This window comes from Lithobates pipiens, unplaced genomic scaffold, assembly GCF_037356315.1.
Source record: "Lithobates pipiens isolate NorthernLeopardFrog02 unplaced genomic scaffold, aLitPip1_a1.2 Scaffold_27, whole genome shotgun sequence".
In the NCBI taxonomy this organism is placed as follows: Eukaryota; Metazoa; Chordata; class Amphibia; order Anura; family Ranidae; genus Lithobates; species Lithobates pipiens.
In genome coordinates, this window is record NW_027507788.1 from 195,075,788 (window position 1) to 195,219,966 (window position 144,179).

The 144,179-nt window shown below is 44.7% G+C and overlaps 1 protein-coding gene and 1 long non-coding RNA gene across 6 annotated transcripts; one reads left to right on the forward strand and one right to left on the reverse strand.

Annotated features, from left to right (window-relative positions):
- Positions 1-2,724: 2,724 nt before the first annotated feature.
- CUNH1orf159 (chromosome unknown C1orf159 homolog) lies at positions 2,725-103,780 on the reverse strand. 5 transcript variants are annotated; one of them, XM_077458103.1, is made up of 10 exons: positions 103,670-103,780; positions 81,894-82,036; positions 64,415-64,487; positions 59,023-59,092; positions 49,384-49,485; positions 21,694-21,759; positions 20,405-20,539; positions 10,259-10,284; positions 4,366-4,396; positions 2,725-3,268 (listed from the first exon to the last, which is right to left on the reverse strand). In XM_077458103.1, exons 3-10 carry the CDS (start codon positions 64,484-64,486, stop codon positions 3,171-3,173), a joined length of 600 nt encoding a protein of 199 aa, XP_077314229.1. In that variant the 5' UTR covers position 64,487; positions 81,894-82,036; positions 103,670-103,780; the 3' UTR covers positions 2,725-3,170. The 5 variants fall into 5 exon arrangements, with proteins under 5 accessions (XP_077314229.1, XP_077314233.1, XP_077314230.1 ...); XM_077458107.1 differs by having other exon boundaries at positions 81,894-82,033; positions 103,670-103,744; XM_077458104.1 differs by lacking the exon at positions 103,670-103,780 and adding an exon at positions 103,512-103,634.
- A 2,551-nt stretch (positions 103,781-106,331) lies between these two features.
- Positions 106,332-119,389, forward strand: LOC143934455 (uncharacterized). Its single transcript, XR_013263268.1, has 3 exons — positions 106,332-107,271; positions 113,404-113,473; positions 117,961-119,389. It is a non-coding gene; the product is annotated as an uncharacterized LOC143934455 (long non-coding RNA).
- The last annotated feature ends 24,790 nt before the right edge of the window (positions 119,390-144,179 follow it).

Consider the following 144,179-nt stretch of genomic DNA (forward strand, 5'->3'; position numbering starts at 1 on the left):
ACTGGAAAAGCCTTCTTTTTATCGGCTGTTCTATCCAGCACAGACTCTAAATCAGGACCAAAGAGCAAGTCACCCGAGAAGGGAAGACCACACAGCTTGACCTTAGAGGCAGTGTCCCCAGACCATGTTTTCAGCCAAACTGCTCTCCTGGCTGAATTTACAAGAGCCGAAGACCTAGCGGCCAGTTTAACTGATTCTGCTGATGCATCCGCCATGTATTTGACTGCATTCAGGATCAGTGGAAAGGACTCTAAGAGATCCTTGCGGGGTGTCCCCGCCTCAATATGGCTCTTCAGCTTCTCTACCCAACATTCCAGATTCCTGGCCACCACCGTAGCTGCCATTGCTGGTTTTAGACTGACTGACGCAGCATCCCAAGCTTTTTTAAGGATGGAGTCAGCTTTTTTGTCCATTGGGTCTTTAAGGATCCCCATATCTTCAAAGGCTAGATCCGTTCGTCTGGATACCTGCGAGAAAGCTGCATCGACTCTGGGTTTCTTGTTCCAAACCTCTGAGTCCTTATCTTCGAAGGGAAACCTTCTTTTGAGAGCTTTAGAGAAGAAAGGGGCTTTTTCTGGGTCCTTCCACTCCTTTCTCACTGAGTCTGAGAGGACCCTGTGGACAGGAAAAACTCGCCGTTTTGTTTCGTCCAACCCCTGGTACATTTTGTCATGAACTGACAGTTGTACTCTTTCTTCCTGAATTTCTAGAGTAGTGTAGATTGCTTTTAAAATATCATCTACTTCCTCTAGTGATAGCTTGAATTTGGAGCCCCTGCTATCTTCTTCCTCTTCCTCCTCCTCCTCAGAATCCCTGAAGGAGATGAGAGTACTACCCCCTTCGTCTCCAGACTCTTCAGTTTCCACCTGTCTGGATGACGACGCCCTGGGGCTGGGCGGTAAGTTCTGAGGCTCGGTCTGTGCGGGAGGGTTTTGTATCAGGATGGACTTGACTGAACTCAAAGAGTTTGTCAGCTCTTTAACCGAAGAAAACAAATCCTTATATTGTTGAGATGTTTCCTCTTCCACCAATTCTCTGATACAATTTCTGCACATTGCCTTCTGCCATGAATCTCTGAGGGGGGTTTTGCAGGAAGGACATTTTCTCTGACCTGGTCTAGCTTTTCCTAGTGATTTTTCCTGAAACGACATACAGGTTTAATTCACTAAAAGCTCTCAACAACCAGTTGCTTAACACCAAGCCAGTGCAGAGACCCACCACCAAACAGACCTACTAGTGAGACCCCAGAACTAGGCTGCAAAAGGTCAGAGCGAAGTCCACCTCTGACCTGCAGCGACAGGCCCCCAAGAGGGGGGAACAAACAAAGACATACCCACAGTAAAGCAGAGGGTGCCAGTGCACCTTACGTACCTGGGCTGGACCGGTGCTGGGGGCGCCTGTCTCCGCCATAGCTGGCTTGCACTCTTCCATCGTTTGAGTGAGGCAGCTATTTTACAAACAGCTCTCATTTTAAATTTTCCCAGCCGCCGCGTCATCAAGGCCGGCCGGAAGCGGAAGCACACGGTCACCTGACCCGCCCCATGACCCCTGCGTTCCAGGCGCTGAACCACGGCGCCACGCCCCCTCAGAGCGCTCGCGCGTCACCGTGAACGACGCCGTCGCCGCCCGGGACCCGGCGCCGAAAACGGAGCCATGCCGCTGACCTGCAGCGGCCTCCGCCAGCAACAGAGCCCTCCCTGCGCTAACAAGCGGACACCGGGCACCCGACGCCGGCACTCCGAGGGTCCTTACTCCCGTGAGATGGCGGGACCAGGAGCTCCAGGAGTCCTCTCCCCGTGGAGATGCTGCTGGGGGTCAAAGAGAAACAACCTGCAACAAAAGGTAAGCCTTACTCCCCTGCAGAGAGTGTAGCTCTCCCTGGTTCAGGCACATGCTTCCTCCAAGGAGGAAACACAATAACTGAAGCCATGGAGGAGGAGGAGGTGTTTTTAAAGTGGGCATGTGTTTCCTGATTGCAAGGTGGAGCTACTCTCTCCGGGGTTGTCCTGAAAGGCGATTTGAGAAATATAGTTATAGTAAATAGTATTTTTTTTATGGGAGACAATTGCTGGCTAGTTTTTGAAGATGCACACTCCAGGACCCGTCATTCCTTCCATTCCTATTGCTTTAATAATCGGTGAATTGATTACTTGTTCCAAGCCTGTGCATACACTATACTGTCCCAGGCACCTGATATTCTAAGGCAGTGATGGCGAACCTTGGCACCCCCAGATGTTTTGGAACTACATTTCCCATGATGCTCATGCACTCTGCAGTGTGGATGAGCATCATGGGAAATGTAGTTCCAAAACCCCGATGGGTGCCAAGGTTCGCCATCGCTGTTCTAAGGAAATGGCTCAATAAGTACTGGAGAAAGGATGCAAATGCTAGCGCAAGCTAAAATCAGTAACAGATCCCATTTTTCTGCATCCCTTTTAAAAGAATCTATTTTAAAAGGAACCCTGTTAAGAGAAATATGTAGGGGTTTCTGAATTCAGAAAACAATTTCATGCATGCTTGTTCCAGTTGTACCACATGACTGAAAAATATAGAAGCCAGACACAGCTAGGGAACTAGCATTCTCAGAAAGGAAGTCAACAATGCCATAGTTCTCTCATGACAGGTTTACTTTAGGGAAATCACCAAATTCCAGGTCTAAATGTGCGTGAGAAATGTACGTTTTTACAATGCAAATTAAAATGCTAAGCAAAAGACAAAAAAAAAATAAACAAAATTAATTTATTAAAGCCATTGAAATCTATTAAAATACAAAACGAAATAAAAAATAGACAGCAGTGCTCATTTTACAAAGAAATGCATGAACAAAAATAGTCCAACGTTGACATTTTATGATTACATTACCAAAAACTGCATATTCTTCAGTCAGTTATTGATCTGATAAACCAGCATAGTATTGCCATCCTTCTAAGGAACGGACACAAAATTGCACAGTAAAATTGCAGATAATTGGAGCCCCCCCCCCCCCCCCCCATTCCCAAAATGTGCCATTTCTTGTGCAGGCAATGATCTATATCAGATCCTTCAGCCATTTGTTTACTTCATATTTCTGATTTTCACAGTTTCTGCGGCTAGGCCGATTGTTCTGATCCCAAGTGCTCTCGAAGTGTCAGTGCATTCCAGATCCTTTCATCTTGATACCCTAGAGAAGGCTAGACATTGCTTACTTGAGTATCCTCTGATGAAGTTAGTAGCACTGGTGCAGACGATTTGTGCGTCCTTTCTCGTCTAACATATCTTGGCTTACGACCTGAAACAAACAAAAAAAAAAAAAAAAAACAGTAGAACATATATGGGAGCACAGACTGACTTTTGCTTTTTGCTGGTTTCCTTTCTTTTGCCAAATATATTAACTGGTTCCAACTCCCTTTTCCACTCAATGTAAAACTGAGTATTTGCTGGAGTTCCAGCTTAAAGTGCATGTATAGTCAAAACTTTTGAGGTTTGGATAGAGTTGGGAAGGGTCAGAACCCACATCAAGTTTTGCCATCAATATCTTCGCTGGAGAGTTTCATTATTTCCATTTGTCCTGTTACAATCAACACCAGGACAGAAAAGTCAAAGCAAACCAAAATTTTATAATTGTCACTAGAATAGGAGAGGAGGGTTAAAATTTCCCCGGGGGGGTATCTAACCAGTGGTCATCTGCTCTGACAACAGTCTAAGGCCCCTTTCACACTGACGTCCCGTTCAGGCCCGCCTGTCAGTTTTTCAGGCGGACCTGAACGGGTGCTCCATAGAGCTCTATGGAGCGTCGGATGTCAGCGGTGACATGTCCACTGACATCCGACACCCGCTCCGATCCGAAAAAGTGTAACGGAGGAAAAAGCTATTTTTCCATCCGTCTGTGGATCGGATCGGGTGACGACGGGCACTGCGGTCCGTCGTCATCCGATCTCCCATAGGGGAAAGCAGCGCTGTGACAGGTCCGTCCCTGCGCAGTATGCAGAGACGGACCTGTCATCTCCCTGCTCAGTGGGGATCGACGGAGTGATCCCCGCTGAGCAAACGGATATCCACAGGGCGGATCAGAACTGATCCGCCCCGTGTGAAAGGACCCTAAAAGTGTAATTCTTCTAAGTTTGTAAAGATTTTCTAATTTCCTGTTGCATTTCTGGAACAGGAAGTGAAGTGTACCCCTCTCCCAATCAGAAAACAGTAAATGTATACATTTGAGAGGTTTTAGACCCTCCCCACATTACCATTCTCTATCCAAAACTAAAGAAAGTTTTGTTATGCAACAACGTCCACAACATTCATCCAATGTGAAATCTTTGGTAATGAGATCTCATGCACCCATAAACTATCAGTTCATATGTTTGGTTGAACATGCAAGTTTAAAGTTACCTGTAAAGCTTGGATTTGGAATCATTGATGCCTAAAAAGAGGGGGGAAAAAAAAAAAAGCACAATAATTATGCTCTATGAATAAGACCTAGCCCATTTAGAAAATCCCTATACTGTAAAAAAAAAAGCACAATAATTATGCTCTATGAATAAGACCTAGCCCATTTAGAAAATCCCTATACTGTACTTTTTTTTTTTTGGAGTGAAAGGATCAGTTTTGCGTTTATAGAAATATATTATTATTATTATTATTAATTAAAAAAGGAGCTTGATACTGTGCGACTAGGGCAACCAAATGGAAATGTCTGAAGGTTCCCCAAAGGATTAGACATTTGGATGTCCTAGCCTCATGTGTCCCTATACTTAATGTGACCTTTTTTTTTTTTTTTTACTAACTTTTCTGTGAGTCACAAATGAGTATTCAGTCTCTAACCAAAACATTACATTTAGGTATTGCATAGTGTAGATTTTATTGTCATCGGTGCTGACTGTAGCCCAGGCAGAAGCCCAAATTATGGGCATTTCATCCTGCTGCCACACCTCCTCTGAATTAGCTGGTGGCTTTTTTTTTTTTTTTTTTTTTTTAACAGAGGCGAGGACTACAGTAGTAGCTGGCTGCTTGTGTTGTGGGACTGACAGCAGCTGGGGGGCAGCACTGGTCATTCATATAATAGGTAAAGTTGACAACAGCATGTGCCAGCAGCTACTATACTAGTGTATCTCTGGCATCTAGTAGTTTCTGGCATGTGCTGTTGGCACTGCTCCCCAACCACTGTCATTCACACAACACAAAATGCCAGCTGCTACTATAATTAATTCCTCTGGAACTAGCTGGAGGCTGCAGATTGCAGCCACAGTCTTAACACTAACCAAAGGAGCATAGTTGCAGATTAGAGAGGGGACTGTGGGAGACTGCAGGATCAGCCTTTTATTATGAAGCAAAGGAAGCACAGGAATGTGTGGCAAAAAGGGCACAGATGTTCTGTCTGCAGCTTTCGGGGGAGACTGGGCCAGTGTTGGCAACCTACCAGATTTAAATTTATAATAATACCCACAATTTACTGCCAAGTTTTTACTGGCATTTCCAAAAGTTACAACATTTACAGTTTTAAGTGGGAATTTCAGTATTATGGCTACAAACAAGTATAATATGCAATTAGTAATGTGATTTAAGGTAAGTTATTCAGCAAAAAGCATATTTCTAATCTTATTTTCAATATAGTATGTGGCTCAGGGACAGGAAATTAGAATGGGCGTCACACACATGAAATTGACTCTGAAAGCAGTGTGCAGCAGGACAGATCACCGACAACGCGTCCCCTCCTGAGTCACTGTGATAGTCTCTCCATGCCAGGTGGTCCCTTCAGTCCAAGCAGCACTGAAAGTCCCACTCCCGCCTTACTTTTCTCCCATCCGGCAGACCTGCACACAAGACTCTGGCCGCTTGGCTCACTTGCACCATGACATCACACAAAACGCTAAGGCACCACCTCCACCAGACCAGCCCCCCACTGGTCCTGCCTAAACACACTGTAGCAGACACTTTGATGGTCTCAGCCGGCTCTGGACCCGAGCTGCGGATGCCCGGTTCTGAGCCAAATGTCACAGTCATATTTTTTACTGGTAAACTTTTCCTCTTACTGGCATTTACTAGCAGGAGAAAAGTGCCCGTTTTTTTTACTGGCTGCCAGTAAAAATACTGATGGTTGGCAACACTGGACTGGGCTGTGCTGGCTGTGTGTGTTCAGTTCCTGTATCGCCCTCTCTTCTCTGTGCAGTCAGAAGCCCATCTCCACTGTCCAGCGTTGTTGGATAGCAGTGGCAGGGACTACCTATCAGGCAATGCTGCTTAGGAATCACAGCACTAATTTTTTATGGTGACAAGTGCAATGTACGCAGTAAACCGGGGAATGCAACACACCTTATTAATCTATAGTGAGACTTAAGTTGTCCCCACTGGAAGATTTCCCTTTATTACTATAACGGACAGAAAGTGATGGAAATCCAAATACTGTCAAAGTTAAAATAGTCAAAGCTCCCCAGATAATACAAATCTGACAGAGCTCCTACCCTTTCCATGCTGTATCCACTGAACTGTGCCTGAAATAAATGCATTCTGGGGAAATTTATCCCCAAAATTGTACTTATTGGTTTAAGTGCCCCGTCAACGTATTTAAAGTGATTATGCTGAAAAAGAGGCCAAGGAGGACAGGCATGACTATGCAAATTCTGAAGTTTAGTTCATGTTGATGAGCAGATCTACTAGTTTACATTTCCTCAGCAGCACTGTTGGGCTAAATGTGAACAACCTTTGGTAGGTTACATGCTCCAATAGTGATCCTTTGTTTTATTCATCCAAACTTGCTTAAACACCTTCACTATTGGAAGAACCAAGGGTATTACCAAAGTTGTGTTTTCTTCTTGGCAGCTTGTTATATACCACAAAATAATAGGCGCTTCTGAATAGTGAACACTTTTGTATCAACACATAGATCAGAAGACCACACAAGAGCTGGCGAGGAGCTGCGCCGTTCACAGAAAACATTTCTCTGTTTTTTATTATTTTATGCAAAAAAAAAAAAACTTGCTCTCAGATGGTGAGAAGATCTGTTTCTTTCCATTTCAAACTCTGAAAAGATCTTATAAAAAAATAAAAAGGGGGAAATTTGGGATTTTAAATGATGCACATGGCTATGTGGTGATGAAAAAAAATAAAATAAAAAAAATGATATATATAAAATATGTTTATTGGTACATATACACATGTTGAGTCATAACAAAATACAGTGAATAGTATTGCTAATTAGTAGCACATGGCACATAACATGCATATCGCTGTACCACCGTGGCGTGAGTGGCGTTAGTTGCTGACCTAGATGTCTCTAATATAAAAAGTCAAATATGAATCGTGATTGTAAAAGCAAGTATGATCAGATGGTAGTGATAGCGTAGCATCGAAAAAAGGCTCTACGCATTTTGTGGGTTCTTTTGACTCATCAGGAGCTGATGCAGGGTACATATACACATGCATCTGCAAAAAAATGCATGCATACACACATATACATTATATATATATATATATACATTATATATATATATATATATATATATATATATATATATATATATATATATATGGTGTTTAATGCAAGGAGAGAGGGGAAGGAAAAAGGAGAGGGGGGGGAAGGAAAAGGAGAGGGGGGGGAAGGAAAAGGAGAGGGGGGGGAAGGAAAAGGAGAGGGGGGGGAAGGAAAAGGAGAGGGGGGGGGGGGAAAGGAGAGGGGGGGGGGGGAAAGGAGAGGGGGGGGAGGAAAAGGAGAGGGGGGAGGAAAGGGGGGAATCCCCCCGGTTACTCACAAGTCAGCTATAGGTTTCAAATGGAGTGCTGAGAGCCAAAGACATAATGGGGGATCCATCTCCGGGAGCTGTGGCAGTAATGAATAGACTACCATGAGAGTGGGGTCTCCATTGGAAATCAAAAGTGATGCAGTGTGTGTCGCAAAGGGCACTTTGTGGAGAGTAATGCAATATATATCAATGGAAATAGTGCATGTCTAATGATATAATGAGGACTAAAGCTCAAAGCATGGTGTCAGTAAAAGTGAACCCAGGTGAGGCATCAAAGTAGATAATCTGCCGCTACTGAAAATCAATAAATGCACAAATATATATATTTCCACAATAGCGCTCAAAAAATATTTAGACTGAAATACAAAATGTATGTGAATGTCTATAAACAAGTGAATCATGAAAAATGTATATAAAATCCAATTCCATACATGTAAAATAGCAGTCCTTTTGAAAAGTGCAGAAAAATATATGTGAATATACAGCGTGGCATTTGAAAGACTCTTCAATATATTCTGAGCTTATTTTGCCAAACACGAGAGTGAATGGCAACAGCATTCGGTGAGCGCTTTTCTTAAGGGGGCTGATCCCCTCTTCATCACTGGTGGAGGATATTGGGGTATATTCACATATATTTTTCTGCACTTTTCAAAAGGACTGCCATTTTACATGTGTGGATTTGAATTTTATATATATCTTTCACTATTCACTTATTTATAAACAGACAGACATTCACATGCATTTAAATATCATTTGTATTTCAATCTAAATATTTTTTGAGTGCTACTGTGGAAAAATGATATACCGTATATGTTTTCGCATTTATTGATTTTTTTTCACCTGATGGTTGATTTGAAACCTATAGCCAATTTGTGAGTAACCAGGGGGGATTCTCCCCCTCCCCTTCTCTTTTTTTGAATCAAATACCAGATTACATATATGGCATATGCAATTTTTGTATATGTACCCTGCATTGGCTCCTGACGAGTGGATAGAACCCACAAAAACACTTAAGCCCCATACATACTATCAGATTGTCTGTTGAGTTTTTCCTTCAGATTTACCAAAACCATATAATATGAGGACAAACCTTAGGAGTTTCAATGTGTATGCAATCAGGCAGGCCCTTCTACTACATGGTTTTTGTAAATCTGAAGGAAAAACTCAGCAGATAATCTAATAGTGTGTATGGGGCTTTAGAGACATTTTTTGATGCTATCGCTACCATCTGATCATACTTGCTTTTACAATCATGATTCATTATTGAATATATTATATTAGAAAGGTCTAGGTCACAAACTAACCACAGTGGAGCAGCGATATGTAAGTTTTGTACAATGTGCTACTAATGAGCAATACTATTTATTCACTGTATTTTGTAATGACTCAACATGTATATATGTACCAATAAACATGATATTAGATATCCATTTTTTCCATCACCTTATAGCCGTGTGCTTCATTTAAAGTCCCAAATTTGCCCTCTTTTATATGAAGCCATATTACATATGACACTACCCAGTCACTGCCTCATTTAAAATCCCACCTAACCCCCCCCACCTTCTCAATGATCTCATAAACAAGGCCTTACCCCTGTATAAAATGACAAGCTTTTACAGGTTGTCTGAAGAAATTCAACAAAATGTGGTCAGGGTAGATGTCAACAAGGGCCATTGCTATTGAGGTGTGATACCGTAATTGTATATTAACACACGGTGGCTGAAATGGGTAGCACTCCCACCTAGCAGCACTAGGGTCATTGGTTCGAATCCCAATAATGGCACTGCCTGCCTGGAGTTTGCATGTTCTCCCTGTGCCTGTCTGGGTTTCTTCCTAATACTCCGGTTTCCTCCCACACTCCAAAGACATGCTGGTAGGTCAATTGGCTCCTGTCTAAATTGGTCCTACATTGCAAGCTCCTTGAGGGCAGGGGCCGAAGGGAATGAATAATAAAATTAAAATAAAATAGTGCTGCATAAAATTGACAGCGCAATATAAGTACCTGTAATAAATAAAATAAACACCTAATAACTGATTGTATTTATGAGTGAACCGTTATGTCACGTGCTATGTAGGTCCTTTTACTCTGAACTTATTTAAGTCCATACCTATTTGCTTATCCGCCAATTGTCACCACATACATGTGATTTCTTATACATCTGCTCGTCACCAGTCCATGTTCTTCATCTGCCCCTTTCCTTTTTCTTCATTGGACGTACAAGGTGCATTACCTGCTCTGATTATTTTTTAATACATTGTACTGTGGACTGAAGATTTCTTGCCCCTTCACACTATACACATGACTGTGTATATATTTGTGCTTTTTCTTGTTATATAACTAAGAAACTGTTCATTTAAAACAAATTTAAGCAGTTCCAGTGACACGAGTCAAGGCATTTCTAACCATGGCATGGTTGTGAAGTTTTCACCTGAATAAGGGGTCTCTGTGTCGTGAAGTTGTGTCTTACTTAATAAGTCTGTTACATTGCTTGGAAAATTACTCTTATAATACATTTAAGTACTGCATAAGAGTAACAAAGACTTACCATTTCACTGGGCTGCAAGATGGATGCTACATGGGAAATAAATGACAGCCTTTAGTACAAGTGAGCTGTTGGTGAATGTGCGTGTACAGAGAGGATTATTAAATGTAATAAGTCCACCCACCACAAAAAAAAAAAAAAGAAAAAAAAAAAGAAGAGAAAAGAAAAAGAAAAAAAAAAAAAAAAAAAGGGGAGGGGGGAAATTACCAGATAGAAGAATCATCTGCTAATTAAAAAAAAAAATAAAACCTGCATTTTCCCCATAAAATAAAGGCACTTTAACCTAACAGAATGCACATCGTTTCTCCTCATACGTCTTTAGAAAGCCGGTACACCCAGCAGAACAATTGGTTTCCTTTGTTTGGTAGATATTTGCAATCTAGAGTCAATTTCAGTGAACACTTCCTTACCGACATGTTAAAACTGTGTTTCATACTAACAAACATTGTGCAATGTATTGGGAAGCTCTAAAACAAAACAAAAAAAGTGTAGTATGAAACATGTTACTGTTTAGCTTTCATTTATCGGACAATAAAAATGCATTCTAGTTTGTTATGCGATCGGAATTCCGGCCAGAAAGACCAATGGGAGCTTTTCATCTGAAAATGCGACTATGTATGCGCCATCGGAATTTAGCTGTCCAAATTTCCGACAGCCAAAAATTGATAGCATGGTCTCAATTTTCCCAGACGGAAAAACTTTACATCAGAAATTCCGATCGTGTGTATACAATTCCGACAAAAATCACGCATTCTCAGATTCAACTACGAGACGGATTGGCTACTGGCTATTGAACTTCCTTTTTCTAGTCCCATCGTACATGTTGTCCGTCACCACGTTCTAAACGATCGGAATTTGGTGTGACCGTGTGTAGGCAAGACAGCTTGAGCGGAATTCCATTGGGAAAACCATCAGAGCTTTTTCCGATGAGAATTCCGATCATGTGTGTGCGTGGCATTAGGCCTGAATATTTTGCCATTACTTTTGGCATATAATAAAGTGGAGAAATCTTGTTAGCTGCAGGTAAACCCATGTATACCATGGCAGACAGGCCAGCCTACCATAAACACAACATTTAGGTATGGCAGGTTGACAACAGTTTATTTATGGATTTGTAATTTGACAGTATTTGAACACTCAGCCGTTTAACATGGTGCTAAATGAAAGGCTTTATAGGCTGGAAAACTGGGTGGCAGTCACAACACCGCTTAATCTTTGTTTACACTGGTAGTTAAATCTTCCTATTAACCCAGATTTGTAAAGTCCACAATAAAGATCCTGGTAATTTTTACTATAAGGGCTTGGAAAATGGAAACCCCCCCCCCCCCCCCCCCCCACTGTAATAACACATGAGAAATTTGCCAGTATACTTAAATTTAACCACTTGCTGGCCACAAACTGTAGTTTTACTGCTACGGTGTGGACTAGCTGCGCAGAATCATACAGTATCTCACAAAAGTGAGTACACCCCTCACATTTTTGTAAATATATTATTATATCTTCATGTGACAACACTGAAGAAATGACACTTTGCTACAATGTAAAGTAGTGAGTGTACAGCTTGTATAACAGTGTACATTTGCTGCCCACTCAAAATAACAACACAGCCATTAATGTCTAAACCGCTGCCAACAAAAGTGAGTACACCCCTAAGTGAAAATGTCCAAATTGGGCCCAAAGAGTCAATACTTTGTGTGGCCACCATTATTTTTCTGCACTGCCTTAACCCTCTTGGGCGTGGATTTCACCAGAGTTTCACAGGTTGCCACTGGAGTCCTCTTCCCCTCCTCCATGATGATATCACGGAGCTGGTGGATGTTCGAGACCTTGCGCTCCTCCTCCTTCCATTTGAGGATGTCCCACAGATGCTCAATAGGGTTTAGGTCTGGAGACATGCTTGGCCAGTCCATTACCTTTACCCTCAGGTTCTTTAGCAAGGCAGTGGTTGTCTTGGAGGTGTGTTTGTGGTCATTATGTTGGAATACTGCCCTGCGACCCAGTCTCTGAAGAGGGGGATCGTGCTCTGAACTATAGCTCCCCAGTGGTGGCAGCACTCACGCAGAACCAGTCCATGGCACTCCCACCACCATGCTTGACTGTAGGCAAGAAACACTTGTCTTTGTACTCCTCACCTGGTTGTCGCCACACACGCCTGACACCATCTGAACCAAATAGGTTTATCTTGGTCTCAGACCGTAGCACACGGTTCCAGTAATCCATGACCTTAGTCTGCTGGTCTTCAGCAAACTGTCTGCAGGCTTTGTGCATCATCTTTAGAAGAGGCTTCCTTCTGGGACGACAGCCATGCAGACCAATATGATGCAGTGTGTGGACGTATAGTCTGAGCACTGACAGGCTGATCCCCACCCCTTCTTCCTCTGCAGCAATGTTGGCAGCACTCATATGTCTATTTCCCAAAGACAACCTCTGGATAAGACGCCAAGCACGTGCACTCAACTTCTTTGGGTGACCATGGCTAGGTCTGTTCTGAGTGGAACCTGTCCTGTTAAACCGCTGTATGATTTTTACCACCATGCTGCAGCTCAGTTTCAGGGTCTTGGCAATCTTCTTGTAGCCTAGGCCAGTGATGGTGAACCTTGGCACCCCAGATGTTTTGGAACTACATTTCCCATAATGCTCATGCACTCTGCAGTGGGGTGCCGAGGTTCGTCATCACTGGCCTAGGCCATCTTTATGTAGAGCAATAATTCTTTTTTTCAGATCCTCAGAGAGTTATTTGCCATGAGGTGCCATATTGAACTTCCAGTGACCAGTAAGAGGGAGAGAGGGAGACACACGACACTAAATTTATCACACCTGCTCCCCATTCACACCTGTGACACTAACGAGTCACATGATAACAGGGGGGGGGAATGGCTAATTGGGCCCAATTTGGACATTTTCACTTAGGGGTGTACTCACTTTTGTTGCCAGCGGTTTAGAAATTAATGGCCGTGTGTGAAGTTATTTCTAGGGGACAGCAAATTTACACTGTTCTACGAACTGTACACTCACTACTTTACATTGTAGCAAAGTGTCATTTCTTCAGTGTTGTCACATGAAAAGATAATAAAATATTTACAAAAATGTGAGGATGTACTCACTTTTGTGAGATACTGTATATATACACAGACAGTGGATATAACAAGTCTACACACCACTGTTAAAATGTCAGGTAACTGATGTAAATAAATGAGACAAAGATAAATAATTTCAGAACTTTTTCCACCTTTAATGTTACCTATAAACTGTACAGCTCAATTGAAAAACAAACTGAAATCTTTGGGGGATAAATGTGGTTGCAGAAGTGTGCACACCCTCTTATAATTGGGTATGTAGCCGTGTTCAGAATTAGGCAATCACATTCAAACTCATGTTAAATAGGAGTCAGTACACACCTGCCATCATTTAACCACTTACAGACCACCTGCGGACATTATACGGTAGTACTTTGAAGAGGAATATCGTTGTATGGTAGCAGCTAGCTGCCATAACCCTGGTATCCTCTTCTTCAGCGGGCGGTCCTCTTTCAGATAAAAGTGTTCTCTGTGGCAGATTTGCCGCAAAATCACTTTTAAATCGGCGGTGGGAGAGGCCCCCCCCCTCCTACCACCCTTCGATGCCCTCCCCCACTTACCGGAGCCACCGGCAGCGGCGATCGGATCCTGTGTCATCTGTGGTATGGAGCTGAGTGAGGGGAAGATGGTCCCCACCTGGCTTCATACCAATGCAGAGAGGAAGCAACGTCAAAACGTTACTCCTGCCCATAGCTCTTAAAGCTAATTTTATTTTTTTTTTCTTTCTATTGCATTTTAGTATAAATGAGATCTGAGGTTTTTTTGATCCCAAATATCATTTTTAAGAGGTCCGGTCATGGTTTTTTTTATTACAAGGGATGTTTACATTCCTTGTAATAGGAATAAAAGTGACACTGTTTTTTTAAAAAATAACAGTGTGCAGAAGCGAATGCATATGCGAATAAAGCCCACATATGAAGTCAGTGTTTGAACACCACATGTGAGGTATCACCGCGATCGTTCGCGCAAGAGTACTAATTCTAGCCCTAGACCGCCTCTAACTCAAAACTGGTAACCAGTAGAATTTTTTAAAACTTCGCATATAGAGATTAAGGGTAAAAGTTTGTTGCCATTCCACGAGGGGGCACAATTTTGAAGCGTGACATGTTGGGTATCAATTTACTCGACTTAACATCATTTTTCACAATAAAAAAATAAAAAAATTTAGCAAACTTTAATGTTTTTTTTTTTTAAATGAAAAAATAAGGTGTATTTTTTCCCAAAAAATTACGCTTTTAAGACCACTGCGCAAATACAGTGTGACAAAGTATTGCAACGACCGCCATTTTATTCTCTAGGGTGTTAGAAAAAAAATATATAGTGTTTGGGTGTTCTAAATTTTCTAGCAAAAAAAACACCACGCTTGAAAAATAGGCCTGGTCTTAAAGTGGTTAACCACTTCTTGCCCACCATAAAGCAAAATGACATCGGCAAAGTGGTTTAAATATCCTGACCAGACATCATATGACGTCTTCAGGATGGGTGCACATCGCGACGTTCGTCATTGCGGTATGTCAGCCTGACAAACCGCAACTACGATCTCATTAAAGGAGTCTGACGGAGACTCTTTACATCGTGATCAGCCATGATTGGACACGGCTGGTCACGTGGTAAACAGGAAGAGCCAGTGATTGGCTTTTCCACACTTGCGTCTGTCAGGCGTGAGTAGGCGAGAGCCAATTGGCTGCTCCTCTGACAGGGGTGGGGGGGGGTCTGTGCTCCACACTGGACCACCAGGAATGCCCACTACTAAGCATGCTACCCTAGACCACCAGGGATAACAATCAGTGCCCACAATGGGCATCACTGATTGGCATCCATCAGTACACTACATTACATCAGTGCCACCTATCAGTGCCCATCCATTCCACCTATCAGTGCCCATCCGTGTTGCCTATCCATGCCGCATATCAGTGCCATTAGTGCCCATCATCTGTGCCACCTCATCAGTGCAGCCCCATCAGTGAAAAAGAGAAAACGTATTTACAAAGTTTTGTAACTGAAACAAAAAAAAAAAAAACAAAAAAAAAAATTCGAAATTTTCGTTTTTTTTTTATTTGTTTAGCAGAAAATAAAAATCCCAGAGGTGATAAAATATCACCAAAAGAAAGCTCTATTTGTGCGAACAAAATGATAAAAATCTAGTTTGGGTACAGTGTAGCATGACGGCGCAATTGTCAATGTGCGACAGCGCTGAAAGCTGAAAATTGATTTGGGCAGGAAGGTGTATAAGTGCCGGTATTGAAGTGGTTAAAGTGCCCCTGATTAACCTCAAATAAAGTTCAGCTGATCTAGTAGGCTTTTCCTGACATTTTTATTTGCATCATACAGCAAGACTGCTTTCACACTGAGGCGCTTTACAGGCGCTATAGGGCGAAAAAAAAAAAAGTCCTGCAAACCGCATCTTTGCGGCGCTGTAGGAGCGGTGTATATGCCGCTCCTAAAGCATCCCTGCCCATTGAAATCAATAGCAGCGCAGCCGGACCGCCGGCATAGTGCCGCTGCATCGGCACTTTGCACCCTTTTTCGCCCGCAAGACGACGGTAAAGCGCCTGATGCCTGAAGATCTTCTTGTAGTACTTCTTTTGCCGTTTCCTAATTTCTGGGTAGAATGTCTTTGCTTGGACAGCTCTGTTGACACCTCCCATGGTGTTATTGTAGTCTATCACTACTTGTGGCTTCACAATTTCTTTCCCACCTTTTGTGCGTACCAGAACAGTGGGGGTATTGTGAACTGTACTCATTGGGTACATATCTTTCTTGTCACGCCATCACAGTGCCATCATTTTGAATTTCTGTCAAGCAACCATTTCACCAGTCTTCAGTTTCTTATTGCCAAACATTGGCAGCATGTTGCGCCAGTTAGCCCCAATGGTTCCATAGGCATCTGTTTTGTTTTGCAGAAGAAACTCAAAAAGTTCAGGAGACGTATAAAATGTATCGGTTGTTACGCATTAGCCTTGATTTAGCAATGGCTCAATGAGTGAATGAATGGAAGTTGCCATTCCATAGTTGCTGCATTTTGGATTGAATTTTGTTCCTTTTCCAGTGTATATGACCACATTTGGGATTACTGCCAGGGAGGTTAAAGGTGGAAAAAGTTTTGAAACGATTTACCTTTGTCTGATTTTTTTTTACATCACAGAAACCGGACATTTTAACAGGGGTGTGCGTAGACTTTATACCCAGATAATATATATATATATATTTAAAATATATATCAAAATAACTTTGCATTCCTGCGTTGTCGATGGCTCCATCACTGTATGTGAACACAAAAGCTCTCTACTAACAGCGGCGATGTGCCGTTTTTTGTTTCCCTGCAAAGGAACAAAAACTGGCACACCCCTTAAGCCCGTTTCACACTGGGGCATTTTTTAGGTGCTACAAGAAAAATAGCGCCTGTATAGCGCCTGAAAAAAATCTGGCCCCTTTCACTCCAGTGCGCTAGCAGGACGGTGAAGGAGCGGTGTTATTCATCGCTCCTACCCATTGAAATCAATGGGGCAGCGCGGCTACACCACCGGCGCTTTAAACCCTTTTTCGGCCACTAGCGGGGGTTAAAACTGCCCTGCTAGTGGCCGCATACCGCCGCTAAAACGACGGTAAAACAGCGCTAAAAATAGCGCCGCTTTACCGCCGCTCCTGTCCCAGTGTGAAAGGGGCCTTAGTGAAAGCACCACACATTACACAAAGTTAGGTACATGTTTAACTCTTTGATTGCCCAAGACGTTAACCCCTTCCCATATCATTTATTTTATATATATATATATATATATATACACACACACACACACACATATATATATATATATACACACACACACACATATTTATATATATATACACACACACACACATATTTATATATATATATATATATATATATATATATATATATATATATTTATATATATATATATTTATATATATATATATATATATATATATATATATATATATATATATATATATATACACACATATATATATATATATACACATATATATATATATATACATACACACACATATATACACACATATACACACACACACCATAGTTTGTAGGTGCTATAAAACTTTCATGCAAAGCAATTAAATGAAACTATAGGCAAAACTTTGGGTTTTCTTCAAAATTTTTGGTTGTTTTTAATTTATATCGCAAAATGAAACCTGGTGGTGATCAAATACTGCCAAAAGAAAGCTCTATTTGTGTGAAAATAATTCAATACATTTTGTTTGGGTACAGCATTGCATAACCGCGTAATCGCCGGATAAAGTAGAGCAGTGCCAAATTGTAAAAAATGGCCTGTCGTGAAGGGGGTAAAATCTTCCAGAGCGGAAGTGGATAAACCATGTATTTTCAGAGAATCTGGGATGCGTGAATGTACCATGTAATTTGTCTAAAGACACCATTTAGGCTAGATTCACACCTATGCAGTTTTAGTGCTTTTTACATTTTGCAGATTTGCACTACAGTCCATTTAACTTGGTTTCCTATGGAACACAATTTGTAGGGCAAATCTGCAAAATGCAAAAAGCACAAAAAATGCATTGGAATGAATCCAGCCTTAGGCCACTTCTAGCTGATAACACCACCCTTCATTCCTACTCTACTTTTCAAATCTTAAAGTCCAGGGTTTGGCTCTTTCATGTGAGCCTGGCACTGAATAACCAATGCACCAATGTTCTGTATCCCCGTTAAATTTGCAAATGTTTACTTTAATATATGTACATGTATTTCTTGGGAAATTAGGACAGACACAAAAAAACAAAAAAAAAAAAAAAAAAACAATTGAAACTAACCCAGCAGAAATTATAATATGGCCTTAGACAGTCATAATATTAGTAATTCCCCCCACCTCTTTGATACACTGATACAGAATATAGTACACCAATAGTGTACAGTACAGCACAGGCTCCCCTGGTCTTCAGTCTGTATCTTTGTTGGCTCCCCCTCACCATCGGCAAGGTTCCCTCTGGCAGACACCTCAGACCTTTGGCGTGGCCTAGGTCGGCTCTACCTCCTCCCGCGCCACTACCATCTCTTGGACGCGGCTGTGTCTTTGCCTCCAGCCATCAGGGGTGTATCTCCCTCAGGATGGGGTCCCCATCCTCCACAATATGGTTACTGGTGCCCCTCTATGCTCCACCAGCAGACCCCCCAGATAGTGTTAACCCGTCTATGCTGTTGGACTCCTAGTGGTATTGTTGGCCTTTAATTTTTACTGTTTAATTGTTTATTCATGACTTTGCTATTGATGTAATAAATCATTGTTTTTTTGATGGTCCCAATAGACTGCTTCAACTTTGGATCCAGTTCATAGATTGCTGCTTATCAGTAATTCTAGCAGCCAAAGGAAGCATGAATCATCTAGAAAGGTCAGTACTGTATTACTTTCTGTTAGGAAGTGGCAAGTGTGCTGGAGAAAGTGTGGATTAGCTTTATAAATATTTCCTGCAGCACATGGCTGGGATAATTTGGAAAACCCCAACAACTTCCCAACTGTGATACATATACAGTATATGTCCTTTTCAGGAAGCTGTGAAACCAGGATCATTTTGGTATTAAACTTTGCAGCCAGTGATAGGCTTTCTTGTAGAAGTGATCCAACTGGCTCTACAGCCCCCCAATCACTTCTACAGGGTCAGGAAGGGAGCCCCTCTGTGTTCCTGGTCTCGTTGGTGCGATCGGGGAGTACCGGGCCTACTTTGACCTGTTAGAAGAACGAAACCGGAAGCAGCAAAGATTTTGTCACTTCTGAATTCAGTTTGTGGTTTACGAGCCGTTACCAGATTGTAATGCACCTGATCAAACTGATCTCAATTTGATCAGATGCTTTTGAGGGCAGAGGAGAGAACAGATGAGAAAAGCCAACGAATGGAGTCCGCCAAGAATGGCGTTAAAGGGCATCACCTCCTTGTCTCTCAACCAGTCATTTAATGTGAAAGACAGCAGTAGCACAAACAGACAAAAGTACCTCCTAGCAGGCTGTGATGTGCAGAAGCAGCCGCCAGAGTGTGAGCGAAGAGTCACAGGGAGCTGCAGAGCCGTATAGAACACACAGCTCAATAAGTTTTCTTTAAAAAAAAATGCGTATCCGATAGATCAGAATAGTTTACATTTAGAGGAGGGTTTAATTCTACTTCAGAGCGACTCTGTGGTCTTTTCCAAAAGTTATATAAAAAAGTTCCCTGTAACAGAAGAATGTTTCTACTCCTCGTGTCCACCACCTGTTCCCAGGATTTTCATTCTCTTGAAGAGCTACCATTACCCAAAGAATCATCACATCGGACACTTTCCGGTGTGCTGGATGCCTGGTTCTTTGCCATGCACAGTAGTTCCATCTGCTAGCCCCTCTGTCAATACAGAACACAGTGGTGACATAAGCCCATGGGGGGGGGGGGGACCACAGCAAGGATGTAAAGAACCATTAGACAGCTATAGCTCTTTAATGGAGAAAAGATTCCAGAGAATGAACAGCTTGACAGGTGAGTATAAACATTATTTTACTGCAGGGCACTTTATATTTTATTTTTCTAGAAGGCAACAGATTTGCTTTAGGTTCGCCCTTCTGATGCATTTTGTATTCTGGAAAAAAACAAAACAAAAACCCAGTTATAATCGTTGAAAGAAAGGGTGGCCTACTCTGGGAGGGAAGGGAAAAAAATCACAAGATCCATTACATACCTTCTTCTGCACAAATACAGAAAAACTATGGTCCCTGCAGTACATTTTGCACTGAGTGAAACATAAAACAATAGTGGTAGCTGTGGCGCTCTACCTAGGTAGAGCGCCACAGCTACCACTATTGTTTTATCGCTTTATTCCAACCTATCAGGCTGGTAATATTTGGTAGCGGCAGCCCCTTTGTCCATTACCAGTCGATTATTACTCTAGTTTCTCCATAGCGCAACTCTACCCATTTTATTACGGAGTGAAACATACCTAAAACTTCAAGGCCCAATTATTCCCAATAGCAGACCACAAACTTGTATAATCTCCCCGCTAAATATTGGCTAATAGGTTCCTAAATAACCCTTAAAAGGACTAAGTCATGTCATGTACCTTTATTCCTCCCGTAGAACATTTCTGGCAGCCTATGTGAACGCTTGAGGTAAAAAAACGAGGCCACGGAAAGAACAAGGAACAGGCTGATGAAAAAAGTTCCTAGCAGGAGTGATGCAGCTATCCCAGGATTGCCTGAAAAAAATCAAAATCAAAACGCTGATGAGCCTGAATATTCAAGCTAAGGCCGGGGAGGGGGAGGATGGGAGATGAAACCAACAAACACAAAAACAAATAGAGAAATTAAAACTCTGCTCAAACTATTTATCTATTTTTTTAAATTGCAAACAGTTTGAATATAAAAAAGATGAATTCTAAATATAATTGGTATGTAATCTTAAGTTGCACATGCTTGCTAAACACCATAAAATGAAGGTACCCAAGTAAGGGAAGTATTGAAAAAAGCGTAATTTCCAGTGTGTAGAAGGATACCAAATGTGTCAGACAATGAATGTTTATGTATGTGCTTTAGGCTCTGTACATGTGTACAGAGATTGGGGCACAAATGTTCACAGCCAAGATCTCCCTGGATCAATAAGAGGCAAGTATATAAACTTGGAGGAGGAATACTGTAAGTCTAAGCCCTTGTACACATGGTTGGAGATTCCGACGGAATGTGTCCGATCGGAGCGTTTTGTCGGATATTCCGACTGTGTGTGGTCTCCATCGGACTGTTTCCGTCGGAATATCAGTCGGACCAAATTTTCCAACTTGCCGGAAATATTTTCAGACAAAATGCTCCGATCGGACATACTCCGATCATGTGTAGAGAATTACGATGGGACAAAGTGCCACGCATGCTCAGATCAAATTCCTACATCAAAGCTATTGGCTACTAGCCTGAACGTAGTCCCATTGTAACGAAATTACATCATCACGTTCTGAACGATCTGATTTTCCGACAACTTTGACTGTGTGTATGCAACAGTTTCGGACAAGATCCGTCGGACAAAATCCGACGGATTTGGTTGTCGGAATCTCTGACCGTGTGTACAAGGGCTTACTGTGCTTAAAGTGCAGTTTAACTAATATTTTTTAAATATTTTTGTTAATTTCATTATGATCACATGGAATTGGACACTTGCTCTGGAATATTCAGCTACTGTACAATCAAACTGGTGGATACAGACAAAGCCTCCACTTCTGTTTTCTGCCAGTTCCCAACTGAGCTTCAATGCTCTTACTGCCTTAACATGTTATTCATTCAAAAAGAGTCTAGGGAATCACTGCTATAAGATCTACTGGTATTTCAACATTAAAGCAAAGATTCTAAACAAGGAACCACTTACTTAAGTGATGAGGAGAAGATGAAGTTGTGCTGAGATTCCTATGGATTTCCAGTGCTTGAGTGGTAACTGAAACAAAGAAAAAACAAAAAAACAAAAACATGAACAAAATGACACTGCAATGAGACACCCCAGGAATCTTTATAAGGGTCCACGCAGACTAGGAGCAGAAAAGGATGTAGAAAAGGATGCCAGAACCTCTTAGCTATTGACGTCGTCCCGTGCCCCCTGAGGGGCGCACGCGGCGCGCTTTGTGATCACCGAGTCTATGAGACTCGCCTGATCACGGATCGGAGCAAGGGGTCGATCCCGACCCCTTACCACGTGATCAGCTGCCAGCCAATGACAGCTGATCATGTGACACAACAGAGCCGGTAATCAGCTATTTTTTTTTTTAAAAACCCGATCACCGGCGGCCGTGAGAGGGACTTCAGTCCCGATCACAGCCAGCTCATCAGTGCCCACCTGCCCCCTGCCAGTGCCACCTAAATATTAAAAAAGTGCCCCCCATCAGTGCCCACAGTGCCACCCATCAGTACCCACAGTGCCACCTATCAGTGCCCACAATCTGCCTCAACAGTGCTGCACCCCAGTGCCACATATCCGTGCCCATCAGTGTCATCTACCAGTGCCCTTCAATGCTGCCCATCAGTGCCCAGCAGTGCCACCTCAGTGCCCATCAGTCCCATCTATTAGTGGTACCTATCAGTGCCCCTTAGTGCCACCCATCCATGCCACCCATCAGTGCCATCTTATCTTTGCCCATCAGTGCCGCCTTATCTGTGCCCATCAGTACTGCCTTATCTGTGCCTATCGGTGCCACCTTATCTGTGCCTATTAGTGCTGCCTTAACTGTGCCTATCAGTGCCCACCAGTGCTGCCTCATCAGTGCATTTCAATGAAGGAGAAAAATGACCTGTTTGCAAAATTTAATAACAAACTATGAAACATGATTTTTTTTTTTTTTTGCATCTTTTTTTGTTTGTTTAGCAAAAAATAAAACTCCCAGCTGTAATACCACCAAAAGAAAGCTCTATTTGTGGGGAAAAAAAAATGATAAAAATTTCATTTGGGTAGTGTTATACGGCCGCGCAATTGTCATTCAAAGTGCATCAGTGCTGAAAGCTGAAAATTGGTCTGGGCAGGAGGGGGGTTTAAGTGCCCAGTAAGCAGGTGGTTAACAGAGCTTTCAGCAAGCTTTAAGACCATGTCACCATGCCAAACATAATTTTAAATGCGGAGGTTAATGTAAGTGACCACAAGCAATTCCAAGACTGGAATTGACCACTTGTCTACTGGACACTTTTACCCCGTTCTTGCTCAGGCCAAATTTTCAGCACCGTCACATTTTCATGAAAATTGCACGGTCATGCAACACTGTACTTATAAAAATTTCATATAATTTGTCTCAAACAAAAAGCTTTCTTTCGGTGGTATTTCTTCACCGCTGTTTTTTTTTTATTTTTTGCTAAATAAATTAAAAAAGATCGGAAATTGTTTCGGTTATAACACATTGCAAATAAATAATTTTTTTTATAAATTTCGGCCAAAATGTAGATTACTTTTTTTGTGTGTGTAAATAACCCAAATCGGTGTATATTATTTTGTTCTGTAGGAAAGTTATAGAGTCTACAAACTGGTATATATATATATATATATATATATATATATATATATATATATATATATATATATATATATATATATATATATATATATATATATATATATATATATATATATATATATATATATAGATCTGAGGCTTGATCAATCCTAATATACTGATGGTCCATTTCATTTCTTGAGGCCTAAAAATGGCAGGACAGTACAAAATAACCCCCCCCCCCATTACCCCTTTTTTTTAAAAATACACAGTCCAAGGTATTTAGTAGGATTCATAGTGAGTTGACTGAAGTTGTAATTTTGTCACAATTTTTTGGAAAATTAAGTTAAATAAAATGTTTTTATATTTTATTTACAAAAGTTATTTCACACACACACACACACAATAGTCATCATAGGTATACCTCAACTATGAGAGACAAAATGTGGAAACAAATCCAGACAATCACATTGTCTAATTTTTGAAATAATTTATTTACAAATTATGGTGAAAAATAAGTATTTTGTCAGATCTCCTCTAGAGCAGTGATGTTTTGGGGCTGTCGCTGGGCAACACAGACTTTCAACTCCCTCCAATGGTTTTCTTTGGGGTTGAGATCTGGAGACTGGCTAGGCTACTCCAGGACCTTGAAATGCTTCTTACGAAGCAACGCCTTCATTGCCCGGGTGGTGCGTTTGGGATCATTATCATGCTGAAAGACCCAGCCATGTTTCATCTTCAATGCCCTTGCTGATGGGAGGAGGTTTGCATTCAAAAGAAACTTTATTGGAGACTTCTCAGAAAGAATATGGTTCTGCCATGATGTTCTGTCGGAGCAGTCTCCAATAAAGTTTCTTGTGGATGATACCAGCAGTGTGTAACCCTTTCACCTTGCATAGAATTATATTATTCTCATAATATTTATTAGCAGATGTCCAAAGCACCCCACTCCATCTTACATCAGATGTCAAGAGCTCTCCGCCCCTTCCTTACTTCTATACCCCTTAAGTTGTGCTGCAGGGTCTGGAGGTGGACCAGAGGAGGGCTGGAGTCAGCTGCCAGAGTCTGCTAAATGCTGAGACCAGGGGAGGCAGAGATGAGGGGGTACTGCGGCTGCACAGAGGTGCAGGACCTGTAGCAGGAGCTCTGTCCTCCTCTCTGCTGCCAAACACCGAGACAAAGTAGGTGCCGCAGCTGTAGGAAAGGTGAGGGCCACATGAAACGTCCTGGTGGGCCGCATTCAGTCCAGGGCCTTGTGTTTGGCAAATGTATCCTAGGGGAATGTGTCTGGTACAAAAGTTTTCCAGGTTCTTTGCTCTCTGATAATCTTCAATCACACTTGGCAGTTGGGATTAGAAGGTTAAGCTTGTATCTTTTGCAAGAGTACTGTTAACACTTCACATCTGAAGAATTTACAGGTGTTGATTTAATACATGTGAACTCTTTGTACTAGAATAGCACACTGGTGACTATTGAATTTTACGCATGTCAAAAAAGCAGAAGCAAGGTATACTGGTTTTTCAGATATGCAAACATTTTCAAAAAACAATAACAGTGTGATAATAACAATGTGCAAACCATCAGAAAACAGCAGAAACCTGTGATATTTATAGCTCAGGACTACACCTACGTTCCCCAGATCTGAAATAGAGTTTGTGATTACATAAAGTAACAATTTTCTAATTATACTCTTAGAGGTTTATTCAGAAGAAAAATACACACATACACACTATATAGAAGACCTGGCATGAGAAATATGGGCCGTCACTGATACCAGCTTCCTGCTCAATTATAATGGCACAGGAAGCTTAATTCCCCAGGCTTTTCTAAGAAATCCTGTTCTGTGTAGTGATGATTGCCACCCTTAGCGCTTGTACACACGGTCGGACATTCTGCCAACCAAATCCGTTGGATTTTGTCCGACGGATTTTGTCTGACAGATTGTGTCCGAAAAACTGTTGCATACACACGGTCGGACGAAGTTGTCGGAAAATCCGATCATTCAGAACGTGATGACGTTATTTCGTTACGACGGGACTACGTTCAGGCTAGTAGCCAATAGCTTTGGTGTAGGAATTTGATCTGAGCATGCGTGGCACTTGACCCGATCGGAATTCTCTACACATGATCGGAGTATGTCCAATCGGACCAGTTTGTCGGAAAATATTTCCAACAAGTTGGAAAATTGGGTCTGACGGATATTCCGACGGAAACAGTCCGATGCATACCACCCACAGTCGGATTATCCGACAAAACGGTCCGATAGGACACATTCCGTCGGAATCTCCGATCGTGTGTCAAGGGCTTAGTGGTATGCGACACCGGCAACAGGAGTACCAACAGATAACTTACCTCCTCCTATGGCATTGCTTCCTCACTGGGCAAACCAGCGAGTTGTCCCTCCATCTCTGCTACATTGCTAGTCAGGTAACACCAAACAGATAAATTGTCACTTGCACCTTCGTGATTCTATCAATGACAAGAACTCCCCTTTGGCAGAGTCAGTAGTGCAACAAATACAAAAAGCAGACAAATGTGAAAAGTATACAGACACATTACCTAAAAGGATGGGAAAACAAGGTTTTATCCCTTATTTGTGCAGTGTAACATGAAAAGGTAAAATAAATGTTTGTACCAGAAACATAAGTGAAGGGACGGGAACCAAATTTTCTATCTGTTAGCTGTGTAGTGTAATTACATAATATATAACCTCTAGAAAAAACAGACGTTACCACTAGATCTAACTTCCTGGGCCCCGACTTCACGATAAGCCCCATAAATAGCCATTGCACCCTGCAATAATACTGCCCTAGGAGCCAGTATGGGACTTGTATTAAAACAGGGAGTGAGATAGGCGACACTTGGCTATGCTTAGAGAGGAAGGCCTGGAAAAAAATAAATAGGGAAGGTTTTTTTTTTTTAAGCTGTTTTTTGCCCCCGGAAAAACAAAAAAAAGTGTGGAATATGTTCCTTTACAATGATAAATAGATTGATGACGTGGTATTCAAACTATATATGCACGCACACACCTCATAAAATTAGAATATCCTCAAAAAGTAAATTTTCAGTAATTCCATTCAAAAAGTGAAACTCATTTTATATAGATGCGTTACACAGAGCGATACATTGCAAGAATTTTTTTTTTCTTTTAATTTTGAGGATTATGGCATACAGCTAGCAAAAACCTAAAATGTAATATCTCTGAAAATTTGAATATGGCATAAGACCAATAAAAAAAGGATTTATAACGCAGAAATGTTGGCTTACTGAAAAGTATGTCCATGTACAGTATGGTATGCACTATACCAATACATGGTCAGGGCTTGTTTTGCATGAATTACTGCATCAATGCGGAGTGGCATGGAGGCGATCAGCCTGTGGCACTGTGGTGCTATGGAAGTCCAGGTTGCTTCGATAGCAGCCTTCAGCTCATCTGCATTGTTGGGTCTGGTGCATCATCTTCCTCTTGACAATATCCCACAGATTCTCTCTGGGGTTTAGGTCAGGCGAGTTTGCTGGCCAATCACGTATCAGCACAGTGATACGATGATCATTAAACCAATTATTGGTACTTTTGGCAGTGTGGGCAGGTGCCATGACCTGCTGAAAAATTAAATCAGCATCTCTATAAAGCTGTTCAGCAGAGGGAAGCATGAAGTGCTCTGGAATTTCCTGGTAGAGGGCTGAGCTGACTTGATAACACACAGTGGAACACCAGCAGATTACATGGCTCCCCAAATCATCACAAACTGTGGAAAATGTTGCATTTCATTTGGAAAGCAAGGTCCCGGAGTCTGAAGGAAGAGTGGAGAGGGACAGATTTGAACTTGGTGAGCCATGTCATCTGCTGGTCCACTGTGTTTTATCAAGTCCAAAGCCAGCGTAGCCCTCTACCAGGAAATCCTAGAGCACGTCATGCTTCCCTCTGCTGACCAGCTTTATGGAGATACGGATTTCATTTTCCAGCAGGACTTGGCATCTGCCAACGCTGCCAAAGGTACCAATACCTGGTTTATTGATCATGGTATCACTGTGTTGATGCTTGAATGGCCAGCAAACTCACCTGTCCTAAACCCCATAGAGAATCTGTGGAATATTGTCAAGAGGAAAATGACAGACACCAGACCCAACAATGCAGATGAGCTGAAGGCCGCTATCAAAGCAACCTGGGCTTCCATAACACCTCAGCAGTGCCACAGGCTGATCGCCTCCATGCTATGCTGCATTGATTCAGTAATTCATGCAAAAGGAGCCCCAAGTATTGAGTGCATTCTACACTGTACACGGGCATACGTTTCAGTAAGCCAATATCTCTATTAAAAAACTTTTTTTATTCATTGGTCTTATGTAATATTTTAATTTTCTAAGAGACTGAATTTGGGGTTTTCACTAGCAGTAAGCCATAATCATCAAAATTAAAAGATCAAAAGCTTGAAATATATATCACTCTGTGTGTGTGTGTGTGTGTAACGCATCTAAATGAAATATATGTTTCACTTTTTGAATTTAATTACTGAAAAAAAGAAAAATCTTTTTGCATATTTCTCACACTGGACAGATCGGACACTTTTGACGCTATTTTGGGACCATTCACATTTTATACAGTGATCAGTGCGATTCAAAATGCACTGATTACTGTGTAAATGTGACTGGCAGTGAGGGGGTTAACCAGAAAGGGGCCCTGCAGGGGTTAAGTGTGTCCTAGGGAGTGATTCTAACTGTGGGGGGGGGGCTGTGTGTGACACTTCACTGATCACTGCTCCCAATCACAGGGAACTGTGATCAGTGTCATTGGGCAGAACGGGGAAATGCTTGTTTACATTAGCACTTCCCCGTTCTTCCTCTCAGTGAGATGATCGCGGGTATCTCCGTGGACATAGAATCCATGGTCGGACCCACGGAGCTTGCGGCAGGCTCGCGCCCTGCTATGCAACCCTCGCAAGATCACGTACAATAGCTTGATTTCACTCAGCGGAGCCAACCTGCCGCAAAAAATAAAAAATACAATCCCATATATACAATCCTATACCCACAGTTGATCCAGAGAAAGCCGAATACCCCCAGCAAAGCATGATTCAATTTGCTATAGTAGGGAAAAAGAGGCAATCTGATTTTCCGTGGATCAACTTTACCTATAAAATGTCAGTATCCAGTTATATTATGCACATTTAGGAAAGAATCCAGGCCTTTTTTAAATCAATCTACTGAGCTGGCCAGGACCACCTCTGGAGGGAGTCTATTCCACATTTTCACAACTCTTACTGTGAAGAAACGTTTCCGTATTTGGAGATGAAATGTTTTTCCCTCTAGACGTAAAGAGTGCCCCCTTGTGATGACCTTAAAGTGAATAACTCAACACCAAGTTCACTATATAAACCAATTTTGTATTTATACTTGCTGATCATATCCCCCTTAAACTCCTCGTCTCAAGAGGGAATAAATTCAGCTCCTGCATGCCTCTTATCAGTATGGTTGCCCTTCTCTGCACCTTCTCCGGTTCCCCGATATCCTTTTTGAGAACTGGTGCCCAAAACTGAACTGTATTAGCCAGATGAGATCTTACCAACGATTTGTAAATGGGAAAAATGATCTCTCTATCTGGAGTCCATACCTCTCAATGCAAGAAAAGACTTTGCTCGCTTTGGAAACCACAGCTTGGCATTCATTGCATGCTATTATTGAGCTTATGATCTACTAAAACCCCCAGATTTTTCACCATTGATTCCCCCAGGTCTTCACTGCATGGGAAAGGCTCCAGCTTACTTTGCTTGTGGGCTTATCTTGTACCTCCTATAGTTCAGTGATTGTTGGGATACATTACATGAGGATTAGGGCCCGAGAGGACAGAAAGCTTGCTTAGCTTTATAACCTTTAAATGATTTATATTAATGTTTTCCAGCCATCACAGTATAATGTTTCCCTATAGTCTGCTCAATAATTTGGGATTTTTCCTCCTCTCAGTAAAATTGTCAGACCAACATCTAGAATTTGGAACCATTTCCACAGTGTAATTTCTGCTGAGAGCGAAGCTGCAATTTGCAAATATTGTGAGAATAAAATAGTCTTTTACAAATGCTACAAGGATGACAAAACAAATCCTTGCACGCCAGAGGTACCCAAAAGACATTAACAAATACTTTATGGAATAAAAGGAGGGCGACCATAATGGAAGGGCAAGTAGCTTTTCCCTCCAGAGTGCTCCTTCCAGAAACACTTTTTGCTGCTTCTGAATCGCAAAGTGTTTCTTCACCAGCAGCATCTTCGAGTAAAGAAGTGTTACAAACCGACTGCGATAGCATCAGACACCCATGCTAGATTCCTTCGGGTCTGGCAGCCCTGGGTGGTTTATAACCGACCATCTAGATTTGATTAGGTACTCCCCCCCCCCCCACTCCAGGGACCCCCCCACCCTCTTTCCCATTTCCCTCCCCCCCATTTCTTCTCTTTTCTTTTCTATCTCTTCTCTATACTCCCATTACTAACTCTTTCTCTTATTTGCTGTTCTCACTCCTAAATCTGTCTCACCACGCACTCTCTAGCCAGTAGTGGGTACTCAAGTCCCCTTTTGAAAGCATCCCAGATTCATCTGATCGTTGTGCAAGAGTTTGAGTCTGAACTTCCATGTGCTATGTGGTTATCCGACATAGGAGTCCCATTGGACACACAAACTCTGTCCGTCCCTACGCCCCCTTAGTTTTGCTCTATGGAGTGTGGCTACGTGTTACAGTCCGCCTCAGATGCTCCTTGATAATTACTATGGGTTGGGCACTAGCCCAACTTTGTTTTGGTTATATGTAACTCTTCACTTGTTACTTATATGTATTTGACAGATTTTTGTTATACTTGCACTGTCTCACTGATGTGAATCTTCAATAAAACTTTTGCAAAAGAAGTGTTACAAACCACAAAACTACTCCACACTGAATTTTTTTCTTCAATTCTTCCAAAATTTCCTTTATTTTTTCAGTAAAAAAAAAAACACCACAGGGAAAAAAATGATTTTTTCACCAATGGCTTCAAAATGTTCAGAATTTTTACATCTCTAGCCACGAGGTCAGCAAAAGCAAGGCCCCAGAAACAAAGATTAGACCGGATAGGTTGTTAAGCATATAAAAAAGGTAATGGCAAGCATCTTGTGCTGTCTGTTCTAAAGTAGGACTTTTAGAGAACAAGTTTGTTGAAGCCCTTTCTAATCATTCACCATTTAATAAAAAAAATTTGGCTGGCGTTAGGACTTTAACCTCTATGACATAAGAAAAACATGTCTGCACGTTGATGGGCCACTGGCAGGAGTGGTCAGAGATGGAGAACAGCGCCATGTGTACATATTAGAATCAATTAATGCTATAAAGACATTCAGAAGAAACCAGAGCGAAAGTACAGTCTGTGCCACAAACAATTATACTGATCTTATGCCAGCTGCATAGGTTCACACACATTTATTTTTAGCTTGTGTAGTACACTGTAAATTTTAATTTCACTCTAAGCACTAAAAACAGGTGAGAGCAGATATACAGGAACCTGTCTTCTGCAGGACATTTCATTTAAAAACAATCAAAGATAAACATACAGCCAACACATGTAAGAACCACGGATAGGGGAACCAACAATTTCTAATACTGCTGGGCCTGTCTAACAGGAAGCTTTCCTTCAAATTGACATTTATTGAGGACAGAATCTTCCATTATTAGTGATGGAGGAGTCAGTGCCTCAGTGGTAACTTATTTGATACCCATCACAAAATTGGTCCATATGTTCAGGGAAACAGTATCAAGAAATCAGGTAAATATAGACATACTACAGGCTCATTCACGCCACATGAGCTTTATAACGAGAGTCAAAGCATGGGTTATGGTAACACACTGGTCAGCCATAATTTTGACCACCTACCTAACATTAGGTAGGTCCCCACTTTTCTGCTAAAACAGCTATGACCTGTCACAGCAAAGACGTCAGGCATGCCATGGTATCTGGCACCAAGCTGTCAGTAGTGGATCCTTCAAGCCCCGTAAGTGGCGAAGTGGGGCCTCCATGAATCTGATTTGTTTTTCCAGCACATCCCACAGATGTCTGGTTGGATTGAAAGCTGGAGGTCAAGTCAACACCTTGAACTCGTTTTGTTCCTCAAATCATTCTTGAATGAATTTTGAAGCATGGAATGGCGCATTATCCTGGTGAATGAGGTCACTGTCATCCGGGAATATAATTTCCATGAAGGAGTGGACTTTGACCGCAATCATTTTTAGGCAGATGGTGCGTTAAGTAATATCCATATCCCTCCTAGATTTAAAGCTCGAACGAGCAGGACCCTCAGATTCCTCCTTTATTGAATTGTATTGCCACTGTACTATCTGCCCTCATGTTGTAAAGCCCTGTGAAAACTGTTGGAGCTATATAAATCCTGTAGAATAATAATAAATGGCAGGACCAAAAGTTTCCCAGCAGAACACTGGCTCTGGCAGCTTGCCTTCTTCCTATGCTGCATCCTGGTTCCATCTCTTTCCAGGTAAGAGACACACATTCACCTGGTCAGCCATATGATGTAAAAGAAATGCGATTCATCAGACCAGGCCACCTACTTCTATTCCGCCATGGTCCAGTTTTGATGCTCATCGGCTGTGGACACAGGTCAGCATGAGTCCAGCCATTACAATTCGACCCTTGTTGCAAAAATCCTTAAAGTGGTTGTTAAGCCAATGTAAACAGGTATGCACCATCTGTGCAGTCGCCTTACGCATTGTCCCCCTCTGTGTGTGAGTTATACATTATACCTCATGTAAGGGCTGAGATACATGATCAAATGACTGGCTGGGTCTCTCCTTTCCTTCTATCAGATGCAGCGGGAGGGGCCGAGATTCTCCTGCTGATGTCACTCGGGAGGGGAGTAGGAGAGACCCGGCCAAGTCATATGATCATGAATCTGGGATCTTACATGAGGTATTTACAGCATTTTTTAAAATAAATCACACACACAGAGGGGCACATTGCATAAGGAGACAGCACAGGTGGGGCATGCAGGTTAGTGTTATTTGAGCAGCAGGAGCAGAGGGGGTGGCATGGTCACAAGCTGACAAGGAGACAGGAGACACAGGGCAGCAGGCTGCGGATGAAAGAAGCATGCAAACTGACCACAGTGTCAGGGCTCAGCAGCCATGATTACAGTGGTCAGTTCACAGAGGGGATAAACTGGCAGGATTAGCCAGGTTTTTAGGTGTTACAGGCAGCCAAATGACACAGGACAAGCACTGTGTCATATAACATGCTTTAAAAGGAGCAGGATCTATTTATTTATTTTCAACACATTAACTTCAAGGACAACATGTTCACTTGCTGCCTAATATTGCTCACACACTTTCAAATGCCACTGTAACAATATAATCAGTGTTATACACTTTACCTGTGAGTATTCCTAATGTTATGTGTCTGATTGGTGTATGTTTTGCTTTGCATTGCCATTCATTGTCATTTGCAGCCACACACATATTTAGTGTGATATTGCACATTGCAACGCACAGATGCAGATTGTTGCACATTGCGGTGTGCTCTAGCTCTAAAAATTGTGCAGAACATAATTTTTAGGGTTATGAAAGTCCCATCAAAATTATATGACCAACTAAAGTGACATGTTGCATGAATATGGGTGTTGTGGCTCACCATGTTGTGGTGCAAACAGGCTCTTTAAACAGATGTATGTTGGGCTCCAAAGTGTTAAGGTAGACCGACTGCATACACAAGGATTAATTCAATAAAACAGAGCAATCAAAAGTGGAGGTGTTGCCAACATTGACCATGCAGATGAACCGCTTAATCTTTACAGAGAATGCAAAAAAAAGAAAAAAAAATCCCTTAATATGGAAATCTAGGTTATGACAGAAGGTTTGCAAACAAGAAGTGGCAGAAGCACAACTCTAATGGGAGTAGGGATGAAATGATATAGAATTGACATCCTCCACAGAATCCTGTTTGCTACAAACACAGAATTGATTAGTTATAACTGCCTACCCAGTTTCATGCTCGTAAAAACTGCTCTCATGCTAGAAATTCCAAAGTACTGACTTACGGTTTGTGTACGAGAGAAAATCTTGGTTACATTTTCTACTCTCAAACTGAAAGCTGTGAATAGGATGTCCTGACTGACCTGCCTAATTGCTTAGATGGGAAAAATGCAAACAGTGTAAAGCAGTTCAGTCGGAAAAGCATAAAATTTATGCCTGCTGCCATGCAGAACTTGTGTGCAAGAAGTTTATTGCTAACTCAGATCTATTGAGTTTACTAGTAAATTTTGCAGCAAGTACAGCCTGACTAATTCCTTTGTTTCTGTTTTCTATGTCACTTAACCATAATATCACTTTTTTTAGGAAATGCACAAAAATAAAAACACATTCCATGGCCTTAAAAAAGTGCCTGCCACTTCCTAGATTGGGCTGCCTGGCTTCTAAATTCTCCGATTGCCTAATATAGGCAATTAAAGCAGAGCTCCACCCGATTTTAACACATTAGACCTATACCATTAACTTCATGTCATGATGTAAAAACTGAACTTTTTTTTCCACTGTACCTTAGTTGTGATTATAATCTTCTGTACTTCCTGTATGTGTAGTCTTCGGATATGGGCGTGGATATTGCGGCTATTTCATCATTTCCTTAGAGCCGCACTGGCTCCTGAGAGCTTGTGTCATTGTTCCCAGGAGTCAGTGCGGCGGCCTGGCTCAGCTCCGTTGCCATCACAACGGGGCGGGACTTCCGACAACGCCGCCCGTTACGATGGCAACCTAACCTGTTGATGGCGCTTCTAATGAAAGTTACTGCGCATGCGCGAATTCGGGGATACAACGCACAGTGCATGCTGGTTGATCAGCGGCACTGTATCCCGGAAGAGGATGCCTGTGGGCTTCACATGCCCACAGGCAAGATGGGAACCAACTATAAGAAGATTTAAAAGTAAAATTTTATAGCGAAAACGGACATCTTCAACACAAAAAACGGGAACAAGCAAGTTAAAATTTTACATATCATCATGTCATTGTACCAAAAAAAAAAAAAAAGTTTTAGGCAGTGGAGCCCCGCTTTAAATCAAATGAGAATGCAAAGCCAATAGTTTTGGAGTTTTGTAATATTTATTATATCATAAAATGGCAAGATAACACGTCAAAGCTTTCACAAGTCAGAAAACTCCCCTTTCATCAGGGCTTAGAATAGGGATGCAAGTGGACTCAGAAGAGTTAGATTGCTGGATTAGAATTTCTTCTTAAAAGCTGGTTTCAGCAACTGGTTTTGTATTTCTCAATTCTAGTTTTCTTCAAGGAAGCGTTTGAGGCTCTTTCATGTTTGAGAGGATTACAAGCACTGAACGTCTTCTCTCTGGAGAAGAGACGCTTGAGAGGGGATAAGATTTCAATGTACAAATACCGTACCGGTGACCCCAAACTAGGGATAAAACTTTTTAGTGAAAGGGAATTTAAAAAGACTCGTAGAAATTCACTAAAATTAGAGGAAAAGCGATTTAACCGGAAACTGGGTAGAGGGTTCTTTACGGTAAGAATGTGGAATTCTCTTCCACAAGCAGTGGTTTCAGAAGGGAGCATAGATAAATTTCAAAAAAAATATTAGATACAGGGATATAAAATGTAATATTTATAAAAAAGCACACACACACACACACACACACACACACACACACGTTGGACTTGATGGAGTTGTGTTTTGTTTCAACCTTACCAGCTATGTAAGAAGTGACTCTAGGGTCACTGTTCTCTACAGCACAGACTAATCCATTCTGCAAAGGAAAATATCGGATCTGTGGCCTCATCTCTACACCTTTCCAATTTTTCAGTTTATTCACTCTTTATAATGCTGACCGGTCTGCCATTTTTGCATTTTATAAGTCCTGCTTACAAGCAGACACTTTACACTACTTCTTACCCTCGTTACCCAGGAAAGCCTTTTCTGTGCCCCCTTATTAACCTGGTTTCCCTCCTATTACTAAAGCTTGGACTTGCCTAATCCATGGCATAAACTCTGCCTCCTGGCACTAAGCCCTACCCATTTGAGATCGCTGTTGTCTAATGAAAGATAAACTTATTTACTTTCTTATTAGCACTAGTGGTCAAATTTAGCACAGCAATTGGAAAAGCCCCCAGTAACAAAGTGAAACTAAGATAAAAAGGGACTCCCAGGGTCTTTTCTGGCTACAGAATAGACACCTTGTGGTATTTATTCTTCGGCGGGATTATTTAACCCTTTCAGCCCTGGAAGGTTTTACCCCCTTCCTGCCAAGGGCATTTTTTGCGATACGGCACTGCGTTACTTTAACTGACAATTGCATGGTCGTGCAATGCTGTACCCAAATAAAATGGATTGACTTTCTTTTGGTGGTATTGATCACCTCTGCGGTTTTTATTTTCTGCGCTATAAACAAAAACAAGAGAATTAAAAAAAAAAAAATCTTTTTTTGCTTTCTGCTATAAAACATATCCAATAAAAAAAAAAAATACAGGTGGTCCCCTAGTTACAAATGAAGGGAGACAACAGGAAGCGAGAGGAAATCTACTCCTGTAATGCCGCGTACAGACGATCGGAATTCCGGCCAGAAAATGACCGATGAGAGCTCTTCATCGGTGTCATGGTTATGCAGTGATCTTCCTGTTTGCTTACCTCCCCTCATGTGTTCAGGCTAAGAGGCCAGCCACTTCCACCTGGTGGTTTTTATAACCTCTCCTCTAAGCATGGCTCCACCCCAGGCCCTATCAGGGAACCTTATATTAACCTGTGCACTGCATGCCAACAGTGCTGATCAACCATTGTGTATTCCTTTGTGTGTTTAGCTTCCTGTTACCTGCCGTGTGCTCTTCTGGTCCGTTACCGACTTTGGCGTGTCTTTGACTATCCCGGTTTGCCTGTGATCCTGACCTTTTGGCATGTCCCAGTCTATTCCTGTCTGCTTGTGGCCCCAACCTTGGCTTTGTCCCTCACCATCCCTATCTGCCTGTTGCCTACTGTGGGTGTGAGCTGGGGGACCCTGGGGGTCGTGACCTGGAGCCAGTTGCAGCCAAGTCCATCCTCACCCCTCGAGGCTCTGGTGAACACCTGCTGGCTCTTAGACTCCACGCCCCAGGGAATCTTGCGCTCTAACCCCGGTGGGACCTGTCTCCCGTCCGCAGCAGTCAGCCGTAGGGTCCACAACCTTGCGGTGCACTCCTGATCCCTACAGTGTGCATCTGTCACCTCGCCTCAAGGTGACCTGACAATCGGAAAATGCGACTGTGTGTATGCTCCATCAGAATTTAGCTGTCCGAATTTCCGCCAGCCAAAAACTGATAGCATGTTCTTAATTTTCCCGACGGAAAAACTTTCTATTGGTAATTTCCGATCGTGTGTATGCAATTCCGACAGGCCAAAAATCAGGCATGCTCAGATTCAACTACGAGACAGAAGCTATTGGCTACTGGCTATTGAACTTCCTTTTTCTAGTCCCGTCATACTTGTTGTATGCGTTATAAACAGAATTTGATGTGACCGTGTGTAGGCAGGGCAGCTTGAGCCGAATTCCGTCGGGAAAACAATCAGAGCTTTTTCTGACGACAATTCCGATCGTGTGTACGCGGCATAATGGGAGTTATCATGGGAAAAAAGGTACCTCCACTGATGCTTTATCACCATGACTTGTTTCCAAAACAACCCAAAAATTTCAAAATCCAATTGCCATTGGGACAGAAAAGGAGGTGAAATCCTCTGAACAGGGGCAAACAATTGTTACAGGGATATTAACCCTTTCCTATGCTATCCAAAAAGCTTAGAAAGTGTTTTTGGCTGGAGCTACACTTAAACATACCTGTTCCGACTTACAGATTCAACTTAACAAACCTGCAGACCCCATCTTGCTTGTAACCAGGGGACTGCCTGTAAGCGTATATGGATTGGTTTGTGCAAGAGTTATAGTGTTTACAAAATAGGGTATATATATATTTATGGAATTTTTATCAAATTTTTTACTTGTAAAAGGCAGTGATCAGTGATTTTTAGTGGGACTGCGACATTGCAGGGGACAGATCGGATACCTGACACTTTTATGGGAACCAGTGACATTACAGTGATCAGTGCAAAAAATTAGCACCGACACTGTATAAAAGACACTGGCAGGGAAGGGGTTAACATCAGGGGCAATGAGAGGGTCAATCGTATTCCCTGCTTGTGATTTCTTACTGTGGGGGGGGGTGGGCTCACTGCACGGACACAGTGATCCACGATAGTAGGAACACAAGATCAGCCCATGCCTGACAGAACAGTGGTCTGTCTTGTTTACATCGGCAGACCGCCTTTTTAGGTCTGTGAGGAGGGATAGCGGGTGGCTGGCGAACACTGCAATGTGTCCGCCGGGCCTGCTGAATGGCTCCCCCCCATGTCCAATCAGCACACAATCGCGTCTCCGGCACGACTCATGCCCCCATTAGCTATTGCACAAAATCACGTACAGGTACGCGATTTTGCGCAATAGAGCCGCCCTGCCACAGTAAATATGCGGTAGGCTGTCGGCAAATAGAAATCACAAACCGAATAATTAGCACAAGGGAGATAACTTACAGTCATTGAGATGTGCCCCTTGTGCCGATTCCTCGTCTGTTAATGAAAATCTCACTCCAGCAAACTGTGCCCAACTATGCACACCCAGCTGCTATATTCATAGAAGTCATATTACAACTTCTATGAATGGAAAGCAATCCAAGAATGGACAAGTAGATAATTGATACCTCCACCCCCTCCAATTATAGGTTTCACTTATAGAAGCTTTAGTATGGCAAAGGGTAGGCATAGCCAAGCTCTCCCTTAGCTGCATTAACAGCGCCACACAGGAAGATTTCACCAACAGGCGGCATGGACACAGGAAGACTACTACTAACACAAGAGGAATCAAAGACACATCCTACAGACTGTAACGTAAGGTCTCGTGCCGATTTTCTGTACTTTAAATTTGGGCTTTAATTTAAAGTGTAACTTTAGTCATATAATTAAGTCCTGCTAGAATACTTCAGGCTGGCCCAATTTGCAGGTATAGCTACGCAAGACATTAAAAAGAAAAAGAAGAAAAGGCAAAGGTCTGGTGTCCCCAATGACACACTTCCATCCCTGTAACATATAAAAATGAAGGATTCGCCCTGGGACTTTAAATGAAGTGGGTACTGTTTCCGCCAGTAAACAGAACAGTAGTAAATATAGTATATGGTTTATTCAAGTACAATTGTTTACATGCATAGATAACACCAACAGTTGTCAATTAAAAAAGATATATAAACATATAATACTTGTTTATATATTGATACATAAATGTGGTAGTAGTCATAGTACATGGGCATCATACTACCCGCCTAGTTTTGCGAGATCCAGCTCGCTCTTCAGGGGTGGATGTGTGTAACAATGTACCTAGGATGAAAAAAATGGAATTACGTACCGGTAATGTCCTTTTCCAGGAGTCTTTCAGGACAGCCACCTTAGAGAGACACCGGCTCCTCCCCTCTGAGGAAACACCGCCTTCAATTTCATAATTTAAGCCTCCTCCTCCCTTCGTTCCTCAGTTCTTCCAGAGTACCTCCGGCCAAACTGGGGAGACACAAGAACACGTCAAACAAATAAACTTTTTAAGTCTTACCTGACGATCTCATGTAATGAGTTCCCGATGATCTGCAACAATTTGGGTGGGAACCGGTGCTGTCCTGAAAGACTCCTGGAAAAGGACATTACCGGTACGTAATTCCATTTTTCCCCAATCGTCTTTCAGGACAGCCACCTTAGAGAGGATAAGCGAGTATATTACCTTAGGGTGGGACTACTGCCTGTAGCACCTTTCAACCAAAGGCTTGGTCTTTGGCTGACAGAAGATCCAGTCTATAGTGTCTCACAAACGTAGAAAAACTGGACCACGTTGCAGCTCTACAGATCTGTTCCGGAGACGCACCAGCCCACTCTGCCTGAGAAGTTGCCACGGCCCTGGTTGAGTGTGCTCTAATGCCAGCTGGAGGATCTAATCCCCCTGCCACGTATGCCTGCCCAATGGCTAACCTTAACCATCTAGCTATGGTACGTCTAGAGGCTTTGGAACCCTTCCTGGACCCTGAAAATAAAACAAAAAGTGAATCTGTCTTTCTGAACTGACTTGTGCAGTCTAAATAATAAAGAACACATCTTCTAACATCTAGTCTGTGAAACATGTGTTCCTGTTCTCTAACTGGATTTGAACAAAATGTAGGTAGCACAATCTCCTGCATCCTGTGGAAACTAGAAGCTACCTTAGGCAAAAAGGCCGGATCTATCTTCAAAACCAGACGATCTGGAAAAGCCTGAAAAAAGGGAGCCCTGACAGAAAGGGCTTCGAGTTCACTTACTCTTCTTGCTGTAGTGATCGCCACCAAAAACACCGTTTTGAGAGTGATCAGCTTTAATGAGCAAGATTCTAACGGCTCAAAAGGTTCCCCTGTGAGAACCTGTAAAACTAAAGAAAGATCCCAAACCGGGAAGGGGGAGCTTGAAGCTGGTCTTTGCCTACCTAGGGCCCTGAAGAACCTTACGACCCAAGGATCTGACGCTAGATGTTTCTCTAAAAACACGCTCAAAGCGGAAACCTGAGCTTTTAGTGTTCCAAGCGCTAACCCCTTATCCGCCCCTGCCTGTAGGAACTCTAGAACGGCTATAGGGCTATGCACGTTGAAGGAACCCTCTGAACACCAGCTGTTAAACCGTTTCCATACCTTTAAGTAAATGGACTGGGTTTCCTTTTTCCTACAGTTTAGAAGAGTGGCTACCAACCGGTCTGAGAAGCCCTTGGCTTTTAGCAATTCTTCCTCAGAAGCCACGCTGCCAGGTTCCATCGTCCTACCTGAGGGCAGAACACCGGACCTTGAGACAGGAGATCCTCCTGCACTGGGAGAATCCAGGGGGGTTCTACAGACAGGCCCTTCAAGATCGAGAACCATGGCCTCCTGGGCCAGTGAGGTGCAATTAGAATGAGGGTAGTATTCTCCACTTGAAATTTCCTTAATACTGCTGGAATGAGCACTGGAGGGGGGAAAGCATAGCACCTGGAGAAACCCCAACTCTGTGCTAGTGCGTCCACCGCCAATGCCCCGTCCCCCCTGTTTATGGAGAAGAACGTTGCTACCTTCGCATTTTTCCTTGCGGCAAAGAGATCTATTGCAGGAATCCCCCATCTCCGGGTGATCATTTCGAATATTTCCTGCTTGAGAACCCAATTGCCTTCTCTCAGAGTTCTCCTGCTGAGAAAATCTGCCACCTGATTTTGTTCTCCCTTCAAGTGGATTGCTGAAAGGGACAGGATATTTGCTTCGGCCCATCTGAGGATGGCTTCCGCTAGGGCCCATAAGGACTTGCTCCTGGTGCCCCCCTGTCTGTTGATGTAAGCTACCACCGAGGAGTTGTCCGACCTTACCCTTACGTGATTCCCCCGGAGCTCCTTCTGAAAGGTTCTGAGAGCTAGATCTACTGCCCTCAGCTCCCTCCAATTCGAGGATCTCCTCGAGTCCCTCTTTTCCCAAATACCCTGTATTAATTGGGAGTCTAGGTGCGCCCCCCAACCTGAGCTGCTTGCATCGGTCGTGACCACCCTGGAGGTTGGCATGACCCACTCTAGACCTTGGGACAAATTTGCTCCCTTCCTCCACCACCAGAGGGACCTCTTTACCTGATCTGGAATCGAAACCAGAGAATCCAAAAGATTCCTGGCTGTGATCCCAAACCTTCAGCACAAATAATTGTAGAGGGCGGTAATGTAACCCTGCCCACTGAACCGCTGGAAGAGCGGATGTCAGCAACCCTAGCGCTGACATGATCTTCCTTATGGAGATCTGGTGGTTGCCCTGAAGACACAACAGAGCCCTGTCTATCTTTTGAATTTTTTCCAAAGGAAGAAAGACCCTTTGTACTGTTGAGTCCAACTCGTACCCTAGAAAAGTGACCCTCTGGGAAGGGATTAAGTTGGATTTCTCCAGGTTCAGGAGCCAACCCAGGCTTACTAACAGGTTTCTTGTGACCTGTAAATCCTGAATTAATTGTGCTGGGGAAGGGGCAAACAGAAGGAGATCGTCGAGATATGCGATCACCGAGATTCCCCTGAGACGCAGAAATGCCAGAACTTCTGCCATCACTTTGGTGAAGATTCGGGGGGAAGAGGATAGTCCGAAAGGAAGCGCTCTGAACTGAAGGTGTAGTACTTCCATTGGAGTTCTCACTGCCAGTCTGAGAAAACGCTGGTGGGACTCTGCGATTGGAATATGCAGGTATGCATCTTTCAGATCTATTGATGCCATGAAGCAGTTCGGAGGTAGGAGTGCTTTTACTGAGTAAACCGAATCCATCCGAAACCTTCTGTAGGTAACTGAGACATTCAGGGGCTTCAGGTTCAGGATGAGCCTGAACTTTCCCGAAGGCTTGCGAATCACGAAGACGTGAGAGTAGAAGCCTCTGCTTGTCTCTCCTACTGGAACCCGTACTACCACCTCCTGTTCTTCCAACTCCTGAAGAGAGGAAAGAAGGGCAGATGATTTTTCTGCGCATTTTGGCAGCTCGGTGACAAGGAACCTCAGAGGAGGGAGTTCCGAAAACTCCAAATGGTAACCTCCTCTGACGATCCCCAAGACAAACTGATTGGAGGAAATCATTTCCCACTGTGGGAGGAAGGCCCCCAATCTTCCTCCCACCGTGACCCTGTCACTGAGATTTTTTGGGCTGTTCAGGAGGGCGAAAAATTGCTCCCCCGGGGCCCTTGCTTTTGAGTCCCCAACTTTTCTTCTGCTGAACCGTACGGGGTGGTACAACCCTTTTCTGGGGACGAGTCTTTCTTTTGGCTTGTTCCCCAATTTTCCTTTTAACAGGAAAGGCCTTTCTTTTGTCTGCTGTGCGATCTAGCACCGCTTCAAGGCCTGGTCCAAACAGTAGATCTCCTGTAAAGGGGATTCCACAAAGTTTAAGTTTGGATGCATTGTCTCCAGGCCAGGTCTTCAACCATAAGGCTCTCCTGGCAGAGTTGGTCAGGGCCAAGGACCTTGCCGACATCCTCACGGATTCCGCCGAAGCGTCCGCTATGTAGGCTATCCCTTTAAGAAGCATGGGAAAGGAGGATAGGATAGTCTCCTTTGCTGTCCCTGCTTCAATGTGTGCGCTAATCTGGGTGAGCCAATACTCCATGTTGCGGGCCACCACCGTGGTTGCCATGGCTGGCTTAAGATTTCCCTGTGACGAATCCCAGGCCTTCTTAAGCAGGTAATCCATCCTTCGATCCATAGGGTTAGACAGTACCCCCATATCCTCAAAGGATAGATCAGTGTGTCTGGACACCGGGGAAAAAGCAGCGTCTAGTCTGGGAGATTTATTCCAGACGAGAGTCTCTTCCTCCGAAAAAGGAAACCTACGTCTTAATGCCCCAGAAAAGAAAGGTTTCCTTTCGGGATCCCGCCATTCCTTCTTGATGGTATCGATCAAGACGTCATGCACTGGGAACACCCGCTTCTTTTGTTCCCCCATGCCCTTGTACATCCGATCATGGAGTGACAATGTCTTAGTTTCTTCTTGAATACCTAAAGTGGTATGAATCGCTCCCAAGAGCTCATCCACATCCTCCAGGGAAAGCTTATACCGCGAGATTCTGCTGGATTCCCCATCCAGCATCTCTGCGTCAGACTCCCCCTGGGAGTCTGAAACGACACTGTCAATTTCCTCCTCTGCTTCCTCCCTGGGACCCTCTGAATTCTCTCCCCTTGCAGGAGGAACATCCACAGGGCTGGATGGTACACTCTGCTGCGCTGGTGTAGGAGTGCTCGGAGGCTGGGGCCACTGAAAACTGGAAAAAAAGTTTTGGAAGGACTGAAAGGTACCAGAGAGTTCCTTCATAGAAGCTACCAGATCTGCACCCTGCTCTACTGCCTGTTCCTTAAGTAAATCCTCAATACATTGTTTGCAAATAGCTTTAGACCAAGAGTCTCCCATAGACGTTCTACACGAAGGGCACTTCTTCTTAGAACCATGGGGGGACTTGCTCGTGGCTTTCTGAAAGACACAAAATACAGGAAGGGGCAGCATGAGCCTAAAAAACAGCAACACCAGCGCTACATAGAGGACCACCGGGAGTGCCCCCCCTAGGATCAACCATCACCAGGATCCCAGACACACTACCCTTCCCCCCGACCACCAAGGAGGAACACCAGTGGAGCTACTGGATACAAGTAAGGGAACACCTCCCCAGGTTTCCTCTTACCTTCGAGTGGCTGGTGCTATTATCTCCAGGAGTTTTTGAAGCCTCTGCCTCGGACATTCTCCCGTTGAGGAAGCGTGGTACGAATGCGCCTCTAACAGCTACCTGTGCAACTGTGAAAAGAGAGGCTGCACCAGCCGAACGCTAGGTTCCCTTTCACGTGCCGCGTCCGGAACCGGAAGACGCGGATCGAACGAAGGGGTCCGCCCCCACCGGAACTGACGTCGCCCGCCTACCGGTCCGGCTTCCAGCTCCCAGCCGGCTGCGTACACAGGGGGGCCCTGGACGCCTTCGTTCAACACCCCACTGGGCGAAACGCAAGGATGAACCTCTCCAAAGACTTCCTGCTTTCCCCAAGCGAAGATTGGAGTGCGTGTAAAGGTCAGTCGAGTATTCAGCTTCCCCAGCCGACTGGACTGTTTGTTCCGTTGAAACCCCCGCGGGTGAACGAACGGACGACCCCATAAACTTCCCGCTTTCCCCAAGCGGAGTTTAGGGTATATGGACAGTACGAACACTTCAGCTCCCCGCTGATAGGACTGTCCTGGCCCGACCGATGAACGGTCGGATAGCCGAGCGGGGCCAGGGCTCCGCTCGGATGGCTTCAGTTTCACCAACCGAATTTAGCCTTAAGGTTCCTTGGCGATGTCTCCCCGCCGGAGGAAACACCATAACTGAGGAACGAAGGGAGGAGGAGGCTTAAATTATGAAATTGAAGGCGGTGTTTCCTCAGAGGGGAGGAGCCGGTGTCTCTCTAAGGTGGCTGTCCTGAAAGACGATTGGGGAAAAATATATATGTTTGGCAAAATAGCACAGTATTAGTTATAAATGCACAGGGTAGGAGGGGTTGTGGGTCCCCATACTCCCCACTGAGCTTGACCATAGCTCCAGGTGTGCAGCCTCAAGATGGCGACAGTAGGTGCCTCCCCAGGGAGCTGAGGAGACAGAGTCAGATGGGACCCCACCAGGGGCCAAACAGAGAGCAGACATGGCTTAGGTGTGATGATGTATCCCTAGAGACCTCGTAAGTCCATAAAAAGTATAGGCTGTGAACATAAGTATGTTTGGCATCTAAAGTAGTAAAGTAGAATCAATAAGTATTAGCATAAAGATATACATGCATGAATGAAAGGCCTGGGCCAAAGGTGGTAGGGACATCGAGATGGTAAGAAATGTAGGATAGCAGAGGGATACTAACAGGTGACAAAATAGGCAAGAAAAGAGGGGAAAGAGGTGAACTGCGATTGTCTGAATGTGTAGTGATGTATCCCTAGAAATCTCATTAGTCCATAAAGAGTATAAGCTATAAACATGAAATATGTTTATCAGGCATCTAGAGTAGTAAAGTAGAATCAATCAGTATTGGCATAAAGATATGTATAACCAAGTAGAAGGTCTGGGTCAAGGATGGTAGGGGCATGGAGATGGTGGAAAACATAGGATAGCAAGGGGATACTAGCAGGTGACCGGGGGGGGGGGGGAGATAGAGAGATAGAGAGAGAGAGATCGAGAGATAGAGAGAGAGAGAGAGAGAGAGATAGAGAGATAGAGAGAGAGATAGAGATTTGTAGAAGAATTTGTGATATCCAGAAAATAAAAAAATAGGTGCTCAAAAAACAAACACTGTGTAAGATATGCAAGTGTGCCTAGCAAGTATCAAAAGGGTGAATATAGCAAGTACTTGAGTATGGCGAATATCCTAAGTATCAAAGTAATGAGACACAGCAGGCAATCTCCACAGCTGTGTGTCCTCAGTGAAGAGTGAAATGAAAATCCAAGCCAATGAAGTCTATGCATGTAAACAATTGTACTTGAATAAACCATATACTTTATTTACTACTGTTATGTTTACCAGCGGAAACAGTACCCACTTCATTTAAAGTCCCAGGGCGAATCCTACGTTTTTATATTAAAAAGAAGAAGTTCTAGTGTCCAGCTTGCAATAATTTTATTGTCTATTTTTCATTTAGGTGTCTGCGCCGATTGTATCTTGCCTTTCAGTGATTAAAAATAAGCGTCTATACTGTTTAAAATCCAGCAATTCACTGTCTGACCTTGCTCTGCACATGCTCACTTGCTCTACATTTTTAGGTACTGACTAATTTGTAGAGGCCGATCTGCTGACAGCCTTTAATCGTAATTAAACCCTCCTGTCCTTTACAGCCAAGGAAGCGGCTTTTGTTTGATCTGCAACTGTCATGGTGCTGCACATGTGATCAGTTATGACACCAGGCATTTGATGGTTTGACGGTTTGGTTAAGGAAACAAAGGTGACAGTTAGAAATTCTGACATTCCAGGAATGCAACTTTATTTCGTTTAGTTCTGCTTTAGGATTTACTTCTGCTCAGGGGCTTTGGGCTACAGCACAATGGCAGCCTCCAGCAAGAAGAAACAGGAGAAATGCTGGAGGCAATTTACAGTACACACTAGATTTGGTAGCATAATTATTAATGTGGGATGTATGTTACTTGCTAAAAACATTTTTTTTAAATCAAATTATGGGTAAATTTGCACTTGAAACATTTAGGGCACTTTCATACTGAGGAAGTGGGGGCATTGGCTATTCTTAGTGGCATTTTACTGTCATTTTAGCAGCACTTTTTGGTCGCTAGCGGGGAGCTTTTAACCCCTGCTAGCAGCCGATGAAGGGGTTAATGGCGTCCTTGAAGCCCCACTGCCGAAGCGCTTTGGCAGCTCTGCCTATTGATTTAAATGAGCTAGGGAGCTTTAGGAGCGGTGTATACACCGCCCCTAAAGTGCCCCACAGATGCTGCTTGCAGGCTTTTCTTTTTTCTTTTTCATAAATTATTTATACAAAAGAGCGGAGAGTCCTTTAAGACATCAAGTTCCACAATATACATACACAATCTCTTATAATACCGATACATTGCAGGATAACTTAATATTCCACAACTGAATACATAATATTCCAGTCTTGATAGAGCTCCTTCTTGGCTTCATATTTTAGAAAGCAACTACCATTAATGAATCAGGATTTACCAAAAATGGTCTCTTCAATTCTCTTTATTATTAAAAAGAAAAAAAAAAAAAAAAGAACAAAAAGGGGAAACCAATTCCCAGGGGAGGTGGATTACTTGCGTGTATTGATGGAAATGAAGGTGGTGGGTACCTCACTCACCCGAACAACGCTCTAGAACCCTCTTCCCCTCTTCTGAATATACAAACAGATCCCAAGATGACCGTTTTTAGTATATTGTTTTTTTCTTTGACTTGAGCAGAAAGCACTAGGTCCTCCATGGCACCGATACTTCTGACTCTGTTAAGCCACATAGCAATAGGAGGTTTCAAATCCCTCCAACAAAGGGTAATACAGGCTTTGGCGGTGTTAAACATAGTACAGATTTTTTTTATAGAGCTGAAGCGGAGTTTGTGAACAGTGAAGCAAGAAGAAAAGCAGGATCTTTTGGTTTTGGAATTTCTGTAAATGTTTGAGAAATCCTCTGTACCTCCAACCAATACTTTCTAATCTTTGGGCAAGACCAGAAGATGTGAAATAAAGTCCCCTGTTCCTCTCTGAATCGCCAACAGTGATCCGAAGCCTCTGGAGAAAACTTGCAAAGAATTGACGGGGTATAGTACCCACGCCTTAGTAATTTATAATTAGATTCCTGAATTTGCGTACAAATAGAAGAGTTCAACGAGAGATGGATAATACTCTGACACTGAGCTGGTGTAAAGGCATAATTGAGATCGCTTTCCCATTTACGAATCATACAGTCATCTGAAGGAACAATTAAAGCATAGTATAGTTCAAATGTTGTTTGTTTGTTGACATTGATAGTTTGTTAGTGGTCCTAAAGAGCAAAAAAAAAAAAAAAAAAATGGCGTAACTGATCCGCCTGCAAGAAGTTTATTTCATACCGATCCGCCCCCGGTTGCAACAATGAAGCCACCCTGGGACAAGTCTCAGAAATCCAAAAATGTGAGGCCTAAAAGTAGCCCATATAACATAAGTGATTATACATCATCTAAATAGTGAAGAAAAAAAAAAAATGATAAGATAAATACTTCAATAGTGCATATAAAAGTTCATGTTATCTAAGACATCAGCGGGCAGGCTAAAAATAAATTTTCCCTAGAAAAAAAAACAACACCAACACCTACTAGCATAAATTATAAAAAAAGAAAAAAAAGAAAAAGAAAAAGGGAGCCCCAAAAATTGAGATACCATGCCCCCCAGGGGTCTATAATTTGGTCTAAAAAAATTCTTAAAGTTGATCTCTAAATATTAACCTGTTCAAAGAAGAAAGAAAAAGAAAGAAAAAGAGTTAATTTGTTGCAATCTAGAACAATAAAAAAAAAAAAATTCTTTGCCAAGATAGGTCTCATGATCTTCAGATTGGGAGTGCGAGATCCGACGTCCCCCTGCTGTCCGGGGACAGAAATCAGCTGCTATAGAAGGGGATACAGCTTGTTGTATTGGCCTCACTATAAGTTGCAGCCAGTTTTGGATTGAAAAAGCCTCTATACCCAAGAAAGTAAACAAATCAGGGAGATCAACAGGGTGAAGCAGAATGAATAAGAGCAGTCTTTCCTCACAGTTAATGAGATGGGAAAACCCCACCGGTATGTACCACCCAACTGCCTGATCTTGTCTAAAAGTGGACGCAACATCGCCCTTTGTTTTAAAGTAGCCCGTGTAGTATTTTCACCGGGGCCCCATCGTGATAAACCTTCCCTGCCTCCCATGTCTTGCAACCTATTAACCCTTTAAGGGCATAATGGTGTAAATGGCATATAACATCTCTGGGTCTGTTCAGATATACTGAGCGAGGTTCCAGCGTTCTATACAGTCTATCAAACTCCAAGTCATGAGAGGGGACAGGAATAGCCAGCTGCTGGTATATTACCAGAACCGTAGATTGTAATGTTTCCCATCCTATTGCCTCAGGAATACCCTAAACCATAAATTATTATGGCGACTCCGGTCCTTGAGCTCTTCCAAATGAAGTTGCAAAGAGGAGGCATGGGACCCTTGGAGGTCTGTACCTGTTCGAGTTAGGAGATGGGATTTTTCAGGGAAGCCAGAGACGTTTCCCCTGTAGCTGATAGCAGCTGTACCTCCATCCGGACCAGCTTTAGATCCCTGCAATGTACCTCCTCCAGGCGGGAGAACAGCGGCTCCATGTCAACACTCGTTGGCAAAGCCTGCAAGAGAGCTCTAAGGTCCGAGTCACCCAGAACGGGAGGCGGGGCATTCAGCTGCGCTAGGAGGCTCAGCCGCTGGTCGTCCAGAGCCCGGTGATCCCGAAGAGAGTCCTGGCATAGCTGAAGGGGGAAGTGGAGTGTAATATGCTGTCATTGAGGGTTCCATACAAGCCGCCACATCTCGTATCTCCGATGCTTGAGCCCGAGATGTAGCAGTCCACGTGCTCGGGCTGAGGAGGTTTCTTGTACTTGCTTCTCTTTCTTCTTCATACTGGGTAGTATAACTGCATTAATTGCTAGATTGCCGGAGGAATGGTCAGAGCTGTTAGCGCATGTCTCTACTCCGCCATGTGCAAACCACACCCCCCTGCAGGTCTTTTAACGTCTCAGGAGAGGAGAGGCGCTTTACAGGTGCTATTTTTAGCGCTAAAATGCCTGCAAAGCGCTTCTGTGAAAGTAGCCTTAAAATAGCTGACAAGTTCACTTTAAATAAAGTATATGCTGCATTAGGAAAAATAAAGATTGAGTAAGTTGATTGAATATCACCATATTTTCTTAGCAGCTCAGGATAAGCAAGCACCATATTACACTGATTTGTGTGCTCACAACGTCATTAATACACTCCAATACACTCCATGAACATATAAAAATTGAATGACTTACTATTTGTGCACTCTGTAAGATTATAAGCCACTTCCTGACTGGAGTCATTTGCACATTTAATACAAGAGGTTCCTCCATTACTGGTCCATATCTGAAAGCATCCTGGTATGCAGAAAACAGACAAGGTAGCAATTACATTTAGGCACTTTTCAGTCTGTTTTAAACACATATTGGAAAAACAAAATGTTGCACTTATATAATATTTGTAATGGACTAATACTTATCATGCCAGTACATTATAGCATAAAGCTCCTGGGGTCATTAAAAAAAAAAATGTTAAGCGGAGGCTTAATTCCACTTTAAGGCCCTATTCACACCTGAACGTATAGTTTTCAGGCAGAAAATCACGCAATTTTACGTCTTTTTTTACCGCGACTTTGTGCAGGGCAAAAGGTCACCAATGTAAAAAGAAGAAAAACGCCCAAATCTGCCTGATTTGAGCAACAAAAAAGGGTCTAGAACTTGTTTGAGCTTCAGGCGACTTGGCATGGAGATGTGAACCATCTCCATTGAGAATAATAGATTTTTTCCCCTCCAGTGTTATGTAGCTTCAGGCTTCAAGCTACAAAACGCTCAGGTGTGAATGGGGCCTTACAATTAGTCTCATAATTTGCAACGCCTTGGCAACCAAGCCAAAACTTACATACCTTAGAGGATTTCTCCTTAGAGCTTCTCCTCAGGATGTGGAAACCTTGCAAAAAGATCTGAACAAATGGGATGGGCAACTACATGGCAAAATGAGGTTCAATGTAGAAAAATTTAAAATAATGCATTTGGGTGGCAAAAATATGAATGCAATCTATACACTGGGGGGGGGAGAACCTCTAGGATTAGAAAGGACCTCAGGGTCCTAGTAGATAATAGGCTCAGCAATGGCATGCAATGCCAAGCTGCTGCTCACAAAGCAAATAGGACATTGGCATGCATTAAAAGGGGATCAACTCCAGAGATAAAACAATAATTCTCCCGCTCTACAAGACTCCGGCAGCACCAGGAGTATGCTGTCCAGTTCTGGGCACCAGGCCTCAGAAGGATGTAATGGAAATGGAGTACAAAGAAGGGCAACAAAACTAATAAAGGTTCTGGAGGATATTAGTTATGAGGAAAGATTGTGAGCACTGAACTTACTCTCTCTGGAGAAGAGACGCTTGAGAGGGGATATGATTTCAATATACAAATAACGTACTGGTGACTCCACAATTGAGATAAAACTTTCACAGAAGGGAGTTTAACAAGACTCGTGGGCCACTCATTAAAATTAGAAGAAGAGAGGTTTAACCTTAAACTATGTAGAGGGTTCTTTACTGTATGAGCCACAAGGATGTGGAATTCCATTACTTGGTTTTATAAATACCTTTTATTATTTTGAATAATTTTTTTGAGGACTTGTGAGGAAAAGCTTGGCCCATGCATCCATAGGCACTAGTGCAAATGGGCCAGGAGTACATATTATAATCAAATAAAAATGTTGCGCGAAGATCAGATTATTCAGTCCAAGTGTCAATTTAATAACACAAAGAGTCCCAAGATTGTGATAATAGGTGAAAATAATCTTGTATTACAAGCACAGATAGAATTCCTGCACCTTGTAGATTAACCACCACCACCACATATGGATTTACTCTTACCAGACAGCATAGACCTCCTATTCTGGGAGGTCAAAGCAGGCTCATGTATACCATCCACTACTGTTCCAGCAAGAAAAAAAAAATAAAAACCGCTCTAGAATCAATTCAGCATAAAATCAAATTCAGTATGTAAAAATATTTTACATACTGGATTTGATTTTTGCGGAATTGACTTTTGGAAAAGCAATACTTTTAATAAAGTCAGCTCTCAACCACGGCAAGCTCCACGAGTCTGGTCGCGGCCCCCATGGACTCGATCGCTGCGGGGATACCTGCAATCGCCTCATGGGGAGGAAGAACGTGGGAGATGCTAATGTAAACAAGCATTTCCCTGTTCTGCCTAGTGACAGTGTCACTGATCTCTGCTCCCTGTAATCGGGAGCAGAGATCAGTGACGTGTCACATGTAGCCACACCCTCCCCCACAGAACACACTTAACCCCTACACTGCCCTCTAGTGGTTAACCCCTTCACAGCCAGTGTCATTTACACAGGAATGAGTGCATTTGTATAGCACTGATTGCTGTATAAATGACAATGGTCCCAAAAATGTGTCAAAAATGTCCGATGTGTCCGCCATAATGTCGCCATCATGATACAAATCGCTGATTGCCACCATTACTAGTGTAGCACTAACCCCCGAAGGAGCTGCTGGTTATTTTTGGGCTTACCGTTGCCTTCCACTCTCCTTGTTGCACGTCTAGGGGATGTCCCTTGGTAGATGACCCAGTAACCCTGAGACTGACAATAGATCCACTTGAATGGATTTTATTTGCAAACTTAAACCATTGAACAGTCTTTCAACTTGGGATCAGAGGGTTGGAAAAAGAAGTTCAGGTACTCTCAATGTCAAAGTCCAAAAAAGTTAAAGAATTTGCTTTCTTTTACTGCATCCAGAGAATAGCCATTTGCAGCTAGATGAACACTCAGGTTGGACAGTCCCTCTCTCAAAAGACCTAGCAGCCAACAAGGTGCTTACTCAGGAACAAAGTCTTTGTCACAGATGTTGTTGCAGAACACATAGGGAAACTAAGCTGTAGAACACTTGTAGGATACCTGGATCTTTCAGCCTGCTTGGCAATATTCACAAGACCGGATTCTCTCAGTAACTTCAGCCCTTCCAGGCTCTTGTTAAGAAAACCAACCCGTACGTGGTGTTCTTCTAAAGAGTCCTCCCCTGGAATACTTGAAGTACACTGGGTCTCTCCCGAACCGGAGACTGCACCCAACCACCTCAGAATCCTCCTTTAGTTTCCCTGCTTTGGGCTAGCCAGCCCGAGGCATTAAAGTCGGGTGGATCCGCACCCCAGGCCGTAGCCTTCCTGAGGGCTGGTCAGGAGGACCAGGACCATGTAATCAGCACATCATACTGGACCGCAACCCCAAACCATGTGATGTCCGTATCTTAAATACCCTCTCCCAGAGGGCACAGCGAGAGGGCCACTCCCACTGACCTGGCTCCGAAAGAGAGTAACTTAAGCGACTGACAAGACCATAGTTCCACGCTTGCCACAAGAGACAGTGCCCCCTGTGGCCAGGCTGAACAACTTACAGCCCAGTCAGACTGATACAGAAGTCTAATTTAGGCAAATAGACCCAAACCAAACTGTAGTTTGAGTAAAGTTTAACTCTGAAAACACGTGCTCTTCAGGCGCCCGCTGCTACGCAAGTAAAAAAATAAATGAATAAAATGAATATAAGGCTTTGTGGTAAGAGTAGATCCATATATGTGGTGGCGGTGCATCCACAAGGTGGAGGGATTCTATCTACCTGTGCTTGGAATACAAGATTTTTTTCACCTATTATCACAATCTTGGGATGCTTGTGTTATTAAATTGACACTTGGACTCGCTGTTTGAATAATCTGACCTTAGCGCAACACTTATGATTTTTTCCATTGTGATTAATATCGCACGTTAGCGGTGCAGCTTCAATCCGATTTTATTTTACCTCAAGCGCAGTATATTTGTCCTCGTTTCTACATATTATACATCCAAATTATATGTGCACTTGATCAGCGTATTGTGAGCAGAGCATCCACCCCCTTTGAGGGAGGGTGCAGTGCAAAGATATGTGGATCTCCTTTGAACTGCAGCTGCAAGTGGCAGGCGAGGAGCATTCCTCGAAATAACTCTCCATGTGCATATATTAGGGACACGCAAGTGCTTCAGCCCCACTCATGAGATCTTGGTCCAGGGCAATTCAGATTTTCATGGTGCCCATACCAAACTGCGCATTACAAGCATGTGTAATACAAAAAGTGTGAATGCTGCCTGAATGTCAGTGGTATTCTTTACAATCTTCAGGCTTTTTTCAGCCCCCACCTCACTATGCAGCAAGCACCTTAATTCTGCTGAAGAGCATAAAGCATTTGTTGTGAACCCAGGAACCTTTAATTGATACTTTGTTTTGGAAACATTTTACACAAATATATATATATATATATATATATATATCTCTCCGAACAATGTCGCTGCATCCTACCACACGGTTACATGGCTTTTCAACGACGATGACCTAGTGACACTTAACTGAAATATTCACGTGGTTTGAAAAAAGAATGTTGTGTTTTTCTTTTGTATACACCCCGAATTCCAAGCAGAAATACACCCCATTCCTTAGTCAGCTCAGCCTGCAGAAGTCATGTCATTTAATACCGCTGTTGTGAACTGAAGGGATTTAGGGTGTAACCCTCCATCAGAACAGATGACAGGGAAGGAAAAATATCTTTGCAGTGATATAAAAATCTGCACTACATTAGGAACAATGTGCTGTTATTTAAATTCTTCAGGACATAAATGGTTTATTGTCTTGTCAAATCTCTCAGTTTTTAAACAGGTTATATAAGCAGCAACCAAAACGAATAAAACAGATCAGTTTTAAGCATGTGCAAGTTTCCAAGACAGTCATATGACTTGCGGCGAAAGCTGAAAAGGTTTGTGTTTCACTGCCCCGAAACTAGAATACGGTGCAGAAGTGGGAGAAGGTTTGTGGCAATTTCTTCCACAGATGTCAGCACTCTCGGTTTAAAGGAAGATCCTGTTAAAGTAAACTTAGGAGAGAACACACAAGCTTATATTTTCTGACCACCTTCTTAAAATGGCAGCTGTCTGTCATACTTATTCCCTGGATTTTGTGTTTGGCTCTAGCAATGTATAGTTACCCAGCCAAGCTCCCAAGCTGCCTTTATGCACTTCTTAAGCCCCATACACACTCAGTTTGTCTGCTGAGTTTTTCCTTCAGGTGTACCAAAACCATGTAGTGCAAGGGCCTGCCTGATTGCATACACATTGAAACTCCTAAAGCCCCGTACACACGAGAGGACTTATGTCCGACAGACTTCCGAAGGAGTTCCGCCGGAGTTCCGACAGAGTTCTGACGGACTTTTCGACTGAGTGGACTTGGCCACACACAATCACACTAAACTCCGACGGATTCGAACGTGATGACGTACGACTGGACTCGAATAAGGAAGTTCATAGCCAGTAGCCAATAGCTGCCCTAGCGTCGGTTTTAGTCCGTCGGAATAGCATACACACGAGCAAATTTTTCGAAGGGACCGGGTCCGGCGGAGTTCCTTTGGAAAAATTTGAAGCATGTTCCATATTCTAAAGTCCGTCAGACTTTGGTGAATCAAAAGTCCGTTGCAGCCCACACACGATCGAATAGTCTGACGGAATCAGTCCGTCGGACTTTGGATGTTGAAAAGTCCGCTCGTGTGTACGGGGCATTAGACTTTACTGCATGCAAGCTTGCTCCAGGGCTGGGACACACTAGCTAGTCAGGTTAATTTCAGAGTGACATTTCTGGAGTCTTAACCTTCAAAAAGAAGACTGTATGTTCCTTAGCCAACAACAGCTACTGGTTTGAGTGAGTTCAGAACTGGCTTATTTGGCAAAGCAGTGCAATGTACAAGGAAGAAGCTACGCTACTGAAGCCAGCGAAACGCGTTGACATCACAGCTCAGTCCGGACATGACGCTGTGTACGGAGTGAAGTGAGAGGTAGAGCTCGGAGTGGAGAGGCAGTGGCTGTGCTTGGGACTTCTTTCACAACTGATGCAGTGCCAGTGTGAGAATATCAGCATACACTAGCGGACACATGACTGGAGGTAACCCCCTCTTTACTTCCTAATAACTTGGACTAAAGCTGAAAGGCAGCCAGGTGACCTACATGACGGACTTGGTAGTGGATGCAGACACCGCGACTTTCGGTTGAATGCGGTCTATATGCCAATATCCGCTGATCAGCATCTAACCTGAGCTGCCGTCTCAAACAACAGCTGATAATAGCTGCTGCTTGTCTACATTAAGGATTAGTAATGTCACGCTGCCTTGCTACTTTATTTGCCTAAATAGAACTACTAAGTTAATTTATTGCCAGTTGTTGAACAATTACAAGTCGGCCGGCTGCTTTGGAAATATGCACTGGATAAATGCTGACCTGATTAATTAGAAGGCTGCTACAACTAAATGTCACAGACTGAATGGGATTTCCCACCGTGTATCGGCTTCTCTATACTTTTTTTATTACAGCACATTACCTGACTTTCCAAACCTCAAGGGATTGTGAGAAAAAACAACCACTATAGCAGCGCTATTAGTGTTAACCGTAGATAGGATTTGTCTGAACTAAACTTTGAATTTTTTCAGCTAACTACCCCCCCCCCCACTCCCTTTCTCCTGCTCAATACTGATCCCCACTGATTAACCGCTTCAGTGATTGGAATGAATTGGGAATCTTGTGATTCCGCAATAACTAACAGGCAAATTAGCATATGGGTTGCAATGGACTAAATGCAATGTGTCCGGACTTGAGCTGTGTTCTGTGTTGCTTTATGTATGTCTTGTTCGTCTAATTGTCTGTGGGTATATAATTAATTTTAATTGAAAATTACTACTTTTATGAATTGCAAAGGTTTCTTCTATTTTTTTCCTATTTTTGATACTTTAATAAAATTGGTTTAGTTATTTAAACTGGAATCAATTAACTTTGATCTATTTATTGTGACCAATAGTAACCCCTTGTTGGTGTCAGGGCTGGCTTATGCCGGCCATACACGGTTCGAATTTCGAAAGAATTTTCTTTAGAAAATCGTATCCAAGAATTTTCGTATGAATTTCGCACCATTAGTGGGCTGCAGCAACAGCCGATTTTCGTGTGGAAATAAAATTTGAGGAATCGGACATGTTGGAAATTTTTTGAAAAACGAACGATTTTCTAATCAATGATGGGAGAATCGTGCGAGAAACGTAATAAGAAAAGAAAATGTACGTAGATAAAAGAAAATTTATGGAGAGAAAAGAAGATTCCCAGCCAAGAAAATTCTTTTCTGTAGCAATATGAGGTGAAATTGAAGGCTTGGTCGGCCGAATTTCGAAAATCAATGGTGGCATCATCGGATCACAAAAAAAAACGAATTTTCTTATTTTGAAAAGAAGATTAGCCCTTCCTCCTCTGGGCTGGCCACTCAGCTGTCGGCTAATTGCCAGCTTTCTTCTCTCTCCACAGTTACCAGCTGTTCCCGATGATGCGCGTCTGACCTGCCTATTTAAAGTCTTCCAGCTCATTTCTCCATTGCCTTCACGTTTGGTCACATCATTAGGAACCATCTCCTGCTGTTTGTTTCAAGACTGGCTTGCTGACATCCCTCCTGGCTTCTTATCCAGCTTGCAGTTGCTCTCCTTGGATCCTCGACTTCTGGACTGGCTGATTACCCGATCTGGTTTATGAACTTTGGACTGGCTGACTACCTGATCTGGTTACTGGACTCTGGTTGGCTATGCTTGACTACGCTTTTTTCTATTTACCTTTTTATTTTTATTATCAATAAACAAGTGTGATTTGATTGTACTTCTGTCTCAGTCTGTTTCATGGTTCCTGACAGTTAGCCTGTCTTTAGCGGGCTGACATTTAGTTTTCTTCTTTACATATGCGTATGGTTACGGCCACAACGCCCTTATTGGGTGAATGATCTATTTTTTGGTCACAATTAAGTTTGTGACCTTGGATAAGTAATAACTTGCTTTCCTTTCCCCCTCTCCCAATATTTCTTATGAATGTTCAGCAGTAACCAATAAAGTTTTAGTTTTACATCAGAATGGAGCAACTGACATAAAACCATTTGCTAAGACTGTTATAATTTTGCACGTTTGCTTTAAGTGATTGTAAACTTTTTTTTCTTTTTCTCCATTAAAATAATGTTATTGTACAGAACACTCCCTTACCTCCTTTTCTGGAGTCCCCTGTCAGCGCTGTCCACTCCTCCTCTTCAAGTACGCCATCAGCAAGCTGGCTGAGGGGGTGTGCGCTCCCAGGCCGGGTTCTGTGCGCCCATAGACACACAAATCCCAGCTTGGTTACGCTCCTTGCTCATTGTAGGACTATGAGTCCTGCTACTCAGTGTGTGAGCAGGAAGAAGGGAGAGTGCTGCAGAGCGCACGATAGATCAATGGAGTAATCAGGTATGGGTTTTGGGGAGGGAAGGGGGGGCCCAACAAGAAGTGGTACTTTTTTTAACCTTAAAGTGGATGTAAACCCTCTCCTATAACCAGAAAAGTGAATAGCCTCAGATGATACACAGATGAAAAAAAACCTCCCTACATAGGTTTTACCTGCATATCTGCTGTCTTTCTACATTGTTTAGAAAGTGCATATCATGTTACAAATATTTCTTCCTCTTCCAGCACTGGGTGTGGAGTCTGGGCATAGACTGTGTGAGCCGATTGGACGAAATCCACCCCCCCCCCCCCCCCCACACACACACACACATAGGCCTAAGAATGAAGAAACTTGCAAGGATACAGTCTATAGAATAGACCTGCTAAATCTATCATGAAATTCCGTCCACGACACAAATTTCCAGCCGTTTTCATCTCCTGTGTCAGAGAGCATGTCAGAAGTTATGCTCATAACAGAGGAATGGAGCAGCAGAAAGACACGGCACAAAGAGCTTTGGAGACAGATAAGTAAACACTACAGATATGTGCCCAGGTCAGATTTCATGAATGGGATTTACTTTAATGCAGGAAATGCTTTAAAGTGGACGTAAACCCTCACATATACCCAGTGCAGTGAACAGCCTGAGATGATACACAGGGATGAAAAATTACCCTACATAAGTTTTAGATGTATATCTGCGGTCTTCAGCTTTCTACACTGTTTAGAAAGAGAACATCATGTTAGAAATTTTTCTTCCTGTTCCGCCACTGTGTGTGGAGTCTTGGCATACACAGTGACAACAGATTGGAGGAAAGGTGCACCCCCCCCCCCCCACTCCACATAGGCAGAGGAATGAACAAACATGCAGAGCTGTGCTATGAATAGACCAGCTCTCTGCTTATCTGTGTCTCTGTACCCAGCCCAACACAAATTTTCAGCTGTTTTTATCTTCTGTGTCGGAGAACTTGTCAGAAGTTATCATACTGATAACAGAGGAACGGAGCAGCAGAGACAGGACTTTGTTAAAGAATAAAGTCAAACTAATTTAAAGTCACCAATAATCATAAAAAGTATGCACTCAGTATTTGGAACATGGTGTTTTCCCGGAGCTGATAAAAGAACCTAGGAGTTGTGTGGGTACTTGTACATAAATGACCCAAAGAATTTTCCAAACTCCTCCAACTGTGGGGGTTCCAACCTTCCACATATTGTATGCTCTGCATGTTTCACGACTGGAGTCGTTTCTTCAGGAGCTTGTAGTGCATCTGCATAAAACCTAAAATACCCATAGTACTAAAGCACCAACCCTGCCAGATAAAGCACGTAACTGCACCAGAAAATACAATCCAGATGTACTGAAAATTAATCCACATAGCACTTATTTTAGCAGCCTGAACTGCTAATAAGATGCAAAGCCGTGGCTAGAGAAAAATAATTAGATCTTGCTGTCACAAAGCTTCCTTACTTATGCAACAAACCTTCATTATACACAATTAGGTCAGTATTTCTGTAATTAGGTAGAAGCCTGGCAATGCTGACATTTGTTGGCACTGGCAACAGAAAAATAATTACCTGGACTGCATCTTTGGTCAGCAGGGCATGTGCCGTTTAAAACAAGCCTTTCACTACAGCAATCCGAGACCTGGCAGAAGAAAACAAGTGAAGATTAATCTTTTTGTCAATCATGTCTATGCTTCTATAATGACTTAAGGATAAAAAAAAATAAAAAATCCACCCGACAAGATCTCTGAGCAAGGCAACAATCTAAAGCCCAACTCCAGGCAACTAAAACAAGTATCCTTTGCAGTGCAGGGGCTTACCTGGTCATCTACTCCTCTCCCCAGCTAGACTCTGGTCCCTGCAGCTTCTTCTCCTTCCCCCGCTATCCAGCGGTCTAGGTTGCTGACATCAAGAAGCAGGGTCTAGATTTGATGATTCCGGGGGACAATTTACCACCGACAATCAGGTTAAGTAAAACGTCCTCCTCTTTCCTAGAAACAAGCTATTATCCCTTGCAATGCAGATACTGCCCTAATGCAAGGGATAAATCTTACATTTTCTTGGAGTCAGGCTTTAATTTTTATTGTTATAGCAACAAAAAACTGGTACATTGACTAGTTCATTCAATCATACTGTGAATGGTTTAATAGATTACCATCAGATGGAATTGAAGGACATCCTCAGCTTGACTGGATTACAGTGCACATGTTCCACCTTCCTAAACGGGGAAAAAAAGTACAATTGTCCCGCTGAACTCCAGAATGGGCAAATATTGTCCAAATACAAGGAGGCATGTGGTTTGTTTTGTGTATTTCTTCCAGAACTGTGCAGTAATCCAGTGCAGGAGCTTCCTATAAGACCGGTCACTGCTGGTCTCTCTCCGTGTGCAAAGGGACTGGTCTTGTGCAGCTGCTGGGTCCCTCAAAAAAGCTCTGCACAGGGAGGAGTACATTAAAATGAAAATGTTTGTGCCTGGAGTTCAACTTTATGCATGCCAAGCAAGCCCGGACTGGCCATAGAGCATACCGGGGCCGCATATCCTAACAAGAGCGGGCGAATGTGACCAAGAGCTCCAGAGGGTGACAACCATGACATAAAATATGCAATTATTATTGGCTCTGAACTGTGGGTCTCCGTCTGCTGCAGGCCATATGGGTCTCTAGGGAGTGACACTGACCGAGCAGGACTCTGAGGCCTCCCGGACGTGGCCTCTCTTCTGCCTCACTGCAGAACATGATGCCAGGCCTTAGAGGTAGCTGCCTGTAAAAACCCAGCGGAAGAAGACAGAAAACAGAATCTGTTCTGTAATTCTATTTTCTACTTCCATATAGAGTCTGTGACATGGGAAGGAACTTGCTCTGCTCAAGTAGTCCTCCCGCTGCAGCGTGTCACCTCTCGCAAAGTTCAATAGAGGATACCGGCACTCAGGGAGGGACAGTAGGATGATAGCCTAGGCAACCCGTCAGAGGAGGAATAAAGATGTATCACGCTACACACATTGTGTAGAATACACAATGTGCTTAGTATACTTCTACAAAAAATTAAACTAAATTGACGGTGCAGTCATTTTGTCCTGCGATTTTGAACATAAAAAAAAAAAAATATATGCCCAAAAATGTAGATTTTGCCATTTGTGTTTTGAATCACTCAATAAAGATGTAACACTTTATATACTGCATTCATTTATTATCATATTTCCATAACGCAAAACGATTGATAAATTACAGTGACTGAAGGAGGCTAAACATAACCAAAAAGACAGAGAAACCGGTAGTTAAAAAAAAAATATAATAATAATAATAATAATAATATTAATAATAATAATAAAAAGCTCAGTCTAAAATGCTCAGGCCTATTTCTTGTCCCAGTACAAGCCTAATGCCAAATGTATGTCAGGATAAAAGCAAAAATTAAAATTAGTGTTTGTGTGTATAATATAATAATAATAATAATAAATAATAATTTATATTACACACAGTACATTGCAAACATACACACTGCAATAAATAAAAAAATGCATATTTTACTACAGGAAATATTACTTATATTCACATTTAGCTCTGTGAAAAATTAATGTTTAGTACTTTTGTGTAACGTTTTTTTTTCTGTGGTCACATGACTGTAAAGCCTTCCGTGCTTCCCTTTTCCTAACAGTGGGGGCGTATATGATTAGAAATGGGTGGGCAATGTCAGATGTCTCGCTGATCGGGGACGTACATCTCTCATCTGTGTGCATTGCTGTCTTTGACACATCAGTCTGTACACTGGTCAGCCTCCAGCCCTCTCTCTTACCTCCAAATCTATGTTAAAGTCCTGGCTGCCTCTCTCCACCATGTTCACTGACTCCAACTGACATTCTGGGCAATGTGCAGCCCTCCCCCAACTTCTGTTAGTCGCAGCCACCTGCAGAATGGGAATCCTTCCTAATTGCCCGTATACACACGATCCAAAAAAAAAAAAAATCGGACGAAAAATACAGCTTTTGAATCGATCGTAAGATAATCGGATCGTTAGTACAGAGCTTTCGAGAGACGATCATGACAGTTCATCCGATCGGACAAACAGGAAAAGGTTTCTTGTAGGATGCCAGATTGTACGATTTTTGTTTAATCAGTAGAGTTGGTGTCCGAAAATACAATAGAAATACACTACAACACATGACATCTCTTCTGATTTTTTATTCTGTCGTAAGAGAATTTTCGTAACCTCTCTGTCGTCTGGTTTTGGGATCGTGTGTACGGGGCCATACGCGTCTGTCCCCTGATATTACTGGTGCAGACTGGAGAATGATTTCGTACTGTGCTTTAGACAAACTGACAGCAGTTTAGGACGTGTTTGTAGCTACTAGTTGTCTCCTGACTACCCATTTGGGCAAGGGAGGGTATAAACGGGTGGGTCATACAGAGTGCTGTGTACACTGCACTTTGGACAGAGGTGCTCCTGCTAGGAACCCCTATGAATCAGCACAGTAGAGCTTGGACAGGATGTGACAGCTCTGAGGAGATGTGGAGTAATTCTCGGCACCCAGTATCTCATCCTAACAGCAGGGCTGGTGGGGGGGTAGCATGTCACAAAACTAACTACAGGGATTACAAGAGTTACATAGTGTTCTGCATCTCCTAGCGGGGATCCAAGGGACACAAACTGACCAGGCCAGCATGGATCTGCTTACAGGCTTGGCATGGTCAAATTGAGACAGGAAGCACAGGGAACTGGCAGTATCAACAGCTTTTTAGCAGAAACTACAAAGTAAATAACTTACTGGTTACTTTTCCCAACAAGTATGTGACTAGCTAAACACATATGGATGTTTTTATTTTTAGGGTAAAATACAAATACACTTCAAAAAAAATAAAAAATAAAAAAACAGCTTATAAATATGCAAAAGCCTGTGATATTGATAAAGTAAACCGCTCTATCGTTTTCAGCCAAGGAAGCCGCCATCTTTGCCTCTGTTTAATATAAAACTACCATGATTCTGCACATGTGATCAGTCATGACACCAGCCATTGGATGGTTTACCAGTTTGATTGAGAGCACAACCAATGGGAGTGTTACATTTCTGGCATGCCCGGGAAATGAAACTATTTTATGGATGGGTTTACTTCCACTTTAACTGTGACAAAAAATGAACTTGACCAGGGTGAGCTTCCCTAAGCACCAAAAGGCCACTTTATTAAAAGTGAACCTTTATTATAAATCATAAAATGTATGTAAAAGACCATAACAGGTATCCCTATAGGGCAAGGTCAATGTCACTATAAACCAAAGTTCTCTCTCTATGCAGTATTATTTACACCTACCAAGTTAATTGGTGAAATTAACCTCAGTGAGCCCTTGTGGTTGCAGGAAAGAAAAATCGCTGTGTACAGCCGGCCTAACTTTCTGAGAAAAATACAATTGCATACCTCCCAATCTTCTGAGATAGGAATGAGGGACACCTATTAGCAAAAGTATTATCCCTTAAAAGGAGAATTGCATAAAATAAATTGTTTAAACCCACAAGTCTTTTTTTACCACTACTAATTCCCATTATATTGGCTTTTGGAATTTACAAATTGGATGAAAGGTTTAGCACTGCAAAACCCTTTTTGATAGATAAACAGCGCATTTTATATACAAACTATATAGATCAGACCAAAATGAGGGACAAATGAGGAGAAAAGGGGGACAGAGGCACTTTGTTCCAAATCAGGGACAGTCCCTCAAAATCAGGGACAGTTGGGAGCTAAGCAATTGCAGTGTGCTTGGCATTATTAGTTATTAGCTCACTGAATACTTACATTTACTGCCTGGAATCGCTTTTGAAGGGAGACTGGATCAGAATGTTGTCCAGAAATTGTAAATATTTCAGGCCTTCGGTTATAACCTAGTTATCCCACTCCAGAGCTAAAGTGACCATAGCTTGATGCTAATGCCGCGTACACACCACCGGCCTTTTTGACACCAAAAATCCAACAGAACAAATCCGTCGGACAATTCGATCTTGTGTGGGCTCCATCGGACCTTTGCTGTCCAAAAATCTGACGGACTTTAGAAATAGAACATGTTTCACATTTTTTCACCGGAACTCCCCCGGACCCAGTTCCTATTCAGAAATCCGTTCGTGTGTATGCTAGTCCGACAGACAAAAACCAACGCTAGGGCAGCTATTGGCTATGAACTTCCTTATTCTAGTCTGGTCGTACGTCATCACGTTCCAATCCGTCGGACTTTGGCGCGATTTTGTGTGGCCAAGTCTGTTCATTCGGTAAGTCTGTCGGAACTCCGCCGAAAGTCCGTTGGAAAGGCCATCGGACCTAGTCCGTCGAAAAGTCCGCTCGTGTGTACGCGGCATTACATTTCAGTATACTCTTCACTTACAATTGAGAGTTTGTTTTTATAGCGGAATAAGGGGGCCCCATGCGCAACAACTTGCTATCAGCAAATTTTGTCCATATACTGTACGCATGCAATATTTGTGCTAAAGTTTAAATATGTACCGTGTATAGCACAAATGATCCTGTTTGCCCTATTGGTTGCTGGGATGCAGACAGACAAGCAATGCCAACATGATGTGCGTAATCGGAATATACATGCCTGATATTTATATGTTGGCTTATAGAGTACATTTTGTGCTGTGTAAAATATGCTCCATATGCAGGTTTCTGTTTTGATTTTAAAGATCTGAATGCAGCACAGTTTACTGACCTTTACGCAACTGTGTGGATGGGCTCATAAAAAAGATAAAAAATACACACAACACACAGGTGTTCAGAAAAAACAAAGGCTATAGCGTTAAAAACTCGCCTTTCTTTTTTTATGGCCAGCATGAGCCTAGAAAAGTAAGCGTGAACAGTATTGTGACTGCATATATTTTGGCTGTTCATCAGCTTTCACTTATTTTGTTTTTTGCATGTGCCCTGGGTGTGCCCAATGAGAAGGACAAAGCAAGGAAGGTATTAAGAAGACATGTTATACATACCAAAGAGTTCACTGATTCTCCCACGGATTCCACGATTAATCTGACCAGGAGAATGATGCAGGGTACAGCCATTCTAAGACAAAAAGAACACAAGTGATAGACATGTGTATTGGTATCCAGGCAGCAAGATAAAACCTGTCAAGACAACACACAGGCACATGGGACACTCACAGCCTTAAATGCCCTTTTGTTGTCTTATTCTTTCTGCATAAATGAGGCATTAGACTGGAGCAAAAAAAAAAAAAAAAAAAACACACACAATATTGTCAAATGTATTGGGACGCCTGCCTTTACATGAACTTTAATTGCATTAAAGTCTAAAACCTCGTACACATGATCTGATTGTTGGCCAACAAAGCGTCAGGAATTTGTCCAAAGGGCATGTAACTTGTTTTGCATACAAACGGTCCACAATTGTCGGCCAACAAACGCAAACGTAGTGACTTACTACGTGGAACTCAGTTTGAGCGCCACCCTTTGGGCATCTTCTGCTAATGTCGTGTTTGGTGAGCACTGATTCCGAGCATGCGTGTTTGTATTTTGGACTTGTACTTTGGACTTGTGTACACACGATAGGAAAATCTGACAGACTCTTGTCCGCTGAAAATTTACTAGCCTGACATCCAACATTTGTTCTTGGGGAGTTGGACAATTGTCTGATGGAGCGTACCAATGGTCGGATTTTAGGCAAACAGTCTGTCATCACAAAATTCCCTGCCGAAAATGTGATCGTGTGTACGGGGCTTTAGTCCGTAGGTTTCAATATTGAGCTGGCCCACCCTTTGCAGTTATACCAACTATACTGGGAAGGCTGTCCCAAGGTTTAGCAGTGTGTCTTATGGGAATGTTCGACCATTTTTCCAGAAGCGCATTTGTGAGGTCAGGAACTGATGTTTGAATGAGAAGGCCTAGCTCACGATCTCTGCTCTAATTCATCCCAAAGGTGTTCTGTCGAGTTAAGGTCAGAACTCTGTGCAGACCAGTCAAGTTCCTCCACCCCAAACTTGCTCATCCATGTCTTTATGGACCTTGTTTGTGCACTGGTGAACAGTCATTTTGGAACAGGAAGGGGCCATCCCCAAACTGTTCCCACAAGGTTGGGAGCATGAAATTGTCCAAAATGTCTTGATATGCTGACGCCTTGAAGAGTTCCCTTCACTGGAACTAAGGGGCCAAGTCCAACCCCTGAAAAACAACCCCACACCATAATCCCCCCTCAACCAAACTTTACACTTGGCACAATGCAGTCAGACCAGTACTGTTCTCCTGGCAAAGGTCAGACCTAGAAGTGCGATTTGTCACTCCAGAGAACACATCTCTACTGCTCTAGAATCCAGTGGCGGCGTGCTTTACACTACTGCACCTGACGCTTTGCATTGCTCTTGGTGATGTAAGGCTTGGATGCAGCTGCTCGGCCATGGAAATCAATTCCATGAAGCTCAAATAAAAAAAAAAAAATATTATATATATATATATATATATATATATATACACACACACACACACACACACACACACACACATACACATACACATACACATATATACACATACATACATACACACACACACACACACACACTGGGGAGAACAAGTACTTGATAAACTGCCGATTTTGTAGGTTTTCCTACTTACAAAGCATGTAGAGGTCTAGAACTTTTATCATAGGTAGAAAATATCCAGAATATCACAGCGATATGCTATTAAGTAATACATTTGCATTTTATTGCATGACATAAGTATTTTATACATCGGAAAAGCAGAACTTAATATTTGGTACAGCAATTACAGAGATCATACCTTTCCTGTAGTTCTTGACCAGATTTGCACACACTGCAGTAGGGATTTTGGCCCACTCCTCCATACAGACCTTCTCCTGATCCTTCAGGTTTTGGGGCTGTCACGGGGGTAATATGGACTTTCAGCTCCCTCCAAAGATTTTCTATTGGGTTCAGGTCTGGAGACGGGCTAGGCCACTCCAGGACCTTCAGATGCTTCTTACGGAGCCACTCCTTAGTTGCCTTGGCTGTGTGTTTCGGGTCATTGTCATGCTGGAAGACCCAGACACAACCCATCTTCAATGCTCTTACTGAGGGAAGGAAGTTGTCTCGCGAGTTCTTGGGTTTGTACTTATCCTTCTTCCTCCAAACACAGCGAGTGGCGTTTAGACCAAAAAGCTCTATTTTTGTCTAATCAGACCACATGACCTTCTCCCATTACTCCTCTGGATCATCTAGATCATGGGTCTTCAAACTATGGCCCTCCATTTGTTCAGGAACTACAATTCCCATCATGCCTAGTCATGTCTGTGAATGTCAGAGTTTTACAGTGCCTCATGGGATATGTAGTTTCGCAACAGCTGGAGGGCCGTAGTTTGAGGATCCCTGATCTAGATGGTCATTGGAAAACTTCAGACGGGCCTGGACATGTGCTGGCTTGAGCAGGGGGACCTTGCGTGCGCTGCAGGATTTTAATCCACGACGACGTAGTGTGTTACTAATGGTTCTCTTTGAGACTGTGGTCCCAGCCCTCTTCAGGTCATTGACCAGGTCCTGACGTGTAGTTCTGGGCAGATCCCTCACCTTCCTCATGATCATTGATGCCCCACAAGGTGAGATCTTGCATGGAGCCCCAAACCAAGGGAGATTGACCGTCACCTTGAAATTCTTCCATGTTCTAATAATTGCACCAACAGTTGTTGTCTTCCCACCAAGCTGTTGCCTATTGTCCTGTAGCCCACCCCAGCCTTGTGCAGGTCTACAATTTTATTCCTGATGTCCTTAGACAAATCTCTGGTCTTGGCCATTGTGGAGAGGTGTGAGTGCGTGGACAGGTGTCTTTTATACAGGTAACGAGTTCAAACAGGTGCAGTTAATACAGGTAATGAGTGGAGAACAGGAGGGCTTCTTAAAGAAAAAATAACAGATGTGTGAGAGCAGGAATTCTTACTGGTTGGTAGGTGATCAAATAGTGTCATGCAATAAAATGCAAATTAATTATATAAAATTAATACAACGTGATTTTCTGGATTTTTGCTTCTGTCTGCCATAGTTGAAGCGTACCTATGATACAAATGACAGCCCTCTACAAGCTTTGTAAGTAGGAAACACACCTAAGTTGTCAATGTTATTGTGAAGTTAAGGTTAGACAATGCCTACATCCGATTGGTCACCATGCACAGAATTTTTTTTTCCACTTACAAAAATCAGAAGCAATAATAGAATACCCTTTACCAATGTGTGCTGAAATTAAAGATGAACACCTGGTAGAATACAAGTCTTACCCTTTGGATTTTTTTTTATAGCTCCAGTATGGCCTGTTTTTGCGTCAAGTGGGTTTGCATTGCCATACAAGCCAATAAATTCATCTGTTAATGAATTCTGAATGGTCTCCAAAGTATCGCAAACAGATATCAAACTAATGACAACACCACTAGCCCCAAAAGCCTGTCAACACAAGTCCTTGGAGAGATTTGTCCTGGTGAAAATGGTTTCATAAAACAGGAAGATAGAGTAATCTCCAAAAGCAACACATATAAACAAAAAACATTTTTTGTGGGGTAAGTCTAGAACCCTCATTGACTTTTTACTGCGTCCCTGTCCCAGATATTCTATATAGTCTGTGATATATATAGTCTGTGTCCCTGTCCCAGATATTCTGTCACCAGCACAGAAAGGGAGGAAAATAGAAAAAAAAAGAAATAAAAAAAAAAATGCTTGAACTGAGCGCCTTGGACACCAGTGAAAACCGAACTGGAGGTAGTAAATCATCTCCACTAAATAAGAAAATAAAATAAACTTTTAGACAATTTAATTTATAGCTACCCCACCCCCCAAAAATATCCAAATAACAGCGCTGGCAACAAAATACTATAATTAATTACTTACAGTTCCAGTGGACAGGGCTAGCTCAACTCAAGTGAAGCAGCCTCTATCAAAGTCTTTAAGCATTTGACACTTCCAAGAGTGTCAAATGATTGCATTCCCCCACTGTGCACTGTTCCCCCCACTGGCTCATAAGTCACAGTAGTCGCTTAGGCCCCATTCACATCTGAGCATTTTGTTGCCTGAAGCTACAAAACGCTGGAGGGGAAAAAATAAAATCTATTATTCTCTATGGAGATGGTTCACATCTCCACTCCAAAACGCCTGAAGCCAGAAGCTACAAAACGCCTGAAGCTTAAACAAGTTCTGGAACCTTTTTTTTTTTAGGCAGATTTGGGAGTTCTTTTACATTGGTGACCTTTTGCCCTGCACAAAGTCACGGCAAAACGTTGTAAAAAAAAAAAACTCAGCAAAATCTTGTTAACCACTTGCCGACAGAATGGCACGGGCAGGCAAATGGGCGTACATGTACGTCCCTTTAAATTTGCCGCCCTGCCATCGGGAGCGCACCGACGCCGGCACGCTCCCGCGCTGGTCAGGACCTCCGTGAGTCCGGTCGCAGGACCCGCGGACTCTATCGCCGCGGGCATCCCCGCGATCGTCTCATGGTGCGGCCAAATGAAGAAATGCCATTGTAAACAGCATTTCTTCATTCTGCCTAGCAACTAGTGACGCTGATCTCTGCTCCATGTGATTGGAGCAGAGATCAGTGTTCACTAAATGAAAGCCCAACCCCCCCACAATTAGTAACACACCCCTAGGAACACTTAACCCCTACACTGCCACCCACTGGTTAACCCCTTCACTGCCAGTGTCATTTACACAGGAATCACTGCATTTATATAGCAGTGATTACTGTATAAATGACAATGGTCCCAAAAATGTGTCAAAAATGTCCGATGGGTCCCCCACAATGTCGCAGTCACAATAAAAATCGCTGATCGCCGCCATTACTAGTAAAAAAAAAAAAAAAAAAAAAAAAAAAATTATTAATAAAAAGGCTATAAAACTATCCCTATTTTGTAAACGCTATAACTTTTGCGCAAATCAATCGCTTATTGCGATTTTTTTTTACCAAAAATATGTAGAAGAATACGCATCGGCCTAAACTGAGGGAAAAAAATGTTTTTTTTATATATATTTTGGGGGATATTTATTATAACAAAAAGTAAAAAATAATGCGTTTTTTTCAAAATTGTCGCTCTATTTTTGTTTATAGCGCAAAAAATAAAAACCGCAGGGGTGATCAAATACCACCAAAAGAAAGCTCTATTTGTGGGAAAAAAAAGGACGTCAATTTTGTTTGGGAGCCACGTCGCACGACCGCGCAATTGTCAGTTAAAGCGACGCAGTGCCGAATCGCAAAAAGTGGTCTGGTCTTTGACCAGCAAATTGGTCCGGTCTGAAAGTGGTTAATCGTGAGATTTTCTGCTTAAAAATGCTACGCTTAGGTGTGAATGGGGCCTTAGAGGCTGGAGGAACTATTGAGTGCAGCATGAAGGCTGTACAGCTTACAGATGTCAGACTTGCTGCTCACCAGATAGGTAAATATTCAATCTTCTATAGCAGTTACCATTCTAGATTTGTTTCTGGGAAGCAGCAGTCACTTTAAAGGGAAAATGTTAAATATATACTGTATAAGGAAGTGGTTACTTACTGACTTGCTTTGGAACAGTTGTCCTGATTCTAGCTTCACTAATAGACAATTAACATTTCAATACCATCCATGCAGAACAGGAGCTTAGCCTTTTTTCAGACACTTTAAAAGCAAGTCAGCTTCAATATTTGTTTTTTGTCAAAAGGTTCACTTTACATATGCAAATCAGTAGCCATTTTCTTACATTCTGCTACTGAAGGCACTATCTGAAATAAAATGAATGATCCCCAACACTTTGGTCCTTTGATCTGTTCCATTGCTTTGGCAACTACAAGAAAATCAGCAAACCCAATAAAAAAGGTAAAAAAAATAAAATAAAAAAAGAACTTGCGTAAGGTCTTAATTTTTTTTAAATTATGGGGGAACTTTACAGTCCTGTACTGTTCACTTTGAGATCCTGCTCTTCTCCAGCTTACTCTAAGGCCTCATGCACAATGGACATTTTTACAGCAGCGGTTGTTGGCTTCAGACGCTTTTTTTTCTACAGTCAAACTCCCCATCATCCATTATCCTATGTGTCCATAGGTTCTGTTATCAGAAGAGTTTTTAAGTTGTTTCCAGCCATAAAAACACTCTAACATCAAAAAACGCAGATAAAAAACAAAAACATGTCTCATCAACTGACGTTTTTGATCCATAAAAACAAAACAAAAAAAAGACCTAACTAAAAACTATTTTCTGTGAGCGATGAAAATTTTAAGACATTTTGGGCAGGAAAGCCAAGTCTGTCTGAAGAACCACTGGGTCTGGAAAAACTAAGAAAAAGTTCTGTGACTGCCAGGGCCTGAAGCTCACTGACTATTCTTGCTGAGGTAATGGCCAAGAAGATTGTTTTCAGAACTAAATTTTTTAAGGATGCTTCCGGTAAGGGTTCAAACGAAGCCCCCGTGAGACCCTGTAAAACAATAGACAAGTCCCACCTGGGAAAATTTTTGAGGGCCACTGGCCTATTTCGAGCTAGTGCCCTAAAGAGTCTCAAAATTAAAATGTCTCTGGATAGAGTTTTTTCAAAATAAACTGAAAGAGTCGCCACCTGGGTTTTTAGGGTGCTGGCTGCCAGTCACTTTTCCATTCCATCATGGAGAAGTTCAAGGACTGATGCAATACTTTTTACCTGAAAGCTTTCAGAGGTACAATAGGAATTAAACTTCTTCCAGACCTTCAGGTATATGGCCCGAGTTACCTCCCTTCTACTGGAAAGTAGGGTTTTTTACTAGTTTAAATAGGACAAACCCTTGGATTTTAGGAGATCTTCCTCAGAAGCCGGATGAAACACAGAGCCCTGTGTTAGAAGGTCCTTCCTTAGTAGCAGCCTCCACGGAGGTTCTGTGGCCAATTTAGTAACGTTGCGCACAAGGGTCTTTTTGGCCAAAAGGGAGTGACCGGAATCATGTTGGTTCTTTGTTCTCTGAATTTCCTTAAGACCATTTGTATCAGAGGGAAGGGGGGAAAGGCATAGCACAGTTGGTAACGCCATGGATGTGCGAGAGCATCTATGCCTATGGCCTAGCCTTCTCAGTGAAGAGAAAAGAATTCCTGAACCTTTGAGTTCTGTTGGCTGGCAAACAGGTCTACTTGGGGTTGCCCCCATGTTTTGGAGATCATTAAAAAGACTTCTTGATTCAGGCAGCACTCTGCTTCCACCACTCTCCTGCTGAGTAGGTCTGCTTTAGCTGAACTGCCGACAGGCCACATTCTGTTCTGCCTGGGAAAGTAGATGACTGGCTATTTCCATAAGTCCCCTGCTCCTGGTTCCTCCCTGCTCGAGCATGTATGCTGCAGTGGTCATATTGTCCAAAGGGGCCTGAACATGATGTCCCTTCACTGCTTGTTGAAAAGCCAGGAGACCAAGAAAGATGGCCTTTAGTTCCCGCTAGTTTGACGATTTTTGGGCTTTTGTCTTGGACCAAACCCCCTGAGAGGTTAGACCGTCCAGGTGGGCTCCCCAACCCCCCTTGCGTCTGTTAGATGCTTGTCTAATGGAAAGACCCAGAAGAGGCCTTTGGTCAGGTTGACAGAGTCCCTCCACCACCAGAGTGCCCGCTTTACCTTCAAGGTAAGTCTAATCTGCTTTTCCAAAGAAACCTGATAAGACCATGTCTGAAGGATGTTCAATTGGAGTGGTCTGGAATGAAAGCTGGCCCACTGTACAGTGAGGATCGATGCCATGAGAAGTCCTAATACTGCCATGGCCGATCGGACTGAGATTGAGATATTCGTCTGAATTTGTTTTACTGCAGAAAATATCTTCTCCAACTTCGCCTGTGGTAGAAAAACTTTTTGGAGCACTGAGTATGGTATAACCCAGAAACATAATTTCCCTTCTTGGTTCTAGATTGGACTTCTCCAGGTTGAGGAGCCACCCTAGGTTCTTGAGGGGAGTCTGATGCCTGTAGATTTGTCACCACTTGTTCCTTGGCGTCCACAAAGAACAGGTCATGCAGATATGGAACAGAAATTGCACTATTTTTTCCTTCAAAAATATGTGCATTTATTATTTTGTTCCCGGAATGTGAACTTCTCCTTCAAAGATCATGTAACACTTTAAATATTCAGTATTGGTAGGGGGACAGGAGTATAAGCTGTATTTTTATGACCCAGTCACAGCACACCATTGATGCATTTTAGCTGGCTTCCTTTTTTTTAGCGCACTCTGATTCTGAAGACCAATCTTTGCCCTTGCACAGACAAATTAACTTTTTTTCTGCCTAGTTGCTATGTAACCAAGAACCTTATCAGTAAACCTGTGGATGAGTTTCACATGCAAGGATCCGCCATTAAAAGAAAAATCAATGTACCTTAGATGAACGGTTCCAGTGTGGAACAGCTGATAATAAGAGCCTAAATCACTGTGGCATGCCATCTGCGAGTGACAGGGAGATGGGTCGAGGGAAACCAATTCCCAGCACACACGGTCTGCACAGTCACTGCAGCAGCAGATGAAAAGGGCACGCATAACAATCATGCATAGACAAAACCTCTGCTTGTCACAGATATAGATACAGCGTGGATAATCTCTCTATTTGATATTAGATACTAGAAAGACTTTTAGAGCCATGCTGTACATTGAGACAGGATGGCTGCTCACAGAGATTAGTTTTGAGAAAAATTTCTCATGCTAAGAAGAAAAAAAAAAAAAAAAAAAAAAGACTTCTGAATAAGTAATTAAAAAGTTGCGTTTTAAAAACAGAAAACAGTTTATAATTACAAAATAGTTTACACGCTTAACTAAATTATGTAGTGAATAGGAACCCTAAAAAAACAAAAACCAGCAATTTTGTTTCTGGCATTTCCCTCACTCACTTCTCTTCCCTGCTTCCCGTCGCTTCACATCTCCCCCCTCTGTTTTGCTGTGCTCTTCTGGCCCCCATCCGCACATCTAAATCCCCCCTCCCCCACAGCGCCGATCCCCTGTGGCTTCCCTGCAGCTGCTGGATTCCCTTCCTCTCCCCCATCATTGGTTTCAGCTACTGCAGGGGAGCCACAGGGGGAATTTAACTATTCAAATGGATCCCCCTTTACTGGGCCACCCTCCCCCCTCACTGATCCCCTGGTGCCTCCTCCCTGCTGTGCTGCTGACCAGCTTCTCCTCCTGCCAGCTGCAGCTGCTGGGGCTAGAAATCAGTGTCAGAATGAACACAGAGAGCAAACGGTGTCAATCACTCCTGAGTTCATGCATCACTGAAACATAGTAAACTGCGCAGGCGCACTGAGCGTGCCGTTTCTAACGGCGATCATGTCGTTAGTGGCGACACCAGCGAACATATGCGGGAGTGACATCGCAGCTCCGGCCAGTCACAGTGCCGGAGCCGCGATACCTGGAAGTCACTCCGGGATAAATGGCTGCATCGGAAGGAGGGGAACGAGGACCACTTCGGGTGCTTCGATCTCAGCTAAGCAATTCATAATGAGCTAGTATGCTATGCATACTAGCTCATTATACCTTTGTCTTGCTGGGGTTATTTTTATTTTTTATTTTTGAGGCTTTAATTCCTTTTTAAATAATAGCACAGTCCTTTAACATTTTTTTGCATAAGGGCCGGTTCACACAGCGAGGCGCGGCGAGGCGTCTCCGACTTGCCTCGCCGCGACCTGCGGGGACCTCAGCGGCGACTTGCAGAGGACTTCTGTATAGAAGTCAATGCAAGTCGCCCCCGAAGTCGCCCCCGAAGTCGCCCCGAAGTAGTACAGGAACCTTTTTTCTGAGTCGGAGCGACTCGAGTCGCTCCTCTCAGAACGGTTCCATTGTACAGAACGGGGGCGACTTGCGGGAGCGAGGCGAGGCGAGCCGTGTCGCCTCGCATCGCCTCGCTGTGTGAACCGGCCCTAAATATGGTTTTGATAAACATTTACACAAATCTCACTGGGCCTAAAAAATAAATAAATAAAATAAAAAAGTACCAGTTACTTACCGGTAACTGTCTTTCTGGGAAATCTTCCAGGACGGCACACCTGAGAGATGAGAGGCTCCTCCCTACAGGAAACACAATCAATCGACAGCTGTTTTAAGTCCCCACCCTTCCCCTTGATCCTCAGTTTGTAGAGAAGTAACTCCTGAACCAGGTTCACAAGGGAAATCATTCCTCATAGGTACTCACCTTCTAGTGTTCTAGAATTTTCCCTCCTCCAACGGGCGGGAAGTAGGCCTGCCGTCCTGGAAGATTTCCCAGAAAGACAGTTACCGGTAAGTAACTGGTACTTTTCTCAAGTCATCTTCCAGGACGGCACACCTGAGAGGATAAACAAGTACCTCAGGCCTACCTTAGGGTGGGGCCACTGCAAAACCCTCTTGGCGAACCTTGGCTCTGCAGTGAGCTTTACCTCCACTCCATACGCTCATATGCTTGATGAAGGCATGTTAGCTGGATCATGCGGCTGATCTGCAGGTCTGCTCCACAGATGTTCCTGCCTTTTCCGCTTCAGATGCAGTATCTAGGTGAAATGGGCTCTTAAAAATGGAATCAGAAAACATGTTAAACTTGTAGGTTAGCAATGTTGCCTATCTCACACATCTAACAACCATGGCCTATTATGCCTGTAGGTGCTACTTAGAACCACTAAAAAGATAAATAAGAGACCTGTGTAAGACAAGGACACTACATTAATCAATAAGAGGGCCTGTCTTAACACTATCCTGTTGAGGGAAATAAAACTGCTTCCTTTTTATCTTTATGTCAGCAAAAGACTAAAGGGAAGCCTACTTAAGGGAAATAGATTAACAGAAGCTTGAACCCTGGGTTTAAGGCATGCCCAATCTATGTCCTTACTTACGCCTGAGAGCCTTCTTCAGGAGATTAAAGTCCCTAGCAGGAGTAGACTACCCATATTGCTATGTCTAGTTTTGCTAAAAGGGCAAAATGAAGGCCATGCACCAAGCCGAAACCTATTCGATCGGGTATACATCTTTATACTTCATCCTCAGGCCCTAATACTCCTCTGAACAGAACTCTCCAAGTTCTTACTAAACAGGGCGATTCATTATCCCCTTCCTCCAGTGTCCCATAACCCTACAGGGCTTCAACCCTAGGAAATGGTTCTGGCATCCCTGAATGCAAGTGGTCAAGGTTTTCTGACATGTGGCAGCTGCAGCCCGAACTCCTGGCCCCTCCATGGAAAAGAAGGCTGAAATACAAAAGGTGATACATGCATTATTAATATCACAAATAAAATGATCATAGATTGTGGGCACGGCACAATAGATTTAGACAGAAAGGACACAAGCATAGACAACAATGTTGTGTGCCTGAGTGTGACTAGCTAAACCAATATATCAAATATGGGAAGAGACCCAAATCTGAACCTCAACGTAGACAAACAGTCCTCATAGTCTGGTTTTCTGATGTGCTGCCAAGACGTAAAAACATTAAGACTCAAGCAAACCCTAAATGCTGCGTATTTCTTTAGTGCAGCTAGCTAGGTCATAACTGATATATAAATACGGAAAGGACAGGAACCCTCTTTACTGTTGTGCTTTACCTATGTACAGCAAAACAAGGCTATAAAGACAGAAAGACCCAAACTTCTATGTTGTGTATTTCTGACAAACCACCACAGTTATAAGATTAATATGAACACCAACTCCCGTGTTGTGCATTTCTGCTATGCCACAGGGAAAAATATGGAACACAAGACAATCCTTTCTGTCATGCACTTCTGTAGTGTAGTTCAGATAGAACCAACACTGAGAAAGGACACGAGCAACCTGCAGCATTGTGTTTTTCTGAAACAGAAAGCACCAGCAAGCTTCAATCTTGAGTATTTCTGCTGTGCAACAACATAAAAGCAGACACTGAGGAAAAAGACAGACAGCCTTTACAGCTGCAATCTTTCTGGTCTGCTGCAAAATAAAACAATAACGTCATGATGAGTATTCCTGCTGTGTAGCAAAACCTCAATCAGAAGGGACAGATAAGTTTAGGGTTCCCACACCCGTGCGACCCAACCTGCGACTTGGGACTGCAAGACGCATGAGAAGTCATATACTATGGCTTCCAATGGGTACCATTTGTGTCTGTGCGACACCAGCAGTCCCTGATTCCTGGATCCACAGACCTCAAGATTACACAGGTCGCAGGGAAAAAAAAAAAAACAAAATAGCAATTTTCAGGTCGAACCAGTAAGGGGTCCCCAATGCTGTGACTCCCTGGAGGATTGCAGCCAACAAACCCCTGCTGTGTATCCCTAAGATGCAGAAAGGTAGATCCATGAGAAACACTGCTTAGCCTGATATACAAACGATAAGGCAGTAAATATAGGACATACAGGACACAAACATTCAATCTTTGTGTATGTCTGATGTGTAGCAATATACCAATACTGAGCAGAGAGGCCACCATCCTCAATGTGTCTCTCAGCTGAGCAGCAAAAACAAAATCAGAAAAAGACAAGCAACCTTCACTGCTGTGTCCTTTCTGATATGCAGCCAATAAGGCAGAATATGCAAGACATAAAAGGACAGACAACCTTCAATCTTGTATATGTCTGATGTGCAACAATATAACAATTCTGAATAGAGATAGCACATGCATATTGAAGCGATTTGGCCTTGCGACTCAACATGTCAAATCGCATGGCTAAAATCAGCACAACACCACTTTGTGGTGCTACATGGATTACCAAAGGCAGTATATGTACTACACCTGGCAGGGGTTCAATTTGTATTTCTACTAAGTAGCCCAACAAATTCGAACCATCAATTTTCACTGCTGCCTTTCTGATAAGGCAGTAATACAGGACACAAAACCTCACAGACCTTAATGCTGTATAAATCTGATGTGCAACAATAAAACACTATGAATAGAGATAGCACATCCATATTGAAATGATTTGTCATGCGACTCAACATGTCAAATCGCATGTTTAAACTCGGCAGCCATTGCTGTTAATAGCACTGTCTGAATCAGCACAGCGCCCTGCAAATCAGGACCATCAGACTTCACTGCTGCCTTTCTGATAAGTAACCAACAAGGCAGTAAAACAGGACACAAAGCCCCACAGACAGACCTCAATCTTGTGTATGTCTGATGTGCAGCAATATAACCATTATGAGCAGAGATGTCACCAGACACAATGATGTGCATTTCTGCTGTGCAACACAAAACCAGAAAGTACAGACCACCTTCACTGTTGTATTTTTCTGATCTGTAGCCAAACAAAGCAGTACCTTTAGTATATAAAGGACAGCAAACAAGCTTCAGTGCAGTGCATTTCTGATGTACAGCAATATAGCCCTTATAAGCAGAGATGTCACAAATCTCAATGTGTATTTCTGCTGTGCCACAAAAACATCCCAGCAAGCACAAACCTTCACTACTGAGGTCTACTGGTGTGCAGCCAATGAGGAGTCATGGTCTATCCCTTTATGAAATAACCAACAGGCAATTTATTTCATAGGCATAGCCTGGGCTGTAGATACTAAACCTTCACCACCAGAGAAGGAACAGATCCTAAAATGGTTGGACACCCTACTATTAGTAGTAGTTGTTGTCCTACCTTGCCTCCATAGACTGAGCAAACGCTAGCCAGCACATATCCAGGTGGTGCTGATTAGCAACTAAAGTCTCAATGAGCCCAGCCCTAGAGACCAATTTAAGACCTCTCTAGAAGAGGTGGTTACCAGTTTAGCCTGGGAGGTAAATAGCTATTTGCAGGCTTCAAACAATTAATTATGTAGCTCTTGCATAGGTTTGCACAGAAAATCCTCAATTAAAAGGATGTAGGGAGCGATCTATGGTGAATCGCCTTTAGATCTGCCACTGCGTGGATTGTAGCCCAAACCAATAAAAAAAAAGTTTCTTCTTACCTCCTACACTATAATATAAACACAGTGTAAAGGTGGAGTGGGAGGTTGGAGCTTATGAAAGTTAACTATAGCAGGCAACCCCCAAAAAGGAGGATCTGTGACAAGGGAACCCCTACTGTGCCACACAGTAGCTTGGTCTCTGCCCATCCTTGAATGTTAGGTCAGCTTTTAAACATTGTGAAGCAACTTCAGATTCCTAGCAGCTGGGCTAATAGGGCCGGTAACCTAGTGCACCTGCTGACCAGGGGAGCTTCTGAATCCACCAACCACTGCCCAATTAATAACCTGTTCAGTGGTATACCTGGCCTGTAAATAACTTTGTATCTACCAGGTCCCCTCTGTACGCTATATTCATCCCTACTAAATGTACCACAACTGGGCATGTAGGGAGAGGCTGGCAACCTACTGCTGCGATAACCACAGTGTCTCTGCTGTAAGAGGGAGCTGTGGCTGGTGGTTTTAGCAGTGGCGTCTGCGCTATTTGTATCCCGACCCCAGGTTCTGCACTGCACCAGTCAGTATATACACGGGGAAGGGGGAGCAATGGCCTACCTACCTCTTTCTCATCTGAAGTGGTTTAGGCACACTCGTTCCTCTGCACCACCTGTCCACCATACAGCTTCTCTGATGTAAGAGGGAGCTGCGGCTGGTGTTTTTAGCAGAAGCTTAAGGGCTATTTGAATCCAGACCCCAGGTGAGATCTCAAATGCCCAGGAACCCTCTGGCTGGAATTGGGGATTTTGCAGCTAAATTCCCACGGCAAAAGGAAAGTAAAGTACTCACCGTTGTCTTCCTCTTTTTGCCACAGCCAGCGGGCTTGCTTTTCCATCCTTATGGTCCACACGCAAGGAGGATAGCCGCCAAAGTGGGGGGGGGCAATGCCTTCCATTCCTCATTCCCATCTTCATATCTGAGGTGGTTAAGGCAGACATCCACCGTAGTAAACTGGTGCCTCCTCGCTCTAGAGAAAGGAGGATGTGGGCGCCTGCTCCTACTGACTCTCAGCCTTCCCTCCTGGGTAAGAACGCCGCTGCCATTTTCCCGAAGTTTGAAAATGACGCGGGTGCTTGTTGCCACGCCCTCTCCGGCAGCCCACGCGAGCTACCGGGGACCCAGGAGTCGGGGACAAGCCCCCTGGAAAGAACCGATGGCCAGCACCCCCGTCTGAACAGCCACCTGTACAGGTAAGGAGGGGGGAGACAGGATAATGGCCCCTGAAGTTCTGGGTACACCACTGTACCCAGGGTCCTTCAGCTCTCAGGGGGGCTCTTCCAATTTCTGCTGCCCGCCCTGAGGAAAAGATAGGGGAACCCCCCAGGAAGGACAAGAATATCCTACCAGACCCAGAGGCTTCCCAGGCTTGTGGTCCGGCTCCCTGGGGGAGACCACCAGCCCCAGGCTTCGGGTCATTTGGAAAAAAACAAACAGTTTCGCTGTGTAGGGAGAAACACAATCAAAAACTGAGGATCAAGGGGAAGGGTGGGGACTTAAAACAGCTGTCGATTGATTGTGTTTCCTGTAGGGAGGAGCCTCTCATCTCTCAGGTGTGCCGTCCTGGAAGATGACTTGAGAAAAACAGTAGCTTTTTTTTATCCTACTGGTCAGATGCTTTTATAAAATGTTTGGTTTGGAGGGTCCTTGCAAAAATGGTCTTGCCGCCTGAGTTTAAAAGTGTAGGGCAAGGCCTGGAAGTAAAAGGAAAAGCCCATACATTCATTTTTTTTTGCCCCCTTCAACCAGTGGGTTGAAGATTTCCCCATCCACACATCTGAGGTGGATTGGGGAATCACTCCCGCCAAGTTATTGTATTCTGACAGGCTGACTTCCCCACTGTCAAAATACAATGATCAGTTCAGCTAGCATTAGCCGGCGGCACTGATCGATCAGGAAAAACCTGGCAGGGTGGCTGTGCGCTCACTCTACTTCTTTATTTCTCACCCAATTGAGAATGCTGTTGCTGGTACTGCCCATTGCTACTTGCATATGTCATTTCCTATCCGAGAATTCTTCGGGTATCTACCAGAGTGCTGGATGCACATACGCTGCCAATCCCATGCATGTGCACCCAGCAGAATTGTCTTTATACATTCCCAACATCAATGATAAACATGAAAACAATGTGGTTCCTGTCTAGAGAGCCGAGTAAGCAGGCATGGGCTCTTCTAGCCCATCATCGTGGGGGCAGCTCTTCTAGCCCATCATCGTGGGGGCAGCAAAGAATACCAAAAATGAAAGGACAAATAATCCTCTGCCCTTGCTGCGGGTAGCCACCAGAGTATGACCAGAAATGATGAAAGAGCAAAGTGTCAATGAAAAACTGCATGTAAATATTACATTTTACAGCAGTTTTAATGGTACCTTTATTTTAATTCTTATAATTTAGGTGAAGTTTCTCTTTAAGCTTATTCTTTTGATTAACCAGTAGAGACCTGCGCTATAGCCAAATGACGGCTACAGCGCTGACCTCCTTTGCCGGGACGACGTCTATTAAAGTCGTCCCGTGCACGAGCGGCCTGCGCGCCCCCCTGAGGGGCGCGCGTGGCGCGCTCTGTGATCGGCGAGTCTATGAGACTCGCCTTATCATGGATCCGAGCAAGGGGTCGATCCCGACCCCTTACCACGTGATCAGCTGTCAGCCAATGACAGCTGATCATGTGATACAACAGAGCCGGTAATCGGCTATTATTCCTCCTCGCGCTGACAGCGCGAGGAGAGAGAAAAAAAAAAAAAGAGCCGATCACCGGCGGCTGTGATCGGGACATTAGTCCCGATCACGGCCAGCCCTGCCAGTGCCCACCTGCCCCCTTCCAGTGCCACCTCATTAAAAAATAAGTGCCCCCTGTCAGTGTCACCCAGCAGTGCCCACAGTCTGCCTCAACAACGGTGCTGCACCCCAGTGCCACATATCTGTGCCCATCAGTGCCGCCCATCAGTCCCATCTATCAGTGGTACCTATCAGTGCCCCTTAGTGCCACCCATCTGTGCCATCTTATCTGTACCCATCTTTGCCCATCAGTGTCGCCTTAACTATGCACATCAGTGCCCACCAGTGCAGCCTATCAGTGCCCACCAGTGCAGCCTATCAGTGCCCACCAGTGCAGCCTATCAGTGCCCACCAGTGCAGCCTATCAGTGCCCACCAGTGCAGCCTATCAGTGCCCACCAGTGCAGCCTATCAGTGCCCACCAGTGCAGCCTATCAGTGCCCACCAGTGCAGCCCATCAGTGCCCACCAGTGCAGCCCATCAGTGCCCACCAGTGCAGCCCATCAGTGCCCACCAGTGCAGCCCATCAGTGCCGCCTCATCAGCGCACTTCAATGAAGGAGAAAAATGACCTGTTTGCAAAATTTTATAACAAACTGTTAAACATGATTTTTTATTTTATTTTTTGCATCTTTTTTTGTTTGTTTAGCAAAAAAATAAAACTCCCAGCTGTGAATACCACCAAAAGAAAGCTCCATTTGTGGGAAAAAAATTATAAAAATGTCATTTGAGTACAGTATGCCCACACAATTGTCATTCAAAGTGCATCAGCACTGAAAGCTGAAAATTGGTCTGGGCAGGAGGGGGGTTTAAGTGCCCAGTAAGCAAGTGGTTAAATATTCTAAGATTAAAATATTAAGGCAAATGTACTTACACAGTCCATAAGTAACATAAATGCCCACATTTACTTCTTATGGGATCTCATGACTCTTGATTCTTGGTTCTGTGATGAATGACTGCAGGTCTCAGTTCCGCAAACTTCTCAAGAAAGTCCAACTGGTCCGCGATGATGCGCTACTGAAAAATAAATATGGTCATCTGTAAGGTGTAGAATGCAATACTATCTGACCTGGTTTAAGATGGAGGCCCTCACAAACATACCATGGTACAGTATATAATGTACTGACATTTTTACAATGTTTAATCCAATATTTATATAAAACCCAACACAAGCCATCTTTCTTTGTTTTCGTTGGGGAAGCATTAGGATTGTGGTCAAGTCGTAATTGCCATCCATACTCTACGGGGAAAGAGATCACCACACTCTTTGACCCGGTTATCCCAGGACAAGAAACCTAGGAAACTATGGGGTCACGGGACAGGAAGGCGACTGAAACATCTTGTTTCTGGTAACTCTCCTGGGATTCAAAATTGGGACTCGGCTCATGCTGAGAAAATACTGACATTTCACAAGGTTCTCACCTTTCCCCACTTTACTGAAAAAATGGATTGGTTCTCCCCACACTCCATACAATTGACTCCCACACTAGGACAGGAAATGAGGGTTATACTCTTCAATGGGGACAGCTACAACAATGACAGTCTGCCAGAGGTTCTAACCCTTCACTTTTTTTTTTTGGTAGAGGTGTTGTAAATAACTTGGTGTAAATAACGGTGTAAGCCGAGGGCCAAAGTTTTACAGAATTACGTATACATGGTCAGCACACAGCAAATGGCTTCCACCGAAGGGAAACTAAACTCCATTTGTAGGCTTTCAAAACAAACATCCTGCCCATGAGTAGATGCCCCAAGATGGCAACGTGGGTGCCCCTCGCTGATTTAATTTCATTACAGGGGCTAAGCCCTGCCCAAAGTACGAAAATTCTCATACAACAGAATAAAAATTCAAAAGTGATGTAATTGTATGGGTTGTATTGTATTTTCGGAGGAAAAACTGTGCTGATTAAATGGAAATCATTCAATCTGGTATGGTACAACAACATTTTTTTGTGTTTTTCCCTTCAGGAAAATTTCAGACGCAAGCCGTGTACGAACGATCAGATTAATTTAGGATTGCTTCGAAACCTAAGCATTATTTTTTTTGTACAATATTCTGATCGTGTGTATGGGGCTTAAAGTGATTGTAAATGATCACTTTGTTAAATACCCCATTCAGTATAAAATAGAAATGAAAGGCAAAACATTTTTGTATAGATGTAAAAAAAAAAAAAAAAAATATATATATATATATATATATATATATATATATATATATATATATATATATATATATATATATATATATATATATATATATATATATATATATATATATTTATATTTTTTTTTCCGTTTTACAAATTATCACATTCCTCCTGTTCTCAGCTGCATAAGTGCTAGGGGAAGGAGAAGCAGCAGCACACTGAGCTTGCCAGCAAATGTCTGTGCATTGGGGGTGTGTCTGGACAAGTCTGATCATTGGAGGAGAGCCTACTGAGTTCCCAGCATAGCTAGAGCACTGACCATGGAGACTGTGTGCTCTCCTGCTAAGTGTGGTCAGTTTTTAATGGGAAAACAAGGGGGGGGGGAGGGGAGACCAGCAAGAATACCAGAGATTTCATACAAAGGAAGCAATACAAAGACAACAGGATACTTTCTCATACAAGTACATGGTACAACAAGCACATATCAGGAATGTGAACTGTTGGGGTAACAAACACCAAGTCAGGCTTCATTAAGGAAGTAATGCAAAGTCAGAGGGGCACATTAACTTTTTCCAGTGATAAAAATATTAGTAAACAAATGGTGTTTGCTCTTAGGCAGGACTTTTTAAAAATTATATAATACAGTATAGCTCCCAAATGTTAAACCACAAAAATTGGGTGAGTTTTTTTTTTTTTTGATTAGGCAGCAGTCTGTTCCTTTAGACTCACTCCATTTGTTAAAGGCCTGAGAAGTTCTGAACATTGACCATGTATTCCAGGTGTTTCTATACTGTTCCAATCAGGGGCGTTGCTAGGGGGTGGCTATAACCCCGATTCTGGGGCCCATAGCCCCGAGACTCTTGCCGCAGGGTCCCTGCCTAACCAGCGGGTCGCGGCTGCTGCAGCGGGAGGGCTGTATGAGAGAAGCGGAGGAGAGGAAAGAAGCAATCGGGGGAACGAGAGATGACATCTCTCTCTGCCCGACCCGCATCAGTGCTCTTCACAGCTGGGCTTCTACAATTTGGGAGTGAGGTGTGGCGAGCAACAGAGAGATGACATCTCTCACTGCCCACCAAACATCAGCACTCTTCCGCCCCCACAGCACGGTGGAGTACAGGTCACATGCTTCCTGTCATCGGTGGAGCTCCACTTTGCAGCCAGACCCCCTTTGCTTCAATGTTAGAGGTGCGTCGGGGAGCAGCGAGATGACATCTCTCACTTCCTGCCCCGCATCAATGCGCTCACTAAATGGACCAGTGCTGCCAGCCTGCCACCAATGCAGTATCAATGCACATATGGTGGCACTGGCTGGCATGGCAAGTGACAATCTACATCTGGTGGCCGGTGATGTGGCAAGTGTCAATCTGCAAATGGTGGCAGGAGAATAGGGATTTACTCCAGCGTGTTTGCACTCTCCATGTGCAGAGCCCGCCAGGAAGTCAGCACGGCACTGCTCTAATCACAGGCAGCGAGATATTTCCTGATCTCTGCAGCTGCACAACGGGAAAATGTCTTGCTGCCTGTGATTAGTGCAGTGCTGACTTCCTGGCGGGCTCTGCACGTGGAGTGTGCGAACATGCCGGAGCTCATCCTTACAGGAGAAGTGGCAAGTGACAATCCAAATCTGCTGCCAGATGAAAGTGGCAAGTGACAATCCACATCTGGTGGCAGGCAACATGGCAAGTGACAATCCACATCTAGTGGCAGGTGACGGTGCCAAGTAACATGCTGCATCTGGTGACAATCGACGGCGGCAAGTGATACGCTACATCTGGTGGCAGGAGATGTGGAAATTGACATGCCCAGGGCTCCCACTGATTCTGCATTATGGCGAGTTGAACCACATCATCATATATTAGAATATAACAATATAAATAATGAACTTCAGTCACCCTGACACCATATCAACCATGGTGCCAAGATGATTGAAGCACCAACACCACTGGTCAAACCCCCCCCCCCTCCACGCGGGCATGCAAAAAGGTTGGTGACTGCTGCTATGGGCTCTAGCCCCAGACCTTTTGCAGACCTAGCAATGGCCCTGGTTCCAATCGTTTTATTTTCTTGTGATAGAATTTTTTCCAAATCTCTAATGGTATCTAGTTCTATTGCCCATTGTAATTAATAAAATATAGTGCAGCGCTATTATTCTATCATGTGAAAAAATACAGTGATATCAATTCATAAATAAAATCAATCTATATAGAATTCTATTAAAGTTCATATATATGAAAAACAACTTCTGTGTCAAATTATTGTGACTTCTCAGTCCATATATCATCCCCCACTCTGTTCATCATGTCTTCTGCAGATTATGATTTATGAGCACACCATCACCAGCCGGTATACCCGCTCACCTCACACCCGGGTCAGGTAGACTCAGAAACCATTCCTTTGTTTTCATTCAGCTATGGTCTCATCTCTTCCACATCTGACCCACTACTCTGTATCCACTTCCCAATCAGTAGCCCTCCCAGGGGGATTGCATTATTGATCTCTCATATATATATACTGCCCCACTGCTCCTCTTCTTCCCCCACACCGTTATCGCTTGATATTCCTGATAGGATATGGCTCCACATTCATGTAACAATAAATAGGAGGATACATAGTGCTCTCCATTTGTAACATTAAAATGCCCCAATTAAAATACACTTACAAGATATTCAATCAACACCGGCTCTATGCATTACAAATATGTCCAACTGCTCACCGCTGTGGCTGCGTGACCTCATGAGGTTAGGCTCCTCCTCTCTATATGCGCATTGCCCTCTGATTGGGCTTTCTCAATAGATGGGCGGGCCGTCTCACCCGGGCCCTTAAATAGCTCAGCGTTACCACGGCAATCCCCCTAGGCCTCGCCCCGGAAGCCTGGCGTGTATTGGGACACACCCACTACCCGTGGACCGAGGAAGTGCCATTTATCCAAACCAAACAATGGTACTTATAACTCTTCTGCAACCCACATGTAAATGACATTATTGTGCAATATACTTCCCACCCTACTAATCCGGACTGCCGCGGAAACCACCCAGTCACAATCTGAACAAGAAATGACTGTAATAAACTATAAATAGTACCACTTGTATTTGTATTTTGACCTTTTACTCAGTTCATCTATACAAAAAGTCAATCAATACAAGTTGTAAAATGATTTAATTACAGTGGCGAATGATATATGAACTAAGTCACAATAATTTGACATGGAAGTTGTTTTTCATATATATATATATATATATATATATATATATATATATATACATACATATACACACACACACACACACACACATATATGAACTTTAAAAAAAATGTAATATAGATTGATTTATGAATTGATATCACTGTATTTTTTCACATGATAAAATATAAGTGCAGTGCTATTATTCTATTAATGAATATGTTGTATGGTAAGGTGGCCTTGAGGCGATTCAGTTCGCGTTGTGCGCTATGCAAATATCTTATTCATTCATTCAAGGTAAACTCACTGGAAGTATACATCGGCTGTGGTATATTATCAGTTTTTATAGTTTGTAGATTTCAGTTTATAGCACTTTAGGAAGGCAGCCCCAATTGTCTTTTACACACTATTGCCCATTCTGCCAAAGCCTGGTACACCGAGTTGTTTTCCCCGCTTAACACAGTGTGTTAAAGGGGTTGTAAAGGTTCTTTTTTATTTTCTACATAGGTTCCTCTAAGCTAGTGCATTGTTGGTTCACTTACCTTTTCCTTCGATTTCCCTTCTAAATGTTTTTTTTCTTTGTCTGAATATCTCACTTCCTGTTTCTCCTCAGTAAACTTCTCACCATCATCCGAGCGGTGGTTAGTCAGCCAGAACAGCTTACTGAGGAGGAAAAGGAAGTGATACATTCAGACAAAGAAAAAAAACATTTAGAAGGGAAATCGAAGGAAAAGGTAAGTGAACCAACAATGCACTAGCTTAGAGGAACCTATTTAGAAAATAAAAAACAAACCTTTACAACCCCTTTAACACGGTCAAAGCCGCTGTACCAACAATTCAGCGTTAGCAGAGCGTTCTTCCCCGCTGAGCTGTTGTGTTCTGACAGGGGGAACCCCCCCCCCCACCAGAACTTCCTTCCGGTGCCGCGGAGCCCCAGGAGGAAATTGGAGCTGGGTGCCTCTAAAAAAAGAGGGTATCCGCTGCCCCCCCCCCCCAAAAAAAACAATGACATGCCAAATGTGGCATGTCAGGGGGTCACCATCACTTAAAGCGGAAGTTCCATTTTTGGGTGGAACTCTGCTTTAATGGCCAAAGATACTGCCCTGGAAAGCAAGCTTTTTGATTGTTTCGAACTCTTGTCTGAGCATAGGTCGTGTTTGCCCAAAGCGTGTTTAAATTCACTTAGGCTCTATTCACACCCGATTTCCAGTGAGACTTTGGAACGTGACCTTAAACTCTCTGGATCTAAGTCACATCAATGTAGTGCAGGCACCTTTTCAAAAAATCGCTGAGACTTTAAGTCGTACCGATCTGAATGGGTGCCACTGAAAAGAATGGGCTGCAACAGGTCATGTCCAAAGTCACATGACAGGTCACACGAGTGTGAATGGTGCGTTATTGAATGCATCACTAGTTCTGCTAAGTCTATTCCAAGCATCTACTACTTTCTGTGAAAATTCTTTGCATTGTTAGGTTTGAACTTCTCTCCAGCTAGCTTGAAGCCATCTCCCCCAGTGTCCGTAGTATTAGCTTAACCACTTGCCGCCCGCCATATAGCAAAATGACGGTGGCAAAGTGGTTTTAATATTGTGACGGGACATCATATGACGTGATCAGGATATTAAGCCACTGGGCGCCCCCGGGGGCGCGCATCACGGCGATCGTTGTTGCGGGGTGTCAGTCTGACACACCACAACTACGATCTCGGTAAAGAATCTCTGACGGACACTTTACCATGTGATCAGCCGTGTCCAATCACGGCTGATCACAGTGTAAATAGGATGAGCCGTTGATCGGCTTTTCCTCAATACGTGAGTAGAGGAGAGCCGATCGGCTGCTCTTCTGACAGGGCGGGTCTGTGTTGATCGATTATCAGCACAGCCCTTCCCCCCAGGATGCCCACACTGGACCACCAGGCATGCCACCAGACCACCAAGGCATGCCCAGCACCAGGTATGCCCCCCTAGACCACCAGGAAAGCCAGTCGGTGCCCATAATGGATGCCAATCAGTGCCCACAATGGATGCCAATCAGTGCCCATAAAGGGCAACACTGATTGCCTTCCATTATTGTTTGGCACTGATTGGCATCCATCCTTACAATACTTTACACTACAATGCCGCCTATCCATGCCGCCTATCAGTGCCCATCCATGCCGCCCATCAGTGCCACCTATCAGTGCCCACCCGTGCCGCCTATCCATGCCAATCTGTGCCACCTATCAGTGTCTGTGTCGCATATCAGTGCCACCTATCAGTGCCCATCAGTGCCCGTCACAGCAGCCCCGTCAGTGCCCATCAGTGAAGGAGAAAACTTATTTACAAAGTTTTGTAACTGAAACAAAAAAAAAAAACATGTTTTTTTTTCAACATTTTCGGTCTTTTTTTATTTGTTTAGCAGAAAATAAAAATCCCAGAGGCGATCAAATACCACCAAAAGAAAGTTCTATTTGTGGGAACAAAATGATAAAAATTTAGTTTGGGTACAATGTAGCATGACCACGCAATTGTCATTCAAATTGCGACAGCGCTGAAAGCTCAAAATTCGTCTGGGCAGGAAGGTGTATAATTGCCCGATATTGAAGTGGTGAACATGCCTCCCTCCTGAACTTTCATCTCTTCCTTACAACATTTTAAGGTTTATCATCACCTCCCACTTTCCCTTCTATATTTCAGGTTGTACATAATACACCTGCAAGAAATTTGAAGAGTCTAAGCCACAACCTATACATTCTAGGCCTTGGTTCGTTGACTCAAAGTTTAGCACATTACATGAGGATGCAGTTTTCAGTAAATAAGATTTTCTTTACCTGAGCCTCCGATTGTTGCCAAGGAATCCAAACCCCCCCCCCCCCCCCCAAAATAAAAATTCTCAAAAACCCGATCCAGTCTCATGCAAGGTCATCATTGTCATATAAATGGTTTTTAAAAATCTCTGCAGGTAAATGAAAGGTGTTCATAACAGACTCCATATCACATTTTTCTTTCGCATTCAAAAATAGCAGCATGTAATATTTTACTTACAGTGGCTAACTGATGGAGAAAGATCCATCAGTGATCTGAAAGCACAGCAAAAAGCTTCACTTCCTTCCTGCAAACTGTGGTAAAGATGAAGGTGTAATGTGTGAGGATTTTACTAACATATAAAATATTATACAAATGAAACCTGTTAGGATTCATTTTATTTTTTTATGAACAAGACTCGTTTCACACGGACGGACCAATTCGGTGCGCATGTCAATCTTTTTGACGGACCCGATTGGATCATCTGCTGCCCTTTTTGGAGCGGTGGATGTCAATGGACAGGCAGTCGGTTTCCATTCGACCACCCATAGAGGAAAGCCGACTGCATAAGCGGAGTGGACGTGGACCTGTCATCCGCCTGCTCAGTGAGGATCAGTGGACAGATTCCCCACTGGGCAGGTGGATCTCCTGGCAGAGTCTGCCTATCTGAAAGGGGCCTAAGCTCTCGTTCACACAGTGGATCGATTTGTCATGCGATTTGACAAGTCAAATCGCATGACAAGTCGCAGCCTTTTGCCAGCAATGGCACTGTTCAAATCGGAGCAATGCTGACTTTGCAGCCCTGCACCAATTTGCAAAAGTAGTTCCTGCACTACTTTTGCCGATTTCAGGTGTGACTTCAATAGACATCTGTGCATGAGGCTGCACTGATGTTTTTCAAATAGGAGCTGAAATCTTGCGGACCTGCTACTTTTAAATCATACTACTATAAGTGAAGTAGCACGATATCAAAGCAGCATCAATGGGAACCGGGGCTAAGCCGTTGGTCACACTGAGGTCGTTTTCACCCTATAGCAAATTGGATGCGGATTCACCGCATCCAATTCCCAATAGCAAGAGGTATTGACCGACTCTCTATGAAGCCGGTTCACACATCCCCACTACGGCTCCAGTGCGAATTGGCACAGGAGCCCTGTGCGCCTTCTGGTCCCTTTCAGGGTCCGAACTGAGCCAAAAATTTGACCTGAAATCAGACCTGAAACAGTGAATGGGGCCGCACTGGACCTTTGCTGTGAGCCGCATGCGAAGATAGGGAGAATACAGCCTGAAGGCGGGTTTGAAATCAGCTGAACTCGCACGATTTCAAACCTGCATTTCATTGCAAGTTCGGGGCGATTTGAAAGACATCTGTGCGGGTTCATGCACAGACGTCTACTGTAATCGCCCCCGAAGTCGCCAAAAGTAGTGCAGGAACTACTTTTGGAAATCAGTGCAGCGCCGCAAAATCAGCGTTGTTTCAGACAGTGTCCTTGCCGGTAATAGGCTCTGATTTGGCATGCGATTTGATCTGTCAAATCGGCCCAATGTGAACAGGGGGGCTTAAGGCAATAGTAATTAAGGGCTCAGTCACACCATCTGTGTTGAGGTCTGCTGACCTGCAAGAATCAATTCAGATTCAAGTGGTGATGTGTCACTATGAAGTAAAAAAAAATATTGAAACAGAAAAAAAAACAAAAAAAAAAACAAGAAATTTCGTATCAAAAGTTAATAAAAAAATAATAATAACTTAATCAGGAAAATAACGGTTGTAGGGAGAGGGGAAAGGAGGACTAAGTTATGGCTGATCGAGGTAAACTAAGCCCCTGTACACACGGTCGGAGATTTTGACAACCAAATCCGTCGGATCTTGTCCGTCGGATCTTGTCCGAAACTGTTGCATATACACGGTTGGACTAAGGCCGCGTACACACGGGCGGACTGTTCGCCCAACTTTGTCCGCTGAACAGTGTTTGGGCGGACAGTCCGCTCGTGTGTGGGCTTTCAGCGGACAGTTTCAGCGGACAGTTTGACGAACAAGGTTTTTCGGAAATTCCGTAAAACTGTCCGCTGAAACCTTGTTTGAGCGAACAGTCCGCCCGTGTGTAGGCTTGTTCGTCAAACTAAGTTCCGCGCATGCTCAGAAAGGATTTACACGCCGAAAGTTATAATGCAGTGTATAGGACGTCGTATTTTTCGTCCCGTCGTACGTGCCGTTCACGTCATCGCGCACGGTTTCAGCAAACTGTTCGTTCGTCGTGTGTGGGCATGTCCGTCCATGCTAATTTTGAGCGGACTGTTTGCCGAAACTGTTTGACGGACAAAGTTGGGCGAACAGTCCCCGCGTGTGTACGCGGCCTAAGTTGGTGAAAAATCCGATCATTCAGAACGTGATGACGTAATTTCGTTACGATGGGACTACATTCAGGCTACTAGCCAATAGCTTTGATGTAGGAATTTGATCTGAGCATGTGTGGCACTTGGTCCGATCAAAATTCTCTACACATGATCGGAGTATGTCCGATCGAACCAGTTGGTCGGAAAATATTTCCAACAAGTTGGAAAATTGGGTCCGACGGATATTCCAACGGAATCAGTCCGATGCATACCACACACAGTCGGATTATCCGACAACACGGTCCGATAGGACACATTCCGACGGATTCTCCGACCATGTGTACAAGGGCTAAGACCTTGATCACGTATCTAGGTGAACATATGTATGAAGCGCCCTGCAACTGTGTGTGGTAGTAGTGCGCTGGGCAAGGGATTAAAGCAAGTGGTAAGGAGGCTATAGATGACGTCCCAGTGACCAAACACGTAGGGAGGGACTAACCGTGTTAATTGCATCACTTCCAGTTTCAAGCCGTGGAGCACAGATCGCTCCGGCTTCCTGATGTTAAACATGTTTTGCTTGAATGATTTTTATTAAAATGTGAGTACCCAACAGTATTACTAATAAATATTTGAAAATTTGTACGGTATCACACTATGGAGTTTCTTTCCTCTCTACACGTGGGCAACATTTAAAGTGGAAGTAAACCCACTTTTTTAACTTTTACCTACAGGAAAGCCTATAATAAGGCTTACCTGTAGGTAAAAAAAATATCTCCTAAACCTGTACGGTTTAGGAGATATTCCCCTCGGTATACGCCGCTGACTGCAGCGGCGCATGCGCACAAGGGGGTTCTCTCCGCGAAAATCCGGCAGCGCTCGTCCGGCCGGATTTAAATCTCCCGCGCGCATGCGCGGGAGTGACGATATCGCGGCTCCGGCCACTCACAGCGCCGGAGCCGCGATACCCGGAAGAGACGCCGAGGGAGCATGTCGGCTTCCTCGGCGTGGATCGGGCGAGATGTCGGGGCCTCGTTCTAAGGTAAGTATTTCATAATGAGCTAGTATGCGGTGCATACTAGCTCATTATGCCTTTTGCTTTGCAGGTTTTAAAAAAAAAAAAAAAAAAAAAAAAATGCGGGTTTACTACCGCTTTAAGAGGTTAAGAGGAAGGAGACCACTTACATCACAGACACGGAGGCCCTTGGAGGATACAGGACAGGAAGACTTCCTACTCCACAGGCTGCACAGTGGCTCATACTGAGCAAGTGAAATACCTCCTTGTGGGCTGGATAATAGCGATGAGTGTGTTTCTTATTGGGCACTGTTTTCTAAGAAGCACAGAACAATTTGAAGGAGCAAATTGTCACTTTATTATTGGACTTTTTTTTTTATACACCAGGATTTAAGGACGGTATATGCATGCTTCTGAGCTCAGTTTCACAGCAACATTATATACCAGTCATATATGTTGTATTTTTTGGCACAGAAATGTTACTTTGAATTGCAGATTTTGCACAGGTTTGTGGATTTCGCACAGGAAACGTTAGCGATTTTCTATTTGTTTTTTCATTTTTAGTTTTCATTATATTTTTGTTTGAATGCACCTAGCTTCTAATAGTATGCATTATATATACGTGATTAGGAAGTTTACACAGTAGCCTATCCTTTACATTTCCTATTTTCTGCACTTTTTTTCACTTTTTGCATTATATGCACCCGTGGTATACACACACCCCTCAAGTATCTAGAGGTTGCAAATGACCTCTTAAGAGCAGCGCAATATCTGTCCTTCCTTTTTTTCCACAATACAACACCTCCTTACCACCTGTCAAATGCTCTCTGAAAAATGATCTGAATGCAGATCGCTCTTCAGAGGCCAAAAGGAACATGCAACTATTGGCCAGAGCATTCGTTTCAATAACAGGGGGAAAAAACCTACAATAAAAACGAACGCGGCCACCCCATTTTTGGGTTTAATACCACTTTATTAATAATAATAATAAAAAAACACATAGGAGGCAGTTTTTGCCAAGTTCTTTATCAACCACTTCAGCCCCGGAAAAATTGGCTGGCCAAAGACCAGAGCACCTTTTGTGATTCGGCACTGTGATGCTTTAACTGACAATTGCGGGTCGTGCGACGTGGCTCCCAAACAAAATTTACGTCCTTTTTCCCCACTTTCTTTTGGTGGTATTTGATCACCTCTGCGGGTTTTATTTTTTGCGCTATAAACAAAAAAAAATTACAATTTAAAATAAAATAAAAAATAAGCAATATTTTTTACTTTTTGCTATAATAAATATCCCCAAAATTTATATAAAAAAAAAAAACTTTTTTTTCCCTCAGTTTAGGCCGATACATATTCTTCTACAAATTTTTGGTAAAAATAATAATATTGCAATAAGTGTTTTTTGTTTGGTTTGCGCAAAAGTTATAGTGTCTACAAAATAGGGGATAGTTTTATGGCATTTTTATAAAAAATAAAATAAAAAAATATATGTTGCCCCTAGTAATGGCAGTGATCAGCTGCTGATTACAGGGAGCTGTGATCAGTGTCCTGTCACTAGGCAATGCTTGTTTACATCAGCATTTCCCCATTATTCTTCTCCGTGAGACGATCACGGGTATCCCTGCGGGACCCGCGTCCTGACTCACGGAGCTTGCGGTGGGCACATGCCTGCTAGCCAGACCTCACGTACAATAACGCGATTTCACGCAGCGGAGCCAAACTGCCACAGTAAAACTGCGGTGGCTGCTCCGCAAGCGGTTAAAAAAAACATGCTCTGTTCATAATTTTGCAAGGGGGGCGGGGGGCACCCGGTGACATCGTCGGGTGGCCCCAGCCCTCAGATTTTAAGAACTGTCAGACGGCGGGAGCGGAACTCTTTCTTCCTTGGGTGCACGGTAGCGGTGGGCATCTTGATTGATGATGGATCTACACCGGGGGACATTTTTGTTTTTCTAATAAAGGACTTGTCAAAAACTGGTGGTGTGTTTATTTGCTTTATACACTTTTTTGTGAATGAGTAGGGGCACTATGTACCACATTGTCATTCACATTGGGGGGAGAAGGTTATCAGATTCTGATAAACCCAGATAAAAAGAGTGGTCCTCCAGGACCTCCTCAGTTTAATCCAAGTACCGCCAGAAAGCTCTTAAAAACATAACACACTAACAACAACGTCAGTAGTCATCCTTACCACCAGTCAATCTAAACAACCCTGGGTGGGAAACCAGGCTGTCCTGGAAGAACCCTAGAAAAAAAGAGTTACCAGTAAGTCTAACTCCGGTTTTCTCCTTTCGTCTACCAGGACAGCCTCTGAGATAAGCAAGGACCACTGCCTGGAGGACCTTTCTCCCAGATGCCTGATCCTTATCGGCAGCCAGGTCCAAGCGGTAATGCTTTGCAAACGTGGAGTAGCTGGACCACGTCGCTGCTCTGCAGATCTCCTCCGGAGTGGCACCGGCCTTCTCTGCCCACGAAGCTGACCCCGCCCTAGTTGAATGTGCCTTAACTAGAGGCGCTTGCCTCCCTGACAACCTGTATGCCCCTAAAACCGTCATCCTAATCCATCTGACTATGGTGGATTTAGATGCCTTAAGTCCTTTGCGTGACCCCGCAAAATTCACAAAGATTCCGACTTCCTGAAGTCTTTGCTAATTTTTAAATAAACTAAAAGGCTACGCCTAACATCAACTAAACCAAGTCCTCCTTCCTCATCACCTTCTGAGGAGGAGTAAAATGTTGGCAGGATAATGTCTTGAGTTCTGTGAAAAGTAGAAGAAACCTTGGGGAGGAAACTAGGATCTGTTTTAAGCACAACCCTATCCTCCCAAAAATCAACAAAAAAGGCTCTCTAATCGAGAGCGCCTGCAACTCACTCACTCTTCTGGCTGAGGTAATTGCAATCAAAAAAGCTGTTCTTAAAAATACTCATTTAGCATCAGATTTCACCAGAGGTTCAAAGGGACTCCCTGTAAGAGCACTAAGCACCCAGGCTAAATCCCAGGAGGGACAGGCTTTGACCTTCACTGACCTGGACCTGGAGAGGGCTTTAAAGACATTCTTTACAAAACAATCTTGCTGCAGAGGGACCTGAAGAAAGACGCTTAAAGCGGCAGCCTATACCTTCAAGGTGCTGACAGAAAGCCCTAATTCCACTCCTGCCTGCAAGAAGTCCTGCACTGCTGGGATACCTGGATCTTCCTGCTCCTGTTCTGCCAACCAGGAATTGAACCTCTTCCACACCTTGGTGTAAATGGCCGGTCACTGGCTTACAGCATTCAAAGAGTCTTGATGAGGTCTTCTGAAAAAACCCTGGGCCCTTAACAGCTGTTCCTCAGATACCACGCTGTAAGTCTGAGGGTCTCTATTTGAGGATGCCGGATAGGACCTTGTGTAACCAGATCCTCTCTCCTTGGAAGATGAATCGGAGGCTATATCTCCAATCTCTTTAGGACTGCAAACCAGGCCCTACTTGGCCACAATGGGGGCTATCATAATGAGCTCCGTTACCCGGGTCTGAAATTCCTGAAGGACCGCCACAACCAGCCTTAATGGGGGAAAGGCACAGGTTGAAGTGCCCTGCACTGGCAAAGGCATCTATCCCTCTGGCTTGATCCTGCGAGTGCAGGGAGAAGAACTGAGCAACCTTCCTGTTTCTTTCTGAGGCGAACAAATCCACCTCTGGTATGCCCCAAGAGCTGCTCAAACACTTCCTGGTTTAGTGACCATTAATCCTGTTTTACACACTGATGACTGAGAAAGTCCGCCAGCAAGTTCGGAGCCCCCTTCAGATGAACCGCTAACAGACACTAGATTCATCTCGGCCCAAGAGAAAATCTCTCCTGCTATCTTCTGCAAAGCAGGGCTCCTGGTCCCCCCCTGCTTGTTTATATAGGCAACAGCTGCATTGTTCGACCTTAGTTGGAGGTGTTGTTCCCCTTATTTTTTTCTGGAAGGCTACTATCGCCCTCTGTATCGCCCTCAGGTATGCACCCCAGCCAAAAGAGCTGGCGTCTGTTGTCAACACCAGAGCTGTTGGTCTTAACCACAACAGACCCCTGTCCAACTTGTGACTGGTTAGCCACCACCACAAAGTCCTTTTGACCCTGGTGGGAATCAGCATGGGTTGATCCAAGCCCTGTTGGCTGCCATCCCAGCAACGCAGAAGTAAAGCCTGCAGTGGGCGCTAATGAATCCTTGCCCAAGGGACTGCTGGAAAATAGGATGTCATTAAGCCTATCACTCATGACATCTCTGACCTGGGCTTCCTGATTAGTCTGAAGCCGCACTACTGCCAGACCTACCTTCTCTATCTTCTCTGATGGGAGAAAGACCTTCCCCTCTACAGAGGAGATTCTGTAACCCAGATACAGTACTTCCTGGGTTGGGATCAACTGGGACTTGTCCAGATTGATCAACCAACCAGGAGAACACAGGAAGTGTTGCGCCTCCTGTAGATACCCTTCTAGCTGCTGGTAAGACCGGGCGACAAACAGAAGATCATCCAAATAGGGGATCACTGTAATGCCCCTGACACTCAGTGGAGCTAGGGCTTCTGCCAGGACCTTTGGAAAAATCCTGGGAGAGGCTGCTAGGCCAAACGGAAGTGCCTTGAACTGGAAGAGGAGAATTTCCGAGTTCGCCCTCACTGTCAGTCTGAGGAATTTCTGGCATTGCCGATGTAACGGTACATGCAAATATGCGTCCCTGAGGTCGATTGTTGGCATAAAACAATCGGGGAAACAGGGGGTTTGTTATCGTAAAGATTGACTCCATCCTGAACCGCTTGTACCTGATAAACCTGTTCAGGGGCTTGAGACTGAAGATCAACCTGAATTTGCCTGATGGCTTTCAAACTAGGAACACGTGGGAATATACACCCCCCCCCCCCGTCCGTGTTCTGCATCTGGTACTCGGCCGATGACCTGTTGATCTAACAACTCTCCCAACAGCAGACTCAGAGCTTCTCCCGTTCTCTGGGTAACTTGGTTACTAGGAAGGTATGTGGGGGAATGGCACTGAACTCCAACTTGCAACCGCTTTTTTATAATCTCTAATATAAACGGACTTGAAGTTGCGTTGGTCCATTGTGGGAGGAAATCCCCCAGCCTTCCTCCCACTGGAACACAGGAGTCACTGGGATTTTGAGGTGGTCCCAGGAGGATTGAATAGTATTCCTCCTGCCACGCCCCTTGTGACCCGACCAGTGTTTTTTTTGTTTTATTTTTAAGGCTGACCCTCTCTTTCCTGCTGGGATTGTTGCCTAAGCCCTCGAAAAAGATGTCTGCTCTCAGGCTTCTTTTTCTCTGGAAAGACTTTCTTCTTGTCCTAGGTACTTTCCAGGGCCTCCTGGAGCCCAGGGCCAAAAAGGTGATTGCCTGAGAAAGGCAATCCACAAAGCCTGAGCTTTGATGCTGCATGTCCCAACAAGGCTTTCGGCCATACAGCCCTTCTTGGCGCTCTTAACCAAAGCCGCAGACCTGGCCGCTAGCTTTACCGACTCTGCAGAAGCATCGGCCAGGAACCCAACTGCCTTAAATAATAAGGGAAAGGATTTCAGCAGCTGTTGTCGGGACGTGCCTGCAGAAAAATGAGACTAACTGAGTTAACCAGCATTCTAAATTTCTAGCCACACTTGCAAGGACAGGTTTGACTGCAATAGAGGAGGCATCCCAAGCCCTCTTTAACAGCACATCACCCCATTTGTCCATTGGGTCCTTAACCACTTGAGACCTGCGCTATAGCCGAATGACGGCTACAGCGCGGATCTCCTTTGCCGGGACAACGTCTATCGACGTCGTCCCGTGCATGGGCGGCCTGCGCGCCCCGATCGGCGCGCGCGGCGCGCTCTGCGATCGGCGAGTCTATGAGACTCACCTGATCACCAATCCGAGCAAGGGGTCGATCCCGACCCCTTATCACGTGATCAGCTGTCAGCCAATGACAGCTGATCATGTGATATAACGGAGCCGGTAATTGGCTATTATTCCTCCTCGCGCTGACAGCGCGAGGAGAAAAAAAAAAGAGCCGATCACCGGCGGCCGTGATCGGGACATCAGTCCCGATCACGCCCAGACCTGCCAGTGCCCACCTGCCCCCTGCCAGTGCCCACCTGCCCCCTCATCACTAAAGATCATTAAAAAATAAGTGCCCCCCGTCAGTGCCCACAGTGCCACCCAGCAGTGCCCACAGTGCCACCCAGCAGTGCCCACAGTCTGCCTCAACAAAGGTGCTGCACCCCAGTGCCACATATCCGTGCCCATCAGTGTCATCTACCAGTGCCCATCAGTGCCGCCCATCAGTGCCCAGCAGTGCCATCTATCAGAGCCACCTATCATTGTCCCCTATCAGTGCCCATCTATCAGTGGTACCTATCAGTGCCCCTTAGTGCCACCCATCCGTGCCACCCATCTGTGCCACCCATCCGTGCCATCTTTGCCCATCAGTGCCACCTTATCTGTGCCTATTAGTGCCCACCAGTGCAGCCTATCAGTGCCCACCAGTGCAGCCTATCAGTGCAGCCTATCAGTGCTGCCTCATCAGCGCACTTCAATGAAGGAGAAAAATGACCTGTTTGCACAATTTTATAACAAACTATTAAACATGATTTTTTTTTTTTTTTTGCATCTTTTTTTGTTTGTTTAGCAAAAAATAAAACTCCCAGCTGTAATTAAATACCACCAAAAGAAAGCTCTATTTGTGGGAAAAAAATGATAAAAATTTCATTTGGGTACAGTGTTGGATGCCCGCGCAATTGCCATTCAAAGTGCATCAGCGCTGAAAGCTGAAAATTGGTCTGGGACTGAGGGGGGTTTAAGTGCCCAGTAAGCAAGTGGTTAAGGGATCCTAGATCATCGAAGGCCAAATCAGTCTTTTTGGACACCTTCGCTAGCGCCGCATCCGACTTAGGAACCTTGTTCCAAGGCTGGGCCGCAACCTTCTCGAATGGAAATCTGCATTTGAGACTGCCCGAAAGCTGTACCGACACCTCTCTGATCTCTAGTGTCATAGATCTTTCCTCTATTATATATGGAAAGCTGTTCAAACCTGCCTGCCCCTATGTGAAAAAGTATTTGTCCCCTCCCTCGCTGAATCATGAATGAACTGTGATTAACCACAATTGCTTTGGAAAGCAGAGTTAAATTTCACTTGCCACACCCAGGCCTGATTACTACCAGACCTGTTGAATCAAGAAATCACAAATAGAAGCTGTCTGGTAAAGTGAAGCACGCTAACAGATCACAAAAAGCCACACATCATGCCACAATCTAAAAAAAAAAAAAAATATTCAAGAACAGATTAGAAACAAAGTCATTTGCATGTATCGGTCTAGGAGGGGATACAAAGCAATTTCTAAGGCTTTGGAACTCCAGTGAACCACAGGGAGAGCCATTATCCACAAATGGAGATAACTTGGGACAGTGGTGAACCTTCCCATGAATGTTCGGCCTACAAAAATGACTCCAAAGCACGATGCCGACTCATCCAGGAGGTCATAAAAGAACCCAGAATAACATCTAAAGAACTGCAGGCCTCACTTGCCTCAGGTAAGATCAGTGTTCATGATTCAACAATAAGAAAGAGACTGGGCAAAAATGGCATCCAAGGGAGAGTTCCAAGGCCAAAGCCACTGCTGACCAAAAGGAAGACAAAGGCTCATCTCCCATTTACCAAAAACATCTTTATTATCCCCAAGACTTAGGCAAATATTCCGTGGACTGATGAGAAAAACACAAATCGCTGCAAAATTGAAGTATATTGAACCAAAAAAAAAAGCACAAGTCCCTGACCCTTTCCAAATATGCAGCGGCTGAAAAAAAAAGCACAGATATGAACGTGTCCCATAGGAAACCATGTAAATGAGTTGTAGTGTGTTTCTGCAAAAAGCACCAAAAAACACAGATGTGAACCAGGTCTAAGACGTTTAGTAACATAATGGGGTTAAAAAAAAATAAAAAAATAAAAATCTAAAATTAGCCCTGTATAGTACAAAAAAAAAAAAAAAAAAGCAGATAATCACTATTGTAAGGGGTCCATTTTTTACTGTAGAACTGTGAAAGTAATATTTACAGCAGTGATTTGCTCTTTTTGTACTATAGAAAGGGCTAATTTTAGTTTTTATTTTATTTTAGTTTTAACCCCATTATGTTACTGGCCAATTAATCGATTATGAAAATAGTAATTGATTATGAAATTAATCGATTAGTTGTTTCAGCCCTAATTTTTAGGTATCTGTAAGGGGGGTAATTCTTCTCAGTGACCACAAGTGTAAGGGGCTTGCTTACCGCCGACCATCACACTGATGTATCATGAGTTGTAGACTGTCATTTTTAGCCGGGGTTCCTTGAGACTGGAAAGTTATTTCAAAGGTTCCTCTGTGTTGAAAAGGTTGAGAAATGCCGCGTACACACGAGCGAATTGTCCGGCATACTTAGTCCGGCAAACAATCCAGCGGATAGTCTGGCGGACTTTCTACCGAACAGACTTGGCCACACACGGACACACAGAAAGTCCGGCGTTAGCTAGCGCGATGACGTACAGCACGTATGATGGAACTAGAAAAAGGAAGTTCAATAGCCAGTAGCCAATAGCTTCCTTTTTAGTACTTGCTTCTGAGCATGCGTCATTCTTAGTCCGCCTTACTAGCATACTGATGAACATATTGTCCGCTGAAACCCAAGTACGACGCTGTACCCAAATAAAGTTGTTGTCCTTTTTCCCCACAAATGGAGCTTTCTTTTGGTGGTATTTGATCACCTCTCTTTTTTCTTTTTTCTTTTTTTTGTTCTTTGTGTGCTATAATCAAAAAATGACCGACAATTAAAAACAAAAAAAAATTATATTTTTTACTTTCTGCTATAAAACATGCCATTATTTATTTTTTTTTTTTTTTAAATCAAAATTTCTTCATCAATTTAGGCAAATATGTGTTCTGCTACATATTTTTGGTTAAAAAAAAAAAAAAAAAATATCCCAATAAGTGTATATTGATCGGTTTGCACAAAGGTTATAGCTTCTAAAAACGATGGGATATGTTTATGTTTTTTTCTTTTTTCACCAGTAGTGGCGGTGATCAGCGACTTATAGCGGGACTGTGATACTGCGGTGGACAAATTGGACACTGACACTTTTTTTTTTAGGGATCGGTGACACCAATACAGTGATCAGTGCTAAAAAAACATGCACGGTCACTGTACTTGCGTCACTGGCTAGGAAGGGGTTAACATCGGGGGCGTTCAAAGGGTTAAGTGTGTGCCTAGCCAGTGTTTTACTGTAGTGGGGGGGAGGTGCTTTTACCAGGGGAAGGCATGGATCCTGGTCGCTTCTTTGCAAAAACACAGGATCCATGCCTTTCCTACTGACAGGATGGTGATCGGCCTTGTTTACATAGACTGCTGCTGTGTGGATTGTCCACTTGCCACGTCACCTGCCACAGGTTGTGGATTGTCCACTTGCCACGTCACCTGCCAGGTCACTTGCCTTGTCACCTGCCACAAGTTGCGGATTGTCCACTTGCCACTTCACCTGCCACATCACTTGCCACAAGTTGTGGATTGCCCACTTGCCATGTCACGTGCCACGCCACCTGCCGCATGTTGTGGATTGCCCACTTGCCATGTCACCTGCCACAAGTTGTGGATTGTCCACTTGCCATGTCACTTGCCACGTCACCTGCCACAAGTTGTGGATTGTCCACTTGCCATGTCACTTGCCACGTCACCTGCCACAAGTTGTGGATTGTCCACTTGCCACGTCACCTGCCACAAGTTGTGGATTGTCCACTTGCCACGTCACCTGCCACAAGTTGTGGATTGTCCACTTGCCACGTCACCTGCCACAAGTTGTGGATTGTCCACTTGCCACGTCACCTGCCACAAGTTGTGGATTGTCCACTTGCCATGTCACCTGCCAAGTCACGTGCCACGCCACCTGCTGCATGTTGTGGATTGTCCACTTGCCATGTCACCTGCCACAAGTTGTGGATTGTCCACATGCCATGTCACTTGCCACTTCACCTGCCACAAGTTGTGGATTGTCCACTTGCCACAGGTTGTGGATTGTCCACTTGCCACGTCACCTGCCCGGTCACTTGCTATATCACCTGCCACAAGTCGTGGATTGTCCATTTGCCACATCACTTGCCACAAGTTGTGGATTGTCCACTTGCCATGTCACCTGCCACAAGTTGTGGATTGTCCACTTGCCATGTCACCTGCCACAAGTTGTGGACTGTCCACTTGCCATGTCACCTGCCACAAGTTGTGGACTGTCCACTTGCCATGTCACCTGCCCGGTCACTTGCTATATCACCTGCCACAAGTTGTGGATTGTCCACTTGCAATTGTTTAAAATATTTTTTTCATGGTTTTTCATCATTTGCAATCATTTTTGAGATTTTTAATGTAAAAAAAAAGGTCACCTTTAAAAACGCTTATAAACAAAAACGCGGAAAAACGCGGTAGCGGCGTTTTGCATCTGAAACGTGGAAACTTTTGCGTCTGAACCCATTTTTTTGCTTCTGGAAAAACTAGGTTATACGTAACTGCATAAAAACAGCAAAAAACAAGACTGTGTAAATGGACACATAGGATAACATTGAATGAGTTCAGGGGCAGTTGAAAAAAAAAAGTGTTCAACTGCCTCTGAACACGCGTTTGACAGCATCTCGTGCCTTACACAAATGTTTTGCCTTTCATTTTGGTTTTAAACGTGACCATTTACAATCACTTGGAGTTCTGCTTTGTAGAACATGATCAGCCGGACGGATAATAAAGATGGCGGCGGTGTCCCGGGTGAAGGGTGGGCTCTGTGGGGGCGCGGAGCACGGTGTGGGCGGAGCAGAGAACCCCAGAGGACAGCTGTAGAGGATGTTCCCACAGGAGTGAGGGGGGTGTACACAGCTCCTCCCCTCAGTATCAGGGAAAGGTAAACCTTCTAGAAGTTCCATTCCTTGTGAACTTTCTCCTCACACATAAAGCAGCTCCAGTATGACCTACACCCCCCCTCCCCCATATCAGGTCGGTGGTCTCTGCAGTCTCCTCACCTCCTTGTCCCGCTCGCTCTCTCTCCCCGCAGCCTCTTGTGCTCTCTGGGACTTGTAGTCTCCCAGACCCCCCTCCTCCCCACCTGACCTTATTACCTCCCGCCGTCACACAGCAGCCGAACAAACTACGCTTCCCACAATGCCCCGCGACCACCTACCTGTCCGACCCGCTGCAGGTAACAAAGCGGCTCCCCGAGCGGAGGATGGGACAGCCCGGCTGCGCCCCGAGGCATGCCGGGAGATGTAGTCTGAAGCGCCATGTGGGGGCGGGGCTGCGTAGAGCGCGCTAGTCTGAGGTGCCTGGCTGACGTAGGCCGAGCTGCACCCGCCATGAGGGTTGGACGGCTCGGGGGAGCGCGGCTACTCGGGGTGTTTGTGGAGGCCACAAGCGGGCTATAGATGGCCCTATACGGGACGAGGGGTGGTATGAATGGAGGTGGGGGCCGAGATAGGTACATGGGAGGCATGGGGCCCGGAGAGGTGGGCACACACACTGGCAGGTATAGTGGGAGGGATGGTGAGCACAAGGCCGGTATAGTGGGGGGGTGGTGGTGAGCACAAGGCCGGTATAGTGGGGGGGGGGGGGGGTTGGTGAGCACAAGGCCGGTATAGGGGGGGGGGGGGGTGGTGAGCACAAGGCCGGTATAGTGGGGGGGATGGTGAGCACAAGGCCGGTATAGTGGGGGGATGGTGAGCACAAGGCCGGTATAGTGGGGGGGATGGTGGGCACAAGGCCGGTATAGTGGGGGGGTAGTGGTGAGCACAATGCTGGTATAGTGGGGGGGATGGTGAGCACAAGGCCGGTATAGTGGGGGGGATGGTGAGCACAAGGCCGGTATAGTGGGGGGGTAGTGGTGAGCACAAGGCTGGTATAGTGGGGGGGATGGTGAGCACAAGGCCGGTATAGTGGGGGGGGATGGTGAGCACAAGGCCGGTATAGTGGGGGGGGGGGGTGGTGAGCACAAGGCCGGTATAGTGGGGGGGGGGGGGTGGATGGTGAGCTTAAGGCCGGTATAGTGGGGGGGGGGGATGGTGAGCACAAGGCCGGTATAGTGGGGGGGGGGATGGTGAGCACAAGGCCGGTATAGTGGGGGGGGATGGTGAGCACAAGGCCGGTATAGTGGGGGGGGATGGTGAGCACAAGGCCGGTATAGTGGGGGGGGATGGTGAGCACAAGGCCGGTATAGTGGGGGGGGATGGTGAGCACAAGGCCGGGATAGTGGGGGGGGGTGGTGAGCACAAGGCCGGTATAGTAGTGGGGGGGGGGGTGGTGAGCACAAGGCCGGTATAGTGGGGGGGGATGGTGAGCACAAGGCCGGTATAGTGGGGGGGGGATGGTGAGCACAAGGCCGGTATAGTGGGGGGGGGGATGGTGAGCACAAGGCCGGTATAGTGGGGGGGGATGGTGAGCACAAGGCCGGTATAGTGGGGGGGGATGGTGAGCACAAGGCCGGTATAGTGGGGGGGATGGTGAGCACAAGGCCGGTATAGTGGGGGGGGGGGATGGTGAGCACAAGGCCGGTATAGTGGGGGGGGGGGGATGGTGAGCACAAGGCCGGTATAGTGGGGGGGGGGATGGTGAGCACAAGGCCGGTATAGTGGGGGGGGATGGTGAGCACAAGGCCGGTATAGTGTGGGGGGGGGATGGTGAGCACAAGGCCGGTATAGTGGGGGGGGGGGGATGGTGAGCACAAGGCCGGTATAGTGGGGGGGGGGATGGTGAGCACAAGGCCGGTATAGTGGGGGGGGGGATGGTGAGCACAAGGCCGGTATAGTGGGGGGGGGGGGATGGTGAGCACAAGGCCGGTATAGTGGGGGGGGGATGGTGAGCACAAGGCCGGTATAGTGGGTGGGGGGGGATGGTGAGCACAAGGCTGGTATAGTGGGGGGGGATGGTGAGCACAAGGCCGGTATAGTGGGGGGGGATGGTGAGCACAAGGCCGGTATAGTGGTGGGGATGGTGAGCACAAGGCCGGTATAGTGGGGGGGGGTGGTGAGCACAAGGCCGGAATAGTGGGGGGGGGGGGGTGGTGAGCACAAGGCCGGTATAGTGGGGGGGGGGGGGGTGAGCACAAGGCCGGTATAGTGGGGGGGGGGGTGAGCACAAGGCCGGTATAGTGGGGGGGGGGGGGGTGGTGAGCACAAGGCCGGTATAGTGGGGGGGGGGGTGGTGAGCACAAGGCCGGTATAGTGGGGGGGGGGTGGTGGTGGTGAGCACAAGGCCGGTATAGTGGGGGGGATGGTGAGCACAAGGCCCGTATAGTGGGGGGGGGGGGGGTGGTGAGCACAAGGCCGGTATAGTGGGGGGGGGGTGGTGAGCACAAGGCGGGTATAGTGGGGGGGGGGGGGTGGTGGTGAGCAAAAGGCCGGTATAGTGGGGGGGATGGTGAGCACAAGGCCGGAATAGTGGGGGGGGGTGGTGGGGGGTGGTGAGCACAAGGCCGGTATAGTGGGGGGGATGGTGAGCACAAGGCCGGTATAGTGGGGGGGGGGGGGGTGGTGAGCACAAGGCCGGTATAGTGGGGGGGGGGTGGTGAGCACAAGGCCGGTATAGTGGGGGGGATGGTGAGCACAAGGCCGGTATAGTGGGGGGGGGGGGGGGGGTGGTGAGCACAAGGCCGGTATAGTGGGGGGGGGGGGAATGGTGAGCACAAGGCCGGTATAGTGGGGGGGGGGGGGAATGGTGAGCACAAGGCCGGTATAGTGGGGGGGGGGGGGGGGAATGGTGAGCACAAGGCCGGTATAGTGGGGGGGTGGTGAGCACAAGGCCGGTATAGTGGGGGGGGGGGGGGGTGGTGAGCACAAGGCCGGTATAGTGGGGGGGATGGTGAGCACAACGGTATAGTGGGGGGGGAGATTTGTGGGGTGAGAGGAAGCTGCTGGCAGGACTTTTCCTGACGTCCTGCCAGCGCACCGCTCCAGTGTGAAAAGCAACCAATCGGCTTCCATTTATTTTCTCAGCCTAATTGAGCAAGATACTGATTGGTTGCTGATTGTACTAATTTAAAGCCATTATACGTTAATGTGTTTAGAAATGATATAGAGATATATATATATATATATATATATATATGTGTGTGTGTGTGTGTGTGTGTCAGTGGGATGGCGATCTTGCACTTAAAGCGGGGTTCCACCCTAAAGTGGAACTTCCGAAGATCGGAAACCCTACCCCCCCTCCCCCCCTCCGGTGTCACAATTGGCACCTTTCAGGGGGGGTGCAAATACCTGTCAAAGACAGGTATTTACACCCACGGGAGTCTATGCCTCTTCCTGTCCCTGGGCGCTGTCTGCTGGGACACACACGGGTCCCAGAGACAGCGCGGACAATTCCTATTGCGCTGCGCGACTCGTGCATGCACAGTAGGGAACCGGGAAGTGAAGCCGCAGCGCTTCACTTCCTGATTCCCTCACCTAGAATGGTGGCGGCAGCAGCCGAGAGCCGAGCGATTGATCGGCCTCGGCTGCCGGCATCGCTGGACCCGGGACAGGTGAGTGTCCATTTATTAAAAGTCGGCAGCTGCAGTATTTGTAGCTGCTGGCTTTTAATTTTTTTCCACAGTGAAATCCCTCTTTAAAGGAGAACTAAAGGATTTTTTCTGTCTTCCACTGTTTAATGATCTTACAAACTTTTCAAAGCAAGATGTAAAGTTTTTTTTTTTCTTTGTATGTGTTGTCAATGAGATGCTTTGCTGCTGATCCTGCATTCCCACTTCCACCGGGCAACTTGGAGAAACCAGAATAAAAAAACAACTCTAAGCAGGTTTGTGTTTCACATTTGCATGAATTTATTTTGCAGGCTTGTGATGTGTCTAAAGGGCAGACGAGAGCAGATTTAATGCAATTGTTGAGACGATGCATTACATCAGTGGTCATCTACCCTGTCCTCAGGGCCCACTAACAGGCCAGGTTTTATGTATTACCTTGGGGAGATGCAGACTAGAATACTGCAATCACTGAGCAGCAAATGATATCGCCTGTGATGTATTTCAGTTATCTTGCAAACCTGGCCTGTTAGTGGGCACTGAGGACGGGGTTGACGACCACTGCATTACATGACAGCAGTATAAAGTAAACTACTTGTGACTTGTTTACCCGCTTCAGCCCTGGAAGATCTTTACCCCCTTCCTGACCAGAGCACTTTTTACAATTTAGCATTGCGTCACTTTAACTGACAATTGCATTCAACGTTGTACCCAAACAAAATTTGCATCTTCCCCCCCCACAAATGGAGCATTCTTTTGGTGGTATTTGACCACCTCTGCGGTTTTTATTTTTTGCATTTATATTTATAGAATTTTTCATTTTTTTTTTTTTTCATGTTTTTTTTTTTTTTTTTTGTCGGTATTGTGACAGACAGATTTGCCCCCTTTTTTATTTTTTTGGGACCATTGACAATTATACAGCAATCAGTGCTTTAAATATACACTGATTACTCTGTAAATGTCACTGGCAGGGAAGGTGTTAACACTAGGGGGCGATCAAGGGGTTAACTGTGTTCCTTCACTATGTTCTAACTGTGTCTCCCCCTCTCCTAGTCGCTCCCATCCTCATTTTGTTTTTTCTACTTACTTTACACACGAATCCCTGTGCTGGCGCTCGTGCGCGCCCAGTGGCAATCATGCCCCTTCTGGTGGCCGAAAAAGCAGGACATGCCCGTATGGGATCTCTCCTAGGGAGCCATTGTGCCGCAGTATATCTGTGTGAGCCGGTTTGGAACCGGTTACACTTGGGTTGGCCCTCTGAAGAGCAATCCGTCTGATTTTTGCTCAGAGGGTGTTTGAAAAGGTAATTGGGTGGTGTTATGTTGTCTTCCCAAACACCTGTTTTACCCCCTTAAAAGGCAACATTGCAACCACGTGCGTTGTCCTCGAACTGGTTGCATTGAGTGGGCAGAACTGCTTGGTGAAGGTGACCGTAAGGATCATTTTTACCATGGCTCAAAGCATTGTGGGCGGGGCATGTGTGCATCCCCATGTACAGCTGCCTCTGCAGCATTGAGGGAGGGTGTTTAAAAACATAGCTCAAAAGTATGCTCTATTCCCTCATCAACAAATTCAATGTTGATGGGGGGGGGGGGGGGGTCCCTTCTGTAGTGCTATTGTGCTCCTCCAGTTGGGAGGGACGGGGAGCTTTCCTGGCTGGTTGTACACAAGTCGATCGATGGATCAACTTGGGTACAGTCATCCTGCTCGTGCATGGATCAAAATTAGTCTAGTTCTTGCTGAACCAGGTAAATTTTGACCCATGTGTGGCCAGCTTAAACTTTGTTCAGAATTGCATGTTAGTAATGGCGCATGTGTCCTATAGCAGTGGGCTGATTTCTATCACTGGGCTTTATTTAAAGTGCACCCACACTGCTGGAATGCAGGAGAGTGCTGCCTGCAGAATGCATTTCAACACCAATAGATATTGTGTATGTTGGGGGCAAAAAATGATTTTGTACATCCCTGCATTACATGCACAATTCATTGTTTTAGCCACTTGCCAACCACCTGCCTTTCCATTTACTGGGGGTGGCCGGCACAGGCTGGCTCATGTACATATGTCATCCAGCCTGTTAAAGTGGTTGTAAACCCTTACAAACCACTTTGACCTACAGGTAAGCCTAGATTAAGGCTTACCTGTAGGTCCAAGAAATATCTCCTAAACCTATACGGTTTAGGAGATATTTGCCTGAAGACAGGCACCACTGTCTACGGCGCATGCGCCGTAGACAGCGACGCGCAGGCGCACTGAGCGTGGCATTTCCAACAACGGATCTGCCGCGCGTGCCGGTTCCCGTGCGCATGCGCGGGAGTGACGTCATCGCGGCTTCGCCAAATGACAGCGGCGGAGCTGCGAGACCCCACCGAAAAGGTGGATGCGCCGGACTACAGGGGACAGCGGTGACATCGCTGGCTCCTGTGTCAGGTAAGTGACACATAATGGACTACTATGCGATGCATAGTAGTCCATTATGCTTTGCCTTTGCAGGGAATGAAAGAGGAAGTAAACTCATCAGGGTTTACTTCCTCTTTAAAGCAGAGGTCCACCATAAAGTGGACCTTCTGCTCATTGGAATCCAACCCGGCGCCACAATTGGCACCTTTCAGGGGGGAGGGGGTGCAGGTACCTGTACAGTACAGGTATCTGCACCCACTTCTGGCGTAGATTCTGCAGAAGGTACGCCCCTTTCCGAAAGTCGCCTGCTGGGAAACACACGGATCCCAGAGACAGCGGGGACCATCCTTATTGCGCAGCGGGACTTGCGCATGTGCAGTGGGGAACCGGGAAATGAAGCCGCAAGGCTCCACTTCCTGATTCCCATACCCAAGATGGCGACGGCAGCACCCGAGAGACGATCGAGAGATCGGCTTCGGGTGCCAACATCGCGGGCGCGCTGGGTGGGTAAGTGTCATTATTTTAAAAGTCAGCAGCTGCAGTATTTGTAGCTGCTGGCTTTAAAAAAAAAAAAACGGCGGACTCCCGCTTTAAGGGTGTGCTGTGTGCCCAAGATTTTCTGATCCTGGTACCCGCCATGAAAGGGGTAAAACGTTCCAGAGGTGAGGTGGTTAAAGATGCTCCAAAAACCTGTATCTGCAAGAAATCCAGTGTGCTCCTAATTTACCACAAGTGTGCTGCAATCCCAAATACTGTTATCAATCCTTGTGTTTTTTTTTTTTTATTATTTTATCCTTGACAACACTCTAAAGCTAACTTTGTTGAAACTTACTGTACTCAGAACTTGAACACATTTGCTTCAAAGTATGCTGCACTAGAAATGCACTTACTGCCATTATGGAAAAAGTTCCAAGGTCCATGTGTGCCAGTAGGCAAAGTTCATTCACTGCTGAGAGCAGACCGGGGATTAGGGGTTTTGGTCTATATATCGGTGTGGTCAGCCAGCTGTAGAGAGCAGAAGCGACTCTGGATATGGGTGAGAGAGTGGAGCGGCACCACTCTGAGTGCAGTATGTCAGTTAAAATTCAATGTTCAGTAAAAGTAATAGCTCACAAATTGGTGAGATAAATTGTGCTTGGCATTAGTAGCTTGTACTCCTGAGGTGCAGCTGGGCAGCGGTGGTGGTCATTGGTTCCCGAGGCTGAAGACGGTCACACAATATTTTTGATATAATGTGTGCTACCGGTGCAAACCAAATTCCAAATATTTTTTTTTATATTTTTATAGTGTGGGCTATGCTGCCGCTAATATTCACCACTAGATCAGTGGGGGAAAAAAGTGCAAAGAACCTTTTTGTGTAGCTGCACTGGCCCTTTAAATCGGACAGGTGTGTTATTGTATCAATGGTTTACCATCAAAAAAAATATGATATAAAAAAAAAAGTCCAAGTAAATTTATCCTCCGTGGCGAACAAATGGTGACTTCCAAAACCATTGTGCTGTGATTGACCACCACCATCCAATCAATGTGCTTACCAAAAAGCAGAAATAAACAAGCTTGTATGTAGCCTTACTTTAGCCTTCCATATGGGTAAATGGATATGTCTCAGGCTGGACTTCTCCTTTTTACTCACTGCAAAGCTAGACAGTGGGCAGGCCGCAGATCACGGCGATATGCCGCGAGTGTCGGCTCCCGTGCACATGCGTGGGAGTGACGTCATCGCGGCTCTGGCAAATCACAGCGCCAGAGCCGCGAGACCCAGAAGTCGCTCCGGGAAACATGGCAGCGGCGAACAGGAAGACGGAGGACCGCTTTGGGGGCTTTGTTCTCAGGTAAGTTATTCATAATGAGCTAGTATGCTATGCATACTAGCTCATTGTGTCTTTGCCTTACAGGGTGTGTTTAAAAATTTTTTTTGCCTTTACTTCCTCTTTAACGTCCAGTGTGCATGAGGCCTTAAAATTCTTGTTTATAGCAGATTGATATTCCTATGTCTGGTAGTTATCTCAGTGTAGTTACATTGTATCATAACATTCTAGTGTTTCCTTATCACAATTAACTGATTAGTTTGCTTTTACTTTATCACCATCAACAAATACAATAGGGGTTAACAGCACTGAACTCTATAAACAGACACTCCTTTTTTAGACAAGCTGATACATGTCCTGTTGGGTAACAGTGACTTTGAAATAGCCAGTATTGCTATTAAAGTGGAGGGCCACCCAAAAAAAATTCACTTACCTGAAACCGCTGTTGCTAGGCAGTCTTCCTAATCTGCCTCTTCCTATTTCACAGCGATTCCTCCTCTTCGGTGAGCGGTCCCATTGCCTTCTGGGACATGTGTGTCCCAGAAAACAATGGGGCCATTCACAAAGTGACTCGTGCATGCGCAGTAGGAAACGGGCAGTGAAGCCGCAAGGCTCCACTGCCTGTTTCCCTTCGTTAAGATGGAGGAGCCGGCAGCCGATTAGATGGACGGATCAGCCTCTGGGCAGCCAACATCGCGGTATCGCTGGACAGGTAAGTGTCCTTATTAAAAGTCAGCAGCTACAGTGTTTGTAGCCGCTGACTTAAAAAAAAAAAAATAAATGTATTGGCCGGAAGGCCCCTTTTAAAGAGGAAGAAAAAAAAAAAACACTGGCACTTTATAAAGCTGAAAAATGTATTTAGTGCTTGATTTTCTTTGACTGAAGCAAGTGACACACCAATCATTTCAATGAATGGGGGGGGGGGGGGGGGGGTAGAAACGGAAGAGCATTCTGCCACTTGTCCTGTCAATCGGCCGCTGTCTCCCGACTTAGGAAGTCAGTGCTAAACATGAATTGTTGCAGTTCTTGCCTTATTTTTATTTATTTTTTCCAAACGCAATTAAAAAAAAAAAAAAAAAACACTAGTTAGCCCAATATTTTTTGCATAATGTGATAGATGTTAGTAAATAGATACCTAACATGCCACGCTGTAAAATGGCACCAAACTACAGCGCCTAAAATTCTCTATAGGCAACGCTTTAATAAGGTTACCAGTTTAGAGTTGCACAGGAGCTGCGGTGCTAGCATTTTTGCTCTTCCTCTGATGTTCGTGACAATACCTCACGTGTGGTTCAATCGGCATTTACATTTGTGTGCGGGAGTAACATATGCGTTTGCGTATAAGCACAGTGGGGTGGGGGCACTTTAAAATTTAGTTTATTTTTTTACTACACTGTGACGTCAGTGGGCAGGGGGTATGAGGGGCTACCCACTGATGTCACAGCTGACGAGTTGCCATTTTTGAATGTATTAAATAATGAACTTTACTGATCATACTACTGATGAGCACTGCTGCGTCTCCCTGCTTTCTTGTTCAGAGCTACTTTCTCCCTGTCAGCTGGCTGCACACACTGAGGGTAGAATCCGCAAAGACATTTTATACTGACTTTTTCACCGTATACTTTCTAATCCTTATTTTATGGTTTACTTTTTTGTCTATATATTTTTTTTTTTCTTATGCATGAATCATTCATTCTTATGGTCATTGTTTTTAAACATTTTTATAACTGGGGTTCCTTTTTTTTTTTTTTTTTTTTTTTTTTTTTTTTTTTTTTTTTTTTTTGGTCTCAACTTTATTAGAACGAGCCAGGTGAACTGGGGTTCCTTTTTATACATGTTGTCATTGGCCACCATATTTTGATTAGTGTTTTTTTTTTTTTTTAATAATCTGTAGCCTGAACTTTTTATTTGCCCACCGCATCTCCTTGTCGCTTCCCAGTTGCACTGCACAACCCTCGGATGGGCTGAAACCTGTAGAGCTTGTCTGCAGGAGCCTGACTTTGCACTGTGATCCACTGATTATGCAAAAATATGTGCATTTATTTTGTCCCAAATAGTGAACTTTTCCTTCTTAATTTCTACTTTATTCCTTATGTTCTGTGTTGTCTGCCTTTGTATCCTAAACACAGTATTATAAATCAGACTTTACAGTACAGATGTTTGTGCATGCTATTAGTATTAATGAGGTATATTTTTAATGACAGGAGGATCTCAGAGGAGGTTTGTTAGAGCAACCTTACAGTCTGAATATTCCTACTGCAGCAGCCTTGACAGGTGAGTAATTTGGGGGGTGGCAAGACTGATCTATATTGAGCTGGTTTCTTAACCAGTTCCCGACCAGCGCACGCCGATGTAAGTCGGCAGAATGGCACGGGCAGGCATATTGGCGTAGAGGTACGTCCAATCTTTAATGCCGCCCTGCCATTGTGAGCGCGCCGCTGGTGGCGCACTCACGTGCTGGTCGGGACCCCAGTGAGTTCGGTCACGGGTCCCGCGGACTCTATCTCCGCTGGCATACCCGCGATCGTCTCACAGGGCGGCTGAACGGAGAGATGCCGTTGTCTCCCCGTTCTGCCTAGCAACTAGTGACGCTGATCTCTGCTCCCTGTGATTGGAGTAGAGATCATTGTTCACTAAATGAAAGCCCAGCCCCCAACAGTTAGTAACACACCCCTAGGAACACTTAACCCCTACACTGCCACCCACTGGTTAACCCCTTCACTGCCAGTGTCATTTACACAGGAATCACTGCATTTATATAGTAGTGATTACTGTATAAATGACAATGGTCCCAAAAATGTGTCAAAAATGTCCAATGTGTCCGCCTTAATGTTGCAGTCACAATAAAAATCCATTACTAGTAAAAAGCCATTACTAGTAAAAAAAAAATAAAAAAATTAATAAAAATGCCATCAAACTATCCCCTATTTTGTAAACGCTATAACTTTTGCGCAAACCAATAATCTTATTGCGATTTTTATTTTCCAAAAATATGTAGAAGAATACGTATCGGCCTAAACTGAGGGAAAAAAATGTTTTTTTTTTAATGTATTTTTGGGGGATATTTATTATAACAAAAAGTAAAAAATAATGCGTTTTTTTTTTTTTTTTTTTTTTTTTTTTTTCAAAATTGTCGCTCTATTTTTGTTTATAGCGCAAAAAATAAAAACGAGAGGTGATCAAATACCACCAAAAGAGAACTCTAATTGTGGGGAAAAAAGGACGTCAATTTTGTTTGGGAGCCACGTCGCATGACCGCGCAATTGTCAGTTAAAGTGACGCAGTGCCGAATCGCAAAAAGTGCTCTGGTCTTTGGCCAGCAAAATGGTCCGGGGCTCAAGTGGTTAAAGTGGATGTAAGCCCACTCTCATCCTTTCTAAACTATTGCTATATTGGTTATCTAGAAGGACATACAAGCCTCCTGCATGTATACTTATCTGTCAAATGTCTCCCCTCTGCCTGCTATGAGACCTGAAAAACTGCAGAATTTGTGGGTGGATCTGTTTTCCAGGGCTCAGTGGGTGGAGTTGGGATGTCAGTAGACTCCCCGCCCACTTCTACACTCCCCTTATCAACATGCATTTTCTCCTGTGTATTTCTTACACTGAACTTCTGCTATGATCACTAACATCCCGTCAAAACTCAGAAAAGTCCCCACATGACTTCAGCATGCCAAATCATGCTGAGGTGTGGAACAGCCAATCCTTGCAGAGCAGCACTAGAAAGAAGTGGGAGGGAATTAAAAAAATAATGCATGTCTCTTAGGCTAGTGCCCAAGATATGTAAATCACCTGTCACTCACAGCAAGGGGGAGGATTTGACAAAGTTTTTCTCTGTTTGTCAAGATTTCTCACTGAACAATAAGAGGATTGCTCAGAGATGGATTAACTTTGTGGCAAGACTGGGCTCAAATGATAGGAAATCTTATACTCTACATCAGGGCTCGACAGACCCCAGGCGCCAGGTCGCCAATGCGACCCGAAATCGCGACCTGGCGCCTAAGCTGCCACCAGCCCACTCACTATCGATGCCCCAGACATGCAGCAGCATTAACACTGACTGCCGTCCTCCCTCCTCCACACTCTGCAGCACCGCGCTGTGTGTGAAACTGACAGGCAATGGAGAGAGGAGGATCTGTCAGCCTGATGTAGGGGTGGGCGGGACCCAGCCGGGGTGGGGGCGGGACCCAGCAAGCTATCAAACACCAGCCAATGGGATCTGGGCGGCCCGCTACGTGTATGTGGCCCGCCCCTTTTCTTAAGCAGCCCAATCGTTGGCTGGTGTTTGATAGCTGCTGAGTCCCGCCCACCCCGGCCAGGTCCCGCCCACCCCAACATCAGGCTGAAATCTGACATATCCACCTCTCTGTTACTTGTCATTTTCACACCCCGGCAGGGTCCCGCCAGCTCCTCTGTTACATTTCAGTAACAGAGTGCTCCGTGTGAAACCTGCCAGTGCCAATCAGTGCCACCTGCCACCAATCAGTGCCACCTCCAATCAATACCACCTGCAACCAACCAGTGCCACCTGCCAGCGCCAACCAATACCACCTGCCACCGCCAATCGGTGCCACCTGCCAGTGCCAACCAGTGCCACCGCCAATCAATACCACCTGCCACCTACCAGTGCCACCTACCAGTGCCACCGGCCAACACCAACCAGTGCCATCGCCAACCAGGGCCAGGTGCCATCGCCAACCAGGGCCAGGTGCCATCGCCAACCAGGGCCAGGTGCCATCGCCAACCAGGGTTACCTGTCGGTGCCATCTGGCAGTTCCACGTGCCTTCCAGTGGCAACCAGTGCCACCTGCCAGTGCCAGCCAGTTCCATCTGTTACCAGCCTTACTCTTTCTGGTCAGCCCATACCCCTGATGTAACAGCGTTTCAATGGAGTTATTGACTGGGTGCTCCATTGTGAGTTAGGGATAGGGGGTGAAAATTAGTGGCCTTCCCCCGGGAGCTGAAAAAAAAACTGGCTCCTAACTTTAACTGGCTCCTAAATTCAAAGCAAACTTGTCAACCCCTGCTCTACATTATGGCATCAAAAGAAAAAGTTTACATCCACTTTAACCCTAATGAATTATGTATAGTGTTTAAAGTAGTACGCTTGCCCCTAAGTGCATAGTGCCCGAAATGTAAGTGGTACAGCGTTTAGCCCTGTCCAGCTGCAGTGTATTTTAGCATGCCACAGACCTCTGATGGGCTGCAGGTGTCAGGACTGAACACTGCATATTTGCCTCACTGGTGCACTAAAACACAATGATTGCATTCATAAGAGCTAAATGCCTTTTGTGTGCAGGAAGCTTAAAGAGGAGTTCCCCCTTAAAAAAAAAAAAAAAAAATTAAAGCCAGCCGCTACAAATACTGCCGCTGCTGACTTTTAATAATCGGACACTTACCTGTCCCAGGGTCCAGCGATGCGGGGGAGCAAAGCCCCCCCTCCCCCTCGTTCTCCGCTCTGCTCGCGGCACTAGCATTCTTACTGTGGGCACCCTGGCTGTGAAGCCAGGCACCCACTGCGTGATACGCCGCACAGTCACCACTTTAAGGAAAAAAAACCTTTATGCTTGACAAGTGATATGAAAAACTTTGGAAAAATGGTTTCCCTTTCTGCTTGTCACCTCACTTTCAAAGGCCTGCTCAAAGAAACAACTAGAATGGGTGTATAGATATAGGCAAGATATCTCTATATCATCTCGTATTATTTTCAGACCTAACAAACATATTACTCTAACGATCACTGTGATCCCTCACGTGTAGATGGAACACTGTTTACATATGCGGGCGCTACTTGTGTATGCGTTTGCTTCTGCACGTGAGCTCAGCAGGACAGGGCACATTAAACTTTTATTTATTTTTTTTGTCTTTATTTTTACACTTTTATTCCTATTATAAGGAATGTAAACATCCCTTGTAATAAAAAAAAAAAAAAAAAAAAAAAAGCATGACAGGACCTCTTAAATATGAGAGCTGCCGTAAAAAAGACCTCGGATCTCATATTTACACCTAAAATGCAATAAAAATCAGCAGGGAGAATCCCGGAAGGCCAAGGCACTCATGGACATCACTGGATAGAGAGGGGAATCGGGTAAGAGGAGGGCTGCTGCACACAGGTTTTTTTTTTTTATCTTCATGCATTAGAGTGATGGTAAAGGCTCGTGTGTTTGTTATTGAAGAAAAAAAAACACTATACGTTCCTTCTCTGTGCAGTTGGATTTGCACAGAGCAGCCCGGATCCTCCTTCTCATGTCCCTCTTTTCTGCACCTAGCCCCTCCCTCCTTTGAGTGTCCCTCAGCCAGCAGCTTGCTACAGGGGTCACCCAGGCTGAGTCAGAGCTCCGTGTATCCATTCAGACACGGAGCACCGACCTGACCCCGTTCCCCTTTCTCCCTTGATTGACAGCTGCTACTCTGTCTCAGCCAATTAAGAGGAGAAGCCTGGATGGCTAAGGGGATGGTGGACATCGCTGGGGAGAGAAGGGGCTCAGGTAGGTAATTAGGGGGTTGCTGGGGGAGCTGCTATACACACCACGGAAGTAATTTTTTTTTTTTTTTTTTTTTTTAATATCTTGATGCATAGAATGCATTAAGATAAAAAAAAAAGCCTGCCTTTACAACCCCTTTAAAACACAGAGAAACAGCCCTGGGACCTTATAAGCACCATTCGTGTTTTTGCCTTCATTTATAACACTAAATATGTAGTATTGTGGAAAGCGTTGGTTCTGTATAGATTAAAAGAAAACTGATTTATTTTCCTGATAGGATTTAGTGAAAGAACTTGGGGACCGGAAAACACTCAGCCGCCAGCGCAGGAGCCCGGTGGGCCACCATCCTACCGGCCGCCGGCGCAGGAGCCCGGTGGGCCACCATCCTACCGGCCGCCGGCGCAGGAGCCCGGTGGGCCACCATCCTACCGGCCGCCGGCGCAGGAGCCCGGTGGGCCACCATCCTACCGGCCGCCGGCGCAGGAGCCCGGTGGGCCACCATCCTACCGGCCGCCGGCGCAGGAGCCCGGTGGGCCACCATCCTACCGGCCGCCGGCGCAGGAGCCCGGTGGGCCACCATCCTACCGGCCGCCGGCGCAGGAGCCCGGTGGGCCACCATCCTACCGGCCGCCGGCGCAGGAGCCCGGTGGGCCACCATCCTACCGGCCGCCGGCGCAGGAGCCCGGTGGGCCACCATCCTACCGGCCGCCGGCGCAGGAGCCCGGTGGGCCCCCATCCTACCGGCCGCCGGCGCAGGAGCCCGGTGGGCCCCCATCCTACCGGCCGCCGGCGCAGGAGCCCGGTGGGCCCCCATCCTACCGGCCGCCGGCGCAGGAGCCCGGTGGGCCCCCATCCTACCGGCCGCCGGCGCAGGAGCCCGGTGGGCCCCCATCCTACCGGCCGCCGGCGCAGGAGAAGCCGATGGAAATGACTTATTAGACCAGTTTGCTTTTTGTATTTTTTTTTTTTCTTTCTTTACGTTTTAATGCCTTGTTGCCATATCATGGGGGAAGTTTATCAAGCAAGGTGCTGAATAGAAGAACAATGAATGGAAGTGAGAAGCAATTTTTTTTTATTTTTATTTTTTTATACATCTTCTACAACTGTTATAGCCTGTTTTTAATATTTTACATACATAGGATTTATTAACACTTGGAGATTTTAGCAAATGCAGGCTCACACCCGAGTCCCGCTGCTGCGTCCATTTACACAGACAGCGGGACCCTGCCCCCACGTTACAGCTTTTTAATGACGGCAGCGCAATTGTGCACATCACTTGATCTCGGGTAAGAAAAATGGGGGGGTGGAAGCTGCAACACAACGTTTTTGACCTTGATCCATAGAATGCATCAGGGTGAAATATCTTAAGGCTCTACAACAACTTTTAACTGACTGTCTTTTCTTTTTTTTTTTTTTTCACCCATGATCATTAGAGAGTTTACTTTGTTAATACACATCTGTTTGTGTTCATTGGATTGGGGGGGGGGGGGGGTGTATGGCAACCAGCTAGCAGATTGACTCTCCCATTCCCATTTTAAGCTTTGCCCCTTTGCACCTGGATTGATAAATACCCCTGTGAGTTTGGCTGCCTTTACTTATGTAAAACTGATTTTGTGTAAGAAGGCTGATGTATGCATTGTCTGTGTAAAATAAAAAAAAATAAAAAGTTGATGTACTTAACAATGATATTAAAATACTGTTATTTACATAGTGTAATATTGAAGTGTTTGTTCCTGAGAGGATGTTTGTGGATTGCTAATGAGAGTGATGAGGCATTATGTAAGATCCCATCTCTTTATGCCAGTTACAGAACGTCCTGTGCATGTACAGTGATGTCATCCTGAAGGTGAGTCAGCTCATGGTGACAGTATAGAACATTTTCAAAGTATGTCTGATTTATTAAATGAAATGGTTACAGTTGTTGCGAGAGATAGATATAGGGTGTAGCTATGCTTAACGTAAGGGGGTTGTAAAGTCCTGTTAAAAAAAAAAAAAACGTTATACTTTCCTCCTCTGTGCAAGGGTTGGCCCCAATCCTCCTCTTCTGGGGTCCCTCCGCTCTGTTCTTGGCTCCTCCTCTTCTCAAGTGTCCCGACGGAGAAGTGCTTTCCCTGGGGGGCATTTGTGCGGGCGTGCTGCGTCCATTGTCACAGACAGCAGGACCTGTCCCTCATGTCATTGGATTTGATTGACAGCACCTGGACCCAATGGCTCCTGCTGCTATAAATCTATCCAATGTGGACCAGAGACAGCAGCTGGTGTGCTCGTTCCCCGTTGGTGTCCACCCCATATATACTAGGTGCCTCTGCAAGCCCACATCCCTATAGAAACAAAAAACACTCAAATACGAGTGTATACCCTCTGTGGGAATTTTAAATTGGGTTGCCAGCACTTGTTGATGAATAAAGAATTTTATTTGGAATTGTATTTAACAAAAAGACACTAAAAATAAGTGACCTATAACATTACACATAAAAATTGGAAGTATACTAGAAGCACATATACATGGAACAGTAAATGACCCACTCTATTGTGAATAATTGTACAATAAAGATAACCCAACGTTTTGAGGTATATACACACAAGGTCAATTGTGTGTATATACCTCAAAACGTTGGGTTATCTTTAGAGGTGATTTATGGTCACATCATATAGATCATGTATATGAACAGTAGGCTTCTTATAACATCCAGAGAGAAGGTTGGTCTGCCACAGCTCCACTAAGGTTAGAGGGCCCAATAGGAAAAAGTTTGAATATGTAACCAAAAGCAGGGGTTTGTTAGGGGAAACAAATATACCCCAGGATATATCTGATCACAGGTGTGGACCCAACCAACAAGACTAAACTTGGAGGATCCCTCCACAGGGGCGACCGCCACCGATATCGCCACACGCAAAAGGTGTGGTGTAGCCAAGTCAAGTTGGTCTCTGTAATCCCAGACCTGTGGTCAGCTGCTGGCATCCTCCAAGTTTTTGTCTTTGTTTGGCTCTCTAAGTTTGCTGTAGATGCGATCGTCGGCTTTTGTGATGGGGAAGAGATTAAGATTGAGTGCAGTTCTGGGGGGGGGGGGGGGGGTGCGCACAGTACCTGTTTCAAGGAGGAGCACTGTCATTGGTCGCTGCTAAAGCCAATCACAGGCCTGCTAGCCCCGCCCACCATCTAGAGGAATGACTCGCTTGGTTGCCATTACCAATTTCAGAAAGCAGGGATTTCACTGATTGAAACCATAATCAGGTGACAGTTTGAGGAATTACCGTTGAGCTTCTGGAAACCTTGTTGAAATTATTCCTGAACGTTTGTGTCACTTACTACTGAACCTGGTGTCTTGTCAAATACTGTCCCCTGTCGGATAGAGTCCGCCCTGTACTGCGCTTGCGCACTACGGAGGACAAGGAGAGGCCGAAGATGAACGGCGCCTGTGTGCTGAGTCCAGGTTCAAGCCCCACCATCCAAGTGGCCATAGAATAAAAAATTGCAAAACGAGGCCATGCCTGAATCGTGGCGAGCGGCCCTGTTACTAAGTGCATATTGTATGTCCACTTGCATGGTGGGGCTTGAACCTGGACTCAGGGCAGAAAATACTATTAAGTGTGCAAGTACCGTTCATCTTTGGATACTTTCGGAGTCTCCTTGTCCTCCATACTGCGCAAACGCTGTGCCTGCACAGTAAGAGTCGGACACTATCCGATGGGGGGACAGTTCTCGGCAGAACGGCACTCTGTCCCTTTTAAGCCACAGCCAGCTTTTGCTATGACTTGGAGCGCTGCACTTTCCTTAGCTGCAGGGGCCCAACTTATGGACTGCTGCTTTCAGAAAGTACTCCTGACCTGAGTTCATCATTGCGCATCTATTCCAGATGCATGTATGTGACATTACATACATCACATAAAAGCATGCGGGCTGGATGTGAGAGGTGGATCAGCAGGATGAGTGTGCCAGGGCAGGTAGATGTCTCATCTCTGCTTCTTTTCACTACTCTGCATATCCCGCATATCATAGATGGGGGGGGGGGGGGGGTACAGTGATGGGGCAGAAAAGGTTGTTACAGTGGTGGGACAGAAAAGGGGGGGTCAAATGTGAAAGGTGGTGTATTGGTTGGACAGATGAGCAGGGGGTTATAGTGGTGAGACAGATGGACAGGCGGTACATTGGTGGAGCAGATGGGTTCAGTATTAGGACAGATGAGAAGGTGATTCATTAGTGAGACAGAAGAGCATAGGGATACTGTGGTGGAGCAGATGGGCAGGGAGGTACATTGATGGGGCAGATGAGCAGGAGGGTTACAGTGGTGGGACAGAAGAGCAAGGGGGGTACGGTGGTGGGAGAGATGAGAAGGGGGTTCAGCGGTGGCACAGAAAAGCAGGGGGGTTGCAGCAGAGAAAGGAGGTACATCAATGGAACACATGAGCGGGGAGATGTGCAAGAGGTTCAGTAGTGAGACCGAATAGCATTGGAGTACAGTGGTGGGGCAGTGATCTGAGGTTTGAAGGTGCATGAATTGGGGCTAATCTGAGGGGTTAGAAAATCAGCACCCTATGCAGCGTCTCCTCCAATTTTATTGTGTGGCCTTCTGTCCTCTTTACACTGCCAGAGACTGACTAGTTTTCCTACTCTGGGATCTCCATTGAGCTTTTTCTTTATCACTATAATATCTCCTCTCAAGCTTGTCTTCTCCAAAGAAATATTTAAAACTTTTCTTGCCTGGTCAAGAAAAGTAACATTTTAAATTTTAAAATGTTTAGCTTAGTGTTTTACAAACTTAGGCCTGTTTGCTTGTATAAGAGCGGTGTGAACAGCAAGCTTTGAAAAAGCATTTCCAGAGCTTTTAGGAAGCTTTTATAGTACCATTCAGCTCAAGTGTGTAAATGCTGAGCACAGATCCTAATGCGAGTGCTAATTGACACTTTTAGCAAGCGGCTAACAGGCTTCAGCACTAAAAGAAGTTTGTTGAGAGCCTGCTAGCAGCTTGTTTAAAGTGGCAATCAACACTCCCATTAGGGTCTGTGTTCAACATTTACAGAAAAGTTGAATGGTACTTTAAAAACTTTAAAGCTTGATGAAAGCTCTGCAAATGCGGTCATGGCTTGCTGTTCCCACTGCTCCTTTACAAGCTGATGCACGTGTGAAACTGGCCTAAATAAACCAATTGCACAACAAGACGCAGCCTCAAACCTTGCCTCAGTCATTGGGGCCACTTCATGTTTCTATTTGAGTAATTACCAGCAGTTTGAGGGGTATTTTTTTTTAAACCGTGTGGAAAAAGGACTTTCTCTTATATGCACCGACCGACACAGCTCCTCTTAGCCATTGGGTTGTTAGCCTTATCACTAGAATACTAGGCATTAGTTGTAACACAACACTCAGAACTCTTAGTTCCGCCCAGGGGGGGTGGTCCCTTGGGTAACAACCTGCCTGTCTGCAGACAGACCTCAGTTTTATTTTTTGCCTAGTAAAGGAGAAGGGCCTAGGAACCCTGCGGGCCCATCGGTCAGTGCTTTTTTTTTTTTTTTTAATGCAGAAGCTTGGCTTTTTGCGCAAGATGAATGATCCTGTGATTTGCTATCAACAGCCGGCTGGGTGACAGGCTGGATACCCTTATCCTTGTAGTCTCCCCAGTCTGGCCATTGAGCGTGTGCAGGTTGCAGCTACGTGCTCGGCAGGCCACTACGGAACCTCAGCTCCAGAGGTGGTTGTGAGCTTTTATGCTCCGGGGCATACATATGACCGGGCTACTGATGTCTGCGTCATAGTATGCTGGGCCAGCAGCTACCCTGTACTGATCAGTGAGTAGTTCTGCAATGGAATGTCTCCCAGCTCTTTAGAACTGGTAAGTACAGCTCTCCCTGCCTTGGTGGGGCTGGGCATTCCCTGGGAGGTCGATTCGGAGGTCCCTAACCTCCCTCTCTTCTCTCCCCTGTGCCTGCTGAGCGTATACAGGGGATCTCTGTTGGGCTCTCACCTGGGATGGGGGGGGGGGCTGGTTGGCTAGCGGGGTCCTGTGTTTTATGCCCTTGGAAGGTGCCTGTGAGGCTCTGCTGTGGATTGGTGCGGCGCTGTGTCTCTGCCTTCGTTTTTTCTTTCTGTACCTCATGGAGCTGCTGGCAGCCATTTTAGGTGTGGGCAAGAGCAGCATGCCTTCCTGGGATTTAGCGGGCATTTTCCAAGTGATCTCCTATTCAGGACACTGACGGCCATTTTCTGGAAGCCTGAACACGTTTTCAGTGTTCTCTAGCAGCAGCATGGCTCATGTGCTCTCACAGCCATTTTCCCTGTGTTTCCTGTCTGTGTACTGGACGCTGGGCGGCCATTTTATTGAAGCCTGAGCACATTTCTAGAACGTTTTAGTGCTCATTCCGGAGGCTGCCACCAACACAGCTTTTGTTTCCTCTGCACTTGGGAGCACTCATGGACTACAGGCACTACTTGTGGACAGCGCAGAACTCCTCAGGGTGGTGAGTCTGGCGAGAAAGGGCTCCTCAGTCAGTGGCAGCAAGGAGGGTGGGACTGTCCCTGTCCTAAGTCCACTTCGGGTGGCAGACAGGGTAGTGTCAGCATGGCTTCAGAAACTGGTGTTTCTCTAGTCGTCTGTCCAGGACAGCACTAGAGAGATAGGCTCCACCTCCAGAGGCAGGAAACACAATCCAAGATCTTTAAAGGGCGTTCTCCGTCCCTTCCCCTTCAGTCTTTTGTGTTTCCTCCACCAGAGGAGGAGGCTGGATCGGGAGCTCTCCTTCCCCTGACGGTGAGAGTGCCCATAAGAGACGGGGAAGGAGTTCTGTGTACCTGTTTTGGTCATTTGGACATCTGAAGTCCTCTGGTCGGGTTGACAGCAGCTACGAACCGGCGTTCTCCTTCTGAAGCCCGGGGAGGGCTGGCGTTCCCTCGCCTGACGATAGGTTCAGATTTGGGTGTGAAAATCAACCGGGGGGCAGGCACAGGCATTGAGTTCTGGCCTGTGGAACGCAGGAGGAGGACAGAGGATTTCTGGCAATCCACTTCCAGGTCGTGCGGCGAGCGTGGACAATCGGAACCTTGGCTTTTTTAAAAAGCCATGGCCACATAACGATCGTGCTGCATCACAGGAAAAGCCTCCAGGCGGTCAGGCAAGATTCCGATCGGATATGGATGCAGTAGAGTGGCAGTGGTGCTGAACCAGCTCAGGTAGGCAAACACAGAGGTGTCTTGTACCTACAGGGCTGGGAGGGGGGTGGAGGGGGGGATGGACTAATCAATGCAAAGGCATTATGAAATGGTCCAGGTGTGTTTTTCCTCCCTCCCTCTCTCAAACAGGATCTGGACTAAAGTGTCTTGCGAATCCTGTTAGCGGTTGGGGGGATGCACATAGGTGTTTGGTGAAGGCATCCTATTTTTGCTAAGGTTTTCGCTGATGTTAGCTTGTCTGTTTTTCCCTTCCTTCTTCTCTCCTTCTCTTGTCTTAGGCTCTACCCAAAGAACCAGAGAGGTCTGGGGGGGGGGGGGGAAGAAGAGATGTCCTTCATGTATGAATAAATTGAAAGAAGGATGGTCTAAGCCCCTTTGTAAACCGTGCATAGACAAGTCGGTCTATAAGGAAGTTATGGGGGCTTGTAAGGATTTGATTTCTGGAGTACAGAAAGAAATGCAATCCGTCAAGACAATGCTAGTGAACCTTGAGACCCCAAAACCAGCTGCAGTTCCCCCTGCTTCCACCCCAGAGGAAGGTGACAAATCGGGGAAGAGGAATTCGATTCACTGGATGGCTTAAGTGAGACAGCATCATCCAGAGATATTCCTGTTCAAGGGACAAGCTCTCCCAGATACAGGCTCATACTCGAGGAGGTAGATGCCTTACTAGGGGTGATTTATGAGACGCTCGAAATTAAAGAAGAGCCAGTCTCCCTGTCCTTACATGACCGGATGTATCAGACCCTAAAGGAAGATTCAGTCAGGGTTTTTCCGGTTCATAGCACACTGGAAAATTCAATCAGAGTGGGAGGAGCCAGAAAAAAAGCTCTTTTTTCTTAAAAGTATGAAGCGGAGATTTCCCTTCAGTGAGGACCCCACTTGCGTCTGGAGCAAAGTACCTAAGGTAGACACAGCTTTTTCCCCGTGTGCAAAATCAACAGACCTCGCCTTTGAGGACATGGGTGTCCTTAAAGTGGTTGTAAACCCTTACAAACCACTTTGACCTACAGGTAAGCCTAGATTAAGGCTTACCTGTAGGTCCAAGAAATATCTCCTAAACCTATATGGTTTAGGAGATATTTGCCCGAAAACAGGCACCGACGCGTAGGCGCACTGAACGCAGCATTCTCAACGACTGAGCTGCCGCGCGTGTCGGCTCCCGTGCGCATGCGCGGGAGTGACGTCATCGCGGCTTCGCCAAATGATGGCGGCGGAGCTGCGAAACCCCACCAAGAAGATGGATGCGGCAGACTACAGGGGAAAGCGGCGACTTCGCTGGCTCCTGTGTCGGGTAAGTGACACATAATGGACTACTATGCGATGCATAGTAGTCCATTATGCTTTGCCTTTGCCTTTGCGAAACCCCACCAAGAAGATGGATGCGGCAGACTACAGGGGAAAGCGGCGACTTTGCTGGCTCCTGTGTCGGGTAAGTGACACATAATGGACTACTATGCGATGCATAGTAGTCCATTATGCTTTGCCTTTGCATGGAATGAAAGAGGAAGTAAACTCATCAGGGTTTACTTCCTCTTTAAGGAACCCATGGATAAAAGGATGGAGGTGCTGCTGAAGAGGTCTTGGGAAGTAACCATGACTAATTTAAAACCTGCAATGGCCACAACAATAGTGGCTCGCAATTTGGAGGTCTGGCTGGAACAATTGCAAAGCCATTTGGAAGGGGGAACCTCCAGAAAGGAAATCCTGGATTCCCTTCCTATGTTACATAAAGCAGCAGGTTATATGGCAGATGCCTCTGTGGAGTCGGTCAAATTGTCAGCCAAGACCGCTGCCCTCGTAAACGCATTTCGCAGGGCACTTTGGTTGAAGTCTTGGTTAGGAGACTCGGCCTCAAAAGTGAGGTTATGTGGCATCCCCTTTGAGGGAGACCTCTTGTTCGGGCAGGATCTTGAGAAGGTCCTGGACCGTACTTCGGACAAGAAGGCGTTTACCTGTAGTCTTTTTGGGTTTAACAGGAAACTCCTTTTTCGTCCCCAAAGGCAGGGACAGACCTCCAAGGAGTCAACCCCTAAAAAACAGTGGATGGGAGGAAAACAGAAAAGCAAACTTTTTTCCTCTTCTAAAAAAAACACTAAGTCCCAGTGACTTGGTTCCTGTGGGGGGAAGACTGGGGCAGTTCCTCCCACAGTGGGAAAAAACTACCTTATGTAAACTTATGTGTTTGAGATCCTGCAGGGATCAGATGTCTGTGTTTATTTTTTACATTTAATAAATGACATTTTAAAGTCTTTTTCACATCAATCTACTAGTCCCTTTGATGCGCTGTTTTTGATCGTTTTTTCTGCTGCATCCATTTTTTGCCAAGTCCATAATGGGTTAACAGCCGCACATTGAGACCATCTACAGGACATTTATTTAAATAAACAAACATCCCACGAGATAGTCAAACGCTCTTAAAGAGACCATTCATTTGTGCGCCAACTTTATCTTGTTTTGTTTTACGTTGGAAAAAACTACCCCAAATACTTTTATTCTGAGAATCATCAGGGAGGATTACAAAATACAGTTCAAACACACCCCACCTACAAGGATGTGTCTGACCAAGCCTCCCAAGGACCCTCAGAAAGCGACAGCTTTACTGTCGCAAATTGGCGATTTAATAGACCAGAGGGTTCTAGTGCCAGTTCCGCCACAGGAAATAAGCCACGGTTTCTACTCGCATGTGTTTGTAGTGAAGAAACTGTCAGGCAAATTCTAGTTAATTTTGAACCTAAAGTTACTAAACAAGTGGGTAATTTACAAAAAATTCCAGATGGAAACAATTTTTACAGTGAGGTCAATACTCCCTCCAAATTGTTTCATGGCCTCCCTCGATCTGAGGGACACGTACCTACACATCCCCAATCGAGAAGACTCTCAAAAGTATTTGAGGATAGCGATTCTTTGGGGAAGGCAGATCCGATATCTCCAATTCAGGGCTCTGCCATTCGGTCTATCTTCTTCCCCCAGGATATTTACCAAGGTCCTGGCAGAAGCATTGGCTCCCCTGAGACTGAAAGGGGTCACCGTCATACCATACTTAGACAACCTTTTATTCTTTGCCCCCTCAAAGCTCCAACTGCAGGGAGATCTGAGGGTAGCCATCTCGCCTAAAAAGGCTGGGGTGGTTAATAAACGAAGAAAAGTCGCACTTGACACCAACATAGGCCATACAGTATCTAGGTTTCCTGGTAGACTCTGTGTCATAGAAAGTCTTCCTCACAGGGGAAAAAGTAGAAAAGGTGAAGGAGACGGTAACCTTTCTACAGACCAATCGGGCAATTTCCCTCCGCTCAGCTATGGCAGGGTTGGGCCTATTAGTGGCAACAATCCCTGCGGTTCCTTGGGCAAGGGCTCATTTCAGGTGCCTTCAGGCCAACATTCTGAGCAGCTGGGACGGGGCACAAGAATCCCTGGATGGTATTATCCATCTATCCTTCAAGACCAGAAGGTCTGTATGGTGGTGGATGAGAACCTAGTACGGGGTTTATGGTGGTCTCCTCCAGTGTCTGTCCGCATCACTACGGATGCCAGTGCTTGGGGGCCCAATTGGGGAGAGTTGCAGGCAATCTGGGAAGCCTTAAGGGTGTTTGCCAGAGAGATCTGAGGGACCACCATGTGCAGGTCCTCTCGGACAGCGTGGTGGCGGTTTCCTATCTAAACAAATGGGGAGGAATGAGATGCCCGTCCTTGATCAAGCTAACAAGTACGATCATGCACTGGGCCGAGGAAAACCTAGAGTCTGTTTCAGCGGTCCATCTAAAGGGGGTGGACAACCACCTGGCGGTTTTTCTGAGTCGACACCGGGTGTACGAATCAGAATGGTCCCTGAACAGGGAGAGTTTTCAGCTGAAAGTGCGGAAATGGGGTCTTCCGAAAGGGTGAACTTGTTCGCCAGGAAAGCAAACACCCAGGTCCCAGTATACTTCTCCCTAGAGAGGCAAAAGGGATAGACGCTTTGGCACAAAACTGGGCGTTTTGCACTTGCTACGCCTTTCCCCCATTCAAGCTAATTCCTCTAGTCCTGAGGAAATTTCTGCAGGAACGGACCACATTAATACTGGTGGTTCCGTATTGGCCGAAGAGACCATGGTTCTCAATGCTGATGGGCCTCCCCTCATGCTGCCCGAGAGGGAGGATCTGCTGTCCCAGGGTCCAGTTCGGTTGCCAGAAATGCAGACCCTGAAGCTATTGGCCTGGCGTCCGAAGAGAGCCTCTTGAAGTCTAAGGGGCTCTCGGATAGAACACTCCTTTCTAGTAGAAAGAAGGTAACCCAAGCAATTTGTTAAGTTTTGGAAGGTTTTTTGTTCTTGGTTAAACACTAAAAAGGTGTCTGTCATGGAGTTTTTGCAAGACAGTGCGTATAAGGGACTGCCCATTAGTACCTTAAAGGGGTTGTAAAGGTTAATGTTTTTTCACCTTAATGCATTTTATGCATTAAGGTGAAAAAACATCTGACAGTGTCTGCGCCCTCACCCCTCAAATCCCGCGCTCGTCCCCCGACGTCCTTTCCACCGTTCAGCCTGGCCACTGATTGGCTGGAGCGGATGAATGGGAAGCAGTGCAGCCATTGGCTCTCGCTGCTCTCAATCACATCCACTGACGCGGAGTGCCGGGGGGCGGGGCCGTGTGATACAGCGAGCGGCTATATCCACCGGCTGTATCACGGGAGCGCGCCCACAGATGCTTCTCACCATGCGAGGGAGCTCGCATGAACGTGAGAAGAATCTGCGGGAGACAGCCGCCGAGAGACCCCAGAAGAGCAGGTTCGGGGCCACTCTGTGCAAAACGAGCTGCACAGTGGAGGTAAGTATAACATGTTTGTTATTTTAAATAAAAAAAAAAATCGCTTTACAATCCCTTTAAAAGTACAAGTTGCGGCCTTGTCTGTTTTTTTGGATCAACCTCTGACGGCAGACCCGCTAGTTGGCAGGTTCTTTAAGGGGTTGACCAGGATTAAACCTGTTCCTTTCAAAATTTTACCCAAATGGGACCTGTCAATTGTTTTACAGGGATGGGTAAAAAAAGTCACAGGAAGAAGAGCTTTCCTTAAAATGGATCACGCTCAAAACAGTGTTCCTAGTGGCTATTTCCACAGCCAGATGCATTAGCGAGCTTCAGGCACTTTCGGTTAAAGAGACGTTTTTGCAGATTTTTGAAGACAGGCTGGTGTTGCACACGGACCCTGGGTTTTTACCAAGTAGTGATGAAGTTCCACAGAACACAGGAAATTGTTTTACCTTCGTTCTGTGGGTCCCCCACTAATCCTAAGGAGGTAGAGTTTCACCAACTGGATGTGAGAGCCTGTGTCTTACAGTATCTGGAGATGTCGAAAAGCATTAGAAAATCAAATACATTATTTGTTTTACATGCGGGTAAAAAGTTGGGGTCACTAGCTTTAAAGAATACAATTGCAAGGTGGATCAAACAAGCTATTTTAGAAGCTCACAAAGTGATGAAAATGGAATGTCCTTTTTCCCCCCCATGGCTCACTCTACACGGGCACTATTGACCTCTTGGGCAGAGCGAGCTGGAGCGATACCAGAACAAATTTGCAGAGCAGCAACTTGGTCAAGCTACTTGACATTTATGAAGCATTACAGATTGGACCTTATCTCAGCGCAAGATCAGGCGTTTGGGAGAAAGGTCCTTCAAGCGGTAGTCCCCCCTAATCTGGTAAGTTCTCGTTGATCCTCTCTAGTGCTGTCCTGGACAGACGACTAGAGAAAACGAGAGTTAGACTTACCGGTAACTCTGTTTCTAGGAGTCGTCCAGGACAGCATGGATTCCCTCCCTATATGCTGTTATAATGCTGGACAAGTGTTTTTGTCGTTACAGAAGCCGTTCCGGGGAAGTTCTCGTTTACAAGACTGAAGGGGAAGGGACGGAGACTGCCATTTAAAGATATGGATTGTGTTTCCTGCCTCTGGAGGTGCAGCCTATCTCTAGTGCTGTCCTGGACACTCCTAGAAACAGAGTTACCGGTAAGTCTAAAGGCCCGTACACACGGTCGGACTTTTTGACAACAAACATGCAAATTAGCTGTTTTGGAGCAACATCCGACTGTGTGTACGCTCCATCGGACAAACTTTTTCCGTTTTCATCGGACTTTTGTTGGCTGTGCGAACGGACAAACTTTCTGGCAACAAAAGTCCGATGGAGCAATGTCCGACCGTGTGTATGCAAAAGCATTGGACTTTTGTACAAGGTACAAACACGCATGCTCAGCACCAATGCAAACGATCGAACTACAATACAGAAGTTGACCAAAGGTGGCGCTGGAGTCATTGAACGTCCTCTTTTGAAGTGGCGTCAGTACGTTGTGATGTCACTACGTTCGTGTTTGTTGTCAAAAAGTCCGATCATGTGTATGCAATACAAACTTGTGGACCACGCCCTTTGTACAAAAGTCCACGGGAAAGTTTGTACAAAGTCCGATCGTGTGTATGGGGCTTTACTCTTGTTTTTCTTCCCCTGAAATCCAGGCAATTGCAACCGGGTCACCTGCGGACTGCGCAATGCCCATGGACACCCTGACGGTGGTCCTCAATTCGTTCGTTGCCAAGATGGAGGCGGTGCGTGGGAAGAAAGGTGCATTAAAGAGGCCCCTGCCCCCCCGTCCTCTTTGCGGAGAGCTCTGATGCAGACTCGGGTCCTGCTGAGGTTGGTGGCCCCTGCTCTGTCTTGTCAGATGACGCTGACCAGGCTGTTCGGACAGTGAGGATGAGTCCGGGTGTGACAAAGCGCTTGTTGGAGCACTTATCACAGCTGTAGGTGATACCCTGAAGATACAGGAGCCAGCGGATCCCTATGCTGATGTACCGGTCCCTTTTGGGTCCCGCAAGCCAGCACGTTCACCTAAGGTGTTCCCGTATCTGACTTATTTTGACAAGTTCATTTAGAAGGAATGGAGTCGCCCGCAATGGACCTTTTCGGTCCCCAAATACATGGGGGTGCGTTGCCCTTTTGAGGAGAGCCTTCTCAAAAAATGGTCAGCTCCTCCGGTCGTGGACCCCCCAGTATCCAGATTAAATAAAGTAACCACGATCCCGGTTGAGGTGATTCCTGCATTCAAGGATCCCATGGACAGGAAGGCTGAGGCAGTGGCTCGTTCCCCGTTTACGGTTGTGGGGTCCACCATGTGACCAGTACTGGCATCCACACTGGTGTCACAGACACTGACTGAGTGGGCAAAACTTTTGCACCGCGAATTGGGAGAGCAACAGGCTTCTCCTGTCTGCGTGGAACTAGCAGGCCAAGTAGTGCAAGGCCTTAAGTACGTCTGTGACGGGGCCCTGGATACTCTCCCTCTGTTATCCAGGGCTTCAGTGTCAGCTGTGGTGCTGAGGCGCCTGATTTGGCTAAAATGCTGGTCTGCTGACCAGGCATCCAAAAAAGCCCTGACGGATCTTCCCTTCCTTGGCGACAGGCTCTTTGGAGCCTCTTTGGATGACATTGTTAAAAATGCCACCGGTGGTAAGAGTATCTTACTCCCACAGGCCAGGAAGGCTAAGGAATCATGCCGTAGGCCAGGGCCCTCTTTTTCAGCTCACAAGCGGCTTTTTCGTCCGCACGGAGCTTCGACAAAACGTCCCCAGCCTGCCAGGAAGGCCACGGATGGTCAAAAACGTCCCTGGAACCGCGAGCCTACCAAGCCTACGAATAAAAGTGCTACCGCATGAAGGTTTGCCCCACCCATGTCCCGGGTGGGGGGGTCGCCTTCGGGAGTTTGCAGCCCAGTGGTCCTCCCAGTTATCTGACCAATGGGTCTGCGATCTGATTTCCACAGGCTACAAGATAGTTCTCTCTTGGCCGCCAAACAGATTCTTCCCCTCCAGTATACCTGTATCCCCATCGCGGGTGATTGTACCGGTTCCGGAATTGGAACGCTTCCAGGGATTCTACTCAAATCTGTTTGTGGTTCCCAAGAAGGAAGGGGTACGTCCAATCTTGGACCTAAAAGACCTCAATCACTTTGTAAAAGTGCAGAGGTTAAGAATGGAATCAGTTTGCTCAGGGGACTCCCTGATGTCCTTAGACATCCAGGATGCGTACCTGCACTTGCCCATATGCCTTTGGCATCAAAAGTTTCTGCGGTTTGCAGTCAGGGAAGCCCACTACCAGTTTGTGACTTTTCCTTTTGGTCTGGCTTCAGCCCCCGAGTCTTTAACAAGGTATTGGCTCCAGTTTTCGTGTTGCTATGGCAACGTGGGATTCCTAGACGATCTCCTCCTGAGGGCATCTTCCGCCTCAGAATTAGGAGGATGTGGCGATCACCATGCAGACCCTGCGAGAATTTGGGTGGCTGTTGAACCTATGGAAGTCGGTGATCGTACCAACCCAGCGTCTGGAGTACCTAGGCTTGCTGCTTGACTCCATGGAAGCGAGAGTGTTTCTCCCTTCAGACAAGCTGCAGACCCTGAGATCCGCAGTAAAACTGCTGAACTGCAAGTGGTCGTCTCTCCGCTTTTGCATGCGAGTACTGGGCCTCATGGTAGCCTCCTTCGAGGCAGTGTCTTATGCCCAGTTCCACACCAGGGTCCTGCAGAAGGAGATTTTAACAAAGTGGGACAAATCTCAGTTGTCCCTGTATCGACAGATCCAGGTGAGCCAGTCAGAGACTCACTGATATGGTGGTTGAGGTCCCCGGTGATTCAGTCAGGAAAATTATTCCTACCTCTGAGATGGACAGTGATCACTACGGATGCCAGTCTATCCAGCTGGGGTGGAGTGATGGGGGTTCAGTTGGCTCAGGGCCTCTGGTCAACGGAAGAATCCAAGTTGCCGATCAATCTGCTCAAATTGAGAGGGATCAGGCTGTGCCTCTCCACATGGTCAACGAGACTGCAAGGGCGTCCGATCAGGATCCAGTCAGACAACGCCACTGTGGTGGCATACGTCAATCACCAAGGGGGAACAAGAAGCTCAGCCGCTGCAAGGGAGGTCGCTCACATACTTCGGTGGGCAGAGTGACACGTACCGGCCCTGTCAGCCATTTACATTCCAGGAGTGGAGAACTGGCAAGCGGACTATGTGAGTCGACAGATGCTGGTCCCAGGAGAATGGACATTGCATCCGGAGATATTCAGGTTACTATGCCTGAAGTGGGGCACACCAGATGTGGATCTGCTGGCCTCCCGTCTCAATCGGAAGGTGCCAAGATTCGTGTCCAGGACAAGAGATCCGTGGGCAGACGCGTCAGACCCGCTGGTTGCTCCGTGGGATCAGTACCAGCTGATCTACGCCTTTCCTCCACTAAAACTGTTACCATGTCTGCTTCGCAGAGTGGAAGCCGAGGGGATCCCAGTGATACTGGTTGCCCCAGATTGGCCTCAGCGTCCCTGGTGGTAGACACTCCCCGGCGACTGCCACTGCGAGAGGACCTTCTGTCTCAAGGTCCGATTCTCCATCCTGCTTTATCATCGCTGGCTTTAACGGCATGGCTATTGAGAGAGGTGTTGAGGAACTGGCGCTTGTCAGACTCGGTGATCCCAACTATGTTGAGAGCACGGAAATCTTCTTTTTGGAAGATATACCATCATACCTGGAAGGCCTACATCTCCATGTGTGAGGAGAAAGGATGGCATCCGTGCCAGAAATTGATGTTAAGCACCATTTAAAGGGCAAATTTCAGCCTTGGCTGTCTTTTTTTAGCGACCCTTGGCATCTCACTCCCTAGTGAGTACCTTCCTTTAGGGGAGAACGAGATGTAGTCCCTCCGGTGTCTCCACCGTTACCCCTTTGGGATTTGAACCTGGCGTTGTCAGCGCTTCAGAAACGAAACCACCGTTTGAGAATATCAGGAAGATTCCCCTGTTGACTCTTTCCCAGAAAGTGGTCTTCCTAGTGGCCATCACATCGGCCAGGAGGGTTTCGGAACTGGCTGCCTTGTCTTGCAAGTCACCCTATCTGGTTCTCCACAAGGATAAGGTGGTGTTGCGTCCGCAACCGTCTTCTACCAAAAGTAGTCTCGGCTTTTCATATCAATGAGGACATTGTATTACCATCTTTGTGTCCTAAGCCGAAGCACCCTAAGGATGTGGCCCTTCACGCTCTGGATGTGGTTCGGGCTCTAAAGGTGTATTTGTCTGCACGGCTCCTTTTCAGAAGTCAGACTCACTGTTTGTTTTGGTGGCTGGTCTCGTCGGCCACCATTTCCAGGTGGATCAGACAGACTGTAGTACAAGCCTACGCCTTGAAGGGGCAGGTGCCCCCCTTTCCGGTCATGGCCCACTCCACAAGGGCAATCGGAACGTCTTGGGCCTTTTCGACACCAATCGTCTGTCGCTCAGGTGTGTAAAGCGACGACCTGGTCGTCTGTTCGCACGTTTACCAAGTTCTACAAGGTAGACCTCAGTGCATCGGCTGATGCCTGTTTTGGCTGTAAAGTTTTGCAGGTGGCCGTGTAGTTGCAATTGAATATGCAATATATATTTTCTGCTTTTTCCTGGTTTTTCAATAAAAACACAGTACTGTTTTGTTAATGCACGGTTGCATTACTTCTGCAGTTTGGTGCGGTTTTTGGGTGATCACTCCTGTTGAGGATACCCTGGTTTTTGTGGTGGTTTTTCCACACACTTGTTTTTTGTGGGTAAAGTTTCACTAGTTCCCACTTGCAATGGTGGATGAAGTTTTTATGTTGTTTTTTCCCACCCCTTGTTTGGCACTGCTTGGAGACGTCCCAATGGCTAAGAGAGGAGCTGTATCGGTTGGTGAATATAAGAGAAAATAGGATTTTTTGTACTCACCGTAAAATCCTTTTCTCTGTAATTCACAGACCGACACAGCGCCTGCCCCTCCTTTTTATCTTTACGTTATACTGCTTGTTGACGTACTGAGGTCTGTCTGCAGATGGGAGGGTTGTTATCCAAGGGACCGCCCCCCTGGGCAGAACTAAGAGTTCTGAGTGTTGTGTTACACCTAATGCCTAGTATTCTCCTACTGATAAGGCTAACAACCCAATGGCTAAGAGAGGAGCTGTGTCGGTCGGTGAATTACAGAAAAAAGTATTTTACGGTGAGTACAAAAAAAATCCTATTATTCACCTACCATACACCCTGTTCAATGAATGGCTTTGTACCCATAAAATACAGAGCTAAAGGGCAGAAATCACTGAAACCTGGCAAATTCAGGGCTTGTTTGAAGAAAATTCTTTGTGGTATTGGGCAGGGGCACACAGTAAGTTCCTAAGGCACAATACTGCAGGTAATAAATTAGGGGGTGGCTAAAAAGTTAAACTTTTACATTTACTTAAACACCCTTCCTAACAGGCCAATTTCCTTTAATGTCTTTCAGGACAGGACCTGAGAGTGTCTCCTCCCCTTGCCAACAGGAAACACCTCTTCCGCCGAACTTTAACCACGTCAATACTGGGCACTTTTGCCCCCTTCCTTCCCAGACCAATTTCCAGCGCTCTCGCACTTTCAGTGACAAATGTGTGGTCATGCTATGTTGAACACAAACAAAATTTTTTAGCATTTTGTTCACAGAAATAGAGCTTTATTTTGGTGATTTTTATTTTATTTACGACTCCGTTTTTTATTTCTTGCAATGTAAGCGGAGAGTTGGAAAAAAAAAATTTCTTCTTTCTATTTTAAAATAAATCCAATAAACCTGTTTTATTCAGTGTATTTCAGTGCAACTTATAATATCCAAGTGAAAGATGGAACACCTACAAAAAAATCAAAAACAGAATTACTGAGTTGGAAAAAGGACCAACCATCCCTACTTAAAATGACTCAATCAGGTGTAGCTAATCACCACCTCAATAGCACATTGCAGTACCCCTGCTCAGCAAATCCCCAGCTCATTAGTACTCTTGTTCAGCAGAGAAGATCCTTGGCTCAGTGGCCCACAGTTTTTTTCTGATACCCAAGCTCTGCTGATTCCCTGCTCAGTAGTAACCTCCAGCTCTGCCAATCCCCTGCTCATTGGAAACCCCCAACTTTGCTGATCTCCCACCCAGTAGTAACCCCAAAGCTCTGTCGATTCTCTGGTTTGCTGACCATCCTTTTTCCAGTCCCTGCTCACCTTCTGCTATATTGCTCCCATGCTGCTCATAATTTGTGACATCTGCTAGTTTCTCCTACTCTGGTCCCCCAGCTCTGCTGTTCCTTCACTGCTCATTCCTGTCTCTCTGGTCCCTGCTTCCCTTCCACTATAGCATTCCCAGGTTGCGCACCACGTGTGCCATCTGCAAGTTGCTCAACTCCAGTTCTTACCATCCTGCTGCACACTAGATGTGATGTCTGCACCAGACCAGTGGTGGCCGGTATTTTCTCTTTTGGGGGGGGGGGGGGGGGCGGCAAACAGCCACCTCCCCCCATCGAAGACAGTCAGTACATCAAAGCCCTGCACTTACCCCATCTAGGAAGTGGATGGGCAGGCAGCTTTCTTCTTCCTCCTGTGGTGTGAATCATGGCGGCTTCTGTTGTGCATCCCCCTCTTCCTCCTAGGTCGTCCAATAGAATCGTCTGACCTTACAGCAAGTCAGGAAACCTGTATCAGACCCATGCTTCCTGATTGGCGGAGAGGCGATTCAGTGTTACAAAAGTGAATATTCCTTTGCTTTTCTTACACATCTGGGTGGGCTCCGAGCGCAATGCTCTGCGCCACGAGCCAACCCAATTTTGAAGTCTATTAGAGCTTATGACTCTAATCAGGTGCTTCAAAAAAACACACCCTGATGCTGTAATTCACGCACCTGGTGTCCTGAAAGGGGCCAGATGCATGAAAAGGGGGTGGCCTTGGCGTCCGTGAATAGATTCATACTATGCATGAATCTATCTGTTAATCATATAGTGGGTGGCATGGATAGAGGGGCCAGCACCCGTGCACCCTTAATGGACGGGCTACCCCTGCATCAGACACTTTAAGATTATATACTTAATTCAGAATTAACTACTTTTGATGTCTTTCTGGTCCACTTGGTTTCCCAGTGCATCCTGGGATATCTCATACCTCCAACACATCCTAAGCAAAGCTAACACTGAATAAATGTCCCCTTAAATGCTGCAGGTGCTGTTAGCAAGTGTTTGGAGATGCTTTGAAGCACCAAGAAAGTGACATGGGGTATAATCTTTGAAGGAAAACAAACACAATAGTGTGAACAGGACTGTAAGGTAGCCATTTTATTTAGTGTCAGGTGCTTTGATTGGCATTCAGAGCGCTTTAAGAAAAAAAACCTGGAAATTGGCAGTTCTCACTGCTGGAGTATCCAAGACATAGGACATAGTTGATCGGCTCTAAGCTACCAAGCTCCACCTACAGTGGTGTGAAAAAGTGTTTGCCCCCTTCCTCATTTCCTGTTCCTTTGCATGTTTGTCACACTTAAGTGTTTCGGAACATCAAACCAATTTAAACAATAGTCAAGGACAACACAAGTAAACACAAAATGCAATTTGTAAATGAAGGTGTTTATTATTAAAGGTGAAAAAAAATCCAAACCATCATGGCCCTGTGTGAAAAAGTGATTGCCCCCCTTGTTAAAACATACTATAACTGTGGTTGTCCACACCTGAGTTCAATTTCTCTAGCCACACCCAGGCCTGATTATTGCCACACCTGTTCACAATCAAGGCATCACTTAAATAGGAGCTGCTTGACACAGTAAGGTCCACCAGAAGATCCTTAAAAGCTACACATCATGCCGAGACCCAAAGAAATTCAGGAACAATTGAGAAAGAAAGTAATTGAGATCTATCAGTCTGGAAAGGGTTATAAAGCCATTTCCAAAGCTTTGGGAATCCAGCGAACCACAGTGAGAGCCATTATCCACAAATGGCGAAGACATGGAACAGTGGTGAACCTTCCCAGGAGTGGCCGGCTGCCCAAAATTACCCCAAGAGCGCAGCGATGACTCATCCAAGAGGTCACAAAAGACCCCACAACAACGTCCAAGGAACTGCAGGCCTCAGTTAAGGTCAGCGTTCATGCCTCCACCATCAGGAAAAGACTGGGCAAAAATGGCCTGCATGGCAGAGTTCCAAGGAGAAAACCACTGCTGAGCAAAAAGAACATCAAAGCTCGTCTCAATTTCTCCACAACACATCTTGATGATCCCCAAGACTTTTGGGACAACATTCTGTGGACCGATGAGACAAAAGTGGAACTCTTTGGAAGGTGTGTGTCCAAGTATATCTGGCGTAGAAGGAACACTGCATTTCATAAAAAGAACATTATACCAACAGTAAAATATGGTGGTGGTAGTGTGATGGTCTGGGGCTGTTTTGCTGCTTCAGGACCTGGAAGACTTGCCGTGATAAAAGGAACTATGAATTCTGCTGTCTACCAAGAGATCCTGAAGGAGAATGTCCGACCATCTGTTCGTGTACTCAAGCTGAAACGAACTTGGGTTCTGCAGCAGGACAATGATCCTAAACACACCAGCAAGTCCACCACCGAATGGCTGAAGAAAAACAAAATGAAGACTTTGGAGTGGCCTAGCCAAAGTCCTGACCTGAATCCTATTGAGATGTTGTGGTATGACCTTAAAAAGGCCGTTCATGCTCGAAAACCCTCTAATGTAACTGAATTAGGACAATTCTGCAAAGATGAGTGGGCCAAAATTCCTCCAGGACGCTGTAAAAGCCTCATTGCACGTTATCGCAAACGCTTGGTTGCAGTTGTTGCTGCTAAGGGTGGCCCAACCAGTTATTAGGTTTAGGGGGCAATCACTTTTTCACACAGGGCCATGATGGTTTGGATTTTTTTCACCTTTAATAATAAACACCTTCATTTACAAATTGCATTTTGTGTTTACTTGTGTTGTCCTTGACTATTGTTTAAATTGGTTTGATGTTCCGAAACACTTAAGTGTGACAAACATGCAAAGGAACAGGAAATGAGGAAGGGGGCAAACACTTTTTCACACCACTGTATAACTATCCATTAATCATATCAGTTTTAGGTGGACTAACTCATTAAAACTGAATACATCCTAAAATGTTTTTCAGACAAATTTTATGTTTTTTGTTTTGTAAGGTTTTTATTTTTTCTTTATTACCATTCAACCTAATCTTTTTAATATCTGCTTGGAATTCAACTTTAACAAATAAAGTTATTTCATAGTCATTACAAATATAGTCATGCACCTAACGTAAGGATCCCGCAGAGTTGGAAAACACTGGTTTACCACTGCATGCAATCACTGGCACATATAAAGACTTTTTAAAAGTAATTTAATGCAGTTTCTCTGCATTCAAAGACCCGTGTGTTGTCTAAGATTAAACTGTTTTCTAAATCCCACAGCTTCTATTCTCTTTAATATTCCCTTTGAACAATGGATAAGGCTTACATTGTTTGCCTTCATAAAAGCACCACTCTAGCATATTGTTATGGATTTAAAATAATGTACTGAATTCCAGCTTTAGGATGAAATAGATGAGGCTGACGGCTTTGAAGTAACTTAAAATGAAATCTTTAAGCTGTGTATTCATTTGCAACAATTACAGAATGATGATTCTTTCACTGATTTTTTTTTTCTAATATAAGAAGTCATTGAAGCAGATGAAATGCTAAAAAGTCATTGTATAAGAACTGATAGTGACGACAAAGAACTTTATATAGTTATCTGAACAATTATTGTAGAAATCTGCCTTGTTTAGCAGAATGGTAAAAGTGAGTCTTTTGATCAGATCTCATCCTTTTACAGTTGTTGTCAGAGCAGGTGCCACATTGGGAGCCTTAGCTTCACCTACAGTTGCGGTAATAACTGTCAGTTTTTACATTTTTCCAACATTGTATTGGACATCTGTCACCAATTTCCACTGTTTCCAAAACAAAACGTAAAAAAAAAAAAAAATTATTGATGGATTTCCACTTTAAAATCAAACTGTAGTCACAGAAATAAAAATGCAGTCAGATAGACACTGTATTGTAGCCTGCCTTGTCAAAGACTTCCCAATGGTTTCCTGCTATAGCAGTGGCAAAATGTGTCTATGATTATGCATTCCAAAAGGTGCCAGAGTTTGACCATGCAGCCCAGTGCTCTTTGAAATCAAAAGCTGTGTACACACTAGTAGTATTTCATTCAAGAATGTTCTAAAATCATTCATTCATTTTTCTTTGACTGCAGTGATGAGAACATTTGAAGAAGCAGTATGGACGTTTTTTTTATTGAATATATGAATTTCTAGCATTGTATGTGGTTTTTGTCTGGTAAAACCCATTTATTCCAAAATCAAATGTATAGATCTTCTGCCCACCCTGAGCCATGAAATCCAAGGTGCTGTAATATGAAAATACAAAATTTGGCATGCAAAGTTATCTGTGGCCTTATGCACCTCACCATTGGTCAGAGAGTCACTCTAAACCAATAGTAAGAAGTAAGATGGTTTGGACTATAACCTAATTTTCTATGTTGACGGTGTTTGCATATCAAATGCCCTGAGATTTGGGTATTCTTTCAAGACTTGAGTTGCTGAATCTCAAGGCTCTCGATGTGTAAATTTGAGTCCAAAATGGAATCTACAGAGCTGTCATTGCCTCCCTCTACCAGGGAGACTTTTTGGCTTCTGTGGACATCAAAGATGTTTACTTGCATGTGGACATTTTTCCAGATTTCTATTGTTGGCCTTGAAACCCCTACACTACCAATTTGTGGCTCTGCCATTTGGCTCCTCTTCTGCAACTTGGGTGTTCACCAAGGTGCTGCCCCCAGTTAGCCCTGTGGCTTTTGTGTGGCATCCCCATTGTGGGACACTTAAATGACCATTTGTTAAGGGAACAGTCGGAGAGAGTTCTGAAGACAACGTATTTCTAACTATCCAGAAGTTACAGAAATTTGGATGGATCCTGACCCTTTAGAAATCATCGCTGGAACTGACTGGTTGCTTGGAGTATCTGAGTATATGGGTCATGTCCTGGACACATCTCAGGCCAAAGTTTCCCTTCCACATTGTTTTTGAGAATGTTCTTTTTCATATTATAAATGTTCTTTTTTATGTTTTGTTACATGTTCACCCTAATAAAAATATAACTAAGATGTAATCCAGTGTTAAGTATTTATTTTATTCAAATATTATATATGATATAAAGATCAGTATTGTCTTAATGCACTAATCAGTGAACTGAGGTACATTTTTTAGGGAAATGGTAAAATATAGGCCAAAAAAGAAATATTTCAATGAGAGTCTTTTTTTACTTCAGCCACTTAGATTTTGAAATGTTGCTGACGGTTCATCTCTCTTCACTTATTAGTGAATAGACCCAAAAAAACGGACACTTGGACAAACAAAAAAAACTAGTGTCAAAGATGTTAATAGAAGATCGAGGGATTAATTAAGATTGCTGCCACCTATGTACCGGTGAATTGCATTAGGTTGTGCACTCCAAAGATCAAACACACATGCATTTGTATGTGTGTGTGATATATACATACACTACAGACACACTCTTAGAGCCGCTACAGTGAAAGAAGTACAGTAGCACTTCATGACTGGCAGAACTGGTCAGAGGGAGATATTTCCCATCTCCCTGCCTGCACACAGAGCAATAATGCTAATCCACTTGGGGTGATTAGGGTGTGCCCAGGCACACCTGGCACACCCCCTGCTCATGTCTATGATCACCAGTTAATTGGCAAGAAAAAAGAAGCAACCAGCGCAAATGTATAATTCCACAATCTAGTGATAGTGAACCCACTTCTTCTTTGTTGTTTACTTGTCATTGCTTAAAATAATTCATCTAATTCATCTATCATACAAAAATTATTTGTTTCTATGAAAATGCTGTTAAAAAAAAAGTGCAAAAGAAAAAACTGTGTGCTGACACAGTGAACAAAAAGTGCTTATTGCAAGAAAATATTATTCATTAGTAAACTGCATGCATTAAAAATGAATGTTCAAAATATTTGAATTCCATTTTGCAATCCCAGGAAAAATCCAAGAAAGTGATAATACTCTTGGATTGTTCCTGTGATTGCAATATAGACTGCAAATATTTCGGACACATATGAATTTTTGATGCATGCACTTTACTAATGAATAATATTTTCTTGCAGTAAGCACTTTTTGTTCACTGTGTCAGCATGCAATTTTTGTATGATTAATTATTTTATGCAATGACACAGAGTTAATCATTATACATGATTGTTGGATTGAATGCATTTCACATGTGTACAGTAAGGGATTAGGTTAATATTGGTGGGTTCGCTATCACCAGATTGTGGGATTATAGATTTACGCTGCTTGCTTCTTTTTTCTTGCCAAAAATGGAGACTTACATAGATCTGGCTTTAGACTTGCGGGGCTCTTGCTATAGACTTGCAGGCCTTTTGCTAGAGATTGCAGTGCTCTTGCTGTAGACTTATCTCTGCAACTTTGCTCTTGCTAGAGACTTGCCACGCAAATTTGCTACAAATTGGAAAGGTGTCAACTAGAACTAGTGCTCTGCAAGTGTACAACTTGCCAGGGAAGAAGTGCAGCAAGTTCAAAAGACTTACAATTCAACACTGTCACACATGTGTGACAAGTTATCCTATCTGGGACCCCTCAGACTTACTCTTCTCCTGAGGGATCCCTCTGACCTTTAAAGTCAGCAGAGACCAGTCCCTGCTGTTCCCTACCATAGCAAGGACCTGACCCCTCAGTGTCCTCCAGAAGCACCCACTCCTTCCCAAAGCATTGTACTACAGCGCCTTGCAAAAGTATTCACCCCCTTGGCATTTTTCGTGTTTTGTTGCCTCACAACCTGGAATTAACATGGATTGTTTGAGGATTTGCATCATTTAATTTACAGAACATGCCCACAACTTTGAAGATTTTTTTTATTATTTTTTTATTGTGAAGCAAATAACAAATAGGACAAAACAGAAAAAGTCAATGTGCATAACTATTCCCCCCCTAAAGTCAATACTTTGTGGAGTCACTTTTTGCGGCTGTCACAGCTCCAAGTCTCTTTGTATAAGTCTCTATGAGCTTGCCACATCTTACCACTGGGATTTTTGGCCATTCCTCCCTGCAAAACTGCTCCAGCTCCTTCAAGTTGGATGGTTTGCGCTTGTGAACAGCAATCTTTAAGTCTGACCACAGATTTTCTATTGGATTGAGGTCTGGGCTTTGACTAGGCCATTCCAACACATTTACATGTTTCTCCTTAAACCACTCAAGTGTTGCTTTAGCAGTGTGTTTGGGGTCATTGTCCTGCTGGAAGGTGAACTTCCGTCCTAGCCTCAAATCGCGCACAGAGTGGTACAGGTTTTGCACAAGAATATCCCTGTATTTAGCACCATCCATCTTTCCCTCAACTCTGACCAGTTTCCCAGTCCTGACTACTGAAAAACATCCCTACATCATGATGCTGCCACCACCATGTTTCACTGTGAGGATGGT

Bases quoted from the DNA above. Each gene is read 5' to 3' on its own strand.
- CUNH1orf159 (XM_077458103.1), bottom strand. From the start codon at position 64,486: ATGGCTGTACCCTGCATCATTCTCCTGGTCAGATTAATCGTGGAATCC. The intron at 59,093-64,414 runs GTATGTATAACA...TTCTTCTGCCAG, and splicing joins GAGAATCAGTGAACTCTTTG to GTCTCGGATTGCTGTAGTGA. The intron at 10,285-20,404 runs GTACATGACATG...TTTCCCATGTAG, and splicing joins GTTCTACGGGAGGAATAAAG to CATCCATCTTGCAGCCCAGT.